The following is a 135,040-nucleotide window of genomic DNA, read 5'->3' as shown; positions in this document are numbered from 1 at the left end:
TGAAACGAATGCCGCCGCACTGTGATTATGTTTTAGCAAATGGACAAGTGCAGCAGGGATGATAGATGGACACTGATACGTTCATTTCAGAGGTCAAACTTTTTTTTGTGTGCAAAGGCGTAGCTAGGGGAGGGTGAGTGAAGTGCCCGCCCCAGAGAGCGAAACCGTGACGTCGCTAAACTGGGTAGAAAAAATAACTAAAACTCATCCTGAGCTGCTTTAGTGAATTATACAGAGTGAAAGTTAAGACAATATACGAGCTTATTTAACTGTTTTCTACATCAATTTTGTCGCACTAAAAATGTATATAAATGGTTAACAGACAGTAAATAGTAAAAAGCGCCCCCTGATGTTTCCCAATTGGAGGGGGGGGGGCGTTTTTTTGTCAAAGTGAATAAATATAAATAAATGGGGGGTGGCGGGAGCAATATTGATAGTTCGCCCGGGCGCCGGAATAGGCGTTACGCCTCTTCGTTTTTGTTGATGTTATTCCGATTTAGCATTGTAAGTTTAACTTACTTAAAAAGTAATGTTTATTTTTTTTGAGCTTAATGTTATTATATTTCTTTATTTGCCTCTCTACGGAAAGTTGATGACAAACAAAACGTAAACAAAGAATAGTGATATATTTCTTTATCATTGTGATATGTTTTCTTTACAGCAGTGATACATTTCTTTACAACAGAGCTAAATTGTTCCAACTCCAGTATTTAAAAATACTCAAGAGAAAGCTTCATAAATTAGTTTTCCATAACAATTTTTTTAGCACTGAGTGGAATGGAATCGTTGTGTAAAAATGATACAAGATATGGCCACGAATTAATAACCTCTGATGCTTTGGTAAGTTAAGAACGTAAGTAGTGTACATATCTCGCATTAAAACAGCAACAAAAATGAAGATAAAACAGTTTGGTTTCAGTTATTTTTTTTAAACCTCGTTAGAATTTCTTGGCAATTGTAATGAACGCTGTCTTAAAAAAACAACAAATAAATAGATCCTGAGTTCATGAGTCCCTGACAATGATATGCGATGTCTCCTATTGCCTTGAAACTTGTAATAGAAATAATTATTTTCTTTAGCCCCGGGATTTTATTTCCTTGAAGAGCTGGATTGGAATACAAGACGGACTAGATGAGAGGAAGATGATTTTTTTTTTCTCAAATGTTTTCAAAGCTTTAAACAGCACTATCACATGCTGAGGTTCTTTACAAGCTATGTTGTGTTTTATGTGATACGTAAACAATTAGCAGTACATGCATCCCATTACATTATCACCATCAAACTAAGCGCAAATCACAGATTCTACCCATCATATTATCTCCCATCTAGTCTCACTATCAGCCCATCACATTATCTCCCCTCTCACTATCAGCCCATCACATTATCTCCCCTCTAGTCTCACTATCAGCCCATTACATTATCTCCCCTCTAGTCTCACTATCAGCCCATTACATTATCTCCCCTCTAGTCTCACTATCAGCCCATCACATTATCTCCCCTCTCACTATCAGCCCATCACATTATCTCCCCTCTCACTATCAGCCCATCTCATTATCTCCCCTCTAGTCTCACTATCAGCCCATCACATTATCTCCCCTCTAGTCTCACTATCAGCCTATCACATTATCTCCCCTCTCACTATCAGCCCATCTCATTATCTCCCCTCTCACTATCAGCCCATCAAATGATCTCCCCTCAAGTCTCACTATCAGCCCATCACATTATCTCCTATCCCGCTTTACATCACAACTACCCCTATATAACGCATAACAAAAACAACTTTTAAACATCACCCAGGATAGCAACACAATCTTCCACATGGGAGACCACTCTCATTTAACAAAAAAATCTCTCGGATTAAACATTAATTTTTTAAAGTATTTATTGCTTCAGTGCACACATAGCTACATTTTTTGCTGACTGGCCATCCTTCATAGACGTGTTCGTTTAATAAAAATAAGTGTGCACTAATTCATCCTATAGGCGTCTCTTGAGATTTGGCCATAGTTAAACTATCAATCCGCTAGTTTTTATTTCAACGAATCGTGGTAACTAATCTGATGGTCAGTACGGAGCATCCTGCCACGCTGTCCAAATGTTTTAACCGATGAGTAAATTACAAAAAAAATGGCAATTTACCTATTGTGTTATATTTTAGATGTTTAACTCGCTTTGAGCTTACATTTATTAAGCGCAATTTCGGTTTGATTAATTAGGACCGAGATCTAGAACATAAACCGTTCCCTTCCTCCTTGACCTACTATGTGGGCGCCTATGTCCAAAACACCACTCATTTACACCCTTAAATTATATTTCTTCCATATATTATGATATATTATGATAATATGTGAAGAATAGCCCGAATAAATTGACATATACACACACTACTTTATTTAGACCTTACATTATTAAGTATGTTTCAAACTATTACATATGAACTAAAATACACTGCCTCTCCCATCCTGCTTGACCTATACTGTGTGCGACCTAGTACTAACACTAATTAAGGGCCATAACTTATCAGGTTCATACGCTACATTAAGATAAATGAACTCCCATAACATGTCAAGACCAACCAAAAACGATTATATATAACCTATCACGTGATGTCCCAGTCATAACCAACCCAACCCAACCCAACCCAATGCCATTTCAGGCCATAAATAACCCATCATGCATCTGCCGGCCCACAACACAAAGCCTCGGGGCAGCGGTCTCATGCACTCCATTGATATCTCCCCCCCCCCCCCCCACACCATTGCCGGGAGGTGTACCATCATGCACTGGGGGAGATCGAATGTATCATATGATCGCCATGATTGATCTCTATAGGCCACAGCTTCTGGTATTATGTTCCACTTAGAGCCGGCTGGATGGAGAGAAATGGAGGAAAATTGGATCATTTATACTTAGCTGGGGGCCTCGTTAGGGTTCGGTCTTGTAATGAGGACATAAGGAAATGTACATAATCATCTTTCATTTCGGTTCTAATTTTAAGGTGAAAGTCAGCAGTTTTCTAGACCCGGCTTTATGTCATTGAGCCTCTCTTGGCCACCTGGAGAATCCTGATATATATATATATATATATATATATATATATATATATATATATATATATATATATATATATATATATATATACATATATGCTTGCTAACTATCACACGTTGTATCGTCTTTAGTAACCTACTTATGAGTAGGCTGGTCAATTAGATTTCAGGTTTAGTTAAGTAAAATACAACGCATAATCAGAGTTCGAAAAAAAAACCTCATCTGTGCATTCAAAAAAATGTTTTTGTATCAAGAAGTTGTATAGATCTACATGCCGGATTTTCGTGAGAAGCTAAGATTAAGTTTGACTATCGATATAGTAATCAATGAACAACTTACTTTGCTAGAAAAGTTTCTGTGTGTTGGCGTGTTTGTTAACAATTGTTAACAGACAAGTTACTTTGATGAGCTTTTTTTTTGAAGCGAGAATAAAAGAAGCGGTACACGGCAATGCTAGCAGAGTTTCTTCAAGGCATCCCCGAAGAAAGTCTACCCCCCCCCCCCCCCCCAACTGAACGAAATGAAATTAATATAGAAAATATATACTTTTAACTGTGTCCGCCCCCCCCCCCCCCCGAAAAAGTCTACCGCCCACCCCCCCACCCGAAAATTTCAAGTGCCACCCCCCCCCCCTCCTGGAGAAAAAAGTCTGGAAGAAACACTGAATGCTAGTTAAAATAATAAAAACTGCTAATAGATTTCAGTTGAATGACGCCTATACTAATAGATTTCAATTGAATGACGCCTATACTAATAGATTTCAGTTGAATGACGCCTATAGTAATAGATTTCAGTTGAATGACGCCTATACTGATAGATTTCAGTTGAATGACGCGTATACTAATAGATTTCAGTTGAATGACGCCTATACCAATAGATTTCAGTTGAATGACGCCTATACCAATAGATTTTAGTTGAATGGCGCCTACACTAATAGATTTCAGTTGAATGACGCCTACACTAATAGATTTCAGTTGAATGACGCCTATACTAATAGATTTCAGTTGAATGACGCCTATACTAATAGATTTCAGTTGAATGACGCCTGTACTAATAGATTTCAGTTGAATGACGCCACCAATAATAGATTTCAGTTGAATGACGCCTATACTAATAGATTTCAGTTGAATGAATGAACTCACCATAATGTACACGATCCGACGCAGCTATTACACTAGACGGGGTGCTAAAACAACGGCGCCCTGAACGAGAAATGTCACACCCTTCATCATTATCACTTTATACACCAGTGGCGTCTGAAGTTAACGTGTGGTAATTGATGCTATAACTCTTACCATGAGAGCAGTGATGCGAAAAGCCGATGTATTTTCATTTTCATTCTCCTCTACTACATTCACGAAACATAAACTTTTTGATACAATAGAAAAGAAATCAAACAATGCTAAAAATCAAATAGGTCATTTCTTAGCCTAAACTTAAAAAAAAAAGAATACAATACTTACACCCGTGTGTGTGTTGCAAGGCTACAGAGTATTAAATATCATAAGATAAGCCCTTCTGGTTTTTCATAAATACTGCTTAAGCCGTTAAATACAGTGTAAGGGAAAAAACTTAAATCCGGGACTTTAACGGTTGCGTATTACTTACAGTGAAATCTATACCTTTTTAATAGCTATGGATATTATATTGCCTAAACCTGTGTTTTGCAATATCTTAACATTTATATTGCTTAGTACTAACCCTGCCTGCTTTAACAGTTTTAGATATAATATATATACATATATATATATATATATATATATATATATATATATATATATATATATATATATATATATAATGTTTGCGGGACAGCACACCCCTGCTTTAGCGCAATATTTCAAAGCATTTAGAGAACAATAGACCTGTATGTGACGAGTATTTATGTTCATTGAATACAGAAGGTTAAAAAGATTGAAAAGAGAATTGTTAAAATAAGACACATAAAGTATTACTGACTACCATCAACTGAAAACCAGGAAGTGTTTGGTTAATTCGTGTAGCATTGTGAGTGTAGAATTGTGAGTGTAGCATTGTGAGTGTAGCATTGTGAGTGTAGCATTGTGAGTGGTGTATTGTGAGTGTAGCATTGTGAGTATAGCATTGTGAGTGTAGCATTGTGAGTGTAGCATGGTGAGTGTAGCATTGTGAGTGTAGCATTGTGAGTGTAGTATTGTGAGTGTAGTATGGAGAGTGTAGTATGGTGAGTGTAGCATTGTTATTGCTTGCAAAGCGTTTGTAACTGCACAGTGTTGAATTTTTTTTTAAATGTTCACATACCTGCACACTTAGATCTATTTTTCATCATTCATGCACACACCTGTACAGTTTAGATCTATTTGTCTAAAAATATCTGCACCATTTAGATCTATTTCTCCAAATAGCTGCACCATTTAGACCTATTTTTCCAAATAGCTGCACCATTTAGATCTATTTTCCCAAATAGCTGCACCATTTAGATCTATTTTCCCAAATAGCTGCACCATTTAGATCTATTTTCCCCACAAAGCTGCACAGTTTAGATCTAGTTTCCTAAATAAAAGCGCTGTTTACAAGCTTTCTAAATAATGTATAATGTATTGTCCAGTTATTTAAATGCTTTCCTGAACACAGGCTGCAGCTTACAATTGTTTTGTTTGTGCCGCTATGGGCTACTATTGACGTACATGGATCGTAGTATACAACTACATCAATATCTGCACCGGTTATAATTAGTTCTTTATTGTGTATAACATATAACATACAAGGTTCATACAATTCATCATTTATAGATATCCCCATACAGTTTAATATTGATAGACTTTCCCATCCAGCTCAACATAAAGAGCTATTCCCATAGTTCTTCTTCTTTCTTCTTCGTTCTAAATTTTTAGTGTTGGGAGGGATCAAGCCTGATCTGCCAGAGGGTTTGAACTCGAGACTTTTTTTCGAATTTGTGAACCATGAGCTTTGCCGACTCGACCATGCTTCCATCACAATTAAGGATTACGTGTCAACTGGTTATGTACCATTGAGGCCATTGACTCCGATTTCAGCCTGCTTTTAATTTTGGATTTGCTTCCAAAGCCTTTGTCCAACCAAGAACAAACTACAAGGCAGCTGTTGTTTGATTTTGGAGTTGTCTCTCCTAGAAGAGTGGCTGTCCCCAGCTAACGAGCCTCATCTACCCGATCCCATAGTTCAACATTCATAGCATTTCCGATACAGTTCAACATTTGCAGCTATTCCGATACACTTCAACATTTGCAGCTATTCCGATACAGTTCAACATTTGCAGCTATTCCGATAAACTTCAACATTTGCAGCTATTCCCGTGCAGTTCAACATTAAATTACTAACACATATGCCGGATGCGTTGTTATATAAATCGGAAGCGGTGTTTTATAAGCTATTTTCTCCAGATTTCTTTAAAAAAACAACAGAAAACTGTAAAACGTTTCTTTTTTCTGTCCTATCATTAAAATACGCGTTTAAAAAAAAAAATCGCAAATTGATATATATCCTTTATCAGCACAAGGGATTATCACAATGGAATTTTAAACAGCAGCGTCACACGAAGCGGCCATCTGTCATTCTATAAATAGAAATACGCGTGCTGTTTAAGCCGGGTTCTAGATGAAACGAATGCCGCCGCACTGTGATTATGTTTTAGCAAATGGACAAGTGCAGCAGGGATGATAGATGGACACTGATACGTTCATTTCAGAGGTCAAACTTTTTTTTGTGTGCAAAGGCGTAGCTAGGGGAGGGTGAGTGAAGTGCCCGCCCCAGAGAGCGAAACCGTGACGTCGCTAAACTGGGTAGAAAAAATAACTAAAACTCATCCTGAGCTGCTTTAGTGAATTATACAGAGTGAAAGTTAAGACAATATACGAGCTTATTTAACTGTTTTCTACATCAATTTTGTCGCACTAAAAATGTATATAAATGGTTAACAGACAGTAAATAGTAAAAAGCGCCCCCTGATGTTTCCCAATTGGAGGGGGGGGGGCGTTTTTTTGTCAAAGTGAATAAATATAAATAAATGGGGGGTGGCGGGAGCAATATTGATAGTTCGCCCGGGCGCCGGAATAGGCGTTACGCCTCTTCGTTTTTGTTGATGTTATTCCGATTTAGCATTGTAAGTTTAACTTACTTAAAAAGTAATGTTTATTTTTTTTGAGCTTAATGTTATTATATTTCTTTATTTGCCTCTCTACGGAAAGTTGATGACAAACAAAACGTAAACAAAGAATAGTGATATATTTCTTTATCATTGTGATATGTTTTCTTTACAGCAGTGATACATTTCTTTACAACAGAGCTAAATTGTTCCAACTCCAGTATTTAAAAATACTCAAGAGAAAGCTTCATAAATTAGTTTTCCATAACAATTTTTTTAGCACTGAGTGGAATGGAATCGTTGTGTAAAAATGATACAAGATATGGCCACGAATTAATAACCTCTGATGCTTTGGTAAGTTAAGAACGTAAGTAGTGTACATATCTCGCATTAAAACAGCAACAAAAATGAAGATAAAACAGTTTGGTTTCAGTTATTTTTTTTAAACCTCGTTAGAATTTCTTGGCAATTGTAATGAACGCTGTCTTAAAAAAACAACAAATAAATAGATCCTGAGTTCATGAGTCCCTGACAATGATATGCGATGTCTCCTATTGCCTTGAAACTTGTAATAGAAATAATTATTTTCTTTAGCCCCGGGATTTTATTTCCTTGAAGAGCTGGATTGGAATACAAGACGGACTAGATGAGAGGAAGATGATTTTTTTTTTCTCAAATGTTTTCAAAGCTTTAAACAGCACTATCACATGCTGAGGTTCTTTACAAGCTATGTTGTGTTTTATGTGATACGTAAACAATTAGCAGTACATGCATCCCATTACATTATCACCATCAAACTAAGCGCAAATCACAGATTCTACCCATCATATTATCTCCCATCTAGTCTCACTATCAGCCCATCACATTATCTCCCCTCTCACTATCAGCCCATCACATTATCTCCCCTCTAGTCTCACTATCAGCCCATTACATTATCTCCCCTCTAGTCTCACTATCAGCCCATTACATTATCTCCCCTCTAGTCTCACTATCAGCCCATCACATTATCTCCCCTCTCACTATCAGCCCATCACATTATCTCCCCTCTCACTATCAGCCCATCTCATTATCTCCCCTCTAGTCTCACTATCAGCCCATCACATTATCTCCCCTCTAGTCTCACTATAAGCCCATCACATTATCTCCCCTCTAGTCTTACTATCAGCCCATCACATTATCTCCCCTCTAGTCTCACTATCAGCCAATCACATTATCTCCCCTCTAGTCTCACTATCAGCCCATCTCATTATCTCCCCTCTCACAATCAGCCTATCACATTATCTCCCCTCTAGTCTCACTATCAGCCAATCACATTATCTCCCCTCTAGTCTGACTATCAGCCAATCACATTATCTCCCCTCTAGTCTCACTATCAGCCAATCACATTATCTCCCCTCTAGTCTCACTATAAGCCAATCACATTATCTCCCCTCTCACTATCAGCCCATCTCATTATCTCCCCTCTCACTATCAGCCCATCACATTATCTCCCCTCTCACTAACAGTCCATCACATTATCTCCCCTCTAACTGTCAGCCCATCACATTATCTCCCCTCTAGTCTCACTATCAGCCCATCACATTATCTCCCCTCTCACTATCAGCCCATCACATTATCTCCCCTCTAGTCTCACTATCAGTCCATCACATTATCTCCCCTCTAACTGTCAGCCCATCACATTATCTCCCCTCTAGTCTCACTATCAGCCCATCACATTATCTCCCCTCTCACTATCAGCCCATCACATTATCTCCCCTCTAGTCTCACTATCAGCCTATCACATTATCTCCCCTCTCACTATCAGCCCATCTCATTATCTCCCCTCTCACTATCAGCCCATCAAATGATCTCCCCTCAAGTCTCACTATCAGCCCATCACATTATCTCCTATCCCGCTTTACATCACAACTACCCCTATATAACGCATAACAAAAACAACTTTTAAACATCACCCAGGATAGCAACACAATCTTCCACATGGGAGACCACTCTCATTTAACAAAAAAATCTCTCGGATTAAACATTAATTTTTTAAAGTATTTATTGCTTCAGTGCACACATAGCTACATTTTTTGCTGACTGGCCATCCTTCATAGACGTGTTCGTTTAATAAAAATAAGTGTGCACTAATTCATCCTATAGGCGTCTCTTGAGATTTGGCCATAGTTAAACTATCAATCCGCTAGTTTTTATTTCAACGAATCGTGGTAACTAATCTGATGGTCAGTACGGAGCATCCTGCCACGCTGTCCAAATGTTTTAACCGATGAGTAAATTACAAAAAAAATGGCAATTTACCTATTGTGTTATATTTTAGATGTTTAACTCGCTTTGAGCTTACATTTATTAAGCGCAATTTCGGTTTGATTAATTAGGACCGAGATCTAGAACATAAACCGTTCCCTTCCTCCTTGACCTACTATGTGGGCGCCTATGTCCAAAACACCACTCATTTACACCCTTAAATTATATTTCTTCCATATATTATGATATATTATGATAATATGTGAAGAATAGCCCGAATAAATTGACATATACACACACTACTTTATTTAGACCTTACATTATTAAGTATGTTTCAAACTATTACATATGAACTAAAATACACTGCCTCTCCCATCCTGCTTGACCTATACTGTGTGCGACCTAGTACTAACACTAATTAAGGGCCATAACTTATCAGGTTCATACGCTACATTAAGATAAATGAACTCCCATAACATGTCAAGACCAACCAAAAACGATTATATATAACCTATCACGTGATGTCCCAGTCATAACCAACCCAACCCAACCCAACCCAATGCCATTTCAGGCCATAAATAACCCATCATGCATCTGCCGGCCCACAACACAAAGCCTCGGGGCAGCGGTCTCATGCACTCCATTGATATCTCCCCCCCCCCCCCCACACCATTGCCGGGAGGTGTACCATCATGCACTGGGGGAGATCGAATGTATCATATGATCGCCATGATTGATCTCTATAGGCCACAGCTTCTGGTATTATGTTCCACTTAGAGCCGGCTGGATGGAGAGAAATGGAGGAAAATTGGATCATTTATACTTAGCTGGGGGCCTCGTTAGGGTTCGGTCTTGTAATGAGGACATAAGGAAATGTACATAATCATCTTTCATTTCGGTTCTAATTTTAAGGTGAAAGTCAGCAGTTTTCTAGACCCGGCTTTATGTCATTGAGCCTCTCTTGGCCACCTGGAGAATCCTGATATATATATATATATATATATATATATATATATATATATATATATATATATATATATATATATATACATATATGCTTGCTAACTATCACACGTTGTATCGTCTTTAGTAACCTACTTATGAGTAGGCTGGTCAATTAGATTTCAGGTTTAGTTAAGTAAAATACAACGCATAATCAGAGTTCGAAAAAAAAACCTCATCTGTGCATTCAAAAAAATGTTTTTGTATCAAGAAGTTGTATAGATCTACATGCCGGATTTTCGTGAGAAGCTAAGATTAAGTTTGACTATCGATATAGTAATCAATGAACAACTTACTTTGCTAGAAAAGTTTCTGTGTGTTGGCGTGTTTGTTAACAATTGTTAACAGACAAGTTACTTTGATGAGCTTTTTTTTTGAAGCGAGAATAAAAGAAGCGGTACACGGCAATGCTAGCAGAGTTTCTTCAAGGCATCCCCGAAGAAAGTCTACCCCCCCCCCCCCCCCAACTGAACGAAATGAAATTAATATAGAAAATATATACTTTTAACTGTGTCCGCCCCCCCCCCCCCCCGAAAAAGTCTACCGCCCACCCCCCCACCCGAAAATTTCAAGTGCCACCCCCCCCCCCTCCTGGAGAAAAAAGTCTGGAAGAAACACTGAATGCTAGTTAAAATAATAAAAACTGCTAATAGATTTCAGTTGAATGACGCCTATACTAATAGATTTCAATTGAATGACGCCTATACTAATAGATTTCAGTTGAATGACGCCTATAGTAATAGATTTCAGTTGAATGACGCCTATACTGATAGATTTCAGTTGAATGACGCGTATACTAATAGATTTCAGTTGAATGACGCCTATACCAATAGATTTCAGTTGAATGACGCCTATACCAATAGATTTTAGTTGAATGGCGCCTACACTAATAGATTTCAGTTGAATGACGCCTACACTAATAGATTTCAGTTGAATGACGCCTATACTAATAGATTTCAGTTGAATGACGCCTATACTAATAGATTTCAGTTGAATGACGCCTGTACTAATAGATTTCAGTTGAATGACGCCACCAATAATAGATTTCAGTTGAATGACGCCTATACTAATAGATTTCAGTTGAATGAATGAACTCACCATAATGTACACGATCCGACGCAGCTATTACACTAGACGGGGTGCTAAAACAACGGCGCCCTGAACGAGAAATGTCACACCCTTCATCATTATCACTTTATACACCAGTGGCGTCTGAAGTTAACGTGTGGTAATTGATGCTATAACTCTTACCATGAGAGCAGTGATGCGAAAAGCCGATGTATTTTCATTTTCATTCTCCTCTACTACATTCACGAAACATAAACTTTTTGATACAATAGAAAAGAAATCAAACAATGCTAAAAATCAAATAGGTCATTTCTTAGCCTAAACTTAAAAAAAAAAGAATACAATACTTACACCCGTGTGTGTGTTGCAAGGCTACAGAGTATTAAATATCATAAGATAAGCCCTTCTGGTTTTTCATAAATACTGCTTAAGCCGTTAAATACAGTGTAAGGGAAAAAACTTAAATCCGGGACTTTAACGGTTGCGTATTACTTACAGTGAAATCTATACCTTTTTAATAGCTATGGATATTATATTGCCTAAACCTGTGTTTTGCAATATCTTAACATTTATATTGCTTAGTACTAACCCTGCCTGCTTTAACAGTTTTAGATATAATATATATACATATATATATATATATATATATATATATATATATATATATATATATATATATATATATATATAATGTTTGCGGGACAGCACACCCATTTACTCAGAGGCGTAACGAGGGGGGGTGCAGGGGGTACATATGTCCCCGGGTGCCGTCCCTAGGGGGCGCCAAAATGGGTTGGAAAAAAATTAAACGCTCATTTTAGTTGCAGTTTTGCATTATACATATAAAAAAAATATATGGGGGGGGGGAGGCGCCAAATTGAAAGTTATTTCCTCAGGAAAGGTCGCTACACCTCTGCATTAACTAGCTATGTAAAGTTCTACTTAAAGATCTAACTATCGATAGGACAGATAAAGTAGTGTTTAAATGTTTATTGACCGTGGAAGGGGTGACATGATTTAGATTCACATCATACTCTAGTCTAGACTGAGATCCGAACTCGAGACTTTCGGGTTAGTAACCAAGCGCTCTGCCACGTTGTATAATGTAACTAGTTATGGGAACAATGTAAACAAAGTAGAAATGTTCAGTATACCCATTTTATTTTGACCAGATATAATTCGCTTGTTTATTTACCAGGTACTTTTATTTTTAACAAGACCATCTCACTATGTATCAGGATAGAAATGATGTATTGTTGTTGTCATCGTTACCCAACACACGTCATTGTTCAAAAATACTGGGATATAAATAACGGGGCGTGTGGTCCGTGAATCGCCCACGTGACCAAATGACGTCATCGCCGTTAGTCGTTGGTCGATACTGTGGTGCCGTACCTCCATCATTAACAAATTACTCTGTCACAAGAAAATATTTCAGCTATTTAGCGGGCTGTTCGTCACTCGAACAAATAGCTCAGTGGGCTGTTCGTCATTTAAATAAATAGCTGGTAATTTGAAATACGGAGTTAGTAGGACGTTCGTCATTTGAACAAACAGTTCAAGTCATATGAAATATGGAATAAGTTGGCTGTTCATCATGTGAAAAAAACAGTCATCAAGTCATCTAAAATATGGAATCAGTCAAATATTCGTCATTTGAACAAATAGTTGAAGTCATCTGAAATAAGTCATAGGTAACAGATACGTGTTAATTAAGGCACGAATTTCATATGCGGTTTAGGTTTTTGGTTAGGATCAGAAGAGATATGTGTTTGAGTAGCATGTATATGAGTTTTGAGCTTATATAAAGGGTTAAAAAGTTCAGTTTTGGTTAGAGAGTGTAGATACAAAAAAAAAAAGATAAATGGACTGAAATAACTCGACAAATTAAAAGGGATTTTGAAATATTCAACGACTTAAATGGGTTCTCATTTTAAAAAAATATATTAATTTCTTCAAACATAAGCAATAAAACAGTCAATATTACATTCACTTAATTTATTCTAGTTTTTATATCTTCAAATAGAAGCAGTTATAAATATATTAAAGATGTATACTAGCATATTTATCAATACGCTTTGTTACAAAATACTCATACATCAACGCGACCTTTTTGTGAATACAAACACAAAAACAAAAAAATCTGTACAGAGCCGGTAAATGTCCACCTGAGTATTGATCTAATCAGCAGGAATATTGCTAATGACCCATCGATTGATATAATGGCCCCACATGATCAAAAAGCGGTCCATGCTTCGGGCGTCGGGTGAGCACTTGAAAAATTGACGCGCGACCCGCCTTTCCACTTGCGTATTGCAAAACTAATGCAAATTACCCAGAAATTAATAAGCATTATTCAAATACAAATGTTAGAAAGTCCTTTCTTATATATATATATATATATATATATATATATATATATATATATATATATATATATATATATATATGTGTGTGTGTGTGTGTGTGTGCGTGTACGTTTCATATTCAGATTAAGAAATACCCGATCATACCCTTTACTCAATGCAAACTGACGTTAGAATTAGAAGACAAGATTGACCTATCTTTGGATTTCGAAATTGAGTCTTTAAAATCTTACGATATTTCAAGTTTTCGATGATGTAGCTAAATAAATGTAGAATAGCTTATCTATAATTATACGTCTTTCATTGTTTTAAAGTTTCCTTAATTGGTCAGCTTGCTTTATATGCAGGTAACTCCGTGTCCCATATAATTGTCCGTGTGACCTACTTAGGTCGAGTCATTTTTATTTTGACATTGTATAATTCCTTATATGGAATGATTGTGTAACACCTGGGGTTTTTCCATTGACTATTAAGGTGTTTGAGGCATAGAAAATTTCCATTAAAATCTGATTGAATGATTCCGATCAGATGATTATCCCAACCAATGGCGACATGAGTTGAGGATAACCTCCCCTGTCACAGAAGTCTATAATTGCACTGCACACTCGCAACACGAGGCAGTTTTTCTTGACCTAAAAGTCTACGAGGCCGTTTTACCTTAGTCAGGCAGCCGTCCATATTGTCCGGCTATAGACTCTGACCATTTGAACGTGAGAGTACTTAAGACCTGTGTGTGCCTTGCTTTCTTCAGTTGATTTAGTCTTCTAGTTTAATATTACTTGTCGTTAAGTAATTCCTGGAGCTACAGCCGTGTTGTGTGGCCTGTAGCTGTTCTTTAGACAGTGTAGAAATCTGTGATAGTGATTTTTCCTACATTTTGTAAGTTGTGTTTTGATATTTTATACATTAAATATTTTATCTAGTTCATCTTTGTGTTCTGCCACAACTGAGTTCGCTGATTAAAAGGTCGTATGTAGATTGGATGAGTGTTAATTACAATAGTATCACTAGCTCCCCTAGACATTAATTTCGAGCCCTAGTGGGACGTTGTGTTAAGTGTTCATCCACTTAGGCCGTAAGGTATTTGCATATGACCCCGAAAAAAGAATCCGGGGACGTTCTCCTTCTATTTAGCTGATAGATAGGTTAACGTTACAAAGTGGGAGCTCGCCGAGATTTAATCTGTCGTTCCAGTTGTTGGTTATATCAGTTGAATATTAAGGTTAGTTGGATTTAGTTGTTTTTATATCCAGTAGCGCAGTGTTCTTACAACGCGCGCTCAGGCTAGAGTATCTAGGTCAAATAAGCAGACGTGTCACGTCCTACATTTAGAGGTCAAGTACACGGCCCAACGCTGTGTATTAATTTAAAGGATCTAGGCTTGTTGTGATTTTCAAGTAGTGTTATGGAGTCTTTTTTGGCTAATCCTACTGTTGAAGATGTAGAAAAGTTGAGTAGAAAAGTTTTGATTAGTGTTGTTAAGGAATTGAAATTGGATTATTCTGTTACGCAGAAGTCAGAAGTGTTGAGAGATAAAGTTGTTGTTCATTTTATTAATGAAGGGGTATTTGATGAAAGTTTGTTGGCTGGTGTGTTACTCCGCGAGGAGAAAGTTGCTTTAGAGAAGGCATTAAAAGAACAGGAGTTGGAAGTTAAAATTGCTTTAGATAGGAGGAGGTTGGAATCAGAATTTGGTCAAGTTAGTGATGTTACTTCTCTGGTAGATCCAAAAAAGTTGTCGGTGGGGCAAGTGATTGCCAAATTTGGGAAATTAGTTCCTAAATTTGATGAAACAGATTTGGTCGTTTTCTTTAACTCGTTTGAGAGTTTAGCGAAGACATGTGAATGGCCCGAAACTTCCATTACTGCTTTATTGAGCTCTGTCCTTACTGGGAAAGCTGCAAAAACATACCAGGCACTCTCTCACGACGTTCAAAATAACTATAGTTTGGTCAAGACTGCCATTTTAAAGGCCTACGCACTGACGCCCGAGGCCTATCGGACAAAATTCCGAACACTCCGCAAGTTACCCACACAATCATATGTGGAATTTCTCTTTGAAAAGGAGAAAATATTCTCAAGGTGGCTACACTCTGAAGAAGTTTCTGAGTTTGAGAAACTCAGGTCACTTATCCTAAGGGAAGAATTCCTATCGTCCCTGCCTGAAGAGATACGACTACACATTCTGGATAACAAGATAACTGACATCCAGGAGGCTGCTGAGTCGGCTGACACATATATGTTGGTGCATAAGAAACCACCAGTGTCAGGAAACCGCCTCAACCCCGTGCTTCCCCTTTTTGGCAGCAATCATCCTGTTGGCCAACACGTGAAGGCATTACAGTCCAGAGAGAAACCAAGATCAACTCTCAATTGTCGAGCAGTATGCCAGTTCTGCAAAAGACCTGGTCATCTTGTCAAAGACTGTTACAAACGTCGTCAATATAACAGAGAGGTGGTGCGTACTTTCGCGCACTATGCTCTATCCCCTCAAGCAGCCAGTTCAACTATGAACTCTAGAATTCTAAAGGACTCTAACCCTAAGTGTCCGCAAGAAGGTAGTCAAGTCTCCACACATTATGTGCAGTCACATTTTGACTGTTCTCGCCACCATCCAGTTTCTTCCGAGTCTACCGATCTCGAGAGATCGAGAAAAGTTGACTTTTCATCTTTTATTGCCGAAGCCATCATTAGCAAACCAGGTGATCCGTTGTCTCAGAAGAATATCACCGTTCTAAGAGACACAGGAGCGTCACAATCACTCCTTTTGAAAAGTTCAATGGACATTACACCTGAGACGAACACCGGAAGGATTTCCATTATCCAGGGAGTGGGGACAAAATCTACTGTCGTCCCTCTACACAAGTTCGCCCTGAAACATCATCTCGTCGAAGACCCTTTGTCAACAGTTCCAGATAATGATTATGAACTGTATCCTGCATGTGCGGTGACAAGAAGCCAGACCAAACAATTGGCTGACACAACGTCTGAACCACACCCGCCATCATCGTCAAGAAATTCGACTCCCAAACTGGAGTCTATGCTTCCAGAAAACACAAGTCTGGGCTTACCCCTGAGGATATCTCAGGAAGACATCATTAAAGCTCAACAAGTCGACGCGGAACTCAAAGCAGCGGTCGAAAAATCTCTATCATCTGACGATGGAGAATATTTCTCCGAGAACGGCCTCTTCTTTCGTCGCGCTATACCAGTGATTGCCTCACCAGCCGAACCATGGTTGGGTAAAAACCAGCTGTGGATCCCTCCACCTTATCGGCAAGAAATACTTAAGCTGGCACATGACCATCCAATGTCAGCGCACCCAGGTGTCACTAAAACGACGGCGAAGATCAAAGAACTGTTCTTTTGGCCCAAAATGAGAAAAGATGTGTCGCGTTACTGTAGAAGTTGCACGAACTGTCAGTTGGCCGGAAAGCCAAACCAGACAATTCCTAAGGCCCCTTTGAGTCCGATTCCTGTATTAGAAGAACCTTTTTCTAAAATCGTCATGGACTGTGTAGGTCCCTTGCCTAAAACCAAGGCGGGCAACGAGTACCTACTTACCTTTATGTGTTCAAGTACCCGTTTTCCCGAGGCGATTCCCTTACGGAACATTAAGGCAAAAACTGTAGTCAGAGCCATGACCCGGTTCTTCACTACCTTTGGATTACCTAGAATCGTGCAAACAGATCAAGGCAGCAACTTCACCAGTCACCATTTTCAGGAAGCGCTAGCCAAGCTAGGCGTTACCCACATCACCAGCTCAGCCTACCACCCTCAGTCTCAAGGCGTACTTGAGAGGTTCCACCAAACCCTCAAAACCATGCTAAGGACATTCGCTAACAGTAACACCCAATGGGATGAGTCTGTTCCTTGGATTATTTTCGCCGCGAGGGACTGTGTCCAGGACTCTTTAGGCTACTCGCCTTTTCAACTTGTGTTTGGACATTCTGTCCGTGGCCCCCTGAAGCTGATACACGAACGTTGGACAGGTACCAGTGATCATCCAGTGGAAAACTTCGACGATTTTCACGTTCGACTGAAAGCCGTGTGCGAAATGGCTCACAAGAACTTAAGAAAGGCCCAAGTTAGAATGAAAGAACAGTATGATAAGAGTTCTTGTAAACGAACATTCAATCCAGGCGACAAAGTTCTTGTGCTAGTACCTAATCTGAACAATGCGTTATCCTTGAGATATTGTGGACCCTTTACTGTGCATTCAAAATTAAGTGATTTGAACTATGTTGTCAATACGCCCGACAGAAGAAAGAAACAGACAGTGTATCATGTCAACTCACTGAAAAAGTATTATGATAATTGTAACAATTTTCAATCCACAGCTAAAATTACTTTACCTGTATGTTCAAATGTTTCTGATGATGTGATACATGATAAATTGAAACCCCCAAAATTGGTAAATTCTTCCTTTTTAGATAATTTGAATGTCCACCTTATGCATTTGTCCACAGAGGAAAGCCATAGATTGTCTCAGTTATTTGAGACATTTCCCTCTATTTTTGGGGATGTCCCCAAAGAAGCGAAGGTTCCACCTCATGATGTAGACGTTGGTGACGCAAAACCCATTAAACAACACCCCTATAGAGTTAACCCGGAAAAAGCTGCTTTGATAAAAGATGAAATTGACTATATGCTCAAGAATGATATCATTGAGCCCAGTTTCAGCAACTGGAGTTCCCCATGTCTCCTAGTCCCGAAAGACGGTGGATCTTTCAGGTTTGTGACCGACTTTAGGAAGGTGAATGCGCTCACCAAAGCTGATTCCTATCCCTTACCTCGGATAGAAGACGTTATTGATAAAGTTGGTCAGGCTAAGATAATATCCAAAATTGATTTACTTTCAGGATACTGGCAAATCCCCTTATCTGACCGTGCAAAAGAAATATCTGCTTTTGTAACCCCTAATGGTTTTTATAGATACAAACGTATGCCCTTTGGTATGCGAAATGCTGGTCAAACTTTCCAGAGGGTCATTAACTCTGTCATTGCTGACATAGACCAATGTGAGGCCTACATAGATGATATAGTTGTATTTTCTAATACTTTTGAAGAACATATTGTTCAATTGACTAACCTTTTTAGAAAATTGTCTGAAGTTAATTTTACTGTAAACTTACATAAAAGTGATTTCTGTAAAGCTTCAATTACCTATTTGGGTTATCAAGTGGGAACGAACCAAGTCCGGCCCATTGAAGCTAAAGTAGATGCTATTGTAAAGTTGCCACCTCCCAAAAATTGTAAAGAGATCAAAAAGTTCCTTGGGATGGCTGGTTACTATAGACGGTTCTGTCAAAACTTTTCAGCTATTGCTGAACCTCTTACTGCATTATTGAAAAAGGGTGTTGAATTTGAATGGTCAGATAAATGTCAAGAAGCTTTTTTAACCATTAAGTCATTTCTATCTAATGCTCCTGTTATGGCTGCACCAAATTTCAGCAAGCCCTTTAAACTTGCCATTGATGCTAGCAACTTAGCCATTGGCTCAGTCCTATTTCAAGAAGACAACATGGGAATTGACCATCCCATTGCCTTTTTTTCCAGGAAGTTAAATGAGAACCAAAAGAATTACTCTACTATTGAAAAAGAGGCTTTAGCTTTGGTTTTGTCATTACAACATTTTGAAGTCTATGTCTCTTCTTCAACCAATCCAGTCAGAGTATTTTCTGACCATGATCCCCTGAAATTTACCTCCAAGTTAGGACAGACAAATCAAAGAATATTGAGATGGTGCTTATATTTCCAAAATTTTAATCTGGAAATTTCACATATTAAGGGTAGTGATAATGTTGTGGCTGATTGTTTGTCAAGGATGTAAAATCTTGTTACACACATTGATCATGTGACATGCTTTGTGGTTCTTTAGGACCATAGACAGGTTTTGTTTGAGTGTCACTCATATGAAAATGAGTGGTGTGAGTTTTGAATTTTTTTCAAAATTCCATTCCTGTTGAATATTTTGTTTATTTTCAGGTGAACCTTAATTAAAGGTGGTTTTTGATTATATGTAATCTTTTATAATAATATGTCTCATATGACTCAATTGATATTGTAGCTAGTCATTGAAATAAAGGTCTTACCCTGGCGGGTTTACCACTTTTAATATCCTCATGGAAATATTGTAATACCCTTTTTTTTGAGGGATTTTGATGTATAATTACTTTTTGAAGGGTTACTCCCCTTTCACCAATTGTAAAAGTTGGAGTTACTTCCCTTTTATGTTCAGGGATATTTTCATCTGGTATTATGATTTTGATTGCCTACATTTGTAAAACATTTTTGTTATTTCATTGCCAGATTGGTTCCTTATGTATGTTTTTGTGGAACCTATCTGTCACTTCCAAAAAGGGAGGGGATGTGACCTACTTAGGTCGAGTCATTTTTATTTTGACATTGTATAATTCCTTATATGGAATGATTGTGTAACACCTGGGGTTTTTCCATTGACTATTAAGGTGTTTGAGGCATAGAAAATTTCCATTAAAATCTGATTGAATGATTCCGATCAGATGATTATCCCAACCAATGGCGACATGAGTTGAGGATAACCTCCCCTGTCACAGAAGTCTATAATTGCACTGCACACTCGCAACACGAGGCAGTTTTTCTTGACCTAAAAGTCTACGAGGCCGTTTTACCTTAGTCAGGCAGCCGTCCATATTGTCCGGCTATAGACTCTGACCATTTGAACGTGAGAGTACTTAAGACCTGTGTGTGCCTTGCTTTCTTCAGTTGATTTAGTCTTCTAGTTTAATATTACTTGTCGTTAAGTAATTCCTGGAGCTACAGCCGTGTTGTGTGGCCTGTAGCTGTTCTTTAGACAGTGTAGAAATCTGTGATAGTGATTTTTCCTACATTTTGTAAGTTGTGTTTTGATATTTTATACATTAAATATTTTATCTAGTTCATCTTTGTGTTCTGCCACAACTGAGTTCGCTGATTAAAAGGTCGTATGTAGATTGGATGAGTGTTAATTACAATAGTATCACTAGCTCCCCTAGACATTAATTTCGAGCCCTAGTGGGACGTTGTGTTAAGTGTTCATCCACTTAGGCCGTAAGGTATTTGCATATGACCCCGAAAAAAGAATCCGGGGACGTTCTCCTTCTATTTAGCTGATAGATAGGTTAACGTTACATCCGGGCTTTATATGCAGATAACTGTGTGTCCCATAGAATTTGTCCGGGCTTTATATGCAGGTAACTGTGTCTTCCATAGAATTTGTCCGGGCTTTATATGCAGGTAACTGTGTCTTCCATAGAATTTGTCCGGGCTTTATATGCAGGTAACTGTGTCTTCCATAGAATTTGTCCGGGCTTTATATGCAAGTAACTGTGTGTCCCATAGAATTTGTCCGGGCTTTATATGCAGGTAACTGTGTCTTCCATAGAATAATCGGGAAATAGAATTTCTAGGTTCTGGTAAAAACCAATTAAGTTATCGAGTATGCCTGTGTCCTATATAAGGTTAGGCTTGTGGTTAGGGTTAGTGTTATGTAAAATACACTTTCTGATTTTAGAGGCTATGGGGGAGGTGAAGTAGTGTTTACATGTCTCAGATACCTTGGCGCATGAATAAATAATGTAATCAACACTTTTGCCAGCCACTATTACTTTCCCTAACCTGAGTCAGGTACCCATTTAAGCTGAGAAGATTCAATTACGACATGTGGACTCAGCTGGGATTTGAGATCGAGACTTCCGTGTTGGAAGTCAAACGCTCTACCATTCGACAACGCCACCATTAAGGTTATGACTTGTCAGCAATGAATCAAGTACAGTGTTGATGATAGGGCAATAGCTAGGATTAGGACAAGGACTAAAACTTAAGTATACAATGGGGTAAGGACAAAGTTAAGCAGTGAGAAAATAATACTAGCGAAGATACAATCAGAGAAGTCGCAGGGATAAGAGGCACTGGTTCCGATAACTCAAGTTGTACCACGGTAGTGGAAGTACTAAGTACTAGACAATATGAATGGGTATGTGTGTTTTTGGAAGTACTAGCTACTAGACAATATGTGTGGTATGTGGGTGTTTGGAAGTACTAGGTACTAGTCCATATGTGTGGGGATATGGGTGTTTGCAAGTACTAGGTACTAGAACATATGTGTGGATATGGGGGTGTTTGGAAGTACTAAGTACTAGACAATATGTGTGGGTATGTGGGTGTTGGAAGTACTAAGTACTAGACAATGTGTGTGGGTATGTATGTGTTTGGAAGTACTAAGTACTAGACAATATGTGTGGGTATGCTTTGTGTATTGTGGAATAACTAACTCGAGAAAAATATGTGTGTTTGCGTAATGTACATAATGTGTGTGTGTTTGTGTGCCTTGATAGTACCAAACACTAGTCTGTGTGTGTATGTGTTTGTGCTTGTGCTTAGGAGATGCTAAGCGCTGTAGACAACGTTGCAATACAATATCCGGACTAGCCTTTACTCTGCTTTAAGATTTATGTAATTCTGAAGCATGCTAAATTGCCTGGAAATAGTTGATGCTTTCATTTAGATGAGCGATTTCTTTTGGTGTCACCCACATGGATGGTTCCACCCGATTCAGTCACCCCACCCCCATCCCCCTCCCACCGTGTAACACTCCAGATACGATGTGTCCAAGATTTTATAACTAATAAAAAAATTTAAAATCATACGAACATATTCCCAACATCGAGCTTCCATACAACATTTCCGGTATACGGAATTTCGTATGAGAAACGTCATACGAAAATGTTTCTAACGTGGTACCAAGGGCTTCCTGTAACATTTCCGGTATTCGGAGTTTCGTGTTCGCACAGCTCAGCCTCTTTCGTGTAACGCGAGTTTCTATTTTTAGCCTTTGTTTATGGTTTATGTTTAAATCGATAGATCCAAACATAAAAGTACTCACAACAATCATCTGATATGTGATAACACACTACCCTTAGGGCAAACCACGAGTTGTGTTATCTTTTAATTCTTGCAACAGGTTGAGTTATGTTATTGCCGGTAATTAAAACTTATGTGTAGTTCGTGAGGGGAAAGTCTATTTTTGGAGTCGCATACGCCTGCGTAATGTATGTTTAGAAAAAAAAATTAAAGCTTGAATTTACGAGAGAAGAAAATGGCTTGCTAACAGAGGAGGTTCTATTAATTTGATTTTTGCTAATACAAGTAAAGTGCGGTACTTAAATTAACAAGGTAGTGTTGGCGTTAATTACTACAATGTGACGTCAGCCTAAGCGGGACAATACGTTTTTTTTTTGTCTGTTTGATGGGCATAGAGCATGGCAAGACGTGAAGCATGACTATATAACAAGCATGACTGGATAACAAGCATGACTTTAGTGGAGAGCAAGTATGACTGGATAACAAGAATGACTGGATAACAAGCATGACTGGATGGCAAGTATGACAAGTATGACTGGATAACAAGCATGACTGGATAACAAACATAACTGGATGACAAGCATTACTGGATGACAAGCATGACTGGACAACTAGCATGACTGGATGACAAGTATGACTGGATGACATGGATGACTGGATGACAAGCATGACTGGACAATAAGCATGACTGGATGACTTGCATGACTGGATAACAAGCATGACTGAATGACAAGCTTGACTGAATAACAAGCATGACTGGAGTGGAGAACAAGTATGACTGGGTAATAAGCATGACTGGACAAAAAGAATAAATGGGATACAAGGATGACTGTATTATATGTAGCTGCATGTTTTGATGTCGTAATGTGTCAGTTTAATACTACAGGTAACACTTTCCATTTTCACTAAACTATTTTTTTAAACAATTCATCACAACTCAACCTTGACCTTAACTGTCTCACCTTGACCAGTCTCGATTCGGAACACACCAAAAGCGAAAGCTCGAGTTTTGATTGGTTACTGGCACAGCCAATCAATATCGCAATGATGTGTACTGTTGCAAGAACTCAATTATCAGACCTTAACACGTACTGAGTTTTGTTACTTAAAGGCCAGTTTTACCAAAGCGTTCATTACTGCTCTATAAACAGACGATTTCCATTAAGGCGTTAGTTATTTTAAAACTGGCGAGATTGCTTCAATTACTTTAACGAATAGTTGAAAAGGTTACTTTGATAATTCTAAGAGAAAAATTTCAATTTAAGTTTTAACAAACAAAAGTTTTATATTTAGATTGCACTCGCAAGGTTCAATTTAACGAAAAAAATCTATATTTAAATTGCATTCGAGATAAATTAAACAAAAATATTAGCATTTAAATACAGAAATGAGTTACTATGGTAAATGACTAATCAACAGCCAGCTAAAGAAGAGATCCTCCAGAGAAAATCTAGATGGAGCCACATTTAGGAAGCCTGTATCCAGAGGCGTAGCGACCCTTCCCGGCGCCCGGGGCGAACTTTCAATTTTGCGCCCCCCCCCCGCTTATATATATATATATATATATATATATATATATATATACATGTGTGTGTGTATAATTATGTGTGTGTGATAGTGTGTTTATATATAAGCTTGTGTGTGGGTAAGAGTGTATTTGTGTGTGTAAGCGTGTGTGTAAGGGTGTATGCTACAGTCCGGACAAGGTTTAATAATTACATTGTATGATTTTCATTCCTTAAAACTTTACGACAATTTAATTCCCATTAAGATGCGTTTAATTTTTTTTGCGAAAGATTAGTAATGTCAGTAAAAAACAATACGCCTGATCTGTGTTAGGGGTTAGTTTGTAGCTAACGCTAATATGTTTAGACCAGCCTTTTATGTTCTAGTTTTGGAACGATCTCTGTTGTGATATGGTACATAGTTGGATTCGAAGTTTGTTAGAGTAAGGACACACAAGTGACATACAAGAAGAAGTTATCAGAAATATTTATTGTTCACATTGGAATACGACATGGGTATTTCGTTGATTGGTTGATGGTATGACAAAACAAGCTAGAGAAAACAAACTGAATCCAACGGATGTTAACAGCTCGTAGTCTTGGATTTCGCAGATTTGCCCTGCCTTCTCGCACACAGAGTTTCTTCCAGCATCTCTTCGGGGGGGGGGGGGGGGGGGCAAAGCCCCCCGAAATTTTTTTACCGCCCCCCCTCTCGAACGAAATGAAATTTATATAATTTATATATAGAAAATTGATACGTTTAACAGTGTCCTCCCCCCCCCCCCCCCGAAGAAAGTCTACCGCCCCCCCCCCTCGAAAATTTCAAGTGCCCCCCCGGAGAAAAAAGTCTGGAAGAAACACTGCTCGCACAACGTCAACAACAAATGCAGAACTAATTGTATTGATTGAAGAAGCAGTAACAATCAATTTAATGATAGCCCATGACGTTCTGATTATAATCAGCAGCAATAAAACGCGTTTTAACACTCTAAGAAAATGTAGAATTCAAATGCATTGTCAAAAAAATTCAATCAGGATCTATAACTAAATGTGGTCTCTTTTACTGTATAGCTTGGAGCTAGATTACAGACAGTGGAGAATGAAATAAGAGCATGGAAAAAAGTGGTGGTTAGTGGCTTAGGGATTCAAGAATCCGTGATATTTAGTTCTCTTTAATATAGTTCAGTGATCCAGGTAAGATGTAATGCAATCAATCAAAAGTATCTGATCTCTCACGTTGAAGTTGAGAGAATCGTAAGAATCTTACAAAGAACTAGTCGCGTCTTTTTTAAAAACAAAACTAGCTATTGAAATTGTACATTACGCGTTAATACACTTGGTTTCTTTACTAAGTGTTAAGAGAATTATCTACTCACCAATCCAGTACAAATACTTGCGATTTTTGTTAGCGAAAAAAGCGCCCCCCACACACACTCATCACAACCATCTTGGACAAAGTTTGTGGAGCGGTTTTTAACGTAACTGACTTTTTAAAAAAAATGTTACACAATTATACAATGCACAGTACAATTCGTTTCTTTCTGAGAGCTAGAGGTTGTTTACTCAGAATCCTGTGTAATTTTGCTATTTTATTTAGCCTAAAAGCGCCCCCTGCACCATCTTGATAAAAGTCACTGACGTAGTTTACAGTTCAACAATCGTACAATACGTTTTAATACAATTGGTTTCTTTTAATAGCGGTAACGTTTATCGACTCAACAATCTAGTGTAAATTCTTCCGTTTTAAGTCTCGAAAAAGCACCCCCCCCCCCCCCCCCATCTAGGAAAAGCTTCAAAGCGGTTTTGCCGGTCACTGTTTCTTAAGAGTATATGTTTTACAGTTAGTAGTCGAGGTAGAAAACAGTTAAATCAGTATGTAAAGGCTTGCAGCCATTACATTTCTTAACTTAGACAGTTTATAATTCAAAACTGCAGCATAAAATCAGCTTTAAATTTTTTTTCCCACCCCTTTTGGCGCCCCCATAGGGTCGGCGCCCGGGGCGGCCGCCCCCCCCCCTAGCTACGCCTCTGCCTGTATCCAGCATAACAAGACAGGCCCTCATCTGGAATCCACAGGGCAAAAGAGGCAGACCAAAAAGACCTGGAGACGTGACCTGGAAGAAGACACCAAAAAGATTGGATACACCTGGGGACAGTTGGAGAGACTAGCCCAGGACAGAGATGCCTGGGCTCTTGTCAGTGGCCTATGTCTCAGGAGAGACGACAGGCAAACCTTAACTTTTTTATGTAAATTGTTTCCTGCCTGAGTTGATAAAAAATTTCATGATGGACTGTTATTGTAGTTAAACCAACACATCCTATCAATATGAGTGTTTAATTATGTAACGTATTGATTAATATCGTTTGGAAAAAAAAGTTAAATAAATGCACCTATTAAGTGCGCTTAAAGAAGCATTTTAACACATTTTGCGGTTAGATTTTTCTAAAACTGAGTAAAATGATTTATTGAAACTACTATTAATATTTTTTTTAGCTAAGTCTAAATGTTAAAGTATGTTGAACATGCATCATTTTACGACGAAGTAGGTCGAAATGTTGGTCTAGGCCGGATAACAGTAGGATAATTATTAGAAATTTATTAAAAAGTCCTTGGAAGGCTTAATATTATTAGCAGCCAGTGGCGTAGACAGGGGGGTAGGGGGGTCATACTCCCCCATAGACCCCTCGGAATATATATAAAAAGTATGAGGGGGGGGGTGCAAATCGAAAGTTTGAGGGGGGGGGGTGGGGGTGCAAATCGAAAGTTTGTCCCCGGGTAAAAATTGGACCCCCCCCCCTTGAGACGATCCAGGCTACGCCACTGTTAGCAGCAGGACAGTGCTATCAGTGTTTCTTTCAGACATTTTTCCCTCGGCGGTGGGGGTGGGGGGAGGATGGGATTGCACAAGTTCTTTTTATTTAAAAAAAATTGCCTTTTTTTGTCTAATATTAAGATATCCTAATTAGGCTGTGGTTGTTGATTCGTTAGACGCACATACACGATATAATCATCATGCTAATAAACCACACAGTTGGGTGTAACTATTACCTATCAATATAGACAAGATAAGGAATTCGTTACCAGCAAGGCGGGGGCGGAAATGTAGAGCGCACCGGATGACACCCTTTTGGCGTAGCGAGGGGGGGGGGGCGGGGGACATATGTACCCGGGCGCCGACCTTAGGGGGGCGCCAAAATGGGTTGGAAAAACAAATTGAAAGTTTGAGGGGGGTGCAAACGAAAAGTTCGAGGGGGGTGCAAATCGAAAGTTTGTCCCGGGGGCCGGGAAGGTCGCTACGCCTCTGAAGGTGACACCAAGGCGATGAGTTACTGCACCGGGTGACGCCCGGCCTAGTAACGCCCTTAGTTCGGTACGGCAATCATTTTTCTTTCGTTTTAAAGCTATTTAAGCCTCACGAGAGCAATTATAAAAATATTGTTTCAGACAATTTAATGAAGTTGTTTTGACTAAAGGTCGTGATTATGTAAATTAATATGCACAATAAATGTCTCTCAATGTGTGTTGTGTGTGTATGTGTAACTGCGCTTGTGTAGCTGTGCATGTGTAATGGCATATTAGTAACTGTGTGATTGTGTGAGTGAGTAGTGGTTGTGATTGAATCTATGTATGTTTATTTTTATCTGTGAATGGGTGCGTGCTCATGTGTGTATTTGTGCCTGTGTGTGTGCGTATCTCAGTGTGCATGTTAATGTGTGCGTGTATGTGTATATGTATGTGTATGTATCTATGTGTATGTATCTACGCATCGTGAAAGTGGGGAAATTTGCACCATGGAGATAAACGACACGATTGGTCAACAATAGCTGGGCTAGCTGAGCTCCGGAACACTGACCAGGTAAACACAAAAACCACACCCTTATTCTCTCCCCCTCCCCAGACTCCCTCCCCCCCCCCCCCCCCCTCCCCACTCCAGCCCTGTTATAAATCCATTGTGTTTCCTGTAGCTTTTTTTTATTGTATATTTGTTGGCCAGATTTTTGCATAGTAACAAAGTGATTGTCAACATGGGCCAGCCTGGCGCTAGAGGAACTCCCGCGAGCTTTCGACCTAGTGAGCCAGAGATTAGGGCAGCTCGTTATGCCAGGGGGGGGGGGGGGGGAGTGGGGGGGGGGGGGCGCCCCTATGGGGTGGTGGGGTAGAGAGTTCAGAAGGAAGGGAGTTGTGAGGGGAGTGCAACATAATATGACGTTGAGTGTGTAGTATTTAGGGAGCAGGTTGTGATTAAAAGAGACACCTGGTAAAAGAGACACCTGGTAAAAGGGACACAGGGACACCTGGTAAAAGGGACGCTCGGACACCTGGTAAAAGGGACGCCTGGTAAAAGGGACACCTGGTAAAAGGGACACCTGGTAAAAGGGACACCTGGTAAAAGGGACACCTGGTAAAAGGGACACCTGGTAAAAGGGACACCTGGTAAAAGGGACACCTGGTTAAAGGGACGCCTGGTAAAAGGGACGCCTGGCCATTTTATCACCCGCGGCCCTATGTGACTGAAGGTAAAATCATTAAATAAAAGACACGAGAAATCCCCTTTACTTGCTCGCTATCCGCTGTTGGGTGGTGATCTAATAATGCCGTCTTTACATTTTGATTTGTCAGGTACTGTTTATAGCTGAACATGCTTAATGACCTCATATTTATGAGTGTTATTAGTATTAGTGTTAGTAAGCAACTTTGTAATTACATGAATACAGATAGAATCGCTTACACATAAAATATACGAAGATGGTACATTTTACACACTGCCCGGGTGGGGTTGGGGGGGGGTCAGGGTCTGGCTTAAATCAGGTAAACTACCCGTGTTTTTTGGCCATTCCTATCACAGTCTCATCTCATTGAATTAAAACTTTTAAGTAACAAAAACGTATTTATTTCGCGGAAAATGTGCACCAAATCTGAACTAAATAAGCACGTAAGAACATTTAGTTTATGCTGTAATTTTATTTTAATTAACTTTAAATTACCACATTATGTATAAAAATATCTATCTTTTTCTTAACATTGTGCGGCTATCTGGTTATTGATATCCTTCAAAGTTATTTGTTTATCTCCTACTATTTCGTTTACGAAAAAAAACAAAAAACATATAAAAATTAGATATTCAGAGCTTTGATTGCAGCTTCAGATTTTCATCAAGCCCCCCCCCCCCCCTTTCGCCAAATGTCGTCATAAGATAAAAGCAAGTAGATCATCTCCACAATTGATTTGATGAGCTTGCACCATCTGCTCATGAGGACACCCCATTGTATGTCCTAAAGTCTGTTGTTTTGTATGTATATGTTCCTGGTTTTATTTTAGGACAGAGGCGTAGCGACCCTTCCCGGCGCCCGGGGACAAACTTTTCGATTTGCACCCCCCCCCCTCAAACTTTCGATTTGCACCCCCCTCGAGATTTCCATTTGCACCACCCCCACCCTCAAACTTTCGATTTTCACCTCCTCAACCTTTCAATTTATTTTTCCAACCCTTTTTGGCGCCCCTTAAGGTCGGCGCCCGGGGACATATGTCCCCCCGCCCCCCCCCCCCCCTTCGCTACGCTACTGTTTTAGGAGAATCCAAAAGAGAGAGGGACTGGCAAAAAATACAAAAAGGACCGGCTAAGGTAAAACAGGGACCGGCTATGATAAAACCGTGGCGGGCTGATATAAAAACGGGGACCGCTTAAGATAAAACAAGGACCGGCTAAAATAAAATCGTGTTCGGCTGAGATAAAAAGAGGGATCGGTTAAGATAAAACAAGAACCGGCTAAAATACTACAGGGACTAGGTAGTTTAATAGATAAAGCAAGAACCGGCAAAGGAAGAACAGCTACCTGTATATATTCTTATCCGGAGACCAGTTACTATATTTCATAAAGGCTATGTAAACATGTTATAATAAGCATAAGACGTTTTAGAAACCCCTTTACACACACACACACACACACACCACACACACACACACATACACCAATTCATTAGTGAATCCTTCTACATAATTCAGGACTGTGATAGGACGTTGGTTTCTGGGACGAGTATGTCGGACGTCCTAGAGTCAACTCAGCTTTAATCAGTACCTGCCATGAGTCGAGGAAATGTTATATAATTCGGCTGGGCAAGGTGAAAACCACAGTGACTTTTCGAATTCCTGAACTCTACTCCTTCTACTCTAGTGATCGTCTGGTCTGATAATGTACTTTACTGTTCATTTCGTTAAATTTTTTTTTCAAGTCAGTTTCTAAGATTTTTTACGAACCTCAAATTCTTCTCTCCCTAATCTTAAACTGTGTTAAGAACATTTAGCTGTTATCACAAAATCAACATTAACAAACCAGCCCTACATCAACCACCCCCCTCCCCCACCTTTTTTTTTACCTCTGACCCCCCCCCCCCCCCCCGCACCTCCTACACACACACACACCCACACAACCCGTCTTGTAAACAGGAACTACAATCAGCTTCGGTTTTTATTAATAAAGTCCCGTAACTCACCTCCTATCGTTCTGTGAGTTCCCTCCCTTTATTTCCGATTCGTCCTAAAGCGCGCAGTTATTTTGTATTAGCTGTCACAAACAAGATGTCGGTGAATAAAAAAAACAACAACTGGTTTGGTTTAGAGAGATTAGGTTCAACATGTCACGTCCGACTCATCCATAACCCTAGGCAGTCCCTGGTCACGATTAGTGGATCACCATTTGGGTAACTCCTAGTCACCTTTTTAGTAACCCAAGGTAATCCATCTATCTTCTAGATCGGTGAATTAAAGCGACGAGAGAGTCGGTACTATTTTTGTACAGATGAATAACATTATATTTTGCTAGTATTTACACGTGTTAAGCTTTACAATATAACACTATATACCACAGACAGATTTCATGCGTACATTGGAGTGTTTAGCTACTCAAACAGGATTATAAAATACGAGCCGACCCGCTGCGTATCATACGCCGCTATTTAGTGGTTTTATTTTCTACTTTTCAGTAATTCATAATTTGTGAATTCGACAGTACCAATGCTGCCACTGAAAATATTTGCTTAAAAACACTGACCCCCCCCCCCCTTTCCCCTAACCCCGACCCTACACCCCCCCCCCCTGAAAGCAGCCTCCTCTTAGTTACCTCCTGTAAGTTTAAAATCGTTTCAAACTAAATTATCTGCCCCTAATAGCCGTCACTAAACCCGGCTCTACGATTTGTAAACATTTAATTTAGCGTGACCACAACTCACCAGACCATGTGGGGGTGGGGGTGGTAGTGATAGTTATAGTGATAGAGAGAAAGAGAGGGGACGGTAAGGAGGCGCTTGCAGCTTGTTTTCTAACGTCTCCCAGAAGAGAATTATATATATATATATATATATATATATATATAGATTTTACAACAATTGTGATTAATAACAATTACATTCTATTTTTTTTATTTCTATATTTGTAACCTCTTTAAATAATGTTGCAATATAACGATTATTTACAAATAAATTACAAGTTTTGTATGTATGTATATATATATATATATATATATATATATATATATATATATATATATATATATATATATATATATATATATATGAATATATATAGTGCAGGTATAATATATGTAAACATACATATATACATTTAAATAATATATAATGTATGTGTGTGACATATATAACCAATAAGAAAGCCATCTTAGTATACGTAAGATGCGTTCATGTAGGTTAGATCGACAATATCTTAGCTTGGGAATTCCCAATCGACTTACAGAAACGAGACTTAACTAACACACAATATAACAGTTCTACCACAGTGTAGGCCCACTGTGAAAAGGTCTCAATACATAACCGCATACAATGTTATCGTTTTTTCTCCACTCCGTCACGTAATGTATAACAAGATTAAAATTATGTGTGATATTATAAAACAACTATGCTAGTAGTATTGATGTTAAGAAAAATTTCAAACATAAGTCTTAACAAACATAAAAACCCGATACGGTGTAAATCCGGCTATCTAACCTATAGAGGTATGTGGGCTACACACTTGGGCTCATTTGAATAAAAGATCCTATCTAGGGCCTAGATTATTGGTTGACAGCTAAACGCGTAGTGACGTATTGTCTAAGGGGGTCACCTACATAATACGGCAGGTACTTCAACGGTCAAATTTTATTTTTTCACAGGTGTTTCAAAAACTAGGACAAACACCGACCGTGTATGGGGGAGGTGGGTAGGGGTGGGGGTCGAACTTAAAACAGGAACCAATATACCCACTAGCGTAGAGAATGTGTAGCACACTGCGTCTGCTGTTGTGAAGAACTTAGACCTGGTAAAAGGACTTAAGAACCGCTGGTACGAAGATAATAATATATTCCAAATATAGGTTGAGATTTCGTAAGTCACGGTGATATAGGTAGTGGTACTAGTACACAGATCATGTGTATGGCAACAGAATATTCGTATATATATATATATATATATATATATATATATATATATATATATATATAAAGAGAGAGAGAGAGAGAGAGAGAGAGAGATAGAGGTCTACATATATATTTAAAAACATATGTTCAATTTATGTATTTAATTCTTTATGGCAATATTTATATTAGGTTATAAATATGTTGGCATGTATGTATATATATATATATATATATATATATATATATATATATATATATATATATATATATATATATATATTCATTTATATATATGAGTAGAAAAATAAGTGTGTGATAACTGAAACAACTAGTTCTTGGATTGTTAAAAAAAATTAAAAACTTCTTTTTCTGTTTAATAAATCACGTACATTGTTTTTTTTTAATTCATTTATATTTATAATAGCCTTTGAATTTGTAAGTCTATATTTGTTTTCAAATATACGTGTCTGTGTGATAATAAGTAAAAGGGAGATTGTATTTGTTTATATGCGATAAACGAAACAGCTAATTCTATTCATATTTGTATAAATATTTCACTTACCTGTACTTTTTAATAAATCACGAACAACCGTAAGTTGTTTAGGAAAAAGGATTTCTCTTTCAACTTTTGATTTAGGTTTTGTAAATCTAGTAACTCAACCGTATCCAGAAGCAACGATCCATATCCAGTCCTTATCCACGAGAAAATATTACACTTTTCTCTGTTGAAAAAAAAAAGAATAAATCCCTAACAAAGGTACGTAACTGCGTGTGTTATTTGCTATTATACGAAGAGAATGGTCGCGTTTGTGTGTAAACAAACACATAATCTCTACCCCACGTGCAGTCGTACAATCAATGTTCAATCTCAGCTACTGAATATTCGTTTACAGTCGATCTATGCAAAGAGGTATTGATAAAATAAACTAGAGTTGTTGCCCCTTTTCTTGTTTTGGATAGGCTGAATTTTTTTTTTAAATTATTTCTTATACCTGCGGAGTAGTTAAGTGCGTGTTTCAAAAAATAAAGCATATGCGATTTAATCAGGGGCATAGACACAGATAATTTCCATGTTGGCAAAGGTAAGCGTTTTATTGTTTTATGATGCAGAAAAGCGTACCAACTTCACATAGGAAATCGTCTGAAGATTATTTCTGTTAGACTTTTCAAACAGTTTAGTGTTCAACACGATGGTTTTCGCTTACACCAGATGGTGCAGGTTTAGCCCTATTACACGAACATGAAAAGTTATCAGCAGTGCTGTTAAACGGGAGATATCAAACAGAGGGCTACGTGTTTTTTTTTTCACAGTTGTCTTGTGATGTAGTTACAGTTTGTTACTGTTCTTTCACTGTACCAGCCTTATTGAGCTATATATCATGTACATATATATCTACACACATACACATACTTATATATATATATATATACATATATATATATATATATATATATATATATATATATATATATATATATATATATATATATATATTTATATATATATATATATATATATATATATATATATATATATATATATATATATATACATACATATATATATATATATATATATATATATATATATATATATATATATATATATATATATATATATATATATATATATATATATATATATATATATGCATACATGTATATCCAAATGTATTAATACTGTCTACTTGTAATATATATTATTAATATTTTTGGGCAAAACGGCCTTCAGGCTATTGTCGTTCGGAAAATGCCAGGCACCCGTATATATATATATATATATATATATATATATATATATATATATATATATATATATATATATATATATATATATATATATATATATATATATATATATATAATATATATATATATATATATATATATATATATATATATATATATATATATATATATATATATATAAACATACATAGATGGAACTAGAGCAGGGGAAGAGCCAAAAGTTACAATTTTCAAAATTTCCCTGGTTTTAAAGAGCCACTAACATTTTTTTTATTTTATTTTTTTTATTAAGATTATTAGTATTTGTTCAAGGAGCTGGAGAGCCGCATCTTGATATCAAAAGAGCCGCATGCGGCTCGCGAGTCGCAGGTTGCCGACCCCTGACCTAGAGATATAGGCCTTCTATATACCAGCATAATACCAGCATGGTATTGATTTTATTTGAAGTATGTTTTCTATTGATCTCTATGTATGGTGTGTAGTTAACTCACAGCATCATCACAGTCGTGTACACTACAGCAACCAAGAACTCCAAAGCCCAAGCTAATTAAGTTTACATATTAAAACAGTGCAGGGTTAATTAAAGATGAGGTTCCCGACAACAAAACACAGTGTGTAACTTGTATAGTACCATGTAACTAAATACGTTGAAACACAGTGTGTAATTTATATATTACCATGTAACTAAATATGTCGAACTGCCATGGGGCAGATAAATTATATTCATCTGTTTGAAGGGATAGTGTGGTCAGTATTATGCCCTATGCCCAGCCGTTTTTGCTCTATCTATTACATGAGTCAGGTAAGTCAGGTACCCATCAGAGCTGAGTGGACTCAATAACAAATGTACCCTTACAGTTACATTGCATAAACCGATAACATTATTATAGTCTCTGAAATTTCATATAAATCCCATAATTATCGATAAATCACATACACGGGGTCGTCATAGACATACATAACGGTGACCCGCATTCACGTCTGCCGTCTGGCGCATGTTTAGTGACGTAATTAGAGCGACCGTGATACATCTTCCTGGCAATACAACATTCCTGCAGGCTGCTGTAAAAAAAAACTGGCCACTTCCGTTCGCGTTAATTGCAAAAAAAAAAAAAAAAAAAAAAAAAAAAAAAAAAAAAAAAAAACAGCGTTATGTATTTTGCTAGCGGTATCTGCGTAGAATGGTTAAAGTAAAATAGAAAGATTCATTATGGCTGATTTCAATGATTACAGTGGTTCAGTTTTAATGATGTCATATATAATAGCACTTACACATCCTGTCCTATGTAGCTATATGTGTTATTTTCATTAGCGAAGTGATGCGTTTGAGTTAGTTTTTTTTTTTTGTTTTGTTTTTTTTTTTGTTTTTTTTTAGCAACGCCAAACTAAAAGTGATATTTGAACTGATAATTGAAAATCTACAAAGTATTTTATTCAAATATTCCTGATAGGAAGGGGCACTTGAAATTTTAGGGAAGGGGGGGCACTTAAAAGTATATATTTTCTATATAAATTCCATTTCATTCGGGGGTGGGGGGGGGGTAGACTTCCCCCCCCCCCCCCCCACCGCTCCACTTCCCCCGAAGAGATGTCTGGAACAAACTGAGAATATACCATACTTTATGCAATTAGCAGAAGTCTAGAATTCCATTGCCCATGCCTAAGTATATCATAACAATGTTATTATCAGATGTTATTTATACCCAGGGAGTTATCAGAAATACAACGAAAGCAACCGGAGTTTCTTCAAGGCATGTCTTCTCTTCCCTCCTCCCTCCCCCCCCCCCCCTCCCCGAACGAAATGGAATTTATATAGAAATTTATACTTTCAACAGTGCCCCCCCCCCCCCCCCCCACTCACACACAACCCACACACCCTCCTCCGGACAGTTTTAAACGCCGCTACCCGGATATAAATATCTAATAGAAAAAACCAGGTAGCCTTTTGTAAAGAGAAGAGAGCTAAAAGTCACCAGAATAGCCCGTGTAACGGGTACCGATGGCTTGTTGTCAATAATAGATCAAATATAGAATTTAGTATTACTAAATGATCAAACAACTGTTAAAGTGTTGTTTTGTTTTAATAAACAAGAACAGTTATCAAATATTTGAAACAAGCACTGTATGGCTCCAGTGATAGCACCTCTAACAAGACAGAAACACAGTATAAACGGCTGTTTCACTGGGGCTCAAAGTTCATGGTGAAATTATCAAACGTAAAAAGCTAAAAAGCTAAATTAAAAATTATTGGTATAAGCTTTCTGTACACTGTCTTGGCATTTTTTACAGTGTGAACATTTTTAAGGCGAACTTTGACAGTAGGCCTATATATATATATATATATATATATATATATATATATATATATATATATATACATATATATATATATATATATATATATATATATATATATATATATATATATATATATATATATATATATATATATATATATACATATATATATATATACATATACATATATATACATATATATATATATACACATATATATATATATATATATATATATATATATATATATATATATATTATATATATATATATATATATATATATATATATATATATAAATGCATATATATACAAATATAAAGATATATATACATATATATATCTTTATATTTGTATATATATATATATATATATATATATATATATATATATATATATATATATATATATATATATATATATATATATATATAACTCTATTATTAATTTATACAGCTATTTACTTTAGACTTTAAAAACCTATATGACTTATTAGGTAAAACAATGAGCTCATGTGACCTCGCAATAAAAAGATAAACAACCATCGCAATCCGCAATACATCCAAATACTTTGACACAGTTATACGAGTCCAGCGTTTAAAGGGTTAATTGCTGTGTTTACTGCGGGAGACAGAGGGTTACGTTTTTACCGTGTTTGGTTAGCACTTCAAATTGAAATGCTATAATTTGAGATAACATTTCTCTATCGATATGCATTTTAGTTGATATTCAAATTTTGTTGACAAATCGACGCCAGTACTTTTGATATTCTGAATTTGAAATGCACTGTTTTGCATAACATGGTTTTGATGCTATTATTTGGTATTTTTAAAACGGTGAGCTGAATTTAGAAAGTTTGTAACTTGTTGCACTGAGTAATACTCAGACCACTCGAACCGAATGCAGTATTTTCACTATGACCAATACAGAAGAAATTTACTTTATGTGTTTCTTCTATTTGGTATCTTGACCTGTGTCAAAACATAAAAACATACACACTCTGCTTTTGAATAGTGAACCCCGAATATTCTATTACATTTTAGATTAGTAAAGTAAAAAGTAAAGTACTATTTGTTTTGTAACAATGACTTCAGGTTATATAAAGAAAGGCATTCGTATAAAAATATACGATATCAGAATATAGTTAAAATATAGATTATTTTCTATTTAAACTTAATCTTTCCCATTCGTCCGAGGCGGGAGGGAGGGGAGTTGTACAAACCACGATGTGGGACACTGCCCCCCCCCCCTTTTCCCCCAGAAAAAAAAACTCCTTTAGGACACGACTATCTAAGGCAGGTGAAGCAGAGTTCATCTGGTTCTATGACCACGGCGTATGAAGTTTTTTGTATGCTGCCCTGCCGCCTTTACTTCCCTTATCGTGAGTTTGATGCCTATCAGATTTGATTAACATGTGCTTAACAATAACATCACTCTGCCTTTAAGACCTATTCAGGCAACTGTTCACCAACTATTAAAATACAACAAAAAAAATTATTTTAATTTCTCTCTACGTAAACGAAACCACACTCTAAATAATCCTAGAACATACCTTCAACATCAAGTGAAGAGGTATTTACGACTAGCGTTGCGGTCGTATATCTTAGCTGTCATTTCAACATGTTGCGGTTATTTCCGGCCCCACGAAAAATTTGACACATTTTATTGAAGGCTGAGCTCGGAAACACGAGAGTAGAGGATAGGGGGGGGGAGGGGGGGGGACCACGCTTCATTACATCAATCTATAAGTAGCCAGCATTATATCGGAAAATCAGACACAACGTTAATATTGCGTAAAAAAAAAACTAGGGTTATACGCAATACTGATTGTTAGTAATAACGGTTTGATTGTATAATAAATACATCGTGAAATGGTTATAGATAAAATGGGATGATGGCTACAGATACTGATGGTGGTAATGACAGAACAGATAGGTGGGGAGCATCTACGCAATAAAAGCAGAACGTTATTGTATTTGTGAGATGGCTTTTTGATTGAATTTGATTTGATTGAATACATTTACATACCTATACAAAGTGCACTATATTTATAATTTGTACATAAACATTATAAGTATAAATACATTTGCACATGATTATTTAATAAACACATACGTTTGTAAATGAATATACAAAGTATGTAGGTTATATATTTATTCGTGAATATAAGAATAACACAAAAATGAGTAGGCCCTCATATAGGCCAATTTTTTTATATGAAAATACAAATTACATATATGTGTCCACATGACTAAATAAAGTACACACATTTTTATCATGATTATGTGAAACATACAAATATGTGTTGAAAGTACACACTGTGTGTTCTGTCTCAACGTATAACAAAAAAAAAAAAAACACGCCACATTCCGCATATAAGTTTAGATGACGAGTTACAATAGTTATCGTTCGTATCAGACTCACATAACTATCACCAACACACCCTTTTATGTGTGTATGTATTCATTTATGCTACGTTAATCAAATCAAGTTCTAAAGAAACGAAAACACCCTACTATGAATGTATTTATTTATTTACATATGCTAAGTCAAACTAGAATAGCTAAACGAACACACCTTTTCCATATGTGTATGCATTTATTTATTTATGCTGAGTTAAACTAGAACAGTTATAACGAAACTAAAACGCCCTACTATGCTTGTATGTATTTATTAATGCTAAGTTAAACTAGAAAAGTTAAAACGAGCACATCTTTCTATTGGGCCTACGTGTATGCATTTCTAATGCTAACTTAAACTAGAGATGCTATAAAGAAACGAAACAGAACCCTACCTGTGGCTTTGTATTACCCTTGCCTAGATCTATATGTCATCAGGATGTAGTAACTCTAGTAGTTTGTTATAGAAATATTACTTTATATCTACCATCATGCAGCAATGCAAACATCAAAATGCGAGACAGCCGTAGCTCAACCCTAGTCTTGTAGTTTGTTCAATATCAAATCAATCAATCCCCTCCCTCACCCACCCACTCGTAGTTTATCGATTACTATTAATGATCGGTTGTATGCTGTTAGTTGATGCGCTTCGTGGGCTCACGTTTATTTGAGGTACTTCTGCATCGGGGGATTCAAGAAAATCAAACACCATTAATCGCTTGATGGCAAACTATTGACAAACTATCGGGGATAATCGAATCGGTTCACTAACTCTTCAAGGGAAGGCACCCCGATCGGCTTAAAAGCGTGTTTAAATTTAGAGTAGCGCTAAAATGGTGCAATCATTTACAACAAATGCGGTGTATAGAATATTTTTTTTTAAATGTAAATAACAGAAAGTTCGTGTTATTGCAATTTATTTCGATCTAGAAGCATGTCTGTTAGTAATTTAAAAAAAAATTCATTCGATTTAAAAATCCAAATCAATGTGTTTAAATTTAGAGTAGTGCTAAAATGGTGTACTCATTTAGAACATTACGGTGTATAGAATTTTTTTTTATGTAAACAGAGTTTCTTCCAGACTCCCCCCCCCCCCCTCGAAGAAAGTCTACCGCCCCCGCCCCCGAACGAAATGGAATTAATATAGAAAACATAAACTTTTACCAGTGTGTTCCCCCCCCCCCCCCCCCAAAAAAAATGTTGACCCCCCCCCCCGAAATTTTTAAGTGGTTCCCCCCCCCCCCCCCCCCGGAGAAAAAAGTCTCGAAGAAACACTGTATGTAAATAACAGGAGTTCGTGTTATTGAAATTTATTTCGATCTAGAAACTTGTCTGTTAGTGATTAATATATTTTTTCCATTCGATCTGGAAATTTAAATCAATGTCTTTGAGACTTTTGGACAAGAGGTGTTGTTTTATTAACAACGAGCCGGCCCGCGGCACAACATACGCCGCTATTTAGTTGTTTCTAATTTTCAATAATTCATAATTTGTGAATTCGGCAGTACCAACGCTGACAAAAATATTTCTTTAAAACACTATAAGTAGCTCGTTAAGGACCATAACCCCCCCCCCCTTCCTCCCCCCCCCCTCCCCCCCCCTACCTTTAAAATCGTTGGCTCTGCTTGTAAACATTTAGAGTGAACACAGCTCACTAAAACCATGTAGGGGTGGGGAGGTAGGGAGAGCGTTTGCAGCTTGTTTTCTAACGGCTCGAAGAAGAGAATTATATATATAGATCTTCACATTCCTGGTTTCAATCACTAAATTGTTTCCTCAATTTGTAGAATTTTATTTTTCTTCCTGCGGGTGGGGTCTGCTTGTGTTGTGGAGAAAGGGTATAATTGGTTTATTGTTCGGTTATGTCTTGCGCTTTTCAAAATGCATCAGTTAGTGTCAGATGAGCCATGCTAACTTGTGTGTGTGTTTTTTGGCATTGTGTGTGTATGGGTGAATGCGTGTGTGTGTGTATGTTTATGTGTCTGTGTATGTGTGTGTGTTTTGTGGCACTGTGTCTGTGTATGGGTGAATGCGTGTGTGTGTGTGTGTCTGTGTGTGTGTCTGTGTGTGTGTCTGTGTGTGTGCCTCTGTGTGTGTGTGTGTGTGTGTGTGTGTGTGTTAATCAACGCAGCATCGTTACAGTAAAAAGTAAAGCTGCGGGGACGGCGTGGCCTAGCGGTAGAGCTAACCCGAAAGTCTCGAGTTCGAGTCCGGGTTCAAGTCAGCAGAACGTCCCAGGTAGGATGGGTAACTAACTCACGTCAGGAAAAGTAGAGGCGGCTGGGCATATTGCCGACCACATAATCCCTTCATATGACGAGGTCACAGAAACATATGAAACTCTACTTCACTTGCCACATGGACCGTCAAGTTCGAATAGTTGAGTTAATTTGTTTCTGTAATATCGCCATATGAAAACAATAACATGTGGTCAGCACTATGTCCAGCCGCCATTACCTTCCCTAATGTGAGTCAGGTACCTGTCAGAGCTGGGTACTCAGATGCGAACTCGAGACTTTCGGGCTCTTAAACATTATATTCAGTTATAATCATTAAGCCATTGATAAACTAGTGTACACGAAGTATAGGTCCAGACAGATACACTTCTAAAAAAAATAATGCCTTATTTTAAAACAGTAACATTTAGACCTATGCCTTTTTAACTTTTAAAGAAATGGCATACACATTTTAAAAGATATGATTTTGTCACTCTTATAACTAATCGATAATTTTGATTTCTTATAAAACTTAGGTAAGCTATTACAGGCCTGAAACTTATAAGCACAGATCAAATTATTGATTATTATTTGTAAATACTGTTCTAGCTATTAGACCTATTAGAAATCGTGAATATTACACTAAGGGAGAAAGGGTTGTTTACTATAGTGTTCTAATATATATGTTATATGTGGGGGGGGGGGGGATGGGGAGTGGTTTAAATATTAATATTACCTTTGATGCTCTAGAATGATTGGATGAAAAACTTCCCGGAAATGTTATTTAAAACTAGAGCTGTGGTCTAAAGGATAGTTATATCAACTTATATGGTGTACGATGTTGGGAAATTTAATATAACCCATGTTTGTGATGTATAAGAATATGTGCACAAACCCTATCTGTATTTGAAGATAACTCTCCAATAGGTTGCATACTTTTAAATAGCCCTGCGGTTTATCCTTGACCACATCCGTTGCTTGTTAACAAACTTCATCATCATCTTTCCCAGTTCATGCTTAACACATGCAACAGATGAAGTAGAGTCCATCTGTTTCAATGACCTCTTAACAAAACTTAGTTAACATCAAAGCAACAACGCCAACCTGGCAAATGGCGGCCAGCACATCTGCCCGTGCCAGATTTTTTTCAACATAAACATATGCCCCGTTCCTGGCATGAACATGGTGTCATCCATCACAACCTTGTTTCGTCAGCACCCGCCGAGTACAGAGGCATAAAACCCCAATCTAAAATAAACCACAGCTCCTGGTAATAACTGGGTTAACTCACTTACCTAACTAACGTCTGTTGCAATATCGTTTTCACTCAATTATTTTTCTGCTAAATTTGGGTTACCCTATTTCATTTAATTTCCAAGCTGATTTCCTAGAATACCGCTTCCTTCCCCTTTTTTCATGTTGTAGAATTGTTCCCTGTTAAACCCAATCATATTTCGCAATCCTCTCTGTTGATATTAATACGCGGGTGATTTAACACGCTATAATCTTGCTTCTACTTACAAAAAAAAAAATAGTTCTCCACACGTATTTTTACACAGACTGCTTACACTGAAGGTAAGGTTGAAAAATGTTATAACGTGCCAAAAAACATGATATATTGGGAAAACATTTTAAAATATAGAAAACGTTTTTTTACTTCATGGCTTAAAGATGATTTGTCGCTAAATGTCAGGTTAATGAAAGACAAACACAGTTTGTAATAAAGTTGTTAATTAATTGAGCAATTTAAAAAAAATGAACTCGTAAGTTTCTAAAAAAAAAAGACCCATGGCAAGAGAAAATAACTCAAACTTTATTAATGGCGAGTTGAGGTATCTGAACCCTTTTTAAGTCAAAGTAGAGCAAAACCCTGTTTATGTCTAGATGAATCTAAAACCCTATTTATTATTTGATGAATCTGAAACCCTGTTCATATTGAGATGAATCTAAGACCCTGTTTATCGCTAGATTAAGCTAAAACCCTGTTCATGTAGGCCTATAGATGAATTAAAACCCTTTTTATGTCTAGATGAATCTAAAACCCTGTTTATGTCTAGATGAATCTGAAACCCTGTTCATGTTGAGATGAATTTCAAACCCTGTTCATGTCTAGATTCATCTAAAACCCTGTTCTTGTCCAGATGAATCTAAAACCCTGTTTATGTAAGCCTATAGATGAATCTAAAGCCCTGTTTATGTAAGCCTTTAGATGAATCTAAAACCCTGTTTATGTAAGCCTATAGATGAATCTAAAACCCTGTTTATGTAAGCCTATAGATTATAGATGAATCTAAAACCCCTGTTATGTGAGGCCTATAGATGAATCTAAAACCCTGTTAATGTCGAGATGAATCTAAAACCCTGTTCATGTAGGCCTATAGATAAATCTAAAACCCTGTAGGCCCTACATGAATTTTTATGTCGAAATAAATCTAAACCCTTGTTCGCGTGAAGACGAATCTAATTTTAAATCTCAGTTCGTGTCTAGATGGACGCTAAACCAGTCCGCAATAAAAATGCTAAACCCCATGTTGAGCGACAAATCATCCGACCCCCAGTTCTAAAAATAGACCAATGACGTAACCTAACAGCGAGTGAACTTAACAACACGGAGTGTTTTAAGACAGGGGACTTTAGCTGTTGTTTTTTTTTTTACCCCATTTAGAGATTTTTATTTTATTTTTTTCACAAGTAAAGGAATTATTGTGTTAAGGCTTATATTCATCATATCCAAAAAAAAAAAACAATATGTTTTGAAGCTTAATAGTATAAAAACTTAACCATTTTAATTTTAGGAATTCGTTTCTTGAATATTATTTAGGATATTGGTTCGCTTGAGGCTGTATTTGATCAGAGTAAATTGTTTTTGACAGCCACACAGGAAGGGAGTAACATCGTCAAGTTTGAAACCGTATTTAAGTGTAGGGTTTTACCACTGGGTCCATCAGTGCAGATAGTAGCCCTACATAACACAAAGTTAATGAAGTTATTAGTTATTTAAGTTAATGGAGTTATTTGTTATTTATGTTAATGAAGTTATTAGTTATTCAGGCAAACAGCCATGTGGTCTTATATCGACGTTGAATAAAGATAACGCAGAAAACAATAAAACTGGTAGTGTAGTAAGTATACTCACAAATTTAAAGACAAGTACAGGTACCATGGGCGTTTCGGCCAAAGTCTTCCTCAGCACACTACAGTGTTGTTAAAGACCAGACAAAAAAGACAACAATGGTGTGTGCTGACGAAGACTTTGGGTAGAAACATATTGATGTTGTAGCTGTAAAAAAGTAAAGGTCCCCTTTCAGACCTAAAGATCCATAGCGCAGATGAATTTGAGCTCTTATGTTTCTTGATCTCGGCATTTAAAGGGATGGTGTGCTCAGCAATAATATGCCCAGCCGCATTTACTTTCCAAAACGTGAGCCAGGTACCCATCAGAGCTGTAATATATTGTCTTTAAGTCATTGTTCTTGGTTCTTAGCAGAAAATTTGGACAGCGTTCCCTCCAACACAATCAAGTACCAGGTGTCAAAATCGTATCCGCCAAATGGCCCGTTGACTTCGATCTAAGCCTGCTTTATTTCTGGATTAGCTCCCATAGTCCATTGTCATTATTCAATTTTTAGGTTTCATAAACTATTTGCTTATATAATTTAGTAAACACTGCATTTTTATTATTATCATAAGTGATTATGTAACAACATTGTCATGTCACGTTCTAAATCAAAATGTGACCCCCCCCCCCCGAAAAAATCTGGCGAACGCCCTTGACCTATATCAGACTATCAACGAACCAGGGCAGAAGAAAAAACAGACACAGAAACATCTCTCTGGAACAACATCCATTGGGAAGCGCCGGTCTACGGCGCTAAACCTCCATTGATAGATTGACAAAAAAATATCAATTCCCAAAAATATAGAATTACAAACCTCATTTTTAAAAAATCTATTATCTTGTGTTTTGAGCATGCTACTACATTTCACAGCGCCAAATGATGCATACATTAATTCTCCATTTTTTTTCAAACATGCCCTTTTTTTTACTGCCCGCGTCCTTCATTACGAACTTCAATAGCATCCTCACGTAGGCCAAACAACGACAAATCTCATTTGGCCGATGGATTATTTGCTTGGTTGGTATGTTCGAGAAAAAGAGCCAAAAGCTCACTCTAGTAAAAACAATGAGAATTTAGCCTTAATTGGAAGCGTAGGAGCGAAAGCCGTATTGGCCCGGGCTTAAATCAACATACACGGCATTTATTTTAAAAGCATATCAGTGATTGGTGGTGGGGTTTGAAGACTTGGGTACTGTTTAGATTGGTGACCATAGTTACAAGTAGTCAGCTCGCTTTGATGGAGGTTTTATTATACGGATTAGTCTTAATAACGTGGGATATTTTTATTTTTCTTTAAACTTTATACAAACCATGGCAAGCAGTGAAACTTTTTGTTTCTTTACGACCAGCTGTTGAATATGTCGGTATAGCTTATGGTTGTTAATCCGAATAGTCCCGAGTACGAAACCCCGGCCGATGAGGCTCGATAGCTTGGGACATCAGCTCATCTAGGAGAGAAAACTCCCAAATCAAACCACTGATACGAACTCGGCATCACAGGGGGTATGACCTTCCAGTAAAGGTCACCGGCCAGGGCGCAAGAGTTCCTCGATGAACTCCAACGTCCACGTGTTTGTGACTAGGCCTAACGCGAGCCTCCTAGATGGGGGCATCCGGCTGTGGTCAGGCATGGAGAGGGGTGGGCACCGCAATGCGACACTTAGCCCTAGACACACCACTCTGTGGTGCTCCAACGACACAAACAAGGGTAAAGAGATGATTTAGATTTTGTGTTGAATATGTCACACTATCAGCTAAAGACCTTTTATAGATGGTCGAGCAGAGAGACTTATTACTGCTAATACAGTTGTTTCAAGTTCAGTTCGTAAGCTTGAGTTGGGTGGACCTCCTTGTGTCCTAGTTAGTCTGATAGGTAACTTAACCAAATTAGAGATTTAAAAAAAAAGGCTTTAAAAAAACGATGTCAAATAAACAGATAAAAAGGCTCTTTTTAAAACTGATGTCAAATAAACAGATACACTCTGCTTCACCTGTCCCGCGAAGCATGCAAACCTGTACCCCCAACGCCATCCCTCGACTAGAGCTATCGACTTTTTCTCTGCTGTTTCAAATTCCATAAAACTCATTAGGGCGCGGGTTACGTTTTTGTCATAGCGATACATCAATTCAGTAGCTCCGCTTTGAAACTGAAAACAGCTTTAATTCCTTTATCAGCAGCTTGATTGGAAAAAGAATACAATTTCGATACAATGGTGTAAATATGTCGAATGGTAATTGCGTATGTATTCGTTTATATGGTTCATTTATTTATATTCATTTCTATTTGATTCAGTCGAAACAATTTTATCTACTAACTCAAAGTTTCGAGATCGGATCTCGGTTTGGACTGGTGACTGAATACGTGTCTGAGTCCACCCAGCTCTAATGGGTACCTGACTTAGGTTCGGGAAAGTAAACCCGGCTGGGCATAATGCTGACCACACCATCCTTTCATATCCCTTCATTGCACTATCTTTTTAGTAGAGATACTCGACCTAGAGATCCGAACTCAAGACTTTCGGTTTAACCATCGACCGCTCTACCATCCGACCATGACGTCACACACGCTTACAATAATCTTGTACCATTTTCCCCCCTTTGTCCTTAGCTCCACTATATTTAAAATAAATTATTTCACCCAAAATACACAAATCTAAAGACCACCTAAATGTTACTGGAAATATTTCAATCATAAAATTGGAAATTCCGTCCAAAGAGGTAATTTCAATTATAGCCGCAAACACACAAAAAAAAAGAAAAAAACCGAAACAAAATTGACGTTGTCCTGCTGGGCGACCATTAACCTACTTTCGTTATCAACAGCCTCGTGATGGACGCCCATTTGTTTTGTGTTAGCGGTAACACTCGAGTTTGCGAGCTGCTGACGTCCTAGAGGCGAGTAAATAAACGGCGATAAAAAACACAAGATCGCCATCACACGGAGAGGATAGCACTAACAGCATTGACTCAACAAATGGTCAAATCGAATTAAAAATCACGCCGGCTTTGTCAAAACAAAGATAATCAAAATAAACCTTTTTTTTTTATTTTTTTTTTAATTAATGAATACATAAGGGACAGGTAGGCAAGCAGTAATTGGATCTGCAGTTTGTGTACTGCGGTTTAAAAACACAACGCTAATGTTATTTCAACAAGCGGACTGTGAGGTCATTGTTTAAATGGCCGAAGCAAACGATGTCAGCTGATGCAAAACCAAGGGACTGGAAAGCGATGCTAAGTGAAGGTTTTCACAGTTTGGTTAGCTGACGGCATCGCACACGACTTCATAGTTTATTTTTATTTTCTCCCTGTGGGCTATTTAAAATTTCCGGGTAAGAGAGAGAGAGAAAGGGGGGGGGGGGGGTGGATCAGTAATTCGTCAAGTGGGGTGGTGGAGGCGGTGGCCATGGAAGATGAGGCTGGACACTGCCCTGAAAAAAATATTTAATCTATTTTAATGTAGTATACTATACAAAATGTAGTCTTGCGAAATAAGCTCGATGGAATAAATAATTTTTTTGTCTTTTTTGACTTTTTAGGGAAATTACTTTTGAAGAACATTTTTTTCTGAGCATTTTTAAAATAAGCTGTCGCTATTGAACCTCACCCTCACCACCCTCGCACTACATCACCGGCACCACCTCACCCTCACACTACATCGCCCACACCACCTCACACTACATCACCCACACCACCTTATCCTCACACTACATCACCGGCACCACCTCACCCTCACACTACATCGCCCACACCACCTCACACTACATCACCCACACCACCTTATCCTCACACTACATCACCAAAACACCACATCACCCTCACACTACATCGCCCACACCACCTCACACTACATCACCCACATCACCTTATCCTCACACTACATCACCAAAACAACACATCACCCTCACACTACATCACCCACACCACATCACCCTCACACTACATCACCAAAACACCACATCACCCTCACACTACATCACCCACACCACCTAACCCTCACACTACATCACCCACACCACCTCACACTACATCGCCCACACCACCTCACCCTCACACTACATCACCCACACCACATCACCCTCACACTACATCACCCACACCACATCACCCTCACACTACATCACCCACACCACATCACCCTCACACTACATCACCCACACCACCTCACCCTCACACTACATCACCAAAACACCACATCACCCTCACACTACATCACCCACACCACCTCACCCTCACACTACATCACCCACACCACCTCACCCTCACACTACATCACCCACACCACCTCACACTACATCGCCCACACCACCTCACCCTCACACTACATCACCAAAACACCACATCACCCTCACACTACATCACCCACACCACATCACCCTCACACTACATCACCCACACCACATCACCCTCACACTACATCACCCACACCACATCACCCTCACACTACATCACCCACACCACATCACCCTCACACTACATCACCCACACCACATCACCCTCACACTACATCACCCACACCACATCACCCTCACACTACATCACCCACACCACATCACCCTCACACTACATCACCCACATCACCTAATCCTCACACTACATTACCCACACCACATCACCCTCACACTACATCACCCACACCACCTAATCCTCACACTACATCACCCACACCACATCACCCTCACACTACATTAACCTCACCACCTCACACCCACCCACACCACCTCACCAACACTACTACATCAACCTCACCACCTCACTCACCCAGACCACATCACCCACACCACCTTACCCTCACCACCACCCTTCACCACCTACCCCTTTCCCCTTGTAGAAAATTATTGCTTCGTTCGGCAAGCAATCACATCTGGTCACGTGATTAATAGTCGCTTGTGATTGTGTCGTTTGTGTCGTTTTAGGTTCCTTTAGGTCGGTTTGTGTTGTTTTGTGTAGTTGTGTGTAGTTTTGTGTCGTTTTGTGTAATTTTGTGTCGTTTGTGTAGTTTTGTGTAGTTTTATATAGTTTTTTGTAGTTTTGTGAATGTGTGGGTAGTTCAGAGGCGTAGCGAGGGTGGGGAGGGGGGTGCGGTCCACACCGGGTGACACCAAGGCAAAAAATTGCAAAATGAACATAAGAAAAATGCTTCTTGCCAGTTCCATTAATGATGAATAAAATTTAAATAGTCTCTGTGAAGCGCGTCCACTGCCCCCCCCACCCACGTACAAAATAGAAAAAATATATATAACTTTTACATAGATAATATATAGGCCTACTCATAACCAGTCTCTCTTCCCCCCCCCCCACTCCACCCCAAAGTTTCAATTGCCGCCAACCCCTGGGGAAAATTTCTGAAGGTAAGTCTGATGTTAATTTTAATAATTGTAAAAAAAAAATTGTATTGTTTAATTATAAACACACACACAAATTACAAAAAATGAAATTATTTTTTTTTTTGCAATTATTTATACAAAATATATCTCCGGTTGTATATTCTTGGTTCATATTTCTAATTTTCATCAACTTTTTTTTTTAAAACTCTACATTTTTTTTTTATTTTATGTCATACAAGGTTAAGAAAATCATTTCCAGAATCAATATACACATACAAATAAAATCATGCATCCCCAATATATTTACTTTTAAAAATATTTCTCTAATCCAATAAGGAAAACCAATCATTTTTAAAACAATGCGATTTATTTATTTAATTAAAACGCGAAAATAAATAAATATTTCAAAAGCAGGCTTAAGACTTAATCTTAGTCACAACAGGTAAAACTTTGGTGAAAAGTACACGCGGAAAGTGAAGATAACCAAAAAAAACAACAAAACAACGAAAATATAATTGGAAGTTTAAATTGAAAACTCAAAGAATAAGTGAAAAGGGTTAAGATATTTTCAGGTACAATATGAATTTAATTGCAAAAGTTCTAGAACCACTTTGTTGCTAAGAACTAAAACCAATAGAACACTCCGTGTTTTTGTGGTCGGGCACTTATCAAATAATGAAGCACTTGAATGGTAAATGCAGGAATTCCCAGTCATAAGCAAAACAAGAAACTTAAAGCATTGTTATTTTTATTTTATTTCTATTCTTGTCTGATTTGTAGTGCAGTTTCAGAAAGTACTTTTAATTTAAATTGAAGAGTGGCGATAGCTAAATGAAAGGGTTGTTTTATAACAACTAAATTTTATTCACACATTTTGAATGAGCATTACATTACTATTTTACTTAACACAGAAAATAAAATATAAAAACAAAGGGCTTTATTTTGGTGTTTTATTAAATGTATATAATTATATATATAATTATATATATATATATATATATATATATATATATATATATATATATATATATATATATATATATATATATATATATATATATAATTATATATATATATATATATATATATATATATATATATATATATATATATATATATATATATATATATATATATATATATATATATATTATATATATATATATATATATATATATATATATATATATATATATATATATATATATATATATATACATATTAACAGGTTGCATTGATGGTAGAAAGTTGATATTGAATGAGTACCAAGTACAAGAATTGCACAATGTGTTGCAGACCAGAGTTCAAGCTTTCAGTGTTATGCTTTATTAATTATTATTAACTGGATTACCTGACATCAATTTGCGTAATTAAAGTTGGCTGCGGCGAGAGATAGATGCCAGGGGGTTGAAGGTAGGCCTAACATTAAACTTGCATGCATATTTCACCGGCGTGGAAGTATTCCAAGTCACGTTTAGCTTGATTTAAATGCACTGCCCGTAACAGCCTTAGCAATAAAAAGATAGGAGAAGGAAAGGGGGAGTAACTGATGGTGGGTGAAACGAGGGGAGAGAATAAAAAGTTACGTGCTGTTTAATGAATCGTGTTGATTGTAGGGAGATAACCGCTAATAGAATCCTAATAGATTTTGACACACTTATCTATCTCGGAAAAGGTTGTCGCAATTAAAGCTCGCAATTGAATCAGAGTGTTGATGTTAGATCATTTATTTTAACTTAGCAAATAATTAAGTGGATCATTAAGCTGTAAAGATGATTACACCGATAATCTAGAAAACGATTGAACGGTCAACGACTTGAAAATCTTACGGCTTAAGTATTTTGGTAATGAGGTCTTACACCGGAACTTTAAGGTTAGATAATTTAAAATGGAAACGCTGTTAAAATTAAATAAAGCGAGAGTAAGTTCCCCTAAACTTTCTCATTTATTCTTATATAACAGTAAAGTTTGGGGTGCTACCTCCAGAGGATTTGAGGTAGATATAGAAATATAGCAGTTTGTGAAGTAGCCCTGGTTTATTTTTATTAGTTGGAGAAAACACAGGCGAAAAACCTGACGATCTATGGGACAAGAGAAGTAGAGTTCACCAGTTTCTGCGACTGTGGCATATGAAGGGATAATGTGGTCAGTCTTATGCCCAGCCGCCTTTAATTTACCTAACATATTTTAGGTACCCTTCAAAGCTGGGTGGACTCAAGGACGGTTTACTGACCGGGTTAGCAGTCTAGCTCAATAGAAAACTACAAAATGGATACAAACTTTTGCATGAAATCTTGTCCACTGAACTGAAACGCAACTCACGTTATCTTGTTCATATTCACCAACACACCGATACAAATACACAGACAGACAAGATTGCAAAGCTGAAGTTTTTTCCGACTCAGGAAGGTGTAAAACGCGACGTTTTGTCAAAATCTATTTTGCGTGTTTTGTTTAATGTTGTTTTTTTTTGCATGATTACTATAGAGTACCCCCATTTATAAGCCTACTCCGCATTCGAAAAAAATAAAGTCACATATATAAGCTGGAACAAGCTACCCGCAGCCAGAAGATTTAAGCCATACCCTCAGACTCCCCAGCCTTCGTTTCTTTTCTTATTACCTAACTCTAAAATCATCATTAGAGAAAGGGAGGCTCACTTAAAATAATTACTGGCCTGCCGATCGTTGATATGGTTTTAATTCAATTTCTCCCTACCAGGAATCCCTCTCTACGTACCTGCAGGTATGTGGTTCCAGAAAATCTAGACATTTTTTTTTATAGGGCTAACAGAATAATGTGCTGTTTTATTGATAGGGAAGTGAGTAAGAGGTGAACTGTCGTTTAGTAATGTTCAGTGTTTTGTTGGGTTTTGTAGATAATTAATTGAAAAAAAAACCAACTAAAAATGCCATTTTTTAAAATATATTTTTTTAGCCTAAGACCTTGAGTAATGTTCAGTGTTTTGTTGGATTTTGTAGATAATTAATTGAAAAACAAACTAAAAATGCCATTTTTAAAATATATTTTTTTAGCCTAAGACCTTGAGTAATGTTCAGTGTTTTGTTGGATTTTGTAGATAATTAATTGAAAAACAAACAAACTAAAAATGCCATTTTTAAAATATATTTTTTTAGCCTAAGACCTTGAGTAATGTTCAGTGTTTTGTTGGATTTTGTAGATAATTAATTGAAAAACAAACAAACTAAAAATGCCATTTTTAAAATATATTTTTTAGCCTAAGACCTTGAGTAGCGTCACTAGCTCGACCTCGGGCGACAAATCGTAAGGTTAGTAAAAGTGTCACCCCACCCACTCCAACATTTTTTTTTTGCATTTTCGGTTTAGATTCACTTTTTTTTAACTGATAAAACACCGTTTTAACTGTCTTCTTTACTTTTCTTCTTCTTCGTTCTTAATTGTAATGTTGGAAGGAATTTCCTCTAACACAATTAAGTATTACGGTATTACGTGTCAACTTCTTATGCGGCGTATAAGCCGTTGACTCTGAATTCAGCCTGCTTTTCTTTGTGGATTTGCTTCCATAGCCTTTGTCAATCGAAGAACAAAGAAGGCAGTAGTTGTTCGATTTTTGAGTTGTCTCCTAGAAGAGTGGCTGTCCCCAGCTATCGAGCCACATCCGCCTCGGGATTCGAAATTTTTAACATTATTTTTTTTATTTGACTATATGCCAGGGTATTACACTTAATGATCGTCCATAAATTATGTCACACTCGTAGAGGGATGGGGGGGGGAGGTTTCCGTAATTTTGTGACGGTGTGTGATGAGGGGGACGGGTGTTCAGATGGTGTGACTTCACACTTTCGCTTTATAAAAAAGCAATGTTAGAAAACGAGCTACTTCGCGTCTTAGAAACCCGTTTTAATAAATTGTTGTAGGAACTGGTTAAAATACTTTATGATAACAGAGTTCAGACAAGATTTTGGAAAAATATCGATATTTTAAGAAAAATTCAATGGCAATTTTGAGGAGGGGGGTGTTGTAGGCTGAGGTATGACGTCATTTTAGGGGGGGGGGGTCTGGTTTTTTGTGACAATGTGTGACCGAGGGGAGAGGGAAGGTAACAATCGTCTCAAAAAAAAGCGTGACGTCATTTATGGATGACCCCCTAAGTGAATAGCCTATTGCAGAAAGAAATCGCTGTTAAAATAAAATTGTCAGTGTGACGAGGAATCTGCGATACTGAGGTGTAGGCCTATACCGTGCAGAGTTTCTTCCAGGCATATAATTTATATAGAAAATATATACTTTTAACAGTATCCGCCCCCCCCCCACGAAGAAAGTCTACCGCCCCAGCCCCCCCCCCCGACCCCCCCGAAAATTTCAAGTGCCCCCCCCCCCCCCCCCGGAGAAAAAAAGTCTGGAAGAAACACTGTTACCGTGTGCCGTTATTGTAGATAGGGGATAAGGCTTTATTCTTATTAGTTTTAAAAGCAAAATAATATTATACAGGCCTATATTTTTCCCTTCGTCCATTTAAAACTAATTAAAACCATTAGATACGTGTCTAGCCTACCAAAAAGAAGTGGAAATATTATCATTTGTTAAAAACTAATCTAAGTCCTTGACTAATCAAATGTGTAGTACAGTTACTCGATAAACAGCTAAAGTAAGCTAAAGGTTAAAGTTAAAGGTTTGACCTCGAGAACAAAGGTGAAAGTTCATAGGTGAATTTACACCACTGACAGAGAACAACATTGAACAATGGAGGACCAGTCTGTACACCGGTTTCGCGAATATTTACGTATAAATACTATGCACCCAACGCCTGATTATGGTAATAAAGCATCGATTCTTATACTTATTTTAATGTATGTCTAAAATCTAGTCTAGAGTTAATTGATATTGTGATTCTTTGCCATACATTTCTGCTTTGTCATGCACATTTCATAATTTTAAAAACTCGTAGGCTGCAGTGCTGAGTCTAACACTCTAACTCTAACTCTAATGAGTCCGTAATAATGATGTCTTACTCTGGTCCTCAATCAAGTAGAATCTAGATCTATATCTAGTATCTAGATCTAGATTATTCTAGATCATCTAGATCTAGAGTCTAGATTTAGATCCTATCTAGCAAGTAAGGGCTAGGCCCTCTATTTTACTACTCTAGATCTAGATCTATACTATAATATACAATATACTCAATATACTAATACTCTATACAGCAGCGTAGCTAGGATTTTTGGGCCCCTATACAAAAATTATAATTGGGCCCCTACCTTAATCTGTAAATTTTGTATTTTATACATTATAAGTCCATCATAGTTGTGTAGGCCTATTTATAATTATACTGTATTATTACGTAGTACCACATAGCGTAAAATACCTTTGATTTTATATCACTTTTATGAAAAAACAAACTAACAAATTAACTGTAGCCTGTAACCTTTAAGTAACCTAACACAACAGTAGCTTCACGAGGTTCACAATTTAGGTTAGGCGTGATACCATGACGAAATAAATAATTAGAGTTGAAAAGTCTTGTAAATTTTATATTGAGGATCCTGACAACGACTGGGGGGGGGGGGGGGGGGGGGGTTGGTGGCGCACAATACTAACTATTAAGAAAACCCTTAAATGTTGCTTTGTTCCTGTTAAATAAAAAAAAATGAGTTCACAAATTCATGCTATTTGGCAAAGAGGGAGGGGGTGTGTGTGTGTGTGTGTTGTATTTGGTGAGGGGGGGGGGGTGACGTTCTGACCGGGATTCAAAGGGACGACTCGAAATATAATTATAATCCCTAATTTCTAACCGTAAAATTAGACAAGATTACAATTCTACTAACAACCTAACACGTCTATTTTTGGAAGTCTATTAATAGACAATAGTAACCACAATTATCCCTCTACTCTACTAAAGCTTGTTGACTTTCAATGAATTTATGTCTAATTTCAGATGCAGCTCTTCAGTTTCTGAAACAACAAGCCACAGAAATTGGGCTGGATTTCAAAATACTTGATGTGAGCGCTATTAATAGAAACATTGGGATAACAATAATATATGTAGTGCTTATTGCGTCCAATGATAGTGGAAATTCACAAGGTGCTAATATCCTCCCACATCCTGTGCTTATTTCAGCCAACAGGCTGGCTAAGGAATAAACACCGGTAGCAACAACACAAGATGTAAAGTAAAAGTAAAGTTCCTTTCAAACCTGACCATCTAATGGGCAAGTTCAACTGCTTCTGTGACCTTGGCATGTTTAGGTATAGTGTTGTCAGGACTATGCCCAGCCGCCTTTACTCACCCTAATGTAAGTTAGGTAACCATCAGAGTTGTGTGGACTCAGGGACGATGTACTGACTTGAACCTGGATTCGAACTTGAGACTTATGGCCAGGCCACTTCGTCCCATAATAACACAAGATGGTTTTTCATTAATTCAGTTTAAAATTATTAATATTTGCTCTGATGAAAATCATCCATATTATTTTCTTAGACTATCCCTAGCCATAACCCTACATGAAACCATAATCACTAGCCCTAAGCCCTAGTAAGATATATTGTGTTAAACAAATAACATAATTAATAGCACAAGCAAGGCTATTTAGAAAGAATAAAATATTATTTTTTTTTAAATTTTAGAGTGGTGTAACAGGAAAACCTTTGGGCCTGATGACATGGAAGGGACAGCAACCAGAATTAAAATCTGTACTTCTTACCTCCCATATGGATGTTGTACCAGTGTTTCCTGTAAGTGATTTCATTTTAATTATATTCATGACCCAGAAACTTATCATTAAGGAAGCCTTAGTTAAAATTAATTTGACTAAATTATAAATGGAAATTATTTTTTTTTTATGTAAGAAAACATTTTAAAATATTTTTTGCATTAAAATTAAAGTTATGTTTTTTTTTTGGATGACTGATGATTTTACTTTCTTCAAGTTAGCTCTGGGTCTAACAACTATTAAAGTTACCAGTGTTAAACTATTTGTGTTGTACATGTAGGAAAGAAGTTATCCGATGAAACAATAGAATTTTGTATTTAAGAAAGAAGTAATCAATGCTAAAGCGGTTGCACTTTTTATTTAGGAAAAATGGACTCATGAACCATTTAGTGCAGACAAAGATGAAAAAGGAAACATATATGCAAGAGGCGCCCAGGTTAGTTTGCTGTGGTTGACTATATCTTTATCATTATCAACATACATTAGGGCTTATATGAAAGTAAAAAATCCCAAAGTATTATAAAACCATTAAAGCGCAATTTTTCTACTCTAACAGTATAAGAATCGTTGCTGTGACAGTCCAATATAGTGTAACATACTTGCATATGTTGTGAAATACTTTACATTCATTGTAATTCATTCAGAATTTATCTGTTAATTAAGCATCATCTCCAACCTATATCTCTCAGTAAAATAATATAAGTATAAAGACCAACACCGTATACAGTAGGGTATATCATGAATACAATTTGAAATGAAAATGATTTTAAAAAGAGAATACTGTAATAAAGTTAAAGCTCTTAGTGTAGAAAAAATATATAAGGTTAACCTGAAAATTCAATATTGATCTACGCTAGTACTGTATTTTGTATATTTTCAGGATATGAAATGTGTCACAAGCTGGTAAGAAATTAATGAGTATGGTGACAGGTGCTTTATCTTATTGTACCAGTGTTGTATTAATGTATTGTCACGTCTGTGATGAAGAATTTTTTTTTTTCTTTTGTACTTGTGCTTGATAAATGAGTTTCAAAATGCTTTTGTGTTCTCATCCTTTCAAATTTTACAGTATATCACCCATTGAAGTTTTATTGTTGATCTCTGTCAAAGTTGTATTGTTGTCTATGAAAATAGTCTCTATTAAAATCAATAGATTCTACCGTATCATCTGTAAAATGTTTATGTTTTCATCATTGTTTTGAATAATTTGAAATCTGATAGTATTATCTGTACAAATTTGATACAAAAAATGTTTATCATTTTTCAATTTCTGATCTCAATATCCGTTAGAGTTAACTTTTATAATCTATTCAGATCTGATAAAATGTTTGATAGTAATGATTTTATAATCAGTCCAAGTCTGATAAATATATGATATAGTTATTATCTATCAAAATCTGATAGTGTTATCTATAAATATTTGATAGTATTATCATTTATCAAAATCTGATAGTGTTATCTATAAATATATGATAATGTTATTATTATATACCAAAATCTGATTGTGTTATCTATAAATATATGATATTGTAATTATTATATACCAAAATCTGATTGTGTTATCTATAAATATATGATATTGATATCATCTATCAAAATCTGATAGTATTATCTATAAATGTTTGATAGTGTTATCTATATATATATTTGATAGTGTTATCATCTATCAAAATCTGATAGTGTTATCAAGTTATTGTTTCCCCAATAACCAGGTACTTAGAGGCTATCAGAAACCTAAAAGCTCAAGGGAAGACATTTGCCAGGACCATTTACTTGCTGTTTACATCAGGTAAGGTTTACCTGTACACATGTACATTTGTTTAGCACAACAGGGAAGGGTTTATCTGTACACATGTACATTTGTTTAGCACAACAGTAAGGGTTTATCTGTACACATGTACATTTGTTTAGCACAACAGAGAAGGGTTTATCTGTACACATGTACATTTGTTTAGCACAACAGTAAGGGTTTATCTGTACACATGTACATTTGTTTAGCACAACAGAGAAGGGTTTATGTGTACACATGTACATTTGTTTAGCACAGCAGTAAGGATTTTGTGTACTCTAAACATTTACATTTGTTAAGTACAACAGGTAAAGGATTATGTGTACACAGTACATGTACATTTGTTTACAAGTTGACACAGCCCAGATTATCTGTTGTGTAGAAGCTGTTATTTGCTAGTGTTTACTAACCTAACTGTAACCCTGACCTTTAATTTGACCTCAACAGCACCAGCAGCTATTAACCAACAAAATAAAACCAACATCTTAATCATTCTGAAGTGGTGTATTGCTAAGACACAATACACTACAGTAATATAATACAGGCACTTAATTAAAAAGTTATTTCTGTTTGATTGTGCTGCTAAGGTAGCTTTTATTTTTTGCTAACCCAAGTACACATAATCCTATAATGTATTTGAACTGTGAACTGTTGTAATGATTCTAATATCACAATAAATAATTAGAGATATCCTTAAAATTTTTAACATTTATTATTCTTGCCATTATATTGTTAGGAATAAAAGATTTAGACCAGTGTTTGCCTAACACTATTTAGTAAGATAGAATTTAAATAATATTTCAATTCTACAAAGTTTATATAACTTAACCTGCCACAAGTAAAGGGTTAAACTCCATCTGACTCTTACTTACCTGGTAATGTTTTAAGAAAATGGATCAAAATATTACCTTGAGCCTCTAAAGTTTGTTTTGCTGATCGGTTTGTGCTTATTTTATATGGGCATTTACCCCCACCCAGAGTAATTACCTAATTACCCCCTGTCAATCCCCCCCTCTTTCCGGCCAAGTAGGACATTACCCCCCCCCCCCCCTCCCCTGTCATAGCTTAAAGTACAACGAGGGTAAGGAAAATTGTTAGAGTGAAGGTTAAGGATAGTGTTAGGGTTAGGTTTTTGGCTGAGGTGAATGCTTAGGTTTTGGTCTTTTTCTTAAGGTTAGGATTAAGTAATATATAGGTATAAAGTTGGAGTTAGAGTCAGGATGTTAACTTAATGGAGGGGGGGGGGGGGTAATTCCCCAGGGGGTAATTGATGGGGGGTGGGGGGGGGGGGGTAATGTCCTAGACTCATTTTAGAGTAATTAAAGAAAAGTTACTAGAAGTGAAAAGTATTAATTCCAAAATTTTAATTCAACAGAGGAGGAAATAGGGAGCAAACCAGCTCAGGTTTTTTCAACTTCCAAGCAGTTCCAGGACCTGAACATTGAATTTGGGTTGGATGAAGGTAAATAGTTCACAGGCAGAATTTTCACTTTTCTATACAAATTTGAATTAGATGAAGATAAATAGTTCAAACACAGGATATTTTTTTTTCTGTACAAATTTGAATTAGATGAAGGTAAATAGTTCACATTCTGAATTTTCACTTTTCTAAACAAATGTGGATTAGATGAAGATAAATAGTTTACTGGCTGAATTTTCACTTTTCTGTACAGAAAAAAGTAGTTGGCTTTAGAATTTTAGTGTTGCCTGATAAGTTGTTTATGGAAGAGTTTAAAAAGAAAAACAACTTTATGTCTGAGTTTTTAAAACTTCAGGTCACACTGTGAAATTTGTGGCATGTTTATAGTCATTTTAAAGAAGTTTCTTTTTAAAAATTTTGGCAGAACAAAAATAAATTGATGACATACTTACAGTTTAAAAAACAAAATCTATGCACAGGTATTGCAAATCCTGGTGAGAAGATGAGAGTTTTCTACGGTGAAAGGTCAATCTGGTGTGAGTTGCACTTTGTCTTATATAAAAATGTTAACAAGCATGTGTTAAATAACACTGAAGCTGCCTACTGATCTTGAAGCTGTTAACCATTACTGAAGCCGAGTTAACTATTACTTAAGCAGTTAATCATTACTTAATTGATTATATCTTATATAGTATGGTCGGATGGTAGAGCTCATGGCTGCTAGCCCAAAAGTCATAAGTTTGAGTCTCGGGCTCAATTCTTATTGACGACCCTGAGTTAACTCAGCTCTAATGGGTACCTGACTCACATTTGGAAAAGAAAGTGGCTGGGCATAGCACTATCCCCTTGAATTCTGAGGGTATTGAAATAGATTAACTCTACTTCATTTTCCCCATATGTCTTGGGTATGAATGGGAAAAGATGAAGATTACTGAAGCTTTTTACTAATACAGAATCTTTTAATTTAAACTTTAATTAGATTTTAAGACATCACTAGTAAAGCATCCAACTAACTGTGCTTTGTATATATTATCATAATTAAAACACAGTTTTGTTCTATCAGGGATTAAAGTACTTTGTAAAGGCAGCCCTGGTCATGGATTGGCTTTCATTGAAAACACAGCAGCTAAAAAACTGGTCAGTATTTTTCTTTCGCTATATAGCGGTCTACTTATCTTTGTCTTAATCTTTTGGAAATGAGTGTTCTCAAATGTTAAGTTATATTAGGGCTCATCTAAAAATGATTTCATACACCTTAATGGGGTGGGGGGGGAGGGGTTGGGGAGTTTGACTTAACTGTTAGTGTCATGGATTTTTTTTTCCTTCTGATACCAGCAATACATAATGAACAAGTTTCTTGGACTGCGAGATGAGCAAGAGAAAAAGTACGTAGTACATATAAAAAGCGTTGTTTAATAAAAATTAGAATTTTAACTTCATATTTTAAAAAAAAAATGTTATTACTGAAGTTCGTTGCACTGGACATAGACTTTCAGATTAGCTGTGTTTTGACATGATCATTCAGCCGTACAGTCCAATATGTTTTGGTTGTATTAAATTTGCTGTGTGATTGTTTTCAGGTTCAAAGAAGATCCTAGCAAGGGGCTTGGAGCATTCACAACTGTTAACATGACAATGTTGGAGGTATGTAAAGATATTGTGTGTATTAAAAAATCTCGACACCAGTATATTTGTAATATTATTGTTCTTGTTATTTTATGTAGTTTATTTGCGGGATTTTTAACTAGCATTTAACTTTCATTGAATGTTTGTCTTCAACTCTAGGGTGGCGTGCAACCCAACGTGGTCCCAGCCGAGTTATCTGCCAGTAAGGATTGTTTTATACATGTTTTATTTTAGTATATTGGATAATGAATATTTTTATATTGATTTTACATTAAATGTTTATTTTTTAAACTGTCAACTTAAAAACACAGCTGGAGATTTTTTAATTTTTTTTTTCTGACTTTTAAAGGCTAAAAATTAAAGCGACTTTTTAGGTCAATTTTTTTTTACCTCTACAAGAAAATGTAAATTTGAAATTTGTTTAGACAAATTTACTAGAATGACTGTATAAATAACCAAAATTGTTGTTTATCTTTCAGCTTTTGATGTGAGGATCCCGCCCACAACAGATTTCTCAGCTTTCAAAGAGAAAGTTTTGCAGTGGTGTAAGGAAGCAGGTCCTGATGTGTCTATTGAAATGTTACATGTAAGTCACATTTATTCAACACACAAAAACATGTTTTCATGCACTTAGTACTCTAGTTCAAGGTATCTTATGTAAAATTTAACCATTTTTTAACATCCAAATACTTTTTGAAGAAATGTCTTCCAAAAATGGCTGTCAACTCAAGAAACATTGCTGAGTTTATCTTTTAGAAATACAAATGCTTAGAGGTATCAAAAATGTGATAAAAACACGTATTATTATTTTTCTCTACCTTTAAAGCCCACTTTATTAATATTATTTATGTTGAAAAACTGGATGCCAAAAGGATCTATTTACACATGATATGGGCTTTTACTGCTGCTTGAATAGCTTTTATTTCGTACCCTTTCCCATGAATGTTTTCTACACAAATTTATAGTTAAACATGTCAATGAAATCTCACCTGAAATTATAAAATTCTAATCAGGAAGGTCAAATGACTGAGATGGTAGATGTCTCTGATGCTAATCCATGGTTTGTGGCTTTTAAAAAGGCTTGTGAAAGAGCGTAAGTATTAACGTGGCATTTACATATTTTATAGGCTAAGAATCTTCTTGTTTTTTTTTCAATGAGAGTTAAATGTTAATTTTATCTCTTTAAAAAACTGCTTGATTTACATTTCCATTGCATTCTATTGTTATAAAAGCAAGTTAAATGCATGTCATGTAATTTTCCTGTCATCCACAATATCATCCACAGTATATTTTTTTTTAAATGAATTAAAAATGTATACCATAAGGGTAGTGTATATTTTGCTAAATTGTAACCTATTAAACGATATGTAGATCAGATGAAAAACTCTTAGGCAATATGAAAGAAAATTCAGTTTAATCACTTTCAAATTTAACACAAAATTGGAATATTATTTTGTTTGATTATTGTAGCTTTAGAATATTATTTAACTAGAGTTTTGTTTGATTATTGTAGCATTAGAATATTGTGTAACACATTTAGTTTTATTATTGTATGATTGGAATATTGTGTAACGTGTTTTGTTTGATTATTGTAGCAATGTGGATCTGGAAACAGAAATTTTCCCTGGTGGAACTGACAGCAGACACTTTAGAAAGGTAATGAACAATTTGTCATGTCTGGACTACCAGCTTTGTGTGCTTCTTATTTTGGTTGTTGCCAATTCTGATTGCTATGTCAGTTTGTTCACAACATAATCTATTCTAAAAGTTTAGAATTTTTCTTTTAAATAAAGGATGGGTTATCATTAACTCATGAATAAAATACTGTACATTGCTAAGGATTTAATGGCAGTAGCAGCTTATGAGTGTTGAATAGGCTTGTCTATATTTGGGAATCTCAGTATTTATTTTCTAGTTACCATAGTAAAATTTCCCTTTTCAAGCCTGACAACCCATGGGGCTTGTAAAGTAGAGTTCACTTGTTTCTGTGAATTAGGCATATAAAGGAATAATGTTTTCAGCACTATTCCCAACTGCCTTTACTTTCCCTATCAGAGCTGGGTGGACTCTGGGATATTCAAACCGACTTGAACCCATATTCAAACTTTAGACTTTTAGGTTAGAATCTTTATTTATCATAATAAAAAAATCGCAACTCATGGTATTAAATAGCTTTGACAAAATCTTTTGCAGAAGTTTCTATAATGAATTTACAAAGTATAGACTAGGTTAGATGCAGAAGAAGAATATAGTGTAAATAAATACCAACTGTGGTGATGAGTATGAGAGATGTATATATCGGATGGAGTGCTGCGTGTGTGTCTACACCTTACTATTATGTTGCTAGGCATTGTTTTGTCAGGGTTTGTTAATGTGTTTATTGTTGTACCGAATGATCAAGGGAAACAACTGGTCAAGTGACAGCAGATGTGTTGTGAGTGGGAGTGAGGTGTGTAGCAGTGGGTGGTTGCAGTTAGAATGAGGTGGAACGAGGAGGAAGCATGTTTGTGTCTGAGAACGCAGAAACTGATTAATTTTAATGGAATAAATACACTCCAACCATAATGACTTGTTTTGCTTTTTACCAATTCTTGTTGTTGGGAACAACGCCCCCACGCTAAACTTGTTTATTTTTTATTTAAAGCTATGTTTTAATTACTTCATTCTTTATTTATAATAGTTTTAATAATTGTTTTATTGTACAAATTCCCCCATTGTGTTTCCTTAGGCTGGTGTCAACATGTTAGGATTCTCCCCTATGAACAACACACCAATACTGTTGCACGACAATGATGAGTTCCTCAATGAAAAAGTTTTCCTCAGAGGTATTAAAATCTATGAGGAGATCATCCCTGCCCTGGCTGACCTAGTTTTCTAGAACAAAATGGTGTCTGACCTAGTTTTTTTTGGAACCAACTTGTGTCTAACCACTTTTTCTAGAAGCAACTGGTGTCTGACCTAGTTTTCTAGAACCAACTGGTGTTTGACCTAGTTATCTAGAACCAACTTAGTTCTGACCTAGTTTTCCAAAACCAACTGGTGTCTGACCTAGTTTTCTAGAAGTAACTGGTGTCTGCCCTAGTTTTCTAGAACCAACTTAGTTCTGACCTAGTTTTCCAAAACCAACTGGTGTCTGACCTAGTGTTCTCGAACCAAGTGTTGAGTTTTTACTGACCGTTTTTGTACAATCTTGCTAAGTATTCTTTTATATTTTAAAGCTTAATGGTGATTTTACATTTAACGTATTTTTTTTACAATTGCTACTCTTGTTACTTGTTATTTATGATCAGGGTTTCTCTCAGCACTGAAGGAATTACTTCTGGTGGCTTGAGAAAATATTCTGGCATTTATCATTTTCATTTCTTTATGTCAATTATAATTTTCTGTTATCTCTTAAAGATATGTAATAGTTTGTCATAATATAAAAAAACAACCATTTGTGAAAACGTTAAAAACTTGGGTAAAATACGTCAATTTCTTGATTTATGAGCAATTGTGTGAATTATAAAAAAAGTTATCAGAAAAATGAATACAATTGTCCACACAAGTAATTCCACTTGTTGATGTGTTTTAGAAAAGCGCCTTATTGAACTTTATGTACATTTTTTAACATTCTTAATATTCAGAGTGTTGATTATACTAGAGTAAAAGATAGAATCTGAATACATTCTTAGAACATTTTGAACTACTTGGTCTTATAGATTTTGTTTAAATAAAATCTAGCAGTGGGTCTAATTTAATGTGATTACAATTTAAAATTATTTATTTTAATGATGTACAAAAAAAAATCATATGCAATATTATTTGGTGGAGAGCTAGTTTCATTTTCTTTTGCTCTAACTATTTTTCTTTTTTCTTCATTTTAGGCTGTTACATTTTATTCTTTATATTTTGTTTTATGCCTGTGTTAATATAGGTGCTGACATCATTATATAAACATTAAAAGTGCCCTTGAAGCTTTCATGATGCCCCTTACATGCTCATGATGTAATTGATTCGTTAGCAGCCTGTAAAGTCTCTGCCTACATGTTTATGATTTAGTAAAGACATGTGATAAAACTTAAGATCAGGTTTTCAAAACAACCAAAACTGTTCGGTTTTACATCGCTTGTTTTTTTTCTCCTTTGAAATATTTTTTTAGGCAGAGTTACTTCTCCTTAAGTTAATTCCCTTGAAGAGAAACCAAGCCCTTTTTTTTTCTAAAATTGTCCTCAGAATTTAACTAAACTCTGGCTGCAAGTTTTTTTTTTTTATGTCTGTTGTTTGCCTTATCTATGTTCTGTCATTGTACTTGCTAAATTTAAAAACAAGAAAAAAAATTTAAGAATTTTTGAAAGCTCTTAATTTATAATAGGCAACCAACAGTGGTTGAAAGAGGAAAAAAAATATCAATTAACTTTCCCTGTTTTACAAAACATTGTCATGGCATCTTGCCAAAGGTGGAACACTGAGGCTGTAAAAATAGAATATTTTTGCCAGTAGTTTAGGTAGTCAAAAAATATTGAATGAAATGTGTGTTAGTTACATATATGCAGAAAAAAGCATGTAAAAATAGAATATTTTGCCAGTATTTTAGGTAGTCAAAGGAGTATTGAATGAAATGTATGTTGTTTACATATATGCAGAAAAAAGCCTGTAAAAATAGAATCTGTTGTCAGTGTTTGAGCTAGTCAAAAGAGTATTGAATAAAATGTTCTCAGGTTTTTCTCAAGTTTGTGACACATGCATTTATAAATAAACAGACATGATAAAAGTTATATTTTTTTTGTTTGTTTGGTCGATTAAGAAAGGTATGATTCATTTAAATCTCAAGTAAATAAAGATCCCTTTCAAAACCTGGTGACTCGTTGGACAGGTAAAAAAGAGTGGTCAGCAGTATGCCAAGCCGTTTTAACCTGCATAGGGACATGCTACGACTCTAACCAGGGACCCGAACTCGAGACTTTCGGGTAAGTAGTCCAGCGCTCTACCACTACGCCATTTTATAAAATTCTAGTATTCATATTGCTTTGAATCAGTGTTTCTTCCAGACTTTTTCTCCGGGGGGGGGGGGGGGCACTTGAAATTTTCGGGGGGGGGGGGGGGGGCGGTAGACTTTCTTGGGGGGGGGCGGCGGACACTGTTAAAAGTATATATTTTCTATATAAATTATATAGATACCTGGAAGAAACTCAGCTTTGAATGTCTTCATGAGTTAAGTTTCTTTCATACTACTTTCTCGGGTGGGGGGGGGGGGGGGGGGCGGACTTCATTTTCCGGATGTGGTGGAGGGGGCGGACAATGGTAAAAGTATATATTTTTATATAAATTCTTTTTCGGGGGGGGGGGGGGGTGTAGAGTCTCCATCTCATCAAAAACATGACTGAGAGAAACTCTGCCTCAAACACAAGCACTATAGCTAAACAAGGGTCATTATTTTTTTTTTAATGTTACCACTGACGCGCTTCAATTTTTTTTTTCTAAAAAAATTTCGCCGTGTAAGAAATTTTCTCAAGATTCTTCAAAACTATGCGGGGATCTTAATTACAAGCAATTGAAAAGTGAAATCTGTTATCGTGTTTAAAAAAGAAACGAAACGAAGTGATGCCAGCAGACACCGTGACATTCATCCGTCAAGAGGGGAGATAACTTGGTCAAGTTGTACAACGAACTTTCTGCACACCAAAGCAAGAGAGCTGGGATTTTTTTTTTAAATTAGCAGACGACCCTTAAATTAACATATGATGTTCTCAAACACCAGACACTTCAGCGCCGTCTTAAGAAAACTACTTTTAATTAACCGGTTTTTTTTATAAGCAGTCTCGACAGATAGATAGCCCAGTTGTTGGTAAGGTATACATTCAAGGGCCTGTAATACAATAAAGCGCGAGTTGGCTCCCCTAATTTTTCATGTATGTTCGAGTATAACAGTAATGGTTTGGGACGATACTTCCTTTGGAATTGGGCTACAGAGATGATTGGTAAGTATGTAACTGCTTGTTTTTCAAGAAAACACAAATAGGCGAAAAGTACTTAGAATATGCTGCTTTATGAGAGTCTGATATAAAATTTAAAAATTTGAAGGTTTTTAAGTATAATAATATATACGAGCCGACCCGCGGCGTATCATACGCCGCTATTTAGTTGTTTTATTTTCTACTTTTCAGTCATTCATAATTTGTGAATTCGACAGTACCAATGCTGCCACTGAAAATATTTGCTTTAAAACACTAACCCCCCCACCCCTTTCCCCCAACCCCAACCCCTACCCTACACCCCCCCCCCCCCCCCCCCCGTGAAAGCAGCCTCCTCTTAGTTACCTCCTGTAAGTTTAAAATCGTTTCAAACTAAATTATCTGCCCCTAATAGCCGTCACTAAACCCGACTACGATTTGTAAACATTTAGAGTGAACCACAGCTCACCAGATCATGTGGGGGTGGGGTGGGGGTGGTAGTGATAGTGATAGAGAGGAAGAGAGGGGACTGCAAAGGAGCGCTTGCAGCTTGTTTTCTAACGGCTCCCAGAAGAGAATTATATATATAGATATATAAATATATAATTATATATATATATATATATATATATATATATATATATATATAATTATATATATATATATATATATATATATATATATATATATATATATATATATATATATATATATATATATATATATATATATATATATATATATATATATATATATATATATATATATATATATATATATATATATATATATATATATATATATATATATATATATATAATTATATAATTATTTAATTATATAATTATATATATATATATATATATATATATATATATATATATATATATATATATATATATATATATATATATATATATATATATATATATATATATATATATATGTATATGTAAAATATATGCGTGCGCGACTTTTCTCTTGAGTATCTCTAATTGAAAATAAATGCAACATGCAGCACTTGGTCTGTGCTTGTTTTCCTTCGCTAGGATCAATGTTGTCATACACTAGGTCACATGCTACATGCAGTGATTGCTCTACCTAAGCTCTAAACATGACCCCCTGAGAGAAATAGCAGGTAGGCGGTTTTTGTTTTGGCGGGCTGGTTAGTGCTGGCACGAGGGTTAGGATTTGAGTTACGGTCGGAAAAATGTTTAATCCGTGCACGTATCGGCATTTTATATATATATATATATATATATATATATATATATATATATATATATATATATATATATATATATATATATATATATATATATATATATATATATATATATATATATTTGTTGAGAGGAAAATAAAAAACGATCAAAATTGACAGAAGGTTTTGTTTATTTGGATGACATATATAAGAAAATTTGATGTTTAAAAAATCTTCCTACGCAACTGCTTCATTTTACAATGTGGAGGAAACCAAATGAAAGCCATTTTACCTGTCCATCAATAATTCGATAAATAACTTCACAGTTATAGAAACTGGTAACCTATTTGCCTCTAGATTCAGAAGTCGGGTCGCTTTAGGAGAGACAACTCCTTTATCAAACAATTGCTGCCTTGTAGTTTGTTCTTGGTTGGACAAAGGCTATACACGGAAGCAAACCAAAAAGAAAAGTATGCTCAAACCGAAGTCAACGATCTAGATGACCCGTAATACTAGATTGCATTGTATTAACTCACAATCCAACACTAGATCTAGAATTAAGAACGAAGAAGATGTTCACTTCACTGAAACATTTGTTTAAAAGGACATAATTTTATAAAGTATTTTTAAAAGTAAAATTTTCGCGTTTTTCTAGTTTCTAAAACTCACGTTCAGTACTCGTGTGTTTTCGTGTTAAACTGAACAGGAAGGAAACAGCAATGTTTTACACAGGAGCCAATAATGTAAACATTCAGATCTAGCCTCTTTTTAGAAGATATAGATCTAAGGCTTGGTATAGTTTTTAGCCAAAAAAAACTACAAAAGTAACTTTTTTGTTATTTAGAGCTCCGGGTGTCAATGTGTAAATTTGTTATTTAAAAAAAATATTAAATTCATTTTTAAGGGTCTAATTTTGTAGAACTAGTTTTACTTAGATTGTAGATCTAGATCTAGTACAAAGATCTGGATTCTAGATCTAGATTAAGACGTGACTTAGTACACATATGTAGATCTAGAGTAGGAGGTGGCTTTAAAGTTGAGTGACGTTGTACAATTATCTAGAGCAGGGGTCACCAAACTTTTCAGTCCGAGGGCCGCTTTAACTATCTAATTTCAGTACGGGGGCCAGTTTCTTCCAGGCATGTCTTTGATTTTTCTGGGCAAAGTTCCTCAACCATCACCAACAAACGATTTTTCCTTGGACAAAAAGATCTCCGCGGGCCGGATGAGAGGACTTCGAGGGCCGCATCCGGCCCGCGGGCCGTAGTTTGGAGACCCCTGATCTAAAGTAAGACTTGATTTGACACAAACATCTATAGTATAGGGTAAATATGTAGAAAGATATAGATTAAAAAGTGATCTACATGTAGAGCAATGTAAACACACTCCCGATAATAATATTTGTAAAAAGACTGTCAGATCACAATGAAGCAACGATACTCTTGTATAGATATCCTAGCATTGATTCAGCTCTGACCCCTATTCTAACCTTGCCTATCATTCTCGCCATGAGCCTAATATCAATACTGAGAGCACATAATTCGCGTACGACACTATTTTATCCTGCGCGTCACTTGCCTAAATGTTGTCTTTTACATGTGTTTAATATGGAGTCAATTTGTTTGATTCACTGCAGTCAAAGTTTTCTTTTTTTTTAAAAATAAAATTCAACATTGTGTTTGTATCACTAAAACGACCATTTAAAATATTTTTTTGTTAGTATTTTAATAATCCCTGTCCGTAACGCTAATCTCAATACTCACCCTATCTCTGACACTAATCTCTGCTCTAACCTACCTCAACGATAATCCTAACACTAATATAGCAACTACAAATTCAGTATGACAATGTCCTGCTTGCTTTTCTATGAAGGCAAAATTTCGAAAAATTATACACCTTGTTTTGAAATATTAAAAATTTTGTAGAATAAGAACCATATAAATCTACATTCTTACGTTGAAAAAAATAATTTGTCCTGTGTTTCAGGAAGGATAGCAGATGTGTCTCACTGCCAACAACAGTCGTGTCCTGAAGATCTAGAACTCTAGCATCCACCTACTTAACACAACACTTTTGAAAATGTCTGCTGATGATTTAGGGGTATCGACCCGTAAGTTTATGAATTATTTAATAATCTTATTCAAATTATTAATACTGCAGTTCAAAACAAAATATTTTATACGTTTTATAAATTACGGACTTCTTATCCTGCTAGATTCCTCCTAACGTTAGTTTTCGACTTCTGGTTTTATCACCTATTTACTACTTTTGTTGCTAATGTGCTTTCCAGAGCTTTGTCTACTATTTTTACCACTGCTTTATTTCTTTCTTTTTTCCCTAGCGTTTCCTTCGAAAGATTTTTTAAAGTCGTAATCTTTTACAGTAAAGTTTAGTTCAAAGACAGCGAGGAATAAAAACGTAAAATATAAATAAACGAATTCTTTGACTCGTACAACTTGACGCGAACCGTTTTGACTCGAACCCTTTATCACGAACCCTTTAACCCGCACTCTTTAGCATGAAAAACATTAATATTAATGAAAGAATTGGGCATCTTTAAAAACAAAAAAACAAACATGTGTTGATAAAAAAATTTGATCTAACTTTAACCTGGATATTATGATTCACACGTAACCTAACGTACAAAGTAATCGATCCATTTGCTCACCAGCGTCGCTTATGGCGCTACTGTTGTGGAAGGTGTTTGATCTGTGTAGCATCATTTTCTCCCGCGAGCCTAACAGCTGATTTACTTTTTTATCCATGGCCAGATTTTTTATCTGTTGCTGATCTGGTTCTAAATTTTTAAGCACATGTTAATTCGCTGAACTAGATAGATGAAATACGTTTTTCTTGAGCGATGTTATACATATAAACAGCTTCGCTAGTTAAAAAAAAAAGAACTAATACATATCAATGAACAGTTACCGGATTCGAACAAATATCTAGGTTCGAGTTCTAACTTCAGTGTATGTAATCTCCCCCCCCCCCTCCCCCCTCCGCGCCAAAAATTTTTTTTTAATTGGAAGAAAATTCTGCGAGAAACACTGCCCGAATCTGTCTACGAAAACAACCAACAAATAATAAAGTTTTTTTTCTCTCTCTCACCATGATTTTAGCCCCTATATCATCACGTTTTTTCTCTCTCTCACCATGATTTTAGCCCTTATATCATCACGTTTTTTCTCTCTCTCCCCATGATTTTAGCCCCTATATCATCACGTTTTCCCCTCACCTCCCATGATTTTAGCCCCTATATCCACGTTTTTTCTCTCTCTCACCATGATTTTAGCCCCTATATCATCACGTTTTTTCTCTCTCTCACCATGATTTTAGCCCCTATATAAATAACGTTTTTTCTCTCTCTCCCCATTATTTTAGCCCCTATATCATCACGTTTTTCCCTCACCTCCCATTATTTTAGCCCCTATATCATCACGTTTTTCCCTCACCTCCCATTATTTTAGCCCCTATATCATCACGTTTTCCCCTCACCTCCCATGATTTTAGCCCCTATATCCACGTTTTTCCCTCTCCTCCCATGATTTTAGCCCCTATATCATCCCGTTTTCCCCTCACCTCCCATGATTTTAGCCCCTATATCCACGTTTTTCCCTCACCTCCCATTATTTTAGCCCCTATATCATCACGTTTTTACTTTCTCGTATATACGAAGTATAGAGAAAGTCTTGTAATCGTGCAAAAAAAAAAAATCGAGATTTTTGCAAATCTCGACGTTTTGCATCTCACTGATACGGAAAAACATAATTTTGCAATCTTGTCCGTATGTCTGTGTGTCTGTGTGTGTGTGTGTGTGTGTGTGTGTGTCCGTGTGTAAACACGATAACTTGAGTACCGTTACAGCTAGGTTGATGAAATTTCATATATAAGTATTTTATCAAAATCGTAGATCCGTATCAACTTTTGAGCGATTTCCGACAACCGGAAGTGGTACTTTTTCTACTTTGAATTTTTCAAAAGCCTATAACTTGAGTACTATTTCAGATAGATAAATTAAATTTCATACGTAAGTAAAAGATCTAATTCTCTACCTTCTATTAAATTTTGAGTCATTTCCGTTGACTGGAAGTAGTACTTTACGCTACTTCCGATTTCTCAAAAAACTAATGTAAATTTTAAAAGTAATAATAATATTGCGCACTATTATGCGCTTTTTTATTTCGCGTTCACTTGGTGTGCAATTAATTTGTCTACGAGATTTTATTATATTTTTAAAACTTTAAGTATTTAAAATGGATTAAAAATCATGTCTATAGCCCGAGTTCCCATCCCCTGTTATTTTATATAAGAATATTCGAGAAAGTTTAGGGGAGATCACTCCCGGTTTATTTCTCTCTCTCACCATGATTTTAGCCCCTATATCATCACGTTTTTTCTCTCTCTCACCATGATTTTAGCCCCTATATCATCACGTTTTTTCTCTCTCTCACCATGATTTTAGCCCCTATATCATCACGTTTTTTCTCTCTCTCACCATGATTTTAGCCCCTATATCATCACGTTTTTTCTCTCTCTCACCATGATTTTAGCCCCTATATCATCACGTTTTTACTTTCTCGTATATACGAAGTATAGAGAAAGTCTTGTAATCGTGCAAAAAAAAAAAAAATCGAGATTTTTGCAAATCTCGACGTTTTGCATCTCACTGATACGGAAAAACATAATTTTGCAATCTTGTCCGTATGTCTGTGTGTCTGTGTGTGTGTGTGTCTGTGTGTGTGTGTGTCCGTGTGTAAACACGATAACTTGAGTACCGTTACAGCTAGGTTGATGAAATTTCATATATAAGTATTTTATCAAAATCGTAGATCCGTATCAACTTTTGAGCGATTTCCGACAACCGGAAGTGGTACTTTTTCTACTTTGAATTTTTCAAAAGCCTATAACTTGAGTACTATTTCAGATAGATAAATTAAATTTCACATGTAAGTAAAAGATCTAATTCTCTACCTTCTGTTAAATTTTGAGTAATTTCCATTGACCGGAAGTAGTAATTTAGGCTACTTCCGATTTCTCAAAAAACTAATGTAAATTTTTAAAGTACTAATAATATTGCGCACTATTATGCGCTTTTTTATTCGCGTTCACTTGGTGTGCAATTAATTTGTCTACGAGATTTTATTCTATTTTTAAAACTTTAAGTATTTAAAATGGATTAAAAATCATGTCTAGAAGTCTATAGCCCGAGTTCCCATCCCCTGTTATTTTATATAAGAATATTCGAGAAAGTTTAGGGGAGATCACTCCCGGTTTATTTCTCTCTCTCACCATGATTTTAGCCCCTATATCATCACGTTTTTTCTCTCTCTCACCATGATTTTAGCCCCTATATCATCACGTTTTTCCCTCACCTCCCATTATTTTAGCCCCTATATCATCACGTTTTCCCCTCACCTCCCATGATTTTAGCCCCTATATCATCACGTTTTTTCTCTCTCTCACCATGATTTTAGCCCCTATATCATCACGTTTTTTCTCTCTCTCCCCATGATTTTAGCCCCTATATCATCACGTTTTTTCTCTCTCTCCCCATGATTTTAGCCCCTATATCATCACGTTTTTTCTCTCTCTCCCCATGATTTTAGCCCCTATATCATCACGTTTTTCCCTCACCTCCCATTATTTTAGCCCCTATATCATCACGTTTTTCCCTCACCTCCCATTATTTTAGCCCCTATATCATCACGTTTTTCCCTCACCTCCCATTATTTTAGCCCCTATATCATCACGTTTTCCCCTCACCTCCCATGATTTTAGCCCCTATATCCACGTTTTTCCCTCTCCTCCCATGATTTTAGCCCCTATATCATCCCGTTTTCCCCTCACCTCCCATGATTTTAGCCCCTATATCCACGTTTTTCCCTCACCTCCTATTATTTTAGCCCCTATATCATCACGTTTTTTCTCTCTCTCACCATGATTTTAGCCCCTATATCATCACGTTTTTTCTCTCTCTCACCATGATTTTAGCCCCTATATCATCACGTTTTTTCTCTCTCTCACCATGATTTTAGCCCCTATATCATCACGTTTTTTCTCTCTCTCACCATGATTTTAGCCCCTATATCATCACGTTTTTCCCTCACCTCCCATTATTTTAGCCCCTATATCATCACGTTTTCCCCTCACCTCCCATGATTTTAGCCCCTATATCCACGTTTTTCCCTCACCTCCCATGATTTTAGCCCCTATATCCACGTTTTTCCCTCTCCTCCCATGATTTTAGCCCCTATATCCACGTTTTTCCCTCACCTCCCATGATTTTAGCCCCCATATCATCACGTTTTTTCCCTCTCCTCCCATGATTTTAGCCCCTATATCATCACGTTTTTCCCTCACCTCCCATTATTTTAGCCCCTATATCATCACGTTTTTCCCTCACCTCCCATTATTTTAGCCCCTATATCATCACGTTTTTCCCTCACCTCCCATTATTTTAGCCCCTATATCATCACGTTTTCCCCTCACCTCCCATGATTTTAGCCCCTATATCCACGTTTTTCCCTCTCCTCCCATGATTTTAGCCCCTATATCATCCCGTTTTCCCCTCACCTCCCATGATTTTAGCCCCTATATCCACGTTTTTCCCTCACCTCCTATTATTTTAGCCCCTATATCATCACGTTTTTTCTCTCTCTCACCATGATTTTAGCCCCTATATCATCACGTTTTTTCTCTCTCTCACCATGATTTTAGCCCCTATATCATCACGTTTTTTCTCTCTCTCACCATGATTTTAGCCCCTATATCATCACGTTTTTTCTCTCTCTCACCATGATTTTAGCCCCTATATCATCACGTTTTTCCCTCACCTCCCATGATTTTAGCCCCTATATCCACGTTTTTTCCCTCTCCTCCCATGATTTTAGCCCCTATATCCACGTTTTTCCCTCACCTCCCATGATTTTAGCCCCCATATCATCACGTTTTTTCCCTCTCCTCCCATGATTTTAGCCCCTATATCATCACGTTTTCCCCTCACCTCCCATGATTTTAGCTCCTATATCATCACGTTTTTTTCCCCTCACCCCCATGATTTTAGCCCCTATATCATCACGTTTTTTTCCCTCTCCTCCCATTATTTTAGCCCCTATATCCACGTTTTCCCCTCACCTCCCATGATTTTAGCCCCTATATCATCACGTTTTTTCCCTCTCCTCCCATGATTTTTGCCCCTATATCATCACGTTTTTTCCTCACCTGCTATGATTTTAGCCCCTATATCATCACGTTTTTTTCCCCTCACCTCCCATGATTTTAGCCCCTATATCATCACGTTTTTTTCCCCTCACCCCCATGATTTTAGCCCGTATATCATCACGTTTTTTCCTCACCTGCTATGATTTTAGCCCCTATATCATCACTTTTTCCCCTCACCTCCCATGATTTTAGCCCCTATATCATCACGTTTTTTTCCTCTCCTCCCATGATTTAAGCCCCTATATCATCACATTTTTCCCCCTCTCCTCCCATGATTTTAGTCCCTATATCATCACATTTTTTCCCCTCTCCTCCCATGATTTTAGCCCCACTATCATCACATTTTCCCCCTCTCCTCCCATGATTTTAGCCCCTATATCATCACATTTTTTTCCCCTCTCCTCCCATTATTTTAGCCCCTATATCAGACTATGGGCTGATCAGTGAAGAGGAAAGGGCGGCCCTGGGGAGGGTGAAGCTGGAAGAGGACATTTCCGATGAGACGATTGGCTGCTCAACCGCCACTCCCCTGGTGAGTAGCTCTAGAACATTTTCATGAGGAATTTATTAACATTGTCAGTCTATCAGAGGCGTAGCGAGGGGGGGGGGGCGGCACATATTTCCCTGGGCGCCGACCTTATGGGGCGCCAAAATGGGTTGGAAAATCAAACTGAAGTTTGAAGTGGGGGGGGGGGGGTTGCAAATTGAAAGTTTGAGGGTGGGGGGAGGGGTACAAATGGAAAGTTTGTCCCCGGGCGCCGGGAAGGGTCGCTACGCCTCTGCATTCAATTTCACCTTGTCAGTGATTTCGGTAGACGTATGATTTTTTTGCTACGGGAAATAATATCACTGTGTCAGCGTATACCATATGGTTTGGGACTTTGGTATTCTTTACGTGTAATTCTTGTTATATTCTTATGATTAACAGACCAGGTGAAGTAGATTTCATCTGTTTCTGTCTAGGCGAAGCTCACGAACAGCCAACAGATTTGAGTCAGTTATCGATATTTTCGATTACTTAAAAATATTGGTGATTATTATATCTTCTCCTGCTGCTAATTATGTGTTTTCTATTTTTTCTAGATAGTTGAAGCTAAGAAAATGAAGTCGTTCTTCGGTCCACCAATACCGAGTATGTAAAGATTTTTACTCTGTATCGTTTTTTAATATCTCGAATACAAACCTGTAGCCTATGTGCCCAATGTAGAGACGCAAGAATTCAATTATTTGCTTAATGTGTTAGTAGCGTCCCTTTTTACGTAGTTCTGTCAAATATTTTTAGTAAAATATAAAAGAAAATAATGCTTTTTCAAACGTGAGATAAGGATACTATATAGATCTATAGCAACAGCAGACACAATAGAATAACCATAACCCTATAAGAAAATTGTAAATAATCTTTTTTGGTCTGAAATTTTCTAACATTTCTTAAAACGAAAGAAAATAACGTCTTCATTTAGTATAATCTACGCTCAATTTTATAACGTTAAAAGGTTTATAAAGTTCTTTGAACTTTTTCATTTTTCATTTTTTAAACGCAATTTTACCCCTTTACACCCAATATTAAACTCTTCTTTTCACAGTGTGACACCCACACTTTTACCCTGCCACACCCACACTTAAACTGTTCCATACCCACACTTAAACCTTGCCACACCCACACTTAAACCCTGCCACACCCACAATTAAACCCTGCACACCCACACTTAAACCCTGCCACACCCACACTTAAACCCTAACACACCCACACTTTAACCCTAACACACCCACACTTAAACCCTAACACACCCACACTTAAACCCTAACACAGCCACACTTAAACCTTGCCACACCAACACTTAAACCCTACCACACCCCTAATGAAACCCTGCCACACCCACACTTAAACCTTGCCACACTAACACTTAAACTGTGCCACACCCACACTTAAACCCTGCCACACCCACACTTAAACCCTGCCACACCCACACTTAAACCCTGCCACACCCACACTTAAACCCTAACACACCCACACTTAAACCCTAACACAGCCACACTTAAACCTTGCCACACCAACACTTAAACCCTACCACACCCCTAATGAAACCCTGCCACACCCACACTTAAACCTTGCCACACTAACACTTAAACTGTGCCACACCCACACTTAAACCCTGCCACACCCACACTTAAACCCTGCCACACCCACACTTAAACCCTGCCACACCCACACTTAAACCCTAACACACCCACACTTAAACCCTAACACACCCACACTTAAACCTTGCCACACCAACACTTAAACTGTGCCACACCCACACTTCAACCCTACCACACCCCTAATGAAACCCTGCCACACCCACACTTAAACCCTACCACGCCCCTAATGAAACCCTGTCTCCACAGAACATAGAGACGGCATGGGGGCGTACGTGGTACCCGTCGACGGCAAGCCACTGACCATACTGGGTAAATACAAACGATCATGTTAATTAGGCTAATTACGGTGATGAGCATGGTCAAAACATAGTTCAATGGTCACGTCGAATCGGTATAGCTCAAAGCCGATAAACTGACAAGTCATGAGTTGGAACCCCCGCAGATGAGCACAAAGAAGAAATAGAAAACGGGGTTTGTCTAAATACTAACTCGAAAGCTTGTTCAACGTTCGAAAAATATCGAGTTATAATATTCCAATCAGTGAACACTTACAGGAGAGAGTATATTTTAATTCCCTTGTATCTAGATATGCTTATAATTCCCTTGTATCTAGATATGCTTCTAATTCCCTTGTGTCTAGATATGCTAACAATTCCCTTGTATCTAAATATGCTTATAATTCCCTTGTATCTAGATCTGCTTATAATTTCCTTGTATCTAGATATGCTTATAATTTCCTTGTATCTAGATATGCTTACAATTCCCTTGTATCTAGATATGCTTATAATTCCCTTGTATCTAGATATGCTTATAATTCCCTTGTATCTAGATATGCTTATAATTTCCTTGTATCTAGATATGCTTATAATTCCCTTGTATCTAGATATGCTTATAATTCCCGCATATATAGATATGCTTATAATTCCATTGTATCTAGATATGCTTATAATTCCCTTGTATCTAGATATGCTTATAATTCCCGCATATATAGATATGCTTATAATTCCCTTGTATCTAGATATGCTTATAATTTCCTTGTATCTATATATGCTTATAATTCCCTTGTATCTAGATATGCTTATAATTCCCTTGTATCTAGATATGCTTATAATTCCCTTATAATTCCCTTATAATTCCCTTGTATCTAGATATGCTTATAATTTCCTTGTATCTAGATATGCTTATAATTCCCTTGTATCTAGATATGCTTATAATTCCCTTATAATTCCCTTGTATCTAGATATGCTTATAATTCCCTTGTATCTAGATATGCTTATAATTCCCTTATAATTCCCTTGTATCTAGATATGCCAACACCCGGACCTGCTGACTATCACGGAGACTATGCCGTTGTGCTTAAGAAATTTCCCGTGTTTTCTTTGGGTGAAAAGCCACCGGAGCCGAAAAAAAGTAAGACAAGAGTTTGTTCCAATACTACTGTCTATGTGTTTATAAGGACTGGGTTTTTGGTCTAGGTGTTGTGGTTGGGAGTTAAATACAGCTAAAAACGAGTGTAACTCAGTTGTAGTGCACTTTGAAAAAAAAAATTAAATGCTAAGATTATAACAATCAATGTGAATAAATCTTGTCAAGCACTTTATAATTGGAAACTCATCAACACATAATGTTATAATGTTTGTTTAAGCTCCTTCCAAAATTCATCAAAGTCATAAGTGAAGAAATACATAATGTAAAATTCAAATGAGGTAGTAAAAAGAAGTGACGAAAATCCAGTGTGTGTGTGTGGGGAGGGGGGGTAATAGAATTGTCTGCACTTGTGTGATGAACCACTAAATGTTTGAAATATTAAATTTGGACATTACTAGAAATAATATAATGGGTGATACATGTGGGTTTCCATTGAAATATGTAATGAGTGTCCATATAAATAATTCTATGGTCGATATATATTTGTCTATAAAAATACTCCTATGTCCATAGAAATACTTCAATGATCGCTTTATTTCTTCGTAAATAGGGTCGTATGTTATCCATAGACCTTGGTCTAGGGATGATATATTTGTCCATAGAATTACTTTATAGGTGACATATTTGTCCATAGAACTACATCTATGGGTGATACTTCATGGGTGATATATTTGTCCATAGAAACAGAGGCGTAGCGAGGGGGGGGGTGCGGACCGCATAGGGTGACACCATTTACGGGGGGGGGGGGGTGACACCAAGGCAAAAAATAGCAAAATATATAGAGAAAAATGATAATTCTACTAAATTAAGTGTAATTCGAGTGTTAAACAGTGTTTTAAGAGGTACAAATCGAAAATTTGAGGGGGGGGGGGGGGGGGGCGGGGGGTTGCAAATAGAAAATTTGAGGCGGGCAGGGGGTGCAAATCGAAAATTGAAAGTTTGTCCCCGGGAAGGGTCGCTACGCATCTGGGGTGTGACACCATTAAGTGCCGCACCGGGTGATACCCGACCTCGCTACGCCACTTCATAGAAATATATGTATGGTGGATTCTTGTAACGACCATGAGCCCTATAAACACACTGTATCAGTTCCTAAAACCAGTCTATTTGTAACCAGAGAAGGGGGTGCCAGGACCTAACAGGTACAACACAACAGGTGACCTGGCCTGGGGCAAGTGTAAGCGGATCACCCTCAAGTCCAGACACCCGCCGCTCAAAATCAGTTAAGTCAGATCACTCTTTGGTGTTAGAGTCTGATTAAGTCATGATAGCTCTTTGCATTAAGTCATATCGATTCTTAGGTATAAGCGTCAGATTAAGTCATGATAGCTATTTACTTTAAGTGATATCGAATCTTAGATATTAGCTTCAGATTAAGTTATATTAGCTCTTTACATTAAGTCATACTAGCTCTTCAAATTACGTCATACTAGCACTTTACATTAAGTCATTTTAGCTCTTTACATTAAGTCATACCAGCGCTTCTCATTAAATCATGTTAGCTTATCTCATTAAGTCATACTAGCTCTTTACATTAAGTCATGCTAGCTCATCTCATTAAGTCATGCTAGCTCATCTCATTAAGTCATACTAGCTCTTTACATTAAGTCATGCTAGCTCATCTCATTAAGTCATGCTAGCTTATCTCATTAAGTCATACTAGCTCTTTACATTAAGTCATGCTAGCTCATCTCATTAAGTCATGCTAGCTCTTCTCATTAAATCATGTTAGCTCTTCTCATTAAGTCATACTAGCTCTTTACATTAAGTCATGCTAGCTCATCTCATTAAGTCATGCTAGCTCTTCTCATTAAGCAAAGATAGCTCTTCACAACATAAATTGTGTGCCGCTAGAAATAAGCAGAACGTTTAGCAACTTTCTTCTACATTTTTAAATTTAAAGCTCGATCATTCAGAATACCTTTTGTTCTGTGCTGGTAATTGTCGTAATATAGTTTTTCAAAAAAATTAAACAATGAATTTTAAAAAAATCATAATAAATTACGTTCCTCATGGATTTCTGGCACTTTCAGAGGACCCCTCCCCGGGGCCGGCGCGGTACGCCCTCAACCGAGACATCTGCACCGGCCCAAAGTTCACGGCGATGCTGCGGCCGGCAAACCCTAACCGGATAACCGGTCTAATGAGTAAACTCGTCTTCATTCCCGGTGAGTTGGTAAATTGCGATAGAGCTCCCACAATGTCGTGTCTGAGCATTCTCAGCTCTAATGGGTACCCGGCATCAGGCGGCTGACCATAACACTAACTACTTAATTTTAAATTGTTGATGTTAAAATCATCAACATCGTCACAAATGGTTACCTGCATGCTTATTAAAAAAAAATAACCAGCTCTGTTTTTTTTATCTTCACACTTTGCTGGGTTATAAAACATAATGGGCTAAACTGATTACATTCCAATGTGTTGGTGTGGTCATGTTTTCACAATCACTATTATCAATAACTAGCACTTTCTCGGTGTTAATTAAACAAGACCTACCTTACCTTTGGCTTTGGACCCTATCAACTAAACTCAATAAGGTTTATTTCACCGGTGACATTGATACACTTGGTTATAAACAATACAGTAAATTCGCTACCTTTGATTGAAAACAAAGATTGCATACAAATGTCATGCTTAACTGACGATGTGTAATATGTGTTAGGAAAAACAAATTAATTTTGAATTACGAGATGAAGATTTAAGGCTTCTTAAGGTGTAATGAAAAGAAATATGTGCAATGTTTCTTTCAGACATTTTTTCTCCAGGGGGGGGGGGGGAAGCACTTGAAACTTTTAGGGGATGTTTAATATGTGTTAGGAAAAAGAAATTAATTTTGAATTACGAGATGAAGATTTAAGGCTTCTTAAGGTGTAATGAAAAGAAATATGTGCAATGTTTCTTTCAGACATTTTTCTCCAGGGGAGGGAGCACTTGAAACTTTTAAGGGACATACTAAATTTTCCGAGGTTAGGGGCTGACACTGGTAAAAGTATATATTTTCTATATAAAATCTATTTCGTTGAGGGGGGGGGGGGAGCAGTAGTCGTGCTGGGGTGGGGGTGGGGGAGGGGGAGGGGTGGAGATTCCAGAAGAGATGCCTGAAAGTAACAGTGAATATGTGGACGCCAGCTAGTGGATGAAATATTTCAGATCCTACTAATCCTGGGCCGGACTACTGCCCGCCAAGTGAAGATTGGTTGAAGAAACCCAGAACCATGGGGATTAAACCTAAAGACTTGTCTGCCAAGAAAAAAGCACCTGGTATGTGGTTTAGATTTCTTACTTTGCCAGTGCTTTGTGTTGAGTCAAGTTTTTTTTAGTTAACCAGTGCCTTATGCTGCTTAAATGTATTACTTAGCCAGCCTATTTGTGGTTTAGATTTATTTAGCCGCAACCTTGGTTATGGCTTAGATTTCTTATTTAGCCAGTCCATGTGTGCCCCTGTGTGTGGTTTAGACTTCTAACTTAGCCAGTCAATTTGAGTGTTTCAGTTTTCAAACTTAACCAGTCTACTTCTGCGTTTTTATCTCTAACTTAACCACTCCATGTATGGTCCAGACTTTAACTTAGCCGGTCCCTTGTGTGTGGTTTAAATATGTCTAATTTAGCCAGTCCATATGGTATCATTTCTAACTTAGCCATCCCATGTGGTATCATCTATAACTTAGCCATGCCATGTGGTATCATTTCTAACTTAGCCAGCCCGTGTTGTATCATTTCTAACTTAACCAGTCCATATGGTAAATGGTATCATTTCTAACTTAGCCAGTCCATTTTGTATTATTTCTAACTTAGCCAGCACATGTTGAATCATTGCTAACTTAGCCAGTCCATATGGTAAATGGTATCATTTCTAACTTAGCCAGTCCATGTTGTATCATTTCTAACTTAGCCAGTCCATATTGTATCATTTCTAACTTAGCCATCCCATATGGTATAATTTCTTACTTAACCAGTCCATGTTGTGTTGCATCATTTCTAACATAGCCAGTCCATGTTGTGTTGCATCATTTCTAACTTAGCCAGCCCACATGGTATCAATTCTAACTTAACCAGTCCATGTTGTATCATTTCTAACGTAGCCAGCCCATGTTGTATCATTCCTAACTTAACCATCCTATGTAGTATCATTTCTAACTTAGCCAGTGCCTCGGTTAAGTGTTAGGTTTTTGTCTTGTTTACAAAAAAAATGGAAGGACACCTTGATATCACCAGGCCCACAGACCTACAAGGTGCCTCCCATAGTCTCTGGACCCAAATGGCGCATTGGAATTCCAATCAAGAAAATCCAAAAGACAGCCGGTAGGTTTTACCTCATTCTATTTTAATGTGACAGTATAAAGAGTGTGATAATATTTTTCTACTTTACATATAAATACATACATACATACTCCATTCTATTTGAATGTTTCAACGTAGAAAGTGATTTAATTTGTAGCTATTTTACATATAAATACATACACACATACCTACATACTACTTGAATGTGATAGTATAGAAAGGATTATAATTGTTTATTATTTTACATGTTAATCCATACATACAAACCACATTCTATTTTAAAGTGACAATATAGAAATATTGATAATTTTTATTTTATTTTACACATAAACACATTCGTACCTAATCCATTATATTTGAATGGAGTATGTTTAGAAAGTGTGATATTTGGTTGCTATTCTACATATACATTCATACATATTACACCGCTCTCACGCAGTCAAATCCCTCCCCCTCACTACACACACACACACATGCACATGCACACATTTAATGTTATGAAATGTAAATTTACGAGTTAAAAAAAAACAACAAAAAAACTTTTAAAAAATGTGGTTTCAATTAAATAACGTTCTTAACACCAAGCCCAACCCACTCTTTTAGACGCAGCTAATAACACCAAGCCCACCCCACTCTTTTAGACGCAGCTAATAACACCAAGCCCATCCAACTCTTCTAGACGCAGCTAATAACACCAAGCCCACCCCACTTAGACGCTGCTAATAACACCAAGCCCACCCCACTTAGACGCAGCTAATAACACCAAGCCCACCCCACTTAGACGCAGCTAATAACACCAAGCCCACCCCACTTAGACGCAGCTAATAACACCAAGCCCACCCCACGTAGACGCAGCTAATAACACCAAACCCACCCCACTCTTCTAGACGCAGCTAATAACACCAAACCCACCCCACTCTTCTAAACGCAGCTAATAACACCAAGCCCACCCCACTTAGACGCAGCTAATAACACCAAGCCCACCCCACATAGACGCAGCTAATAACACCAAGCCCACCCCACTCTTTTAGACGCAGCTAATAACACCAAGCCCACCCCACTCTTTTAGACGCAGCTAACAACACCAAGCCCACCCCACTCTGTTAGATGCAGCTAATAACACCAAGCCCACCCCACTTTTTTAGACGCAGCTAATAAAACCAAGCCCATCCCACTCTTTTAGACGCAGCTAATAACACCAAGCCCACCCCACTCTTTTAGACGCAGCTAATAACACCAAGCCCACCCCACTCTTCTAAACGCAGCTAATAACACCAAGCCCACCCCACTTAGACGCAGCTAATAACACCAAGCCCACCCCACTTAGACGCAGCTAATAACACCAAGCCCACCCCACTTAGACGCAGCTAATAACACCAAGCCCACCCCACATAGACGCAGCTAATAACACCAAGCCCACCCCACTCTTTTAGACGCAGCTAATAACAACAAGCCCACCCCACTCTTTTAGACTCAGCTAATAACACCAAGCCCACCCCACTCTTTTAGACGCAGCTAATAACACCAAGCCCACCCCACTCTTACGCAGCTAATAACACCAAGCCCACCCCACTCTTTTAGACGCAGCTAATAACACCAAGCCCACCCCACTCTTTTAGACGCAGCTAATAACACCAAGCCCACCCCACTCTTTTAGACTCAGCTAATAACACCAAGCCCACCCCACTCTTTTAGACGCAGCTAATAACACCAAGCCCACCCCACTCTTTTAGACGCAGCTAATAACACCAAGCCCACCCCACTCTTTTAGACGCAGCTAATAACACCAAGCCCACCCCACTCTTCTAAACGCAGCTAATAACACCAAGCCCACCCCGCTTAGACGCAGCTAATAACACCAAGCCCACCCCACTTAGACGCAGCTAATAACACCAAGCCCACCCCACATAGACGCAGCTAATAACACCAAGCCCACCCCACTCTTTTAGACGCAGCTAATAACACCAAGCCCACCCCACTCTTTTAGACGCAGCTAATAACACCAAGCCCACCCCACTCTTTTAGACGCAGCTAATAACACCAAGCCCACGCCACTCTTTTAGACTCAGCTAATAACACCAAGCCCACCCCACTCTTTTAGACTCAGCTAATAACACCAAGCCCACCCCACTCTTTTAGACGCAGCTAATAACACCAAGCCCACCCCACTCTTCTAGACGCAGCTAATAACACCAAGCCCACCCCACTCTTTTAGACGCAGCTAATAACACCAAGCCCACCCCACTTAGACGCAGCTAATAACACCAAGCCCACCCCACTCTTCTAGACGCAGCTAATAACACCAAGCCCACCCCACTCTTCTAGACGCAGCTAATAACACCAAGCGCACCCCACTCTTTTAGACGCAGCTAATAACACCAAGCCCACCCCACTCTTTTAGACGCAGCTAATAACACCAAGCCCACCCCACTCTTTTAGACGCAGCTAATAACACCAAGCCCACCCCACTCTTTTAGACGCAGCTAATAACACCAAGCCCACGCCACTCTTTTAGACTCAGCTAATAACACCAAGCCCACCCCACTCTTTTAGACTCAGCTAATAACACCAAGCCCACCCCACTCTTTTAGACGCAGCTAATAACACCAAGCCCACCCCACTCTTCTAGACGCAGCTAATAACACCAAGCCCACCCCACTCTTTTAGACGCAGCTAATAACACCAAGCCCACCCCACTTAGACGCAGCTAATAACACCAAGCCCACCCCACTCTTCTAGACGCAGCTAATAACACCAAGCCCACCCCACTCTTCTAGACGCAGCTAATAACACCAAGCGCACCCCACTCTTTTAGACGCAGCTAATAACACCAAGCCCACCCCACTCTTTTAGACGCAGCTAATAACACCAAGCCCACCCCACATAGACGCAGCTAATAACACCAAGCCCACCCCACATAGACGCAGCTAATAACACCAAGCCCACCCCACTCTTCTAGACGCAGCTAACTTTATCTTCTACCCCCAGACACCCCCGGGCCGGGCGACTACAACCACAAGTCATCCATCGGTCAAGCCCCTAAGTATCCCTTTGGCACAGCTTTACCCACAGTCGTCAATAAATGTAAGCGGCGGTATGGAGCGAATGAGGAGGTGGGGGTCGAGGAAAAAGGGGGAGGGGGTCATCTCAATGTGACGTCACACTGTACATTTCACTATGATGTCACACTGTACATCTCACTGTGACGTCACACGGTCCATTCACAATGTGACGTCACACGGTCTATCTGAATGTGACGTCATAGGTCAATCTCACGTTGACGTCACATTAGTATGAATGTATCTTATTCGTCTTCACTGGTGTCATACAAAAAAAGCCAGGCTACAAAGATTTTGTTTACGAAATGTTAGTATCACAATTAGTGTATAATACGGTAAACTTATTTAAGAAATGACACTGTCAAGTCTTTGTTATAACTGTCACATTGTCATGCCTTTAGTTGATATAACTGTCACTTGTATTAACTGTCATTTTTCACGTTTCTGTTTTAATTGTCACACTATCGTGTATTTATATATATGTCACACTGTCACGACTTTATTGTAACTATCACACCGTCACGGAGGGGCGTAGCGAAGGGGGGGGGGCGGCGGCGGGTGCGGACCGCACCGGGTGACACCATTTAGGGGGTGACACCAAGGCAAAAAATAGCAAAATATATAGAGAAAAACTTGAGGGGGGATGCAAATCGAAAACTTGAGGGGGGGGGGGTGCAAATCGAAAGTTTGAGGGGGGGGGGGTGCAAATCGAAAACTTGAAAGTTTGTCCCCGAGAAGGGTTGCTACGCCTCTGGGTGACACCATTAAGTGCCGCACCGGGTGACACCCGACCTCGCTACGCCACTGCCGTCACGGAATTGTGTAGGTATATCTGTCACACGGTCATATTTTTGTTTCGATTAAATTACTTTTCCGACTAGCAAAAAAGTGTCATTTGGTTTCGATCCCTCGACAGTTGTGACGCCCGGGCCCGACATGTACAACAGGGCGGGGTTCAAGCTGGATGAGCCAGGGTACACCATGAAGTACAGGTGGTTCGATACAAATAGTAGTAAGTTGCAGTTGTACTCTTGTCTCGCTTCTCTGGAGTCAGACTTTACTATAGTAAGTTGCTGTTGTTTTTATGTCTCGCTTCTGTATGTGTGTGTATGTATATAATTTGCGCTGTTGTGTTCTAGTTGCACTAAAGCAACAAATTAAGAAACGGTGTCATTATTATCAAATATTACCATTCCAAAAATAAAAAAGATAACCTTAGGATCACAAAAGTTGAAAAATATGTATTTATATTTTAAATAAATTAATAAATTTATATAAATATATATACATATATACATATATACATATATACATATATACATATATACATATATACATATATACATATATACATATATACATATATACATGTATACATATATACATATATACATATATACATATATACATATATACATATATACATATATACATATATACATATATACATATATACATATATACATATATACATATATACATATATACATATATACATATATACATATATACATATATACATATATACATATATACATATATACATATATACATATATACATATATACATATATACATATATACATATATACATATATACATATATACATGTATACATATATACATATATACATATATACATGTATACATATATACATATATACATATATACATATATACATATATACATATATACATATATACATATATACATATATACATGTATACATATATACATATATACATATATACATGTATACATATATACATATATACATGTATACATATATACATGTATACATGTATACATATATTCATGTATTCATGTATACATATATACATATATACATATATACATGTATACATGTATACATGTATACATATATACATGTATACATGTATACATGTATACATGTATACATATATACATATATACATATATACATATATACATATATACATATATACATATATACATATATACATATATACATATATACATATATACATATATACATATATACATATATACATATATACATATATACATGTATACATATATACATGTATACATGTATACATATATACATGTATACATATATGCATATATACATATATACATATACAATTATATACATGTATTTATAATAAGCCTATATATATATATATATATATATATATATATATATATATATATATATATATAATTATTAATAAAAAATATCAGATGACGAGTTATATTCACCTACTGGGATTAGTCTAATCTGAGCTCATTATAATACTAAGACAATGATGTATGCACAAGTACATTTGAACACTACCGTTTGGTCTCAGATTCTATAAACCTACGTCATTACATCAGTTTAATTTAGCAGGTTAATTGCATCTGGTTAAATGTGTTATTGAGGAGGGTAGTTCGAAACATTTTTTACTAGATTATATCATAATATTTCAAAAATCATCATGGGGACAACGTGGTCGAGTCGGTAAAGCTCGTGGTTGCTACACCGAAAAGTCTCGAGTTCGAACCCTCGGGCAGATGAAACACAGCCACACTTCTAGGAGAGACAACTCCAAAATCAAACAACAGCTGCCTTGTAGTTTGTTCTTGGTTGAACAAAGGCAATGGAAGCAAATCCAAAAAAAAAAAAAAAAACCAGACTGAAATCGGGCAGATGAAACACAGCCACACTTCTAGGAGAGACAACTCCAAAATCAAACAACAGCTGCCTTGTAGTTTGTTCTTGGTTGAACAAAGGCAATGGAAGCAAATCCAAAAAAAAAAACCAGACTGAAATCGGAGTCAACGGCCTCAATGGCGCATAACCAGTTGACACGTATACTTAACTGTGTTGGCTCTTCTAACACTAAATATTAAGAACACAGAAGAAGAAGAACATGTCATATATTGTATGTTGAGATCATGTATGTTTTTTTGTACGTCTTTCTCAACAGAACCCCACCCAGGCCCCGCGACCTATAAATGTAACGAGAAATGGGTGAAGAAACGAAACCCCGCCTACACCATCCAAGACAGGACAGCGCCAACCTACCCCAGTTCCCTCTACGCTCTCAGTAACATTAGACTTTGTTTCGTTCTCAGTTACATTGGACTTGTGGTTTTTTTTATATTAACTAAATCACTACGCTCTCAGTAACATAAACTTTTGTTTCGTTCTCAGTTACATTGGACTTATGTTTTTTTTTTTTATATTAACTAAATCACTACGCTCTCAGTAACATTAGCTTTTGGTTTCTTTCATTAACCAAATCTCTACACTCTCAGTAACATTGACCCAGTTTTCGTTCTCAGCAAAATTAGCCTTTTGTTTGTTTCATTAACTAAATCTCTCCAATCTTAGTAACATGAACTTTTGATTCTTTAATTAACTAAATCTCTATACTCTTAGTAACATTAGACTTTTGTTTCTTTAATTAACTAAATATCCTATACTATTAGTAACATTAATCTTTTGTTTCTTTAATTAACTGAATCTCTATACTCTTAGTAATATGAACTTTTGTTTCTTTCATTAACTAAATCTCTATGCTAGACCTGTCTAGTTTTGGTGGTAAGGCTGTCCAAATTACAGTAATGATGTTTCAAATGTAATGACCTCATTAATTCCTTTACTGAAACTACTACCGATTTTATTTTAGACCAAAAAACCTGTACCTTAGAGAACAGGAATGTAGATTGATACTCTCATAAACTACACTGTTACCATCTAGATGCTGATCTGATTATCTCATGGACTACTCATCTAACCATCTTAATATAGACTAAATTCTCTACTTGATTACTCATCTACACATTCAAATACAAAATCTGATTTTCCTTTTAGACTACTCTTGCCACCATCTAAATATGGACTTGGTCCACCAATATACTTCTCATCTAACCATCAAAGTATAGTTCTGATCCTCTCGTAGACTGCTTATTAAACCTTCTATTGTTAGATCTTATCCTAACAAAGATTACTAATCTAAACATTTATTTATAGACGTAATCCTCCCATAGACTACCCATATAATCATCTAAATATAGACATAATCCTTCCATAGACTAACCATATAATCATCTAAATATAGACATAATCCTTCTATAGACTACCCATATAAGCATCTAAATATTGACATAATCCTTCCATAGACTACCCATATAATCATCTAAATATAGACATAATCCTTTAATAGACTAACCATATAATCATTTAAATATAGACATAATCCTTTAATAGACTAACCTTATAATCATCTAAATATAGACATAATCCTTCCATAACTACCCATATAATCATCTAAATGTAGACATAATCCTTCCATAGACTACCCATATAATCATCTAAATATAGACATAATCCTTTAATAGACTAACCATATAATCATTTAAATATAGACATAATCCTTTAATATACTACCCATATAATCATCTAAATATAGACATAACCCTCCCATAGACCACATATAACAATCTAAATGTAGACATAACCCTCCCATAGACTACCCATATAATCATCTAAATACAGACATAACCCTCCCATAGACTACCCATATAATCATCTAAATGTAGACATAATCCTCCCATAGACTACCCATAGAATCATCTAAATATTGACATAACCCTCCCATAGACTACTCCACTAACCCCGGGCCCGGTCAATATGACGTACCCACGTCAACCATCATCGACACACAAGGAAAATCCTTCGGCACGAGACCTTGGTCACCCACAGAAGAAGATTGTAAGTTCAACACTTTTTTTAGTCTTCTCTTATAACTTATGTTGTAATAATATTGTAAGTTCAAAATTTTTAAGTCTTCTCTTATGTTGTAATAATATTGTGAGTTCACCACTACTTTTATTCTTTTCTAATGTTGTAAGAAAATTGTAAGTTCACCACTTTTTAGTGTCTTCTCTTATGTTGTAATAATATTGTGAGTTCACCACTACTTTTATTATTTTCTTATGTTGTAAGAAAATTGTAAGTTCACCACTTTTTAGTGTCTTCTCTTATGTTGTAAGAATATTGTGAGTTCACCACTACTTTTATTCTTTTCTAATGTTGTAAGAATATTGTAAGTTCACCACTTTTTAGTGTCTTCTCTTATGTTGTAAAAATATTGTGAGTTCACCACTACTTTTATTCTTTTCTAATGTTGTAAGAAAATTGTAAGTTCACCACTTTTTAGTGTCTTCTCTCATGTTGTAAGAATATTGTGAGTTCACCTCTACTTTCATTCTTTTCTTGTGTTAAAAGTTTTTGTTTCTTAACGAAACATAACGGCAGTATTTACTCCTAGCTAAGTAAGACAAAAGGTAACAACATTCACGAAATAAAACGAAATTTTCACTCGCTGCTAACTTGAGAAATAATTAACGATACAAAACGATATTATATAATGACTTGAACCTAACATTGTAACAAAATACAGTGCGTTAAGTCAATGCATGTTTACTTCGTTATTTTTAAAATTGGAAGAGATTCTTTAACACAATAAAGTGTTACTTTTCAACATTTTTTATGAGCTATGTGGCCTGTTGATTTTGACTTCAGCCTGCTTTTTTTCTGCTTTTCTGTCTATACAACAACAATCTGGAAAGTTGAGAATAGTTTTTTTTTAAATTTCTCTCGTGGACGCGAAACTTAACTTAGTTACCCTGCGGATTCGAACTCGGAGACTCTTGGATTTAACTGTCATATGCTCTACCACCGCCATAGCAGCTTATCATACACTTTCAAAAAGGAGATATAACTATTAAAACATCAGGCTAATTCAAAACACATCGCATTGTATTATCATTTCAATACAATACATTACATCAAAAGGTAAAGAGACTGCGGGGTCAACTGGTAGGGCGTTCGACGGCTAACCCAAAAGTCTCGAGTTCGCGTCTCTGCTTACAGTCGTAAGGCTGAGTCCACCCAGCTCTGATGGGTACCTGTCTTACATTAAGGAAAGTAAAGGCGGCTGGGCCTAGCGCTGACCACACTATCCCTTCATATACCGAGGTCACAGAAACAGGTGAACTCTACTTCACCTGCTCCGTGCGGCCGACATGTTCAAAGAGATTTTTTTTACTTTACATCAAAACTCACCTCTGTTAGTTTAAAAAAATGAGACAGTCAAATAAAACAGAAGTAGATGCATTATTTGACACAGTTAGTAAAAATTTTATCAACCCATATTTCAAATTACGCATGCGCCTTCTCCCAGCCCGGAAACAGTTTGTGTTTAAATAGCCGAAACAAAACCGTCTCTCAAAACGACGCAAATAAAAACAAAACAAAAAAATCATCTGCAATCAGTGTACGCTTGGTTTAAGTGAAGAAGATTTATTCCCGTGCCAGAGAGGCATGCCACAAGTTTTATTTATACCTGTAGGTTTACCTCAGATTTGTCTCCCTGTGCACACAGAGCGATGGGGGTTATTATCTCGTTTTCCTGTTTACCTCCCTTTTACACGGGGGGTAACTGCGAGTATCATAACACCTTGAGTTACGTTGCCTGTTTTCGTTAGCGTGAATGTATTGTTTAATTAAAAGCTGATAACGTGGAATTTTTATAATTATAACGATAATTAGATTTTGTGTTTAACAACAGTATCTGGAGTTTTATAATTATAATATTAATTAAGGTTTGTGTTTTATAAAACTGTATATAATGTCATTTTGTTAATTTGAAGCTTAAGATTTTAAATGTTTCTTCTTGTTTTAAGGGGTTAATCACAGAAAAACATAGAAAAATATAAACTTAAGTATGCCTAGACGCGTAGACTATTTATAGGTGACCCGAGATTCTAAATTTAGTTGTTAATTTGCCGAAAATTAGCAACTTATTCAATAAAGTCTAGCGAATCTAATTTAAATTGGGGGAAAAAATAGATTATTTTTAGGCGAATGTGATTTTTTTTCTATCATACTTTCATGACCCGTTTGCACTTTTTGGCCAATACCGTCTGCTGGAGGTACGAACTTCATAACATATGATAGACACATAATCCTTTGACACGCAATGAATTACCTGAAGATTATTCTGTATGGAGTGGTAAATAGGCGCAGCAGGGCTTGTCTAAGATGCTTGTACTAGTTATGATATACACAAGTTTTAGAATAGTGTTAAGGAGGTGTTTGTTAGTTCCATCCCATGCTCAGGTCGTAAGGCGGTCATCAAGTTAGGATTAACGATTGTTTAATAGTTCCTCTAGCTGTATCTTAAGACGGTCTAAATCAGGAGTTAGGGGTTTGTGAGTTCGTCTTGTTGTGATCTTAGGACGGTCTAAATCAGGAGTTAGGGGTTTGTGAGTTCGTCTAGTTGTGATCTTAGGACGGTCTAAATCAGGAGTTAGGGGTTTGTGAGTTCGTCTAGTTGTGATCTTAGAACGGTCTAAATCAGGAGTTTAGGGGTTTTGTGAGTTCGTCTAGCTGTGGTCATTATGCCGAACTAAGCCATAGCTAGCGATTGATTTTATAAAATACTTAGTTCTGAACGTAAGGCTGTCATAAAGTTACTGCATGTCTAGCGCAGACAACTGACAGATGTCTGTCAGGCAACTATGATCACAGCCCCTGGAATTAGTCTCAGTTCTACCAGTATTCCGTTCTCAAATAAATGGACAAACAGCACCTTAATGTTTTAATTTGAAAAAGTATGATCAGCGCTTCTCTGGGGAAGTGGGAGGGGGGGGGGGGACTTGAAACTTTCGGAGGGGTTGGGGAGAAGTCGGATCTAAATTTTCGGAGGGTGGCGTACAGTGGCTAAAGTATATACTTTCTGTATAAATATGTGTTTATTTCGTTCGGGGGTGGGGGCGGTAAACTTGATTTATGAGGGCAGTGCCATTCTCCCCCCCCCCCCCTCCACACACACACACACAATGAAGAGATGTCTCAGAAAAAATGCTTTTGTTTAAATGCTTTATTCAATAGTTTAAAATACGTGACAATTTCCTGTGAATGTAAACGATAAGAAAAGCATTGTACCCCAGCCTTCTCTATACGTCAGCATCTAATAACAACTGAATATTCTATGGTCATCCAAAAGAAAGCTTCCCTGAAAATTTCAGCGCGCTAGCTAACTGGGAAGTGCCAGAAATTTCGATCGCAAGATTTGATTGGAAAGACAAACAAACATTGAAAGCAAGTTAAAGAAAACGTGGGAAAAATTGCTGGCACAACACGGGATCATCCAACCAGCAGCCGTGTGACTATCGGCTCGACCACACAATTCCGGCATCATCGGATTAACCACATTGTTTCCCCTCAGATCTCATGTTCCACTAAGTTCACGGGTCGGCTCATCTTTTCCCGTTTGTGCCCAAGACAGATGAAGTAGAGTTCATCTGTTTTAATTCCCTCAGCTAATAGGGGTATACTGTGGTCAGCACTACACCCAGCCGCCTTTATTTCCTTACCGCAAGTTAGTTGCCCATCAAAGCTGGGTGGACTCAACGACGTTCTACTGACTTGAACCCGGATTCGAGCTCCAGAGTTTCGTGTTAGCAGTCTAGCTCTCTAACGCTTCGGCACGCCGTCTCCACAGGAGTCGGATAGTTCCAATTAATGTCAACACACATTTTAAGAACTAAATTTATAGTTTGTAAACGATACTCTTTAAACCCCCATACGTTTTTGTTTTGTTTTGGTTTACGGCTCAAGTAAAAATGTAAAATCCTGAAAGAAAAAAACAACCAACACTATCATCTAAAGCTGCCCCCGGCTACAATTAAGAATATCAAGATCATTAAAATAATAAAAGCAACCTTTTATGTACGTCACTGTTGATGTGCCGCTTTATCTATACTGCGCATGCGTCAAAGCTAAGCTAGTTTGAGTTAAACATAGAAACACACGCACTTTTGGAGAAAATTGATGATAGATTTTTTTTAGCCTTAGTTAGCGCCATTTTTTTTATGAGCGAACTATTTTTTTCTGCTTTCGCCTTTAATGAAAACCATTTCAGTCTGGTTTTTAAATCTAAGCCGATTCCCTTCAACGAAGAACAATGTTATTAAAACATTAATTACATTTTTAATTAAACTTTGTATTGTTTATCTTAGTAGGAAGAAATTATCTTTTAAGCCGCTTTTGAATTTGTCTACATTCTTAAATGGTAAAGCTCAAAGTTCCCGTGAAGTTAACTTATCAACATCAAACATGAGTTTATCGCTTATATTTTTAAATTTTAAAAAGTTGAATGAATTGTATCTACGTATGCTAGAGAAGGCGGTCTATTTACATTATGAGAATGATTATAAAACGCTTACTGGTTGAAAAAAAAAATGATCATACTAATACAAAACTACCGTAGGTGTTCGCTTTTGGGCAAGTCTAAAGTCAGCTGTTGAGCTTAAGGGTTGGCGTGGTCGAGTTGGTAAAGCTCATGGTCGCTAAACCGAAAAGTCTCGAGTTCGAACCCTCGGGCAGATGAAGCTCGTTAGCTGGGGACAGTCACTATGCTAGGAGAGTCAACTCCAAAATCAAACAACTGCTGCCTTGTAGTTTGTTCTTGGTTGGATAAAAGCCATGGAACCAAATCCAAAAAGAAAAGCAGGCTGAAATCGGAGTCAATGGCCTGAATGTGACATAAACTGTTGACCAGTTGACACGTATCCTTAATTGTGTTGGAGTATATCCCTTCCAACACTAAAATTAAGAAGGAAGAAGAAGAAGAAGCTGATGAGCAGTTGATGAGAGAAATATGTTCTCTCAGTTAACTGAAGAATGAGATCATACTTCCGGCGTTTTCTGTGATCGCAAACTAACGACTTGAAACTGTAAGCAAGCTCTTTTTAAGAGAGAGAAGAATATCGGTCTATGAATGAACCAAGTATTAAAAAAACAAACGTGTCTATTTCTTAAATAATGTGCAACGTTATATAATTTCCACATACGAATAAATCAAACATTTTTAGAAATAAAATATAGATTGGAGTCTGGAGGAACTACATTGACTTAAGATCACCAATTAACATAAAGCTATAAACACGGCAGTCATTTAGTTCTAGTTAAGCTCACATCGCCTGCTGCTAAAAATAAACTTGACCTAAATATTGAAAATTCAAAATTGTTCTATTTTTTAACATCGAGATTAATGACCTATAGGTTTCTATTTTTTAAAAAAGTATCTACATTTCCCCCAGGGATTTCTTCAATGCAATGTTGTGTTGTTTTAAAAAAATGTAGTTCACCCATTAGCGAATGAGTCACCCGAATTGCGTTGGTTTTTTTTTTTTATTTACCTTTCTCTAATGTTTCCCTCGCTACAGCTTAAAAAATGTCTAGCCTGGAATCTTATGAATGTGAACATTTAGGACGTATAATGAACGATGCAAGCCTACAATCTTCCAAATTTCTACATCTCTCAGTATATTGTACGACCCACGCCGGAAATCTAATGAATGTGAAAATTAAGGACGTAGTGCCTATATTGAACAATACAAGAACGTAATCTTTTAAATGTCTACATATTCTATATATTGTATGATATAAGTCTGGGATATTCCGAATTTCTATATATAGTCCGTATATTGTACTATATAAGTATCAGGTATTACGAATGCCTACATATAGGAGTATAATAAACGACAAAGTTTTCTCAAAATATATATATATATATTAAAATTTACAGATGGTTTAAGCTATAACCTAGTCTATGTTTACAAACATGTATCAGTAGGGCAACCTTTAAGAAAGGGCTCCAGACTAGCATATGCAATTTTTTTTTCTTTAAAATCTTATATCACAGGGGGAGATACCTAGCAAACATAACATGTTCAGACTTAAATAAACACAGAGATGCATGCTTTTGATGACACGTATTTGTCTACTAGTAGATGCTTTTTATTCACTATTGTTTTCTTATCGCATTACATATACTTGCATGTTTAATATATAATATTATAATTGTATATTTATAAAATATGCATACATAGACAATCATATATATATATATATATATATATATATATATATATATATATATATATATATATATATATACATTTCTTGAATGCTAGAAAACACCCGAGTTACTTATATCTATTAACTGCTATAACACAAAAAAATGCCAAAATAAGTCTAGATAGAAACACAAGCACCCATTTAAAACACCACAAGCACTCACGACTTTAAACCCGAGCATGCTAGGCCACTTACCTTGACGCTATCTCCTCACCCAGTGCCCGGGCCCGCAGAATACCAGGAGGCAGACAGCTTCAAACTGTTGATCAAGAACCCTCCAAGCTACTCTTTCGGGGCCAAGTCTGTGGCTACGGTTGGTGAGTAGCAGACTTTAGTCCTGTGCGTGTGTTCTGAGTTCAAACGTTCGCCTGGTTTAAGCGTTCATGTTTTTGAATTTATATCTAGTTTATAGAAACTTCCTTTGAACTTATGGTGTTTGTATAGATATCAACCATAGGAAAGTAATTCAGAGTGTATCACTCTTATTCGATCTATAGCCTACATGGATATATGTTTTACATGTTTTTTTTTAAATTATTACTTTTATTTAACAATTATTTCGATCTTAAAAATTATATTTTAATAAAAAATAAGTAAATTGTCTTAAAGATATTTTTTTTAAATATTTTTTTCCGTTCATTCACAACTATTGCCTGATGGTATCGAAAGTTATAAACAATTTTTCTCTTCCTAACTACATACCTTTGTACTTTAAAAACGTGTTTTATAATGATTAAGCGTGTCTAAACGCGTATGAATAACGAACACATTAGGCTCATGAAAAAGATGAACTTTAGTCAGATTGTAAAGCGCAGTCTGTTTATCCCGGCTACTGAGCAGAGAAAAACAAGTCCAACGCACCTAGACAGAATAATTACTTAAGAAATGAAAGCCGCGCTTCCACGCTTGGGTAAACACCGTAGGTACAACGTGCCTCTAGGTACCCCCGGCTCACCGTTTTGTAACTAGACCAGCTTCCCATGGCAGGTGTGTTTTTTTTTTTTCTGTTTTCAAACTTTTTTTTTATGCAACTTTTTTTTTTTCTGCAGCATTTTTTTTTGCGCAATTGTCTGGAAAAACGTACCGGGTTCAGAGCTTGTTGAGCCCAGAGGATTGTCTTTCCAAGTGGTCCTCACATTATATTTGTCTCTGTCCATGTGGTCCTCACATTATGATATCTGTCTCTGTCCATGTGGTCCTCACATTATGATATCTGTCTCTGTCCAAGTGGTCCTCACATTATGATATCTATCTCTTGAGATTGTCCAAGTGGTCCTCACATTATGATATCTGTCTCTTGAGATTGTCCAAGTGGTCCTCACATTATGATATCTATCTCTTGAGATTGTCCAAGTGGTCCTCACATTATGATATCTATCTCTGTTCTAGTGGTCCTCACATTATGATATCTATCTCTTGAGATAGTCTGCTCTAGTGGTCCTCACATTATGATATCTATCTCTTGAGATTGTCCAAGTGGTCTTCACATTATGATATCTATCTCTTGAGATTGTCCTAGTAGTCCTCACATTATGATATCTATCTCTTGAGATTGTCCAAGTGGTCCTCACATTATGATATCTATCTCTTGAGATTGTCCTAGTGGTCCTCACATTATGATATCTATCTTTTGATATTGTCTGTCCTAGTGGTCCTCACATTATGATATCTATCTCTTGAGATTGTCCAAGTGGTCCTCACATTATGATATCTATCTTTTGATATTGTCTGTCCTAGTGGTCCTCACATTATGAAATCTATCTCTTGAGATTGTCCTAGTGGTCCTCACATTATGTTAAGCTTATGTTTGCTTAGCTTATGGAATTTCCAATACGAGTGGTTTTCACTTAATGATGGCAACCTATTATTTGTAAAACCAAAGCTGATGTCTGTTGAAATGGTTCTCACATTATAATAACTATTCCTTGTTCAGCCTTTAGATTGTCTACATGAGTGGTTATCAATTAATAGTGTCAACATTTTTCTTCTTGCCGTCAAGCTGTTGTCTGTGGTAACGTCCTTCACATTACGTCATGCTATTTCGTTAAGCTCATGAGATTTTCTTCCAGTTGTCCTCACTTTATCATATCCAGATTGCTTTGTTGCACTCTTCAAATATTCTTTTGGAAATATCCAAATAGTAATCAAATTTTCTTCTCTTCAATCTGATTGGAACACCTTACGATGCAAACATTAAACTGTGATAATTTTGTTACATCCGCTGTTAACGCGACATTTCGTTAGCTCACATATTAGTTTGGGTGCCTTTAGTTCACTATTACATTTCAAATATTTGATTATCTATTATAAGTTATTCCAACATATCTTTATGAGCTTGTTAATGGAAAATATGGATCTTTTTTTATGTAAATCATTATAGCGCACAGCTTTGGCTCAAGGAATGTTTATTGTTAATTGAGCTTGTTTGAGCATCATTCAAGTCTCCAATCATTTTCTCATCGGTGTAGTAACTTGAACAGTGTCAGAGTAAGAAAAAATTATTTCAAAATGTTCGTTTCCTAAGGGGATATCTGCCAACGCTTAATGATTTATTATTGTATACGTAGTTTAATATACAAGAAATCGACCCGTAGAAATTCTCTAGGGATGTGCGGGGGTGTGCTACTCTCTTAAACAAACAATGAGATTTATACTCTTCATCCTCCCCCCCCCCCAACCCTACACTTACTGGCCGTTTATAAAATACCGTAGATTTGAATAGGGTTGCTAAGATGAACGATTCAGAAAATTATTTCCGACATGTGATGTCTTTTAACTCCCCCCCCCCCCCCTCTTGTCATCAAAGCTATCCTCCTTTCACAGAATAAATTACTTTAACATTGAAGAGTGTCCCTGTCCTAACTATATCCAGTCTCCTCCCCTCTCCTGATAACTTCCATACAATTTTTTTTTAAAACTACTTAGCGGATAAAAAAACCCACATCAAATGTAGGCAATCTCTTTGACCTCAAAGTTAAAGTCAAGTGATAATTAGCCGTTAGATTTAGCGTCCGATGTAGCTGAGATTTAAACGTGACTTGGTGGCTTTGGTTCGATCCGTTTAGTGACATACTGTGGCAGTGGCGTAGCCAGGATCGTCTCACGGGGGGGGGGGGGGTTCAAATTTTTACCCGGCCCCCGAGGACAAACTTTTGATTTGCACCCCCCTCAAACTTTTGATTCGCACCCCCTCCGCTCAAACTTTTCATTTGCACCCCCCCCCCCCCCTCAAACTTTTCATTTGCACCCCTCAGACTTTCGATTTTCAGCCCCCCCCCCCCCCTCAACCTTTATGTATCTACCGAGGGGTCTATGGGGGGGGGGGTTGCACCCCCCTGCCTACGCCACTGATCTGTGGAGTCTATTCAGTGCCGGGAAACTCACATAGTTTGAATTACAAAAGACTAGATTGTAAGGGGTTAAGATGGTGGGGGGGGGGGAGTAATGATGTGCTAGAATACAATCGATCACTGTCATGTGTGTATTTGGTTCAGCATTGACAATATTTTCTCGCTACAATCAAGTAGGCTATTCGTAAAGTTTACAAGCATTAAAAAATGCGGGTTCAATGAATTTTGTTAACTAGATGACTACCTTTGTATAAAATAAAAATATTTTTTTAAAAATCCAGAGAAAACAGGGAAAAGAATAGTACCTGTATGAAACTTTTACATTAAAATATGAAATTATGTTGAAAAACGAAGTTTGAAAGCGTCAACGATACGACCAAATACAAAAATAAATCTCTTGGTAATTATTTCTTTATCGTAAAAATTGATACTTCTGTTCATAGCTTAATAGGTAACTAACACTCTCTGTTTCATTACTAATTGCTAAAACCTTGCTGCAGCAACCATTTGTATTTAGCTTAATCTGAGGGGGAGGAGGAGGAGGGGGGTGAAGAAATGTAAGGCAGAAACTTAATTAATTTTAGAAGGCTTGTGGTGTAGGATAAAATGTGACTACTGTGTATGTAGGAAGGAAAAAAAAAAACGCCGTATATAATAGGCCATCTATTGTGGACGCTGCATTCTGAAACAAAACGCGATAGAAATATACAACACAATATCAACTTTTCATTCACGGTTACGTTTCTTCGCATTAAGATAAAATATAGCACCCATCTATTCCTTTGTAATTCTTCTTGTAAAAACAAAACCAGCAATTACAGGGCAACAACGTGTGGTGCCGGTGCGGCACTGCTTAAAGAACCTGTGACGTTTTGCACCGCGAAACATGCAGGTAATGAGATGCTGGCATAACGAGACGCCAATCAAAGCTAAAAATATCATGGGGTCAGGCAGGGCTTGTAACTCTAGCCTCATCCTGTTGTTGGCGACATGCTGGCGAGAGTTGTTGCCGCTAACGTGTTGAAAGCGCTTGTTTTGGACCACGCACAGAATGTATATAGACGTTTAGATGTTACACATGCACACACATATTCATATATATATATATATATATATATATATATATATATATATATATATATATATATGGGGTGACTAGGTAAATTCGCACCTTTTTGGATGAGATGTCTAAAAAAAGAAATGAGCAAATGCTAATGTAGATAGTTTAGGGAACGGATGCCCATGAACTTGTTGAACTGCTGATCAGTAGGGTTTGAACAAACTTATACTGTAAAATTTGAACAAAAGCAACACGTCAACAAATATCACAATAAGTCGGCGAGGACTAGAATAAGTGGCAGAGTTGTACGAGAGCGGGAGAGAGTGGGATCATGAGTTCTGCCACCAGGTTCATTACTACACCTGTCTTAGTGCGTCAAGCACTTGGGTCGTGTCACCTTTGACCTCAGCCCGGCATATACAAGAACCACCGGTTCTCTCCTAGTATACTGGGCTGCAAAAAGCAAAAGTTCCCTTTTCAAATATGATGGGTCTATGGGGCAAATGAAATAGAGTTCACTTGTTACCGTGACCTCGACTTATGAAGGGATATTATATATATATATATATATATATATATATATATATATATATATATATATATATATATATATATATATATATATATATATATATATATATATATATATAAACAAAGTGAGATAGGTACCAATCAGAGATGGGCCGACTCAGTGAAGTTCTATTGAATTGAACCCGGACTGAACTCGAGACTCTCGGGTTGGCAATGTAGCGCTCTACCTCTAAGCCAAGCCGTCCCTTGCTATGGTGTGTGTGCGTGTGTGTGTGTGTGTGTGTTGCCTTATTTAGACATTGATAAATAAGAGAGACTGGGCTCTAAGCACGGGCATCAATTTTATCAATTGATTATTAGCAAAAACTATAAAAACATTATCATAACATTTTTTAAAAATTTAACTAATGGGTTCGGGTTTAATTTATGTTTGTCGGTCTATCTACTGTTATGTAGAATAGCGTCAGAAAATTAAGATCTCTTCTTCGCCTATTTGGTTGATTCGTGACTTTGTAAAGGGACTTGATGTGAGCATAGACCGGACTCTACAATAGCACCTGTTTCACATAGAGCGTAGCCCGTCTCTACAATAGCACCTGTTTCACATAGAGCGTAGACCGGCCACTACAATAGCACCAGTTTCACATAGAGCGTAGTCCGTCTCTACAACAGCACCTGTTTCACATAGAGCGTAGAGACTGGCCTCTACATAGCACCTGTTTCACATAGAGCGTAGATCGGCCTCTACAATAGCACCTAAATCACATAGAGCGTAGACCGGCCACTACAATAGCACCAGTTTCACATAGAGCGTAGTCCGTCTCTACAACAGCACCTGTTTCACATAGAGCGTAGAGACTGGCCTCTACATAGCACCTAAATCACATAGAGCGTAGACTGGCCTCTACATAGCACCTAAATCACATAGAGCGTAGACCGGCCACTACAATAGCACCAGTTTCACATAGAGCGTAGTCCGTCTCTACAACAGCACCTGTTTCACATAGAGCGTAGAGACTGGCCTCTACATAGCACCTAAATCACATAGAGCGTAGACTGGCCTCTACATAGCACCTAAATCACATAGAGCGTAGACCGGCAACTACAATAGCACCAGTTTCACATAGAGCGTAGTCCGTCTCTACAACAGCACCTGTTTCACATAGAGCGTAGAGACTGGCCTCTACATAGCACCTAAATCACATAGAGCGTAGACCGGCCACTACAATAGCACCAGTTTCACATAGAGCATAGACCAGCCTCTACAATAGCACCTGTTTCATATAGAGCGTAGATCGGCCTCTGACATAGCACCTGTTTCACATAGAGCGTAGACCGGCCTAACAATAGCACCAGTTTCACATAGAGCGTAGCCCGTCTCTACAATAGCACCTGTTTCACATAGAGCGTAGCCCGTTTCTACAATAGCACCTGTTTCACATAGAGCGTAGCCCGGCCTAACAATAGCACCTGTTTCACATAGAGCGTAGACCGGCCTAACAATAGAACCTGTTTCACATAGAGCGTAGCCCGTTTCTACAATAGCACATGTTTCACATAGAGCGTAGAGACTGGCCTCTACAATAGCACCTGTTTCACATAGAGCATAGACCAGCCTCTACACAAGCACCTGTTTCACATAGAGCGTAGCCCGCCTCTACAATAGCACCTGTTTCACATAGAGCGTAGCCCGCCTCTACAATAGCACCTGTTTCACATAGAGCGTAGCCCGCCTCTACAATAGCACCTGTTTCACATAGAGCGTAGCCCGCCTCTACAACAACACCTGTTTCACATAGAGCGTAGCCCGCCTCTACAATGCCCCTGTTTCACCCAGATCTCTACAAACCGAATTCTACCGCGCATACCTGTATCACTTAGTCCACTGTGCCTACTTGCCACCAATATACATAATCAGGTAAACAAACAAAAACGTCAATGTAAATTTGCGTCACAGAAATATATTTTATTTATCTAGCTTAAAATAAATCATCGTTGGGTTATTCCTGTGGGTTATTTACAACAAGGTCATGATTAGATTTGGGACGAGCAGTGAATTTTGGTTTGACTTCTGTCTATTGCGTGTTGAGTTTTGGATTTGTCTGTAGTTTTCGACTGAGCGCCAGAACTCCCATTTAGCCAGCTGTTGAAAAATGTACCGGAGGATATTTTCTAAGTGATGCTTGTTGTTTTTTTCCCGACAACACACGTAAATGTGAGCGGTACTTGAATATATATTTTTAGCGAGGGGCTTACCTAGAACGTTAAAATAAGCGAAACATAATATCAATTACCCTTTAGAGAAACTTGGTTTTATAATGCTAACTCTGTAGTATCTTAGTTATTTCTTAAGTGCGAATATTACATTTGTGTCAAAAAAAATATTTACGGATTCTTAAACTAAGTAAGTAGCATAGTCTTTATGTTCTGATACTCTGTGGGAAGGTGGAGTAGAGTTCACCGGTTTCTGTGAGCTCGGCTTTAAGCGGGATAGTGTGGTCAGCACAATTCCTGCACTTTTTTAACGATAGTCAGATACCCATCAGAGCTGGGTTAATTTTGGGGTGTCCTGCGGGATCCATACCCGAAAACTTTCAAGTTAGCTGTTGAACGCTCTTCGATTCGACCACAAAGTTCAAGTCTATTACATTCCGCTTTTTTATATATATATATATATATATATATATATATATATATATATATATATATATATATATATATATATATATATATATATATATATATATATATATATATATATATATATATATATATATATATATATATATATATATATATATATATATATATATATTGGTGGGGGGTGGGTCGACATTGTCTGGAAGTGAATCTGACGCATACAGATCCGGGTTCGAAACAACGGGCAGATGACGCTCGATAGCTTGGGACAGTAAACCATAAAGGAGAGAAAAATCCGCAGAAAAAAAAAAACCCTTAGTGGAGCCCCTTATCCAATATGATTACCACCTCTGGTTTTCGACCGGAAGTTCTTGCAACACAACTGGCTCCAAATTGTATAGGTAATGCCTTTCCCTTGGGCTATTTGTGCACACAATTCACAGGAAGAAGAAAAAACAACGCAAAATGCAACCGACTTAAATTTTGAAATTTTTGTACGAACTGGCTGAACTGCTTACAAAATCTTTAAAAAAAATTGACGATTCTGGAAATGTAAAAAACCCAAATCCCACCGAATGATCCAGGAAATTGTAATTAAAAACCCGGGTGTTGTCTGTAAGATGTAATTAATTTTTTGTGCCGTGTCTAATGGCTGGTTTATTTAATTAGATTTAACACGTATCTGAGGCGGGTAGGCTGAATGAAAACGTATCTTTAAACTAGGAAGGGGAGAATGAGAGAAATGTCTGGCTTTGAAAAACAAATATTTTACCTTTGTTAAAATTAATGAGAGTAAGGAAAAATTGTGTCAACAGTTGGTTCAGACCCTGGTACATAATAATATAATGTACACATAAAGGTTATGTAAGGGATGGCGTGGTCCAATGGTAGAGCACTGGAACAATGAACTCTACTTCACCTGCCCCCATGGGCCGTACGATTTGAAAGGGTACATTACTTACTTACCTTGGGGTTAAGTGGGAGTGAATATCTTGTTACATTCTACTAGCTGCTAAACCTGACATCCAACATAAAACATATAAAACAGAATTGTCTAAATCTGAATGATCAATTTCTTCATTTTTTTCTCAAACTCTTGTCTTGTTCTGTGTTCGGCATTTTCTTGGTTGTTCTACTTTGACGTTGCCAAATATTATAGGACTACATGAACTTTGCATGACAGATAGGGGCGCAATTTAGCATCGTTTAAACTTCTTCATTATTTCCTGTTCGTGCCCAAGACACATGGGGCAGGTGAAGTAGAGTTAATATGTTTCAATAACCCCGGCATGCAAGCGGATAATGTGGTCAGCACTATGCCCAGCCGTCTGTTTGCCTAATCTAAGTCAGGTACCCATTAGAGCTGGGTGAACTCAAGAAAGTCCCAGTCGCAGATCCGAACCGACATCAATACTAGAGCCACACTCTGTTTCACCAGACCACGACCAATTTCACAAATTTGTATGCAATTCATATTGTTTAAAATTTATGTATGATTAAGATTAAATTAGCAAGAGAGAAAATAAATGAAAAATAGATCTAGTTGTAGTAAAATGTTATTAGCACCGATATTTAACAAAGAAAGCGTGCTGTGATCTTGAAATCTTATACTTTGCATCGACGATCTATTTTGTATCACAACATAAGGGAAGAAGTGACATTATTCAAATGTTGTTTTAGAATATTTTCTTTTATTTTAAGTACTCCTACTTTTGTGTTACGCCGTACATTTTTGTTCAAATTCTGTTGTGATGCTCCTGAATTTAAAAAAAAAAAAAACAAAAAAAAAAAAAAAAAACGGGTAAACTATCGTATCTAAAGTGACTAGGGTGAAAACGAAATTAGCTGATAAAAAGGGAAACAACTCCAAAATTGTATTCGCTGATATCGTAATTCATAGATGAAGTCAGAGTTACCTCCTTCAACAGTCTTACATTGATCGCTAATGGAGTAAAAGGAGTGTAGAAGTGGGTTTCCCTATTGCTAGACCCGGCTTCCGCTCATCAGGTCTGAGATTAGCTAGACGGTGTAAACATTTACCTCCACTAGACAGACAAACCCACTCCCGACGCTCGCATCTGTTTACAGGGGGAGGGGGGGGGGCTCTCGGTTCTTGGAACGTGTTTTCATTTTTTTTTCGTCGAAGCTCATCCGTCTGATGTTAACGGGTGAAGGGGTGGGAGACACAAACACCAGACGGAGGGGGGGGGGGGGATGTTGGGCACGGCTGTTTGATAATTACTGTTGCATCGCTTAGATCTCGTGCAGGTACCTGTCATGTTGGCATACAACATCTTTCATCCACGGTCATGGCTAAGCCCATGGTGAAGGTAGGGTGAATTGGGGGTGAGGGGAGAGAGGACTTAGGGGGTGGTACAAAGTCTTGTACAACATCTTTCATCCACGGTCATGGCTAAGCCCATGGTGAAGGTAGGGTGAATTGGGGTGAGGGGAGAGAGGGCTTAGGGGGTGGTACAAAGTCTTGTTTTTTTTTTAAGTAGAACAGACGGTTTTATACATCTACACTTACCTGTAAACTTGACAATTCAAAGAGCAATCTTTGTCTAGAGATTATAGTCAGTAATTAACCAAGAATGAAAACAGGCAGAATTTTGATTGTTCAGTTCAAAAATATTTTTAAGGAAAATAATTCAAATTGTTCGAATATATTATTTTAACCCATATTTATAAATTAGTAGTACAAATGGCAGATTATTTATTAGGAACATCAATTTTGTGTTAAAAATAAATGTAGAAAATCAAAATAAGTTTTCGTATTACTATTGTAATAAGTGGTAAATAAACTCACTGAACCTAAATCCCCTTAACAAAAATCATGCAGAAAACCCATATATGGAAAAAGGATAATTAGAGCTGAACAAACATCAGTTGATTGTAAAGTAATTTAAATATATATATGTTTGGTTGATTTGATTTGATAATATAAAATAAGAAATAATAAAATGTGTACTGTGACATTTGTGACTCTGCTCTCTATGTTTTTTTTAAGGTTCGAAAAGACTTAAAAATAATTTGTGCAGCATAAATGACAAGACAGTGTTCACTGCTTGTTAAGTTAAAAATATTTAGTCGGATGTTAACAAAGAAGATTTGATTGAAATCTGTGATAGCCTACACTAAGTCTGATTTTAGAGACAGATTTTACTCACATACTAAACAGTTAATGAAATAACGTGTTCATGTTTTTATCTTGACGTGCTCTTTGTAAATGCGACTCAAACATTTTGCTGATCAAATTTTCTCTTATTATGCAGAGCTCACAGAGTATACCTGCTCTTCTAGATAAGAGATAGGTCGGTTCATTCTGTTTAAATATATTTAAAGAAGATTAATTTCTTCAACAGTGTTTTTTATTCGTATCTTTCCAATTTCGAATTTTAAGAAAGCATTAAAAAATAAACCGGTAGTGATCTCCCCTAAACTTTCTCGAATATTCTTATATAAAACAACAGGGGATGGTAACTGGGGATATAGTTATGATTTTTAATCCATTTTAAATACTTAAACTTTTAAAAATAGAATAGAATCTCATAAAAAAAACATTGCGCACCAAGCAAACGCCGAATAAAAACGCGTATAATAGTGCGCAATATTATTAGTACTTTAAAAATTTACATTTGTTTTTTGAGAAATCGGAAGTAGCGTAAATTACTACTTCCAGTCAACGGAAATTACTCAAATTTAACAGAAGGTAGAGAATTAGATCTTTTACTTACATGTGAAATTTCATTTATCTATCTGAAATAGTACTCAAGTTATAGGCTTTTGAAAAATTCAAAGTAGGAAAAGTACCACTTCCGGTTATCGGAAATCGCTCAAAAGTTGATACGGATCTACGATTTTGATAAAATACTTATATATGAAATTTCATCAACCTAGCTGTAACGGTACTCAAGTTATCGTGTTTACACACGGACAGACAGACACACAGACACACACACACACAGACATACGGACAAGATTGCAAAATTATGTTTTTCCGTATCAGTGAGGTGTAAAACGTCGAGATTTGTAAAAATCTCGATTTTTTTTTTTTTTGCACGATTACAATACTTTCTCTATACTACGTATATACGAGAAAGTAAAAAACACAGTTAAAAAACTGTTTTGCTTTGCACACACTAACATATTGTTCCGTTCACAATATTTATTTTAATTGCCCATGGAAAACGTTTAATTTACAAAAACTAACATAAAGAGTACTTTCATACACAATTATTTTAATGGCGTCTGGTATAATGTTTAATTCACACTAATTAATCAAATGGTTTGTTCATACACAACAATTATTTTAAAAGCATATGTAAGAAGTTATATGTCGCCCTATTTAACATACTGATTTGTTTCATATACAACAATTATTGTTTTTTTAAATGATTTTTTTATACACAACACATATTTTAATGGCATATGAATAAAGTTTGATTTACAACAATTAGCATACTGATTAGTTTCAAAGACAACAATTATTTTAAAAGCATATCTAAGAAGTTATATGTCGCACTAATTAAGATACTGATTTGTTTCATTTACAACAATTATTGTTTTTTTTAATGATTTTTTTATACACAACACATATTTTAATGGCATATGAAAAAAGTAATACGTCACACTAATTAACATAATGATTTTTTATAAACAACACATATTTTAATGGCATATGAATAAAGTTTGATTCACACTCATTACCATAATGATTAGTATCATACACAACAATGATTTTAATGGCGCATGAAAAAAGTATTATGTCACACTGAATGACCTAATGATTTGTTTAATGCACAACAACTGTTTTAATGGCATATGAAAAAGTAATACGTCACACTAATTAACATAATGAATTGTTTAATGCACAACAACTGTTTTAATGGCATATGAAAAAGTAATACGTCACACTAATTAACATAATGATTTGTTTAATTTTAATGGCATATGGAAAAGTTTACTCACACTAATTGACATAATGATTTGTTTAATTTTAATGGCATATGGAAAAGTTTACTCACACTAATTAACATAATGATTTGTTTAATTTTAATGGCATATGGAAAAGTTTACTCACACTAATTAACATAATGATTTGTTTAATTTTAATGGCATATGGAAAAGTTTACTCACACTAATTAACATAATGATTTGTTTAATTTTAATGGCATATGGAAAAGTTTACTCACACTAATTAACATAATGATTTGTTTAATTTTAATGGCATGTGGAAAAGTTTACTCACACTAATTAACATAATGATTTGTTTAATTTTAATGGCATATGGAAAAGTTTACTCACACTAATTAACATAATGATTTGTTTAATTTTAATGGCATATGGAAAAGTTTACTCACACTAATTAACATAATGATTTGTTTAATTTTAATGGCATATGGAAAAGTTTACTCACACTAATTAACATAATGATTTGTTTAATTTTAATGGCATGTGGAAAAGTTTACTCACACTAATTAACATAATGATTTGTTTAATTTTAATGGCATATGGAAAAGTTTACTCACACTAATTAACATAATGATTTGTTTAATTTTAATGGCATGTGGAAAAGTTTACTCACACTAATTAACATAATGATTTGTTTCATCTACTCACAGATCCGGATGCTCCGGGCCCACAGACCTACAATGTTAAGGAAATGTATCAGCCGATTAGCAAATCCATCGCTGGTAGAGCCATGCATAAATTAGGTGAGTACTGTAATGTGAGGCCTTGATTCTTTACGCTAGGCAGTGATTCTTTGAAACTATCGGGGGTCGGAAATTTCAAGTGGAAAAAGAGAGATACCCAGAGGCGTAGCGAGGGGGGGCGGGGGTGCGGAGCGCACCGGGTGATACCATTTAGGTGGGTGACACAAAAAGGCAAAAAATAGCAAAATATATAGAGAAAAACTTGAGGAAGGGGGGGGGGGTGCAAATCGAAAACTTGAGCGGGGGGGTGCAAATCGAAAGTTTGAGGGGGGGGGGGGGGCTGAACATCGAAAACTTGAGCGGGGGGTGCAAATCGAAAGTTTGAGGCGGGGGGGGGGGGCAAATTGAAAACTTGAGGGGGATGAAAATCGAAAGTTTGAGGGGGGGGGGGGGTGCAAATCGAATATTTGAAAGTTTGTCCCCGGGAAGGGTTGCTACGCCTCTGGGGGGTGACACCATTAAGTGCTGCACCGGGTGACACCCGACCTCGCTAAGCCACTGGAGATACCTTAACGAAACTGACGCCAGGCAATGCAACTATTCTTTAGAGCGGCCTTATTTGGCAATGGAACTAGTAGCCTTTGACCTATCTTTGGTGTGCCTGGATTATGAAGGGGGGAGGGGGGGCTTCGTCTTTGTAACCAAATATGTCCGTATCAGGTCACAAGTGACAGCTATTAACGCGGGTGTATGCTAGTATAGATGAACATAATTTGTCGAATTGTTTATACCCTAGTTCAAATACACCAATGTGAGTGATGGTCTCACTTATAGAATGGTGTTGGGCTTATCTTTGTTCAGACCATTGTGATAATTACACGACATTGCCTCTGCAAGATTATTTATATATAAGCTCACTGTCTCCGTGATCGCATCAATAAGTAATCAACTCCTTTATTTCGTCACCTTTTTCACTCTTCAGTGTCTAAGGGGTCGTCCATAAATGACGTCACACTCGTAGGGGGTAGGGGAGTCCGTAATTTTGTGACGGTGTGTGATGAGGGGGAGGGGGGGGGGGTTCAGATGGTGCGACGTCACACTTTTGCATTATAAAAAAAAGCATATGTTAGTAAACGAATTTTAGACGTTATTTCGCATTTTAGAAAATAGCTGTAATAGGAATTGATTAAAATACTCTATTTTGACAGAGCTCAGACAAGATTTTGGAAAATATCGATGTTTAAAAAAAAATTCAACTGCAATTTTGAGGGGGGTTGTAGGCTGAGGTGTGACGTCATTTTAGGGGGGGGTCTGACTTTTTGTGACGATGTGTGACGTAGGGGAGGGGGGGGGAGGTAAAAATAGTCCAAAAAAAGCGTGACGACATTTATTGATGACCCCCTAAGACGGTAACGAGTCCACCCAACTCTGATGGGTACCTAATTATGGTTAGGAAAAGTAAAGGCGGCTGGGCATACTACCTCTTCATATGCCGAGGTCACAGTGAACAAGTGAACTCTACTTCACTTGCCCCATTGACCGTCAGGTTTGAAAGGGAAACTTTACTTTTAAGTCGGTAACGAAATTCCCCCCTTTCTTTCTGCCTTTGACTAGCTTTCTCAGTCGTCTCTTGGTCATAACGAGATTGTTTTTGGTCAACTTCCCTTTTATTTTTCACCACCTGTTGTCCATAGAAGGGATGCCTCTACTTCTTGAGGTATCCTTGACTCTCAGAACAAAGCCAACTCATCTTCGTTTTTTCCATTGATCTGATTCCTATTCCATCTCTCAGTACGTTATCTTAGGGATATCATTAACTTTTATGTGTGTGTGACCAATGTATACAAAGAATTTGTTTTTAAATTCGTTATGGAATGCTTAAACATTTTTATAGTTCTTTTCTTACATACTTGCGTATTTAAGAAAAACGCTATAAAAATGTATCATTCCATAACGAAAATCTAAAAGAATTCTTAATTTTAATTTTTCATTTTTTTTTATTCGTTATGGAATGCTTAAACATTTTTATAGTTCTTTAGCAATGTAAACAGAAAGTGTTGTTCCGAACCTACCACTCCTCACGGCACCGAATCGCACCCATGAAAGCTTTATTTTTGTAGAGCTGATTGGCAGAATCGGTTACACGTCTGACTTGATGCATGGAAGGCGAGGCGATTCGGTGCCGTGAGGAGTGGTAGGTTCGGAACCCGTCGGGTCTGTATGTTCTGTCTTAACTTGGACTATATTCTGTACCTTTGTCTACCCTTGGCGTTGAAATAACACTTTCTGTTTACATTGCTATTTCAGTCACAACGCCTGCTTCCACCCCTCACCATGTTTACACTATACCCATTTAAGGAAGCTACTATTTGTGTGTATCGTCGTCCCTATACTTGTGTCGCCTGTGTGGTCGAATAATGGTCCTTGTTGTGTTTGAGGCTAACGGTCAGTCCCATTCGCGGTTCAAAGGTCACGCCAGCCCGCGTCTTTCGTGCATAGGTTGTGATTGTGCTCTGCCATGAAAGCTTTATTTTTGTAGAGCTGATTGGCAGAATCGGTTACACGTCTGACTTGATGCATGGAAGGCGAGGCGATTCGGTGCCGTGAGGAGTGGTAGGTTCGGAACCCGTCGGGTCTGTCTGTTCTGTCTTAACTTGGACTATATTCTGTACCTTTGTCTACCCTTGGCGTTGAAATAACACTTTCTGTTTACATTGCTATTTCAGTCACAACGCCTGCTTCCACCCCTCACCATAGTTCTTTTCTTACACAGTTGCGTATTTTTTTAAAAAAAAAAAGCTATAAAAATGTATCATTCCATAACGAAAATCAAAAAGAATTCTTTATAATTTAAATTTTTAATATAAAAAATAAATAAATTGTTTACAGCACTGAATGACGGTCCGGGTCCCGCCTATAACCCACGTGTCAACGCCCTTTGCTGTGAGCACTCCATGGGGCCGTCAGTGAGCAGTCGACACACGCCCGCCAAATACCTCGGCATGAAGAACAACGCCGTTATTCCCAATCCTCCAAAAGGGTTCCCTGCGGCACCTCTATTAGGATGAGCCGTTCCCCCGGCTATGCTGTTAAAGGGATATGCGGGTTCTATCGGAAGTTCTTAGAACAATGAGCGAGGTTAAACGCTAATTTTTAAAATACCAGCTTACGAGATAATATTTCAGTGAAATATTGCAATTTTTTTTGTTTTGGCAATTCAATATTTTTTAAAGTTTTACTTATAAAAAATATACAGATAAGTGGATTTTATATACATCACATAGTTTATAATGTTTTGTTTATTCATATACATAGGTGAATAAAGAATGATTTTAAAATACAAGGCTTTAATTGTTTTTTTACTTGATTTAGCGTTGTGTAATGTTGGCATCTTTCGTTGGTGTTTTGACTGCTAATATCGGGATCGCTCTTTTAATGAAATTCACTGCCTGAAGCAACACGAAGAACAGAAGCGGATGTTACTCGTTGCTAATACCGCGGGCGCTGTGTGTTGTCCAGCCCTGTGGAAGCCAGCTCGTAAAAAAAGGGAAAGCCATTCATTATTAAAACAACCAATTAAGGGGACAGCTTTTCTAGCATCATCAGCATCGTAATTAAAGTAAAAGTATTTTGTCTATATTTAAAAAAAAAACAATTAAGGGGGCAGTATTTCTTGAATCATGCTGAAGGAAACCTACGCACTGGCATGTTTGAAAATGTTTAAGGGGGAGTCGGGGTATTTAGAGTACTTAGAGTATTTTACTGCTTCAAGTGGTCAATCACACAGATTTTGTCTCCGAAAATTTTCTTCTGGAGTGCAACTTGCAGGGGGGAGGAGGAGAGGGGTGATAAATTATCAATCCTCAATACAAATTACATATTGATTTCTATCTAGTTGGGGACGGTGTTGTGTTCAGCGCGCACGAGAGATGCCGGAAAAACATCGAAAAAATTTGTCCGCAAAATTTAACAAATTCATTTAAGTTGTAAGGCAAGGGAGATAACACGTCTATAAATTAAATATTTAGAATAATCTGGGTTATGGTCACGATACGTGGGCAACCCAAGATCTCCTCTCTCAGGTGGAATCTTTGTGGCGTCGCTAGGGTTCCACTTCTCTAGGTTCATCTACTGAAGATATTTTCGAACGACTTCATAACAAAGAGATTTTTAAAAAATATTTTAATGGTAAGTTTACTATTGTGAAAATATACCAAATGTTCACAAGAAGTTGAAATAAAGTGTGCGATCCGCGTCTACAGAAGTTATTCAAATGGCATTATTTGTTTGCCGCAAAGTTCCCCGTCGAAACCTAACGATCCATAGTGCTGATGAAGTATTTATCTCTTAAACTCAGCGTATGACCGGAAAGTGTGGCTTGCACCTTGCCCAGCCGCCTTTACTTTCCCTGCAGTACCCTACAGAGCTGGGTGGACTCATGGAATGTTATGAAGACAGAGATCCGAACTAGAACATCGGGCTAGCAATCGAGCGCTTTACCAACCATCCACCTTGTCCCATTTGTGTTTGGTGTCAACTTTTTGTAAACGAATCTTGTTTGTTGAAATGCACTCTTTGGTAAGTTAATGTAAATATATATACATATATATATATATATATATATATATATATATATATATATATATATATATATATATATATATATACATATATATATATATATATATATATATATATATATATATATATATATATATATATATATATATATATATATTAATATATAACAAAACTATAAATTTAAAAAAAAACAGTTGCTGATGTAATTATAAATTTTTAAAAAATTGATGCAAAACAACAACAAAAAAATGTGCTGTAGTGTACTACTTGCCAGTGTATTTGAATTACAACCGCTAAGCGAATAAATAGCGTCCTATTATTTAGTGACTTCAAATAATAAACCCGGAGCGATCTCCCCTAAACTTTCTCTAATATTCTTTTATAAAAAAACAGGGGACGGGAACTCGGGATATAGACATGAATTTTAATCCATTTTAAATACTTAAACTTTTTAAAATAGAATAAAATCTCGTAGAAAAAAAGAATTGCACACCAGTGAACTCCAAATAAAACGTGCATAATAGAGCGGAATATTATTAGTTTTAATTTACATTTGTTTTTTGAGAAATCGGAAATAGCGTAAATTAGTACTTCCAATCAACGGAAATTACTCAAACTTTGACAGAAGGTAGAAAATTAGATCTTTTACTTACATGTGAAATTTCATTTATCTATATGAAATAGTACTCAAGTTATAGGCTTTTGAAAAATTCAAAGTAGAAAAAAGTAACACTTACGGTTATCGGAAATCGCTCAAAAGTTGATACGGAGCTACGATTTTGATAAAATACTTATATATGAAATTTCATCAACCTAGCTGTAACGGTACTCAAGTTATCGTGTTTACACACAGACAGACACACACACAGACAACGGACAGAATTGCAAGGTCCAGTTTTCACGACTCGATAACGCATAAAACGCCAAAATGTTTATATATTTGTATTTATAATTTTGCCTGATTAAAATAAAACCTCTATACTCCGGATGTGATGAAGGACTGAGGAGTAAAACGGTGAAAACTGTCAAAATTTCATGTTATTTTTGTGCACGATTACAAGACTTTCTCTATACTTCGTATAAACGAGAAAGTAATAAACCGGGAGTGATCTCCCCTAAACTTTCTCGAATATTCTTATATAAAACAACAGGGGATGGGAACTCGGGGTATAGTTATGATTTTTAATCAATTTTAAATACATAAACTTTTTAAAATAAAATAGAATCTCATAGAAAAAAGTATTGCACACCAAGCGAACGCCGAATAAAGATGTTCATAATGGTGCGCAATATTATTAGTACTTTATAAATTTAGATGCGTTTTTGAGAAATCGGAAATAGCGTAAATTAGTACTTCCCGTCAACGGAAATTACTCAAAATTTAACAGAAGGTAGAGAATTAGATCTTTTACTTACATGTGAAATTTCATTTATCTATATGAAATAGTACTCAAGTTATAGGCTTTTGAAAAATTCAAAGTAGGAAAAGTACCACTTCCGGTTATCGGAAATCGCTTAAAAGTTGATACGGATCTACGATTTTGATAAAATACTTATATATGAAATTTCATCAACCTAGCTGTAACGGTACTCAAGTTATCGTGTTTACACACGGACACACGGACAGACAGACAGACAGACACACAGACAGACACACAGACATACGGACAAGATTGCAAAATTATGTTTTTCCGTATCAGTGAGGTGTAAAACGTCGAGATTTGTAAAAATCTCGATTTTTTTTTTTGCACGATTACAATACTTTCTCTATACTACGTATATACGAGAAAGTAAAAAGGAATCACGCAAATCCATTTTGTGACAAGAATTATTCGAACAGTCGGTTCTAGTAAATTAATCCAAAACATTCGTACACGTTAGGAGCTGAGTGTACAACTTGAGCTAAGTGGAGAGTATGTGCTTAATGTACGATAGGAGTTAAAAGTACCATTGGAGCTTAATGTACCATAGGAGCTTAAAATACTAAGTAGCTGTGTAAGATAGGAAATTGTAGTACACTGCTTACTTAATACATGAACTTAGTGTTACACAGGAGCTTAATAATATACTGTATGAACTAAATGTACCATAGGAGCTAATGTAGTGAACAGAGCATTATTTGGGTGGTTTTAAAAAGGTGTGCACGTTTTTTGTGAGATGCATGGGATGGACCAGTCTATCAAAGACACATAAATTAAAAGTAGGATTGATTTCTTATTCGAAAACACAATTACATTAACATTGTAATAAACAATACACAAATTGAAACATACGTATTTTAAAAGTACAAAAATGATTATTAAGTTAGAGTGTATTTAAATTAACAAGCAGAAATATTATCTGCAGAGAAAATCTTGAGATATTAGATTTTAAGTGACATTAATGGCACGATTAACAAGAAACGCAATAATACAATTGTATATAGTTTATACATATATTTAAGATAACAAAAGAAGAACATGTGATTAAATTTATTTTACCTGGTATTTCGTACCACACACAATATCATATAGCCATTATTTGTCAGAAATTAAAACAAAATGTTATGAATTTAGATAATTTTTCATTTACTTATCTATATATATATATATATATATATATATATATATATATATATATATATATATATATAATTCTCATCTTGTAGAAAGGTTAGAAAACAAGCTGTAAGCGCGCCTTGCAGTCCCCTCTCTTCCTCTCTAGGAAGTCTGGTGAGCTGTGGTTCACGTTAAATGTTTACAATCGTAGAGCCGGGTTTAGTGACGGCTATTAGCGGCAGATAATTTAGTTTGAAACGATTTTAAACTTAGGGGAGGTAGCTAAGAGGAGGCTGCTTTCACTGGGGTGGGGGGGGGGGGGGGGTAGGGGTTGGGGGAGAGGAAGGGGGGTTATCGTCCTTAACGACTTACTTAGGAAATATTTTCAGTGACAGCAGTGGTACTGTCGAATTCACAAATTATGAATTACTGAAAAGTAGAAAATAAAACAACTAAATAGCGGCGTATGATATGCCGCGGGTCGGCTCGTTCTAAAAAATTTCATTTTTCGTACTTTAAATATAAAGAGTTGTACACGTTGGAATATATTTTGTTCAAAATTATTTCATTTAATTTTTTGACAGATAATCTATATATATAAAGCAAAGTGGTCGGGTGCCCGATAGGGCACTTTTCGGCGCCGCAGGCCCGTCAAATTTGGCAGGATGGTGCCTTGGGGGGTTAGAACACGAGGGCCGGTGACGGTTGGTCGAAAATTCCACGGAGAGGGGGTCAAAACTGATCTCGACTGACCGGCGCCTTATATGAGCTATATTACAAAAAAAAAAACTTTTGCCTAACGACCCCCCCCCCCCCCCTTGATACTTTGTGAGGTGGTAGGAAAAATACTTTACCAGTGTCCACCACCCCCCCACCCCCGCCAAAAAAATGTTGACAGCCTCCCCCCTCCCCCTGAAAATATCAAGTGCCCCCTACCCCGGAGAAAAAAGTCTGGAAGAATGACAAAGTTTACTGCTATAAATAGTGAATCTCTCAATTGCGTGTTCTAGCAATAGCCATTCTTACATCACCTTGCCCGGACAAAGTGCGAAATTTTTCTTCATTTTGGATATTGACCGGCCAGTCCGCGGACTGGCCATGGTTGACCGTGCATAGTCTGAAATAGTTCTGGACTTTGGCCATTGGTAGGCCAGTCTGCGGATGCCGTAGTCCGAATTAGTAGATCATGAGATGATTTTGGGTGTTTGAATACCGTAATGATCATGAAATCATGTCTATACACATACACCTTCACTCACTCATTCATTCGCTCTCACGCACACATTCTCGTACATTCATACACACACACACACTCATACACATAAACGTATCCACAAATTCATACAAACACATTCTTACGTACAGACACATACACTTACACACATCCATACTAACACACACACACACTCATAACCATACATTTATAATCATACACACTATCACACACTTGCCAACATGCTGCTACACACCTACACTCATACACACACTCATACACAACACTCACTCACACTCGCACACACACACATTCACACGCAAACTCACACACATTTTGCCTGTATTAGTTATCTAACAATTTATTTTCTTCCACCGAGGGAATGTCTTTTTACTAGCTTTTATTTAACTTGCTTTCTCTGCCATCACGTCGACATAGATCAAAACGGGCGAGCAAAATTTTGAGCCCTTCTAACTGACTGATTCGTTGCAAAGTTTGCATGGGGTCAAGACTTGCAATGCAATCTGACATCAAATTTTTACATAATTGGATGCCTAATTAATTTCTTATGAATCAAGTAAATCTTTTTTTAAATTAGTAGGGTGTCCTACTACTGTCATCACTATTATACGTGCATTATCATGTTCATTTGGTGTGCAATAGTTTTAAGTCATACAACACTATTGTATAATTTTTTTTTTTAATTTAAGTACTGAAAAAATTATAAAGAACGTTTTAATAACAAGCTTTTATGTAATAATGCATTAAAAGGATAAATAAATGATTTTCTTTAAATAATTGACAATACACTACTATCTAAATTATTATAAAGAAAATATAAAAAAAATAGAATTTTCGAACGGTAGTTTGACTGACTTTACATTATGCTAATTTTAAATGTTTCGTGACGTAATCAACAATCCGAGGCTATCGAGAAGTTTTATGTTCAAAACCAAACAGAACTATCGTGGGCTCTTTTTATTTATTGTGGAAATAGCTTTAATATAATTTTAACGCATTATATGTTAGCTAGGGTTAGGGGCTTGAGCTGGGCTTAAGAGTTAGTGCTAGGTGTTTGGATTAGTGCTAGGTGTTTTGGTTAGTGCTACGTGTTTTGGTTAGTGCTAGGTGTTTTGGTTAGTGCTAGGTGTTTTGGTTAGTGCTAGGTGTTTTGGTTAGTGCTAGGTGTTTGGATTAGTGCTAGGTGTTTTGATTAGTGCTAGGTGTTTGGATTAGTGCTAGGTGTTTTGGTTAGTGCTAGGTGTTTGGATTAGTGCTAGGTGTTTTGATTAGTGCTAGGTGTTTGGATTAGTGCTAGGTGTTTTGGTTAGAGCTAGGTGTTTTGGTTAGTGCTAGGTGTTTGGATTAGTGCTATGTGTTTTGGTTAGTGCTAGGTGTTTGGATTAGTGCTAGGTGTTTTGAATAGTGCTAGGTGTTTTGGTTAGTGCTAGGTGTTTTGGTTAGTGCTAGGTGTTTTGGTTAGTGCTAGGTGTTTTGGTTAGTGCTAGGTGTTTGGATTAGTGCTAGGTGTTTTGATTAGTGCTAGGTGTTTGGATTAGTGCTAGGTGTTTTGGTTAGAGCTAGGTGTTTTGGTTAGTGCTAGGTGTTTGGATTAGTGCTATGTGTTTTGGTTAGTGCTAGGTGTTTGGATTAGTGCTAGGTGTTTTGGTTAGCGCTAGGTGTTTGGATTAGAGCTAGGTGTTTGGATTAGAGCTAGGTGTTTGGATTAGTGCTAGGTGTTTTGGTTAGTGCTAGGTGTTTGGATTAGAGCTAGGTGTTTGGATTATTGCTAGGTGTTTGGATTAGAGCTAGGTGTTTGGATTAGTGCTAGGTTTAGTCTGAGAAAGTTATATTCATGGTTTTTGTCAGCAATGACACACAAAATCAATGAATTAAGCTACTTTGTAGCATGTATTTACATAGTATGTAGGCGTTTTCACCTCAGGTATTTTTGTTAGGGTAGAGGAAATAAACAGCGCTCTTATTTCCTCTTGTGTAAACTGTAAGAGGTATTTGTAAGAAAAGTTTTTTTTTATGCCCGACAATCCGTGAAAACAGTAAGCGTATTTCCTCGATCGTTTACCAAAATAAGCTCTATCCTTAATGACAAGCAACAGAAAATGTTAGCGTTTCTTCAACAAATGAAATCTTTTCGCGATGTTGCGATGTTCGCATAGGCGGGTCATACCAGAAGGATAGTTGACAGTGGCGTCACGTTGTGGAAATTAATAACATAGGCGTGATAGACTTTACCATAGGCGTTATATTTGTTGACTTTACCATAGGCGTAATATCGCTTGACTTTACCATAGGCGTTATATCGCTTGACTTTACCATTGGCGTTATATTGGTTGACTTTACCATAGGCGTTATATCGCTTGACTTTACCAAAGATGTTTTTTTTAATTATTGGTTGACTTTACCATAGGCGTTATATTGGTTGACTTTACCATACGCGTTATATTGGTTGGCCTTACCATAGGCGTTACATCGCTTGACTTTACCATCGGCGTTATATCGCTTAACTTTACCATAGGCGTTATATTGGTTGACTTTACCATAGGCGTTATATCGCTTGACTTTACCATAGGCGTTATATCGCTTGACTTTACCATAGGCGTTATATTGGTTGACTTTACCATAGGCGTTAAATTGCTTGACTTTACCATAGGCGTTATATTGGTTGACTTTACCATAGGCGTTACATTGGTTGACTTTACCATACGCGTTATATTGGTTGACCTTACCATAGGCGTTACATCGCTTGACTCTACCATCGGCGTTATATCGCTTAACTTTACCATAGGCGTTATATTGGTTGACTTTACTATAGGCGTTATATTGCTTGCCTTTACTATAGACGTTATATCGCTTGACTTTACCATAGGCGTTATATTGCTTGACTTTACTATAGGCGTTATACCGCTTTTGCTCTACTATAGGCGTTATATTGCTTGACTTTACTATAGGCGTTATATCGCTTGACTTTAACATATACGTTATATTGCTTGACTTTACTATAGGCGTTATATTGCTTGACTTTACTATAGGCGTTATACCGCTTTTGCTCTACTATAGGCGTTATATTGCTTGACTTTACTATAGGCGTTATATCGCTTGACTTTACCATAGGCGTTATATTGCTTGACTTTACTATAGGCGTTATATCGCTTGACTTTACCATAGGCGTTATATTGGTTGACTATACCAGCAGTGCTTCCTCCAGACTTATTTCTCCGGGGGGGGGGGGGGGCACTGTTAAAAGTATATATTTTCTACATAAATTTCTTTTCGTTTCGAAGAGATGGCTGGAAGAAACACTATTAACCAGTTATTACGCCACCATACTTCATAAGAGTAGCAGACACACCAACGTTTAAAAGTGTGAAAGACAGAGTAGAATGCAAATGTCAGTAGTTGCCTATTGGAAATAAAGCAAAGAAAGGGCAGAACAGATGCACAGGTCATACATTCAAAAGCAAAATAAAAATTGGTGTAAAAATAGTTTAATGATAAAATGCGATTGTCAAACTATTTGAAAAGTCTCACCTAACAATGGTGAATTTAAACAACTTTTATTTAATATACCATAGAAAGAGAGAGAGAGAGAGAGAGAGAGAGAGAGAGAGAGATAGCTATGTTTTATATGTTTCCAGCAACAATAGCTCTGCTTAACAAATGTAAATAAATGTAGGCCTTTAATATAAATACTTTATATTTTGGTTCAGTACAAGGTGTTTTGCAGATTATAAGCGTCAGATAGTTTTAAAGTCGAAGTTTCATGCTGTAGGCTTAATTAGCTTCTCGATCAAAAACTTTTCCTGACCGTACATGTTCATGATGATTTTCTTAAGGGCGTTGGTTTCTTTCCAGACTGTCGAGCTTTCCATGTGAACAGGCATGAGCGAGTACCGAGTTCGCAGGATCCCGAGACCCTCGATGGGGGGGAGTTGATTTCTGAACCCGGAGGAGGAGACGTTTCGCACGTTACCCTCGGGGTCTAGGACCCCAACGTAGGCTACTGTGGTGTCGGCTGGGTCATGGCCTATCTCCCCACCGGCGAATAACTCAATCGGAGTGCGGTAGTAGGTGCTGTAGTTCGTCCCGTTGTAGGCATCCTTTTCGGTCACACCCCCGCCTCGTTTGTTTTTGGTGACAATGGAGGTGGGGTCCTTTCCGTGGTAGACCAGGTTGTAGGGGTTCCAGTTTGACAGGGGGGTCAGGTAAATTATCTCCGTGGGCAGCGCGTAGCTCATCCGTTTCACGTACGTTTTGCAGACGTCCCCCTTGCACATTGTTGCCGAGACGGGGAACACCTTTTCTTGCGTGTTTTCCGCCATGTAGATATTAGGGTCGGAGAACCCACGGATGAGAGGCTGTTGCTTGGGGTCCATTTTGTAGCGGTGGTGGTAGTACGCCACGTTCAGCAGGGCCGTGGATCCGGGCTTCGCGGAGTAGAGGGGCGCGCCAAAGAAAGTGTCGTGGATTTTCGCTCCATAGTTATCTTGGCCTGGAATTTCCGCCATGTAGGAATCTAATTTAGACCAGTAGGAAAATTTTTGGTCATCTGGGCTGACTATTTTGTATCTCGCGGCTCGTGTGGTCTACAAAAGGAAAACAAACATTGATCTTGTTGTCCATCATATATATATATATATATATATATATATATATATATATATATATATATATATATATATATATATATATATATATATATATATATATATATATATATATATACATATATATATATATATATATATATATTTATATATTTATATATTTATATATTTATATATTTATATATTTATATATATATATATATATATATATATATATATATATATATATATATATATATATATATATATATATATATATATATATATATATATATATATATATATATATATGACCCTCTCCTAACTTACCACGACCAGTGACCATCACATAACTTACCCGAAAAGTGACCCTCACATAACTTACCCCGTATAGTGACCCTCACATAACTTACCTGGACCAATGACCCCCCCCCCCCCACATAACTTACCGCGAGCTTTTCCATGTTGTAATTTTTAGCCAACCTGGTGGACACGTCATCCTGTAGAACCAAGTACGAGGTGGGCACATCAACAGAGAGCCTATGACAAAGGACCCTGTAGTTCCACTGTGCGTACTCTGACGATCCATCCTGGGTGATGTTCATGATGGCGGTGGGCAGGAAGGCGTAGTTCTCCCCAGCACTGGACGTCCCGGTGTAGCCTGTAAACCGTATCTTCTCCTGCGGTGTATCAACAGAACGTCACAAAGCGTCAACATTTATAATTTATACAAGAAAGTTGAGGGGAGATCACTCCCGATTTATTAGATACTTTTAAAAAAAGGAATGTGATTATCGGTGACCGGAAAGAGGTGCAACGGAAAACTGCACACAAAATGATAAAGTTTATATTGGAAACTTGTATTAGTTTGTAAAATATGAATTGATCACCTAATCCCGTCAAATTTTAAGTCACAATTGTTTTAGGCCCGAAAGTTCCGTTCATTTTCTATTTATTTTTCATTATCGTTAGACCAAACATTTATTTGTTATTGCGAATTCAATTTTTTTAAAAATGTTTATATGTGAAAGGACAAACAAAGTATGGTTATTCTTCTTCTTCTTCGTTCTTAATTATTAATGTTGGGAGAGATCGAGTCTTATCTGCCAGAGGGTTTGAACTCGACACTTTTTTCGAATTTATCAACCATGAGCTTTACCGACTCGACCACGCTTCCATCACAATTAAGGATACGTGTCAACTGGTTTTGCGCCATTGAGGCCATTGACTTAGATTTCAGCCTGCTTTTCTTTTTGGATTTGCTTCCATAGCCTTTGTCCAACCAAGAACAAACTACAAGGCAGCAGTTGTTTGATTTTGGAGTTGACTCTCCTAGAAGAGTTGCTGTCCCCAGGTAACGAGCCTCATCTGCCCGAGGGTTCGAACTCGAGACTTTTCGGTTTAGCAACCATGAGCTTTACCGACTGGACCACGCCGACCCCTACTGTATGGTTATTGAAAAGAGGCATGATATTTTTTAATGAGTGCTTAAATCTTTTGATTGAACGTTATTTTTTTCATAGAGAGCTTAAACCTACTGATCTAAATGCGGAACCTAATAAATTAAAAAAAAAAAAGCAATCTTAAATCTACTGATCTAAATGTGGGACCTATTAAACTTAAAAAAGAGAGCTTAAACCCACTGAGCTGAATATGAGAGCTTAAACCTAGTCAGTGGCGTAGCCAGGATTGTCTCAAAGGGGGGGGGGGGGGTTCCAATTTTCACCCGGGGACAAACTTTCGATTTGCACCCCCCCCCTCAAACTTTCGATTTGCACCCCCCCCCCTCAAACTTTCGATTTGCACCCCCCCCCCCTCAAATTTTCGATTTGCACCCCCCCTCAAACTTTCGATTTGCACCCCCCCTCAAACTTTCGATTTGCACCCCCCCCCCTCAAACTTTCGATTAGCACCCCCCTCCCCCTCAAACTTTCGATTTGCACCCCCCTCATACTTTTTATATATATACCGAGGGGTCTATGGGGGGCGTTATGACCCCCCTAACCCCCCCCCCTGCCTACGCCACTGAACCTAGTGATCTGAATGCGAGAGTTAAACCTACTGACCTGTAGGTCAAACCAGGTCGCGGCGTCTATGGCGTGTCTATCGCTGAAAAACGGCTCATCGATGTTGACGCTGCTTCTGGTCCACGCCCCCTCCATGTAACAGAGGTGTGGCACGAAGTAGGGCCTGTAGTCTCGCGGGTAGGGGTTCTGGTGCTTCCACGCTCTGAACCATTCCCTCATTTCTTCCACCTGGGCGAGAATACTGCAGTCAGCGTCGTGATGACACTATGGTGTCACATCAAGATATGGTGTCACGTCAAGATATGGTGTCACGTCAAGATATGGTGTCACGTCAAGATATGGTGTCACGTCAAGATATGGTGTCACATCAAGATATGGTGTCACATCAAGATATGGTGTCACGTTAAGATATGGTGTCACATCAAGATATGTCACATCAAGACACCATGGTGTCACATCAAGATATGGTGTCACGTTAAGATATGGTGTCACGTCAAGATATGGTGTCACGTCAAGATATGGTGTCACACTAAGATTATGTCACATTAAGACACCATGGTGTCACATCAGGATATTGTGCTACATCACGAAACACCGTCGTGTCACTTCAAGATATGGTGTCACATCCAAAAAAACGAGGTGTACCATAAAGACACTTTTGTGTCACATCAAGATATGTCACATTAAGACACCATGGTGTCACATCAGGATATTGTGCTACATCACGAAACACCGTGGTGTCACTTCAAGATATGGTGTCACATCCAAAACACCGAGGTGTAACATAAAGACACCTTTGTGTCACATCAAAATATGGTGTCACATCAAGATATGTCACATTAAGACACCGTGGTGTCACATCAGGATACCGTGGTGTCACATCAAGGTATGGTGTCACACGAATATATGTCACATTAAGACACCATGGTGTCACATTAGGATATTGTGTCACATCATGATATGGTGTCACACCCGAAACACCGTAGTGTAACACAAAGACATCAAGATATTGTGTCACATTAAGATATGGTGTCACATCCAGATATGGTGTCACACCCATAACAACATAGTCTAACATCAAGAAATGGTGTCACCCCAAAGACACCGTGGTGTCACACCCAAGAAACAGTGGTGTTATAACATGATACGGTGTTACACCAAGACACCATTGTGTTACATCAACACATGGTGTCTTACCAAGACACCTTTAGACGAAATCCCCGACACCATGGTATGTGACACTTACACACCTCGGCACTCACAAACCTTCTGTAGCCTACTGTTGCACGCACATACACACAAACCTACAGACATACATACTTACAGACATACACACATGTCTTTTGAAACCTTGCAGAAATACACACGCGAAACTACAGCTTTACACACACATATACGAACATACTGTTGTACATACACACGAACCTTCTGACATATACTCATACTATTTTAATTTTCTTCAAACAAGAGATACATCTACGTCTACTTTAAATAATTGTCACCGACTTGCTCTAATCTGCTACAGGCCTACACACTTTTTATTTATTTATTTTTTGTTTAGATTAGCATAATCTAGATTTTGAATGGTTCCGTGCAAAATGTATTGCTGTTTACAAAAACACCCCCCCCTCACACACACAAACACACAGTTGCTAAAAAGGGGACGGGGTGTTATGTCCCTAAAATAAAGGTAATCATACAGTTTTACATATTTTTCGTTATATTTATTTTTAAGAAATACGATAATTAGCTGTCGCAAGTGTATAACAATGCCTAGTAAATAATCACGCCTAAGTCATGGAACTATATGTGTTCATGGAACTATATGTGTTCAGGGAACTAGATATGTTCAGGGAACTAGATGTGTTCAGGGAACTAGATGTGATCAGTGGACTTATGTGTTCATGGAACTAGATGTGTTCAGGGAACTAGATGTGTTCAGGGAACTAGATGTGATCAGGGGACTTATGTGTTCATGGAACTAGAACTGTTCTGGGAAAAAGATGTGTTCAGGGAACTAGATTTTTCAGGGAACGCATGTGTTCATGGAACTAGATGTGTTCATGGAACTAGGTGTGTTCAGGGAACTAGATGTGTTCAGGGGACTTATGTGTTCATGGAACTAGAACTGTTCTGGGAACAAGATGTGTTCAGGGAACTAGATGTGTTCAGGGGACTTATTTGTTCATGGAACTAGAACTGTTCTGGGAACAAGATGTGTTCAGGGAACTAGATGTGTTCAGGGAACTAGATGTTTTCAGGGAAGTCGTGTGTTCAGGGAACTAGATGTGTTCAGGGAACTAGATGTGTTCAGGGGACTTATGTGTTCATGGAACTAGATGTGTTCAGGGAACTAGATGTGTTCAGGGGACTTATGTGTTCATGGAACTAGAACTGTTCTGGGAACAAGATGTGTTCAGGGAACTAGATTTTTCAGGGAACGCATGTGTTCAGGGAACTAGATGTGTTCAGGGAACTAGATGTTTTCAGGGAACTCATGTGTTTTCAGGGAACTCATGTGTTCAGGGAACTAGATGTGTTCAGGGAACTAGATGTTTTCAGGGAAGTCGTGTGTTCAGGGAACTAGATGTGTTCAGGGAACTAGATGTGTTCAGGGAACTAGATATGTTGAGGGAACTCATGTTTTAGGGAACTGACCTGTTCCTGGACCGTTCGCTTGGCGAGAACTGCGGGTGGAACATGGGGCAGCACGACGTCGGCCAATTTGTGATACGTTTTGTCATCCGCCGGCTGCTTCATGACGTAATCGTTGTGACGTGTCCGGAACTCAACACCGTAGAAATTGAACTGCAGAAAGTCAAAATCAACTATATACGCCTTTATATATATATATATATATATATATATATATATATATATATATATATATATATATATATATATATATATATATATATATAAAGGCGTATAGTTGATTGTGTACGTACGCGTACACGTACACGTACACGTACACGTATATACATATACATATACATACTACCTAACAATGTACACCATACAACATTAAATGAACTACTCATATACACCATTAAAATGTACGCCATACCTTTGTGTGTTTAAAATGTACACAATTAAATGAACTATTCATAAACACCATTCAAATATACGCCATACCTTTGTGTGTTTAAAATGTTCACCATTAAATTAACAATTAATATACTACATTAAAATGTACGCCATACCAGAACAACATTTGGGGTTTGAATAAATTGTCCCTTTGACTGACCTGACCTTCACCTTGACCTATGGTCAGCATGGCGTTGGAGTGGTCGTGCATGGCGTTCATGTAGCGGCCGGTGTGGTGGTTGATGTAGTAGGAATCCAAACCTTCCGTGTCCACTTTGACCTGCTTCAAGCCCGACCCAGCTTCTGAGCGAATCTTCTCCTCCATGCTGAACTGTTGGACCAGGGCCTGTTAGGTCAAGGTCACACGCAAATACTGTTAGGTCAAGGTCAATTGCAAATAAAGTGAAGGTCTCATGTAAATAGTGTGGAGTTAGGGGCTGCATTGAATGCGTTATCAGGAAATTTTTGTGAAGAAAATTCTACTTCAATGTCATAAGCCTACAATATAAATCAAGATAAAAACTTAACATCATTTGTAAACTAGAATAGTAATGCACTTGTTCATCAAATTACTGTCGTGTTTATAATTTATCATCTTTAGCTATCTATTTGGTTATTAAAACACTTACTCGCCTACCTAATGAGAAACTATCTGATCACCAGCATAGCTAATGAACTGCTTGTTAATTAAAGACCTACTCTTCTATCTAATGACCTACATGTCTGTCAAATTATTTCAATGCCAGTTCAATGACCTATCATTCCGTCAAACACCTCTAACTATGGCCTACGCTTCTATCAAATGACTTAACTTAACTGCCGATCCAAAGACCTATAAATGACTTACCTGTTTGTCTAATGACCATCTGTTTATCCAATCACCTACCTGTTTATCTAATGACCTACATGTTTATCTAATGATAACTGTTTATCTAATGACCTACTTGTTTATCTAATGACATACCTGTTTATCTAATGACCTACCTGTTTATCTAATGACCTACTTATTTATCTAATGACCTACCTGTTTATCTAATGACCTACCTGTTTATCTAATGACCTACCTGTTTATCTAATGACCTACCTGTTTATCTAATGACCTTCCTGTTTATCTAATGACCTACCTGTTTTACTAATGACCTACCTGTTTATCTAATGACCTACCTGTTTATCTAATGATCTACCTGTTTATCTAATGACCTACCTGTTTATCTAATGACCTACTTGTTTATCTAATGACCTACCTGTTTATCTAATGACCTACCTGTTTATCTAATGACCTATATGTTTATCTTATGACCTACCTGTTTATCTAATGACCTACTTTTTTATCTAATGACCTACCTGTTTATCTAATGACCTATTTTTTATCTAATAACCTACCAGTTTATCTAATGACATACCTGTTTATCTAATGTTAACTGTTTATCTAATGACCTACCTGTTTATCTAATGACCTACCTGTTTATCTAATGACCTATCTGTTTATCTAATGACCTACCTGTTTATCTAATGACCTACCTGTTTATCTAATGAACTATCCGTTTATCTAATGACCTATCTGTTTATCTAATGACCTATCTGTTTATCTAATGACCTATCTGTTTATCTAATGACCTATCTGTTTATCTAATGACCTACTTGTTTATCTAATGACCTACCTGTTTATCTAATGACCTACCTGTTTATCTAATGACCTACCTGTATATCTAATGACCTATCTGTTTATCTAATAACCTACCTGTTTATCTAATGACCTTCCTGTTTATCTAATGACCTACCTGTTTTACTAATGACCTACCTGTTTATCTAATGACCTACCTGTTTATCTAATGATCTACCTGTTTATCTAATGACCTACCTGTTTATCTAATGACCTACTTGTTTATCTAATGACATACCTGTTTATCTAATGACCTACCTGTTTATCTAATGACCTACTTGTTTATCTAATGACCTATTTTTTATCTAATGACCTACTTGTTTATCTAATGACCTACCTGTTTATCTAATGACCTACTTGTTTATCTAATAACCTACCAGTTTATCTAATGACATACCTGTTTATCTAATGTTAACTGTTTATCTAATGACCTACCTGTTTATCTAATGACCTACCTGTTTATCTAATAACCTACTTGTTTATCTAATGATCTACCTGTTTACCTAATGACCTACCTGTTTATCTAATGACCTACCTGTTTATCTAATGACCTACCTGTTTATCTAATGACCTACCTGTTTATCTAATGACCTACCTGTTTATCTAATGACCTACCTGTTTATCTAATGACCTACTTGTTTATCTAATGACCTACCTGTTTATCTAATGACCTATTTTTTATCTAATAACCTACCAGTTTATCTAATGACATACCTGTTTATCTAATGTTAACTGTTTATCTAATGACCTACCTGTTTATCTAATGACCTACCTGTTTATCTAATGACCTACTTGTTTATCTAATGATCTACCTGTTTACCTAATGACCTACCTGTTTATCTAATGACCTATCTGTTTACTAATGACCTACCTGTTTATCTAATGACCTACCTGTTTATCTAATGACCTACTTGTTTATCTAATGATCTACCTGTTTATCTAATGACCTACCTGTTTATCTAATGACCTACCTGTTTATCTAATGACCTATCTGTTTATCTAATAACCTACCAGTTTATCTAATGACATACCTGTTTATTTAATGATAACTGTTTATCTAATGACCTACCTGTTTATCTAATGACCTATCTGTTTATCTAATGACCTACCTGTATATCTAATGACCTACCTGTTTATCTAATGACCTATCCGTTTATCTAATGACCTATCTGTTTATCTAATGACCTATCTGTTTATCTAATGACCTATCTGTTTATCTAATGACCTATCTGTTTATCTAATGACCTACCTGTTTATCTAATGATCTACCGGTTTATCTAATAACCTACCAGTTTATCTAATGACATACCTGTTTATCTAATGATAACTGTTTATCTAATGACATCTGTTTATCTAATGACCTACCTGTTTATCTAATAACCTACCTGTTTATCTAATATCTACCTGTTTGTCTAATGATAACTGTCTATCTAATGACGTACCTGTTTATCTAATGATAACTGTCTATCTAATGCCCTACCTGTTTATCTAATGATAACTGTCTATCTAATGACGTACCTGTTTATCTAATGACATACCTGTTTATCTAACGACTTACCTGTTTGGCGAGTAAGGTCATTATTTCTTGTAACGCCATTATGTTTTTATTATTCTTGGCTTCCGCTGCTATTTCTTCTGCGCTGAGCGCTGCTGCGGTCTCAAGAACAGCCACCAACACCTTTTGAGATTTTCAGCAATGCCAATTTTGACAGTTTTCAATGTTTTGCACATCAATAATTTTTTGCGGAGTGTAAAGGACATTTTAATCGGACAAAAAAATCGGACAAATTTATCATTCTTTCGGCGTCTTACGTGTTAACTGGTCTTTGTAACTTTGTCCGTGTGTCTGTGTGTTTGTCTGTGAGCACGATAACTTGAGTACCGTGACACATAGGCTGAAGAAATTCTATATATAAATACTTAGAAGATCTGTATAAACTTTTCAGCAATATCTGGTAACTGGAATTGAACTTATTCGACTTACTCGACTTTCAAGCCCATACCTAGAGTACTGTTTTTTTTTTGTGAGAGATAGTCGATCTAATTCTCTTTTTCTATCTTCTTTTTCTTCGTTCTTGATTTTAGTGTTGAAAGGAATCCCCTCCAGCACAATTTAGTAGACGTGTCAACTGGTTAAGCTCCGATTTCAGCCTGCTTTTCTTTTTGGATTTGCTTCCATAGCCTTTGTCCAACTAAGAACAAACTAAAAGTTGTTTGATTTTGGTTTTAAACTTTTACAAGTAGGTGAAGACTTGAAGACAATGTATCAGAGTCTCTTTCATGCATATTCGGGAGAGTGGGGGGGGGGGGGGGGGCGGACCTCGAACGAAATAGAATTTATATAGAAGATATATATTTTTTACCAGTGTCCGCCAACCCCCCCCCCCCCCCTCTCACCCCCTTGAGAAAAAATTCTTCAAGAAACACTGCAATGTATTGTGACATGAAATGTTACTTCATTAGTTAATCAATTAACTGTTTGAAAAATTATTCTAATGATTTATAAATATTATACACACGTTGTATGATGTTCATATGGCGCGCATTTCTTTTTTCTACCAGATACTATTCTATTTTTAAAAGTTTAGGTAATTTAAAATGGATTAAAAATCATGTCTATATTCTTAGTTGCCATCCCCAGTAATGTTATACAAGAATATACGATAAAATTTAGGGGAGATCAGTCATGCTTTATTTTTCATAAAGTATTGTCCCAATTATTTATTTTAAAACAAACTCAATTTTTAAAATTAATTTTAATGAAAATTTATGTTAACCGTTTTAACGTTTTTTTTTCATTATCCACAAAGTCAATTTATTTAATTACTACATTTTCTCCAATGTATGGTTTTGTATTTTACTATTGATTTTCTACAGTGGTAAATAAAATTATTTTGAATTTTAAAAAAAAATGTCTTTTCATTTCTCAAAAAAATTCCTAAACAATTTTATATTTTATATGTATAACAGTTACAAAAGTATTTTGCTCTTAATGAATCTTACATTCTTTTTTTTTTTTTAATTTACTTAAGATACAGTTTGAAACGAAGCAGTCTGTTAAAAGTGGTCGAAATTTCGCTCGGCAGTTACGATACATGGCGGACAAAGAAGAAGGCACAAGAGAGACAAAAACACGTTAAAGTTAAATAAAAGCTTGTAAAAAGAAGCTTGCTTTTAGATAAAATAACAATGACCATTAAATGGCGAAAACTCACCAATAACACTTGACGCAAGACATTCATTATCAGCGCTTGATTGATAAAATTCAAACTTCAATCAGACTAATAAGCTCAAATAACGCCTCACCGGCGCTATATTACTCAGTTCCACACCATCTCTCTCTCTATATATACCACTCTCTGTCAAATGACAAGAGCAAATGACACGAGCAAATGACACAATTAGTTGTCAAAAAGAGAACGAATTTTTTTTTCTTAACCAGCTAAACCAACAGCATCCATGTTGACCTTAATTAAACGACACACCTAAGGTTAATTAGTAACAACGATATAAGCACGCATCTCGTTATCTTAAAGTAGTTCCATCATCAGTCGATGTTTTCAATTAATAGCTGGTGTAATAATACATTCAAACCGAGCTGTTTTTAAAAGGAGGTTTGTTGGTGGGGTCTGCCTCAAGAGTTTGGGGAATATATATATACATATATATATATATATATATATATATATATATATATATATATATATATATATATATATATATATATATATATATATGTGTGTGTGTGTGTGTGTGTATACGAGTGAACTCTACTTCACCTGCCCCATGTCCGATAGGCAACTTTATCATTCACACCTAAAAATAAACCGGGAGTGATCTCCCCTAAACTTTCTCGTATATTCTTATATGAAACAACAGGGGATGGCAACTCGGGATTTAGACATGATTTTTATTCCATTTTAAATACTTAAACTTTTTAAAAATAGAATAAAATCTCGTAGAAAAAGAATTGCACACCAAGTGAACGCCAACTAAAATGTGCATAATAGTGTGGAATATTATTAGTACTTTATAAATTTACATTAGTTTTTGAGAAATCGGAAATAGCATAAATTAGTTTTTCCGATCAACGGAAATTACTCAAAATTTGACAGAAGTTAGATAATTAAATATTTTACTTACATGGGAAATTTCATTTATCTATTTGTAATAGTACTCAAGTGATAGGCTTTTGAAAAATTCAAAGTAAAAAAAGTTTCACTTCCGATTATCGGAAATCGCTCAAAAGTTCATAAAAAATTAATCAGGCGACCAATTAAATCTAATTAAATGTCATGATGCATTGTTTTCATGTCTTGACCCACGTACCAAGTACGAACCGTATCTGTCACGTAGAAATGCCTGCAATTTCGCTCGGCCGTTTCGATCTAGACAGACTGACGACTGACGACAGAGGAAGTGAGTTAAATAAAAGCTTGTAAAAAAATCTAAACACTAATAGGCCTAGTACAGCAATTTTCCTGGAAGCTCACAAGGATTTTTTTACATGGAGACCCACCGATAATTTTTACCTGGGGCCAACCGATATTTTTTTTACCTGGGGGCCCACCGATATTTTTTTACGGTACCGATTT

At 36.9% G+C, this 135,040-nt stretch overlaps 4 protein-coding genes and 1 long non-coding RNA gene across 5 annotated transcripts; 3 read left to right on the top strand and 2 right to left on the bottom strand.

The window, feature by feature from the left end:
• The first annotated feature begins 54,387 nt into the window (after positions 1–54,387).
• LOC131932046 (aminoacylase-1-like) lies at positions 54,388–64,214 on the top strand. Its single transcript, XM_059288911.1, has 16 exons — positions 54,388–54,534; positions 55,654–55,718; positions 56,343–56,450; positions 56,793–56,864; positions 57,309–57,331; positions 58,141–58,217; positions 59,593–59,679; positions 60,117–60,173; positions 60,701–60,774; positions 60,973–61,022; positions 61,218–61,281; positions 61,423–61,465; positions 61,743–61,849; positions 62,277–62,356; positions 62,859–62,919; positions 63,992–64,214. Exons 1-16 carry the CDS (start codon positions 54,462–54,464, stop codon positions 64,139–64,141), a joined length of 1,191 nt encoding a protein of 396 aa, XP_059144894.1. The 5' UTR covers positions 54,388–54,461; the 3' UTR covers positions 64,142–64,214.
• Positions 64,215–64,309: 95 nt separating this feature from the next.
• On the top strand, positions 64,310–66,018 carry LOC131932048 (uncharacterized). Its single transcript, XR_009384455.1, has 2 exons — positions 64,310–65,750; positions 65,840–66,018. It is a non-coding gene; the product is annotated as an uncharacterized LOC131932048 (long non-coding RNA).
• A 3,165-nt stretch (positions 66,019–69,183) lies between these two features.
• LOC131932051 (uncharacterized) lies at positions 69,184–113,801 on the top strand. Its single transcript, XM_059288915.1, has 14 exons — positions 69,184–69,224; positions 70,387–70,510; positions 76,038–76,153; positions 76,705–76,753; positions 78,007–78,069; positions 79,066–79,170; positions 80,306–80,410; positions 81,222–81,356; positions 82,342–82,452; positions 83,407–83,493; positions 86,461–86,556; positions 87,448–87,543; positions 89,487–89,606; positions 113,623–113,801. Exons 2-14 carry the CDS (start codon positions 70,480–70,482, stop codon positions 113,799–113,801), a joined length of 1,293 nt encoding a protein of 430 aa, XP_059144898.1. The 5' UTR covers positions 69,184–69,224; positions 70,387–70,479.
• A 7,669-nt stretch (positions 113,802–121,470) lies between these two features.
• LOC131932050 (shematrin-like protein 1) lies at positions 121,471–122,058 on the bottom strand. The gene has a single exon (XM_059288913.1). The coding sequence runs from the start codon at positions 122,056–122,058 to the stop codon at positions 121,471–121,473; it is 588 nt and encodes a 195-aa protein (XP_059144896.1).
• Positions 122,059–122,562: 504 nt separating this feature from the next.
• On the bottom strand, positions 122,563–133,806 carry LOC131932052 (uncharacterized). Its single transcript, XM_059288916.1, has 7 exons — positions 133,661–133,806; positions 132,004–132,123; positions 128,943–129,128; positions 128,354–128,503; positions 125,735–125,923; positions 124,118–124,348; positions 122,563–123,668 (listed from the first exon to the last, which is right to left on the bottom strand). Exons 1-7 carry the CDS (start codon positions 133,685–133,687, stop codon positions 122,844–122,846), a joined length of 1,728 nt encoding a protein of 575 aa, XP_059144899.1. The 5' UTR covers positions 133,688–133,806; the 3' UTR covers positions 122,563–122,843.
• Between the last annotated feature and the right edge of the window lie 1,234 nt (positions 133,807–135,040).

This window comes from Physella acuta, unplaced genomic scaffold (assembly GCF_028476545.2).
Source record: "Physella acuta isolate Inbredline_101_S28 unplaced genomic scaffold, ASM2847654v3 ptg002078l, whole genome shotgun sequence".
In the NCBI taxonomy this organism is placed as follows: Eukaryota; Metazoa; Mollusca; class Gastropoda; family Physidae; genus Physella; species Physella acuta.
Note: the sequence above shows the minus strand (reverse complement) of the source record. Positions and strands in the feature narration are given on the sequence as shown.

What these genes read in the sequence shown, in the direction of transcription:
- LOC131932051 (XM_059288915.1), top strand. Translation starts at nt 70,480, where the DNA reads ATGTCTGCTGATGATTTAGGGGTATCGACCC. An exon ending in GAAAATCCAAAAGACAGCCG is followed by an intron (nt 83,494 to 86,460) that starts GTAGGTTTTACC and finishes TTCTACCCCCAG; the next exon opens with ACACCCCCGGGCCGGGCGAC. An exon ending in GTGGTTCGATACAAATAGTA is followed by an intron (nt 87,544 to 89,486) that starts GTAAGTTGCAGT and finishes CTTTCTCAACAG; the next exon opens with AACCCCACCCAGGCCCCGCG.
- LOC131932046 (XM_059288911.1), top strand. Translation starts at nt 54,462, where the DNA reads ATGGAGGACCAGTCTGTACACCGGTTTCGCGAATATTTACGTATAAAT. An exon ending in TATATGCAAGAGGCGCCCAG is followed by an intron (nt 56,865 to 57,308) that starts GTTAGTTTGCTG and finishes GTATATTTTCAG; the next exon opens with GATATGAAATGTGTCACAAG. An exon ending in AAAAAGGCTTGTGAAAGAGC is followed by an intron (nt 62,357 to 62,858) that starts GTAAGTATTAAC and finishes TGATTATTGTAG; the next exon opens with CAATGTGGATCTGGAAACAG.
- LOC131932050 (XM_059288913.1), bottom strand. Translation starts at nt 122,058, where the DNA reads ATGTTAAAGTCAAGCGATATAACGCCTATAGTAAAGTCAAGCAATATA.
- LOC131932052 (XM_059288916.1), bottom strand. Translation starts at nt 133,687, where the DNA reads ATGAATGTCTTGCGTCAAGTGTTATTG. An exon ending in TAGGTCAAGGTGAAGGTCAG is followed by an intron (nt 128,504 to 128,942) that starts GTCAGTCAAAGG and finishes GACTTTCTGCAG; the next exon opens with TTCAATTTCTACGGTGTTGA. An exon ending in AGCGAACGGTCCAGGAACAG is followed by an intron (nt 125,924 to 128,353) that starts GTCAGTTCCCTA and finishes ATTCTCGCCCAG; the next exon opens with GTGGAAGAAATGAGGGAATG.